Source organism: Mucor mucedo (assembly GCF_025094135.1).
Source record: "Mucor mucedo strain NRRL 3635 chromosome Unknown EV154scaffold_139, whole genome shotgun sequence".
Lineage (NCBI taxonomy): Eukaryota > Fungi > Mucoromycota > Mucoromycetes > Mucorales > Mucoraceae > Mucor > Mucor mucedo.
Genome location: NW_026252423.1, coordinates 1 through 108,666, shown reverse-complemented (window position 1 = coordinate 108,666; position 108,666 = coordinate 1). Strand labels below are relative to the sequence as shown.

The window sequence follows — 108,666 nt, the reverse complement described above, 5'->3', positions numbered from 1 at the left end:
TGAAGTTAAAATAAATAAATGAAAATCTAGAAAAAAAAAAATAAGTGATGAAAGAAAATAAAAAGGGATAGAATAAAATATTGTGTCGTATTTACTCCTATTAAACCGAATATAATTACAATTCAATTTGTCTGATCGTTATAATATGTCATATATTGTAGCAACGATTCTAGTGAATGTGATTCCTAGCGTCTAAAGACACAATAACAGTACAACACAACATTCACTCTGTGATTATAATCTAAACTTAATCCAAGTTGTTGTGTAACTGTGGAATCTTACTATACATATACTTTGATCAGGAACTCTAATCCCTAACTCTTGTTAAGGAACCATGAGCTGTCTCATTTATATAAAGGTTCTAGACATAACATGGAGAACCTACGTTACAGAAGTAATACACTCCATCTTACGTTGTCATTGATTTGTACCTCAAGTTAAGGTATCACTATCTCGTGTAAAACCTTAATTAGAACTAAGCAGAGAATCTACCTGAAGTTATAATTCGTATATAAAAGGACCTCTAATTTTATTTATGACAAACTCTCCAACTTATAATAAAGGGATAAAGAGTCTCATTTCTTATTCCGTCTAAAAAAGCTATACACATTTACTTTTATATACGCAATTATCACATATTGATTGAGAAAAAGAAAAAAGTTAGTAAATAAGATGTAAAAAAAAAAGAATAAAATAAAAATTATAATAAAAAAAGACAAAGAAAAAGAAAAAGGTATTAGTGAGTATTGTCTTTAAGCCAATGGTGAAGAAGAACGCTTTCTTTAAGACTCTCCGCAGTTAGTTGAGATCTAGTTGGTGTAAGAAAATGCTTACAAGTACTAAATAACCTTTCGCAAGAAGTAGATGAAGCAGGCGGGGAAAGGAATCTGCGTGCCATTTTAGCTAGATTTGGATAAATACTTTCTGAATACTTCCAGTATGTCATTGGCACATTTTGCTCTCCTCGATTGCGCACTCGAACAGGTTCGGCAATATATCTTGACAGATCGTCCTCATAAATGTCCAAGTCGTACTGGGATGCCTATGTTTTCTTGATACTGCCACTGACCAAGTTTTCAAAAACATCTGCAACCTCTTCGAACTTCCTTTTTTGCCTTGATCTAGAGTATTATCAGTTTAGTTTTATTTTTATGTTAATCAATGAACTTTGATTTACCTAATTGAATCGTCAATAAAAGCAGAGCTGCTAGCGTTTCTTGTCAGAAGAGGGTTACCAACCAAAAAACCAAAATTTTCATCGTCATCCATATTTTGTGCAGGAGGGGGGATCGTGATGTACGTCTCGAACTTGTAGTTTTCGGTCCACTCATCCGTAACCATATTCACAGCCTGTTAAAAATATTCGCCTTCTTGCCAATCATTGTCCCTCCAGTACTGGTATTTGTATCTTGGATCCATGGCAGTAGCAATCGAGTACACGTTACTGTCATCTGTTTTGGTGTAGTACTTTTCAAGTTTTTTATAGGCATTGTGGAAAAACGGTTTGTTTGACACGGAAAAATAAAAGATAAAAAAACAGGAAGAATAAGATTAATATTGCTTGTAGGCTTTTTTATTCTTATTAAAAGTGAATCCCTCTTTCATCTCTGAAAGAAAGGGGGGTATTTATAGTTATTTAAAGCGTGGGTAAAATTATGGCTCGTTTGTGTTCACTTGGTATTATTGGCTGTATTTACTAATGACTGATGAGCCTTATCAGTGTAGCCAATCTATTATTCGAAATGGGATCTTCTATTGGAATATCTAGTAACCCTGAGTTGTAAATGTATAACTCAGGATATTTTTTATGCTATTATTTTTTATGAGTGTTATGATATTATGTACCTGTCGATCAAGGATCGATGGAATGATTTTATATGCGATTTTATATGTTAAATAGTGCGATTTTAGTACATGCTCCCCCACCAGCGTTAGCGCAGCTCGCGAAATAAGGAATTATTAATTGATGTACAACAAAATACAACTACTACTTTTTAAGTACCATTTTTTTTTTTTATACTTTGTAGTAACCATAATTATTATGCATGAATGTCAAAATCCAGAAAGTGGGACTGAGATACAAAATTGGGGCTTATACAAATTTTTTTTTTTTTTATACGCCTATTATTTGTACAAGGGGTTTCCTCTTATCAGTTCTTTCTTGTTTTACTTCTTAAGACACGTTCACGTAGTTGACTGGAACTATTTTTACTGTTGTGCTTTCTTTTTTTACTAGATGGTATGTTTACAACTTCATTGTCTGTTGACGATGCATTGCTAACCGATTTCCGTTGTTGTTTATTAGAATCCGCGACCAGTTTAGCATTTCTTTCTTGGTCTAATTTCTTTTGTTCATTTACTTTAACCCAGTATTTGCGAATTGTTTCGGGATCCGAGAATGCAGCTGCGTCAAGCCAGGAATTTTCTCGTTCACCATAGCCTACCCAATTTACGAGATATTGTCTATCGTTGACTGGCCCTTTATGCGTGCGAATTTCTTTCACTTCATATAATTTATCTTCAATGGCACTTTCGTCGATGGTAACAACTTTCAGTTCTGATGGTACGTAGTCTCTGTGGAGCATCTCATTCATTTCATCTTTTAACACATATGTACCAGCTTTGGTTTTAGTGACGACGGTAAATGGTCCTTCATATAGAGGAGAGAGTTTGCTTGCTCGGGACGGTAATTTCACCATGACAGTTGATCCAATGGGAATATCAATAAGGTAGTGATTATCATCAAATCTTTTTCTCTGTAATTTCATTAATTCGTTCGTTCTTTGGTGTATAGCGGGAAAGACGATGTCAGCCATGTATTCAGCCTTTTTTATCAAGTCATCCACTGTAGAAACCTTATTTGGAAGAGAAGATTGTGTTGAAGGGTCGTTACGATCCTGTATAGTAGGGAACTGTCGAGCAAACATAAGTGAGAAAGGACTACTGCCTGTTCTATTGCGTATTTTTAAATTACAACACAATTGTGCTGCTGGTAAGATCGTGTCCCATTTGCTTGTATCATTGCCACACATTTTCCTAACCGTATTTACGATATTTTTCACAGCATTTTCTGCGCAACCGTTGAATTGAGGGTAATAAGGTGTGGAGAAGCGATGAGGTATGCCGAGGGTCTTTGTAATCGACGCCATCAACCCATTCCGATACTCACACCCATTATCTGTTAAAATTGCGGTACTAGGTAAACCATAGTCGCCAAAGATCTGACAGAGAGCATTTGCAACAGTATCACTTTGTTTGTTCGGGAGAGCCTTTGCTACGATATAGCGAGTACAGATATCAACGACAATGAGGATGTAGACATTTTGATTAGCAGTTACACTGAAGGGTCCAGCCATATCTGATGCAATGTGTGCAAAAGGTTCGGCAGCTACTATAGACTTTAATGGATGATACCCTTTTCGAGCTATATTGTGTCGTGCGCAATCAATACAACTGCTGACCACTTGTTTAGCTTCGGTGAATATTCCAGCCTAGTGTAATCCTTCTTCGTGCAATCTTTGGACGATACCTTCTGTACCGAAATGTCCTAGATTATGTGCATCACGTAATAGTTTATGTCTGTTTTCAATCGGTGGAGCGATATAGTCGGTAGGATTTGTTTTGTACTGTGGAGAGTCTATTTTCACGGCTAATACATTAAGGTTTGCGTCTGTGCTCTTAATGCTTCGTTTGTAAATAAACTTATCTGTCGATGTGATTTTATCGGTAGATTTAAAACTTTCAACGGGATTTCGTTTTCTTCTTTCCAAAATAATTCGATTCAATTGTTTGATCTTTTTATCTTCTTCTTCAAGTTCTTTATCATCATCTAAAGGTGGATATAGTCTGCTGAGCAGGTCAGGCAAGACGTTATGAATTCCTTTGATGTAGGTGACCGTGAATGAAAATTGATTTAAAACATCCATATAAGATTGAATTGTTCGATTTGGAACGTGCGTGGTATAATAAAATGTAATAGCACGGTGATCGGTCCAGACTTCTATTTTTGGATGACCCAGTAATAAGGATCGAAATCTTTGGAATCCGTAATAAATGGCAAATAGTTCTCGTCGATTGACTGACCAGTTTTGAGCCGATGTAGGTAAAGATGTACTTGCCATAGCGATGATGATGGTTCTATTCTTATCATCACGTTGAGTTAAAACGGCAGATGCAGCATATTGCGAGGCATCTGTTTCAAGGTACATTTTATTTTCCATACGAGGTGTGTGTAACACAGCTTTAGACAATAGTATTTGCTTGATATTATTTAGACGATCAGTATGAAATTGTGTCCATTTGTTTTTCACATCTTTATCATTTCGCAATTTATCTAAAGGAGCAGCTATGTCAGATATCTTTGGTACGTAATTTCTCAGATATGAGACGACACCCATGATTTTTCTGACTTGTTCAGCTGATTTAGGAATAGGCCATTCGTGGATATTAGACAGTCTACGTTGATCAATTTTTGTGATGCCAGGTCCAATAACGAACCCGAGCATGTAGATACTGGTTTTAAAGAATGTGCATTTAGCGTAATTAATTTTTAGATTAGCAGCAGTTAATTTATCGATTGCTCTCTTTACAATGCTGGCATGATTCTTAGCATCAGAGAATATACAACAATCATCAACGTACGTGGCTATTTGTGCTTCACCATTAAAAATGATATTCATAACGCGGCAAAATTGACTAGTGACAAATTTGAGACCGAAACAAGTTCCTACCCATTTATAGGTTTTATCATCAAACATAAAAGATAGTACTTCTTGACTGGCTTCATCCACTTTGAAGCTATTGTATGCAGACTTTAAATCAAGCCGACAAATACAACTCCAGTAGATACCTTGTCAAAAATATCTTGGATATTAGGGACAGCAAAATCTTCTACCAACGAATCATCTATGTTCATGTTTTGTCTTCTGAGATCAAGACAGATTCTTGTATTGGTAAGATTGTTATTTTCATCCTTTTTTCCAATGGCTAATAATGGTGAATTAAATTTGTTACTTGGCTTACTCTCTACTACAACCCCTGAACTTAACCATTCGGCTAATTGTTTCTTTATTTCAGGTCGAGCATGATAAGGTAACGGGTACTGACGGATGTAACAGTTTGTGGCATCCTTCTTTATAGGTATTCTAACGATACTTTCAGGAATATTGCAAAACTGACCCGGTTTAATTTCAGCGTTTCTTTTTACAGAAGGTTCAATAAAATTCATAAATTGTTCTCTTTCAATCGCTGTGCCAAATTCAGCATTTTCAGGATCATATTTATCCGAAGGATCATAGTTAGCGTTTTCGAATTGAATATCTTCAGATTCTTCATCATCTGGATATTTATGTGCTACATTAGTTAAACCAATATTTAAATGAGTTAGGATATCTGTGCCTAACAATATGTCATATTCTGTATCAAGTGGATCTAAAAATTCAACCACTTCAAAACAAAATTCAAAACTTATATCATTAAGATATCTAACTTTCATAGGTTCAGTTTGACCGATTCTTTTAGCAGAGTTAGAGAGGAAATTTAAATTGCCTTTTGTAATATTTATTTTTATTTGAGGAAAGAGATTATTTAAAATGTATTTATTGATACATGTGGTGTCACTTCCTGTGTCTACTTTTCCTTTCAGTTTTCTATTATTAAGAATGAGAGGAGTGATTAATGATTTGTAAGGATTGAATACATTTTCATTTGCTTTCTTACATTCATAACTGTCATTTTCAAAGTTGTTGGATGGGCCGCCACGATCGGGCTTCTTTCCCTTACGATCTTTGTTGACAGAGAGGATTTTCTTATCACCAAATTTATCAAGATATTCTTGACAACGATGTCCGTGAGACCATTTCTTACCACAGTGGGTGCAGGGGACAAAAGAGGTAGCAGGCTTGGGTCGGTTCTGACTTCCAAGGAATTTTCGTTGATGACTCGGGCCATCGAAGGTGCGAGAGGTGTCATCGGTAGACTTACCTGCATACTTGCAAGTGGATTCATCATGGGAGTTGTTATCTCCGTGATACTTACAATAAAATTTAGCATCGTGGTTCGTACGTTTTTTAGGCGCACGATTGGCATCAGACGTGTCGTACGACTTACGCTTGTGTCCAGAGGAACTGCCATCATTATTGGGCGTTTTATCCCCAAATACATTAGTTGCAGCCTTATACACATCTTCGGCTGTCCAGGGGACATTTTCCACTTGGTGTGAATTTACAACTGTCATTACGTTAGTTTGCCAATGAGCAGGCAAGGCAAGGAAGTACAAGTCGGCCATGATTCGGTCCGAAACTTGGTACTCAGATTCTTCGACCATTTGAATGAATCTGTTATCAAAGTCCGAGATATTTTCATCTGAGTGCATACACATGGAGATTAATTCCTTGGTAGCAAGGACACGCATCTGACGATTGCCAAATTTCTTTTCAAGGACTTTCTTGGCTTCGGCCCAAGAGTCACAGACAAGGAGTTCTTTTCTCATCCAAGCTTTCAAGACGTCGGCGAGTGAAACAGTAATTAACTTTTTCCACGTAGTCTTCACGTTTTGATTCGCGGACAATACGACTTCCTCAAAAGTCTTGATGAAATCATCAATGGACTTAAAAACTCTCTCACCACGAAATTGTGCGTAAGTCTTTCCAGTAATTTGGAGACGAGGCAGATCTGTACGATTCAATGATAAACCTTCATTTGAGGCTGGGTTAGTAGCGTACTTTGATGCTTCGGTACCTTTAATCCCGATGGATGGTACAGGCTTAGAAGTAGAGGCTAAAGATTGGATGATGGAATTCTTTTTCTCAATCTCAAGGGACATTTCATAGGCACGATCATGATCCTCTTTAGATACATAACCGCTAGAAAGAATAGCTACCATGGCTTCCGTAGTAGCTTCACGTTGTTTAAGTAAATTATTAATGATACTAGTGGGGCTTTGTAAAGTTACAGCCGTAATAGGATCAGCTAAAGGCATGTCAGTGTCTAAATCGACTTCCTGATTATCCTGCTCAAATGGAATACGGGCGATGTCTTCATCTATTTCCCTATGTACACGTTCATCTTGTGCAGCTTGCCATTCAGCAGAGGCTTGCTCATTCAAGGGAGTGTTTAAAGTAGCGTCAGGAGTACCAGCAGACATTTCCTTGTTGGATGAACCAGAAGCGAGTTGGTCATAGGCACTAGGGCCGGAAGGAGAACCAGAAGTAGTCATAGTAGTGGATAGTAGTTGGAAGTAAAAAGTTTACAAGGAGGTAATCTTAAAAAATGTGGAAAAACGGTTTGTTTGACACGGAAAAATAAAAGATAAAAAAACAGGAAGAATAAGATTAATATTGCTTGTAGGCTTTTTTATTCTTATTAAAAGTGAATCCCTCTTTCATCTCTGAAAGAAAGGGGGGTATTTATAGTTATTTAAAGCGTGGGTAAAATTATGGCTCGTTTGTGTTCACTTGGTATTATTGGCTGTATTTACTAATGACTGATGAGCCTTATCAGTGTAGCCAATCTATTATTCGAAATGGGATCTTCTATTGGAATATCTAGTAACCCTGAGTTGTAAATGTATAACTCAGGATATTTTTTATGCTATTATTTTTTATGAGTGTTATGATATTATGTACCTGTCGATCAAGGATCGATGGAATGATTTTATATGCGATTTTATATGTTGAATAGTGCGATTTTAGTACAGGCATTTTTTATTCCAAATCGAAGCTTGTCCTTGTTCATTTGCAATATAGTGTTATTTTGATAGAGTCGATTCTCGGGGTCGTCCAGCTTTCTTAAAAATGTCTCCATACGTTCTATCAATGCATTATAAATTAAAATCGAATCACTAATTGTTGTTACTCTGTAATAGAATATTAATAAGCCATTAAAATATAATTCGGGGGGGGGGGTTTACTTACTTTTTCTGATGACATTCTCAAGGTAGCATGCAAAAACACGGCCAAAAAATTACTTACACTCTTTAAGTATGCAACTTCTTGGTCGTTTAAAGCATATTTTCCAAGTTTCGAAGAGTTTGACAGACATCTCGAGTTGTAGGCCTTTTCTACCTCCAACCACCGATCGATCATCTCAAATGTGCTGTTCCAACGTGTTCGTGTATCGTACTTCAAAACAAGAAACCTTTCTCCCTTGTAAATTGTGGTGAACTGGTGCTTATACGATCTAGTGAGATTCGATGATTTTCTAATTTTAAAAGTTATTAGCGCACAGTAAGCCTTACAAATATATCACATTCAAATACCTGATCGTAAAAATTCCACGACGCATCTTGGATATGGGATCCTTGTCATAATTAACCCCACTGTCATTTGGGTCTTCATCCACTTCAGCGTCACCGTCCTCATCAACCTCCATGCGTTCGTATTCCCCGCTAATACCAGATTGACTATCTTCTTGTCTTTCGTTCTCCTCGGCGGCATGACGCATTTCCGTGTTGGCTGTGGCGGTAGATCCAAAAGCTGTTTTCAAAAGCTGCTGAACACATAAATTGATAATATGAGGGAGACATGGAAGAATGTTCTTTTTCGTTGAAAAAAAAAAGGTTTCGGTTTCCAATGATATTCTTTCTAAAGAAGCCCCCATCGTTAAGTTATTTGATCCGTTATCACAAACAATGAATGCAAGCTTCGACCGGATATTGTAATCATCAAGAACCCTCAAAAACAAGGCAGTCAAATGTTCGCCAGTATGTGCCTCACTAGGTGCTTCTAGCCCAATAACAACTGACTTATGCTCCCAATTTGCATTAACATAATGAGCAACTAGACCTGTGGTGATCTGCTATATTGTTGCTACATTAAATAAACCTATATCTATGACATCAATACATTAAGAATGATTAAGGAATCAATTACCCAATATAGATAGTTAGTACTATCATATCACAAGGTTACAAGAACACAGTGACAAAGGCTTACTAAAGATATGGAAGTACAATGTGTCTAAGATGACAGTAATTCCAAGTGTAACATATTTACAAAATAAGCAGTTAAAGCTAACAGGATACACACTGGGAAAATGATAACAACTTCAAAGATACACTAAAGATAGTGGTACAGCAGATAGTCTTTTTTATATAAATACTTGTTCATTTTATTTCATAATAAAGACAATCTTATAAACAGTCTCAAATTATTCACATACTGCCTTATAATTTTACTTACCTCGAAACACAACAAGACCCATGTAATCCTGTCCACTTGAAGATGTCCACATGTCGGTGGAGAAAGAAATTGACTGTTGATTTTGTAAAATTTGTCTGATCATCATTTTTTCTTCCAGGTATCTCTTCGAAATAACTAAGTGTCTTTACAGTTTTGCCTGATGGGAGACTTACGGTTGTTGGGTTTGTTGCTTTTTGACACGTGTTTAATAACTCTTGAAAATCATTATTGTCTACTACGTTGAACGGCAATCTTTGATGGATTATAAAATTGATGGGTTTCTCCTGGAAAATAAATCTGTCGATAGGCTTTTGAATAGGGGACAAGAATGAAACAATTGATGTTGTTGTAGATGCTTGAGTTAAAGCAGCTGAATATTAATGTAAGTATTAAATAGTAGGCAAAATTAAAAAAGTTCATTACCTGTCGTCTTGGTAAGACCATGAACATCCTCTAAATGTCTTCTAATTGCAGAGGTATTCGAGTCTTTGGACTCGTAATGCTTATGACATCCATGGGTACCATCAAAATTGCACATATAAAATGTCTTGTTACTAGAATCTTTAACTTTGATTGAGTGGCCATACTGATGTACGTAGCTGGAATCCTTTCGTCTGCTTGGAATTGATACACCAGGAGTTGGGAAGTAATGGACACTGGATAAAAGCTCCAGATTTTTTTTTCTTGTACAGACTAGCCTCGTCGCCTTTCAAGTATCTGGATTGAATTAAAACTAAATCATCAGATTGCTGGCTGACATTGGATAACAAAGCAGGAATCGAAAAAGCTTGATCATCTTGACGATCAGTAATTACAGACAGATCATTCTCACCAGTGCTATTTTCAAGACTTAAAAGATAGCTCATATCACTGATTGATAGGTCAGAGTTTCCAGTTAATTGGTTACGGTACATGTGTACTGAAATTAAGTTTAGAATATAATGCGAAAAAGACATAAGCTTTACACTTCCCTTTATATACGTTTTCTATGGTTCTGATTGTTGTGTTATTTCCAATCTTTATGCAATAACAAGTATCTATTTTCACTCCAAAAGCTATAAATAACTTGACAGAATATTTAATAATAGAGAAGTTTTTGGTTGTAACAGTTGTACTTTCTGTGCTTGTACGCCATCATTGACAATTCTTCCATAAACCGAGAATGTTATTGTTTTGTTACATTTCTGCAATTGCGAAATAATTTCGTTCTAAACTCTAAGTTGGAACTGCTATTGTAAGTATTGTAAAAAACTGTTGCTACAGTTTTCAAAGTTTTCAATAGAATTGCATTCGAACATGTGTCATGATTAGAAAGTTAAACGAAAAAGAAAAAAAAAACTTTTTTTTTCACCAGCCTTAACACCAAATTCGGACACTTAAATCAAACTATCACTGAATCTATAAATATAATACAGTTGGATTTGTGAACATGAAAGTTTAAATCAACTCTGCTACGTCATGTTATTATGGTTGCTGTAAAAATTCGGCTTAGTTGGGTTTAGTGTGCAATACTGTATCATATCCTATAATAAATGTGTTTGTTGGTTGTACAATTAAATAAAAGTTTAAAGCATTTTAGTTGGAATTATTAGAGAAAAAAATGATAAAGGGAAGAAAAGAGTAAAATCAAGGAGAAATGCTTTCACTAGTCTTTCAAGGACCTTAACTTTAAAGTGACTACTATCGACATTTTAGCCGAGCGAGCTTCGATCGATGCTCGCTCGAAGCTCGCTCGAACCCAAAAAAAGTGGCGCAAGCTCGAGTACAAAAACTCGGTTCGAGCTTCGTTCGAACTGGCGCAAGATCGGTGCAAGCTCGAAATGTTCGAACACTACTTACGTCTCATTCCTTAATTACTCTTGCAGTCGAGTTTCTTGTCACGAATTCTGTTGGACTTGAAGGTATCACTTCGTTTTTAAGTAAGGCTAAAGCCCCAACATGGCCTTTCCTTTACTTAATAATTCAATGTATTCTTCAATAATCGTATGCCAAGTGAGTTTTTAAAGAGCATAAGATAATTGTGATCTTCAAAAGAACATGTAAAATTAATATTTTTACTCAAGCATGCTTCACCTTGTCTTCATTGGTCAACTATGAGGAAACTATTCTTTTCCCCTGTGGCAGAAGGGTAACCAAGTTTCTTTATGTGCTTGGCTTCCTCACTGGAGAAGAAAGAAAAGCGAAAAGGCTGGGAAACTGTAGATATATTAAGTAAGTACAATGTTGTTAATATATATATATATATATATATATAAAAGAAAGTACTCATGCTGCCTTCATCCCATGTGATTTGAGTAAGCATTAGGTTCTGTTAAGCGAAAGCCGTTAATTAAAGCAAGTGCTGGTTCTGACAATGTGTTCATGTTAAAGATTGCGAAAAATAATTGCAACATCAAGAGAAGGGGAAAAGTAAATAAAAATGATTTCGCATGTTCACTGTCACTTTTCCTTTCAGACGTCGTCTTTTTTTGACCCCGCCCCCCTCTTTTTTTTGTCTCAGTAAAATTCAGGTTTACAAGAATTTGTCCGCTTGAAGGCATCTCGGGTGAAAAGCTTAGATTATAAAAACATTAGACGGAGGTGTTTTTCAAAATGATAAAAAAGACTTAAAATTTACTCACACAACTCAGACAATTACGTCATGATTTAATCGTGATCATGGCGCTAAATTGATGTTACACGCGCGACGAAATAGCACATGAACAAAGATAAACAAAAAAGAATGTTGTTTCAGTATTTCAGTTAATATTTTTTTTTTTCATTTTCATTTTCATAAATATAATATTAAAAAAACCCAGTTCTCCGCGCGCAAGCCCTGGGAAAAAAACTGACAACGCCGCTCAATATAACCAGCACATCGTCCAGCAAATGACCAGGTGGGAATACGAGACCAACTATATCAGACATTGCTGCCGTTTTTGATTAAAGAGAGAAAAAAAATTTGGATGAAAAAAAATGTGCCTTTTTATATCTTTTTTGCATGAAATTGTGGTACATTCTGGAAAAAATTTGGGACTTTTTTTTTTTATTTGCATGTGAAAATGATGAGACTGAATTTGTGACTTGTCATTCGGGATTTATAGCGGGGGTCTGTAGGGAAATCAAAAAATAATCCGCCAATCACAATGCTTTATATTCTTACTGTTGATTTAGCGCTAGATTTAAAAAAGGGCACCAGACTTTTAGTTGACATCTTAGTTTTATTATTTATTAAGGTTAGGCCTGAAGTGATATTAGACGATAAAATATATGGACATAACACATAAATGTCAACCGATAATAAGACAGTGCGAGATGAGAAGAGAGTATAGTTCTTAGATGTAAAAGAATAAAGAGTGTACAACGGGTTTATGTAAGAAGATGTAGTGATTGAATAAGTTACAATAGGCAACAAACAGCGACAAAAAGCGGAGGAAATACCACTTAATATCAATTACAAGATAGACCCTAAATTTAGGTGAAGAGTATTTTAAAGGAAAGACCTTATCATATGTAACAGCAAGCCAAATAATTATTGGCTACAACACTGTCAAACACGCGTTTTATGCCATGTCTACGTGAGAGTAAAGTGAGAAGTTCCTATTAAGACGTTTGAAAAGTTGTGAACGTAGCAACCTGGAATAGCAGCAACAAGGAGCATTCGACATTGGTGAGATTCGGACTTGATGATTAAAACTGTTTTAGTCTCTGCATGGACGTTCAAAAGCTTGACAATCGAATCGTGACTTTTGAAGACCTTTGGATTAGACAGAAAAATAAAATCAGGTCCTGTTTCTACATGATCAAGTGTGGCCATCGAAACTTAACTGCATACGATTACTGATGGCTTTAGAGGACATAAATTCAGCTTTTGCCATCTTTTTTTGTTTTGTTTAGTTAAGAAATGTGCTGGCAGAATGTCCATTTGAAAAGAGTTTTTTTTTATTACGGACCCTCAAGGGCATCTACAGCTGAGGTGCTAAATGTATGAAGTGGTCCACAGCAGCGGTTCTAAAAGTGGTTTAAATGAATAACGGGGACGGAACCTTATTTTCTTTTCGTTTAATTTTGTATGCATGTTTATGTAACTATTTTTTGTTATTTTCGTTATGATATGTAAGAGTGTTCGGGTAATCAACAGCAGCAAAATGTTTTTTATCCCATTTGGATGTTAAAAATAGCATCACCACTAGGTGAAAACTCATGGTTTCCAATCTGAAAGCACCTCCGCTGTGAATGCCCTGAACCTACTTTTTTCACATCAGGAGCATCCTTTCCCAATAAGAAATTTTTCTATATTCTCAAAACCAGCTCTATTTTTATATTATTTTTCATAAAAATTACTTTGGAAACACATGTTGAAAAATAACGATCATTTAGCTTTCTCCAAGAGTAGTAATTCTGGAGTTGCCGTCAGACACTTTATGATTTTTATTACTGTACAAAACATGCCATGACACACCCTCGTTCAACTTAACCATTTTTTTTTATGCACAAAATCCGCCTATTCGTACGTTTTTTCCCATTTCCTGATCCCTCTCATCATGGTATTGGTGGTTAAAATGAATGTGCTGTATTACATGTCGCATACAATAAACTCGATCAGATCTAGATATGATAGACTATAACTGGCATCAATCTGTTGTTCACTGCTCTCATCCTCCAAATATTACCATTCTTTAAATATGTAATTGAATTGAAGGTAATCCCAAATGTCATCACGTGGTAAAAATCCACTTGGGAAGGCTGACTAGGGAATAGTTTAAATATATGCGTTCATTTGTTGAATTCATTTATTGAGTTTGGAAGAGTTTTTTTTTTTTTTTTTGCAGTCACTGTTCTTGCTGCCGGTAGGTCGAAGGAGATCATGATATGGGCCCCTTGGACGGTGTCAATTTCATCCATTTCTATCTGGTTTTGAACGTCATTTTCCAACAAAATCCATTCATCCACAAGAGGGTGCAAATAAGAATTCTTTTCATAAGTCTTGCAAACTAAATTCCTCGTGTTTCGTATTTCCATTAGCAAAGTGCACGCTGACTAGTCAACATCAAATTTTAATCAGATTGGTTGATAAAAGATAGAATTTGTCCTTCACTGTCTCCATATACTTTCATCATGAATGTCATACATTGCATCTGGATTAACCTTTTTGTTGGGACCTCTGCTTGGTATTATCCATACAATCTTTGGATTTCAAATGTCGAACTAGTTGAATAATAAAAAAAGACGATCGTTTGGGATGCAGCTCATTTACTGGTATTGTCATCAAAAGACATCCTGTTGCATCGTGTTAATCGAGAATGAGATCCAACTACAGAGCAAGTGTTTCAGACAAAACAGCTTTTTTATCAGCATTGCCGGCTAGGTGAAGAGTATAACATAATGTACAGCTGGCCTACTTTTTGATATCATGTTGCCTTCTCAATGCATGATGACACCAAGCTACAAACGTATCGGCGTAAAATGGGTGGTAGCAACGGTTTTTAGTTTCCAGATTAACGTTGAACATGAATCATCCATATCTACAGGCTTCTTCGGTCAAGTGTTTACGTAAAAAAAAAGAATATAATGAAATACATATGTAAAGCCAAAAACTCAGTTGGAATGAAGTCAGGGTTGCTGAATCTGAGAAAAGGGGTCAGTAAGAAATATAAACAACCATACCCTTAAAACTACCTTCTTCAAAAGATGTGTTGTCATTATCCTCCATATTTTCTATGGCTGTTTCGAATAAAGTGGACATTGCCATGTTCCTTGTCATTGCCTTTTTCGGCCTGAATAAAGTCAAGCCTTGCTTATGTGCTAATACAAAGGTCTACAAGCGTCTTGTAATTAGCCAGACTAAAAACTTACAGCATTAGTTTTGCAAAGTGAGGTGTCTTGTTGTGTTAATTTCAGTAAGGAGAAAAGGGCAAAAAAGTCACCCACGAAAGAGAGTGGGATTAACTTTTCGGAGTTTTGTCTGGTGATGCAAAAAAAAAAAAAAAAAAAAAACACAAAATGTCATGCTCTTCATTATATCTGAAGAATCTAAAAATGTCCTCAACTCTTTCTTCTATTATGTAGTCAAGCCCTTATTAAAGCGTATCGCTTATATATGGGGGGTCTTAAAAAAGCCTCTTAAGGTTTTTATTTTATTTTTTTTGTTTATGACAAAATTCAAAGTAGTACAAACCACTAGTTTGGGTAAAGCATAATTCATATGCAACGTTTACTGATCTAATTAATCATCGAGCATGACAACGTGGCTGCGTTTTTCTTTTCTTCTCATAGACTTTTTTTGATAGATCATGTCCATTAAAGGCATTATTTCAGCTTGGTGCTAGTATGTACCCTTTCCACCATATACCCTTTTAAAAGGATACCCTTTATGGTATATACCCTTTACACGTAACATACATCGTTGTTCCTTGAAACATACTCTCTTTTCTTTATACGCTTTACATTTAAAAAATACCCCCAAATTCTCAAAGCCTGGTGTTATATACATCACATAATATACCCTGCAAGTACTGTCATACCTGTAAATATTTCCATGACTGTAAATACCTTTAAGATTGCAAACACCTGTAACCCTTTGAATACCTTCAAGACTGTAAATACCATCAAAACTGTAAATGTTTTCAAGACTTGTGCTACATGTATATAATATATTCTGTAAAGACATCAATGCTGGTGCTTTATAAATAAGAATAGACATGGACATAGACATGGAAGTAGATATAGAAGTAGACATAGATATAGAATTAGAAAAATAAATAAAATATACCCAAGCCTAGTGCTTTACAGTAGCCGCTCGATTTAACGGTGCTCGATTTAAGAGTAGATTTTTGGAAAAACAGCTTCAGTCCCCACCATTAACACCACTAAATCACTATTCTTTTAAAGCGTGAGATCCCATTTCACCATACCCTTAAAATCGAACGGTATGTCACTGTATTTTTGTCTTTTTTCAAACTTTTTGACCAAATGTGTTTAATGTCCAAGCAAAAGAAATGTTTTGGCAGTAATGATCATATTTTATGGGAATATTGGCTTTGGTGACGTTTGTCTACAATAGTCTTGCTTTTCGATTTAAAGCTATTTTCTATTTAAGATGGAGATTTTGGAAATTTTTGATCACTCTTAAATCGAGCGGATACTGTATTCTTTGCGTATCAAATCATTCGCATGTGCTATTATCGAAGCCACTCAGACATGATATCAGTTCCGCCTCCATGCTTTTCATTGTTCCAACAGAAATATTCAAATGTCGAGAAACTGACTGTCACATAGATTTTTTTTACGCTTAATATTAACGTTCATACCTCGCGATACAGCATACTTCATTTAACACACTCGTTAGCCGGATAATTGACGTGTCTTAAAGATTATGTTGCAGCTGACATTCTAAACCAAGTCATTGGATACGACTTTCACTTCTGTCGCTATAAATTATGTTTGTATATGACATAATGGCTTGTAGAGGTATACATTGCTTACATATTTCGTTCTTTCTTTTGTCTGCACGATCACACATAAAATCACATTCGCTTGACCCTTCCATGTCAGACAAAAAATATTTAAAAGAATCTAAAGCATAAAGAAACAGCATACTCTTCCCCACTTATCTAAATGGTTTTGAAGTCACTTGGTTAAGCTACACACAGATACCCCAATTCCTAAAAAACCGCCTAATCATGTCATGTTTCTTAGGGATAGCCAGGGAGCCCATAGTCGTAATATTGGGATTATGACACCAAAAGGTCAATGTAACTTAACAACTTAAAATAGATACAAATTCGCCACAATCAACATGGTATAAACCGGTATATGTGTGTTATAGCTTACTCTCAGCTTCTCCTTTGGACTTTACCTTGATATTCCTGCGTAATATTAAGATTAAACGGGCTATAAGACAAAAGAGTGCTGATAAAATTGTCAAAAAAAAGTATGAATCATTAATATTTTTATTCGTAATTATCACATTGTTCTAAATTATATATTCTTGTTTTCTGGCCCAAAGAACAGCCAAATCACAGATCGTACGCTGTGACTACGTGCATTTTGGCTGTCCTTAAGAAAAGCTTATAAACATTTAGAAACTAAAAAATAATGACATACTATGGTTAAAATTCTCTTGGGCTTTCGACTTTAATTAAATCTTTTACTTTCTCTCAAATTATACAGATTGTTTCGTAAAAATTATCCCTGTCACCCATGTATTTTAGCTATATATTTTACTGATTGTGCTGTTTCTCGGGACGAACGTTTCCTCTTAGGTGGTTACACATACAATAGCCCGTCCATGTATACCAAGTCTTCAGGTTGGTTTGGTGTTTTTGAAGCTACAAAATGCGCAAGAGTAAAATTTATGTTTCGCAGTGAGTGCAAGATTTTTGAGTAATTATTATATTAAGAAATGCTTGTATATTTTCGGGGCCAAGGATTTACATTGACGTTCTACCCTTGATATAGACCCAGAAAAACCTTAATAGCACACCTTATTTCTAAATATAGTATTGTCTTTCATTGTTCATCATACGTCATGGCGATTATGATAAAAAGTATGACAGGATTATCTAAATTTGTTTGATCGAAACCTGACATTTTTATTATAATGACTGATCAGTATAAGTTGCTGTCGTTATTGTGATAATCAAAAGGTCTTTTTAACATTATTGTGCATTTATACAGCTATGAAAAACCCAGTTTTTAGAGGCATGTACCAGATTAATGATATTTTTCATTTACCATTTATTAAAGGCTGGTTTATTTTGTGGAACCATCACGTCTCGGGAAAAAAAAATATACTCCAAATAGTGTTACAAAGAAATCCGATCATAAGACATAACACAAGCCTAATAATTTACATAATCAGATAAACGAATACTCACTTTATTTTTAAACCCTTTTTTTTTTTTTGGCAGAAAGAGTAAAAAGAGGACAGGTTTGCCATCCCTTTTTTAAGAAAACCCAAAGATATCGATAGAACAAGAATACGTGCCATATGAATTTAACGTGATAGGGATACACGAAATCTTGGCGAGAAGTGTTTGTATAGTTTGGTTCCACCTAATCCTACTTCTGTACATTTTGTAATTTCAGTCCAAACGGTAACATCTATTTTTAAACTTTATTCAAAGTATGATTTTTCATAGCAAAGAATACAATGAAGCATTACTTCACTTTTTTTGAGAAGCAAATCAACAGGTACATACAGTACATGATTATCTTTTATTAAGCTTAACAATGTGGATTTTATCAATAAAGACTAATAGCCTGTAGTAAAATAACAACAATGCCTACTTAACAAGGTAGCATATAACGCCAAGATCCGGTCCTTCCATTGTTACATCTCAACAACTGTGAGCGCAGTCGTTTTACTGTTTTTTCTAGAATCTTTAAAGTATATATAAAGGATCGACAAATGTGCTGTTATTTTTTTTTAACTCTCTCCATAAACAATTATGATTCATTCAAAACTCATCGCAATCACATCTTGTAAGTTGCTTTCCATTTATTTATACAAAAAACAAGTTATAGGCTAACGTGTATATTTTAGCTATTCTTTTACTTTTTGCTGGCACCAGTCATGCTCAAATGATGGATTACAAAGTAATTGCTACTTTGAACCAAAATCTCTATACTTCTATGTCTGTTGTAGTAGACGATGTTGCTTATCCGTTGAAGTCGAATTCGACCTACCCTATTATTTTTTCAGGAGAGGCTCCCATTCCAAAGTCAGGATATCGATATGCCAAAACAGCCAACAGCACTGGGGAGCAATTATTGGAACCATTTTTACGTTCTCCTCAAGCCATTGAAAGCACGCCGCATGAATTTTTTAATCGTACCTGGAACAAGCACTCCAATGCTCGTATACCTCAGGTCTATTCTGCTACCAGCCCAAGAGATCGCGTGGTTTCCTCATTACATAAGGATGACGAGATCCCTACCATTCATTTTATTGCTAACCAAACGGCATTGGACTTGATGCATCATAGTTCCGAAGCTGATCCTGTCACCGTGAATACAACAGTTTCTTACGTTTCCTTAGAAGACGCATTTCAATTCAAAAATGTTGAACTCTCATTATCTGGCCGTAGTAGCAATTTGTTGGCCAAGTTGTCTTATATCTTGAAAATTCAAAAGAAGGAATCTTTGTTTGGTTATCGACGCATCAAACTTCGTGGTCTGGGTTTTGATCCTTCTTATGTACGGGAACAAATGGGTTATGATATCTTGTCTTCGGTCGGTGTAGCCTCTACTGAATTTTCTTATGTTCGTGTGTTTATGAATGATCGAGAGCTTGGTTTATTTGGTCTTGTTGAAGCTTTTCAAAATCCATGGTTGGCCAATGAATTTGCTGGTGGCGATTCTTCTTATAAAAATGGTTATCTTTATCAAGGAACCGGTGCGCCTTCATCTGCCGGAGATACTTCTGATTTAGCTTATTATGAGAACAATATCACGGCATATGCAGGTGGTCAATATAAAGTCAAGGAAGAAGCAAATGGCGAATCCAAGGATAATTTCCAGCCTTTGATGGATTTCACAAAATTTATTGCCGAAGCTCCTGTTAACACATCTGATGCCGTCACTGTTTGGAATAAGATGATGGATACTGAAGCATTTCTTCGTTCGTAAGTGTAACCTATTCTTTTTTTTTTTACAATGTATGATTTGTTACTAATCTTCAACTTAACAATCTAGCATGGCCATTGAGATTTTGGGTGGCTATTCCGATGGTTACATTAGCAACAACAACAACTTTTTCATTTATCAGAATCCCAAGACGCAGCAGTACATTTACATCCCTCATGATCTTGATTTTTGTCTTGGTAACACTCTCGCAAACGTCTCCCAATTGTCGTCTGGTAATTATTCAGCTGTCTTGGGCTGGGATCAACGACCCTTGATTAAACGAATTATGCTCGTGCCAGAATTCAAGGACCGATTTGTCAATATTCTTCAAGAATTGAACGAAAAGCTATTTAACATTGATGTTGTTAGACCACGCATTGACGACCTTGCTAATATGCTCCAAGAAGACGTTGCATGGGACAGAACATTACCCGGAGTTGGTAAAGTCCATTACATCCAAATGTTTCGTTGCATTAAATAACTAACTCATTCTTTAGCACAAGATACTTTTGATAACCTGAAACAAAATATCCCTGAGGATTTCAAAAATAATCCTATCATTTGGGATGCTACTCAACGCGTTTTAAAAAGAATTCCCGTCGATGAAGCAATTAACAATCTTGATTCGGAAACTTTGACGTATATGAGTCTTAAACAGTGGTTTTTGGTGATTCATCAAAATACAGCAACGTTTTTGTCTCAATTGGCATCAGCGCAATAAACATTCACTTTTTTTTTCCTTCTTATGAAATAAACATTAAATAAAAATTAAGCCCTTCCTTCATTTTCCTTCAAAGATTGCCTTTAGACATGACTATTCTGATCGAGTTTCTCTTTCTCAATCGTGAACTTGAAAATAAAAATAAAAATAACATTATTTAATATTAAATAAGATTTCTTGTTGAAGGTAAAAATCATTAAACTGGGTTAAGTTAAGGAATGAGGGATAAGCAACTTTTAATGAGCAACCATATCCCTATTTACCTCTGCTTTTGACAGAGTGATGTATTACCTACGTTATTTTGGGGCCATTCTACTACAACGAACCCTTGGCTACTTTTATCTTCATAAACCAGAAAGAGTCTCTGCATTCATTTGAATTGATTTTAAACAAACAAAAGTGAATTGTGGACCTTTGGAAATCCGACAACGTATTTGATAAAGTAAAAAAAAAAAAAAAAAAAAAGCATTGCGTTCTACGTATACACTGATGTCATTCTGAACAATGTATTTTTCCGATCTGGAAGGGTAGAATCCTACGTGAGAGGTTAAATGATGAACCTGAATACACAGTGGATAAGAAAGTCTCGATATGATTAACTGGGTAACAACCAATTCAAACTTACTTTTGACCCAAAGCCAACTTGGTCGTATCATTTATGCCATCAAAGGTATTTAAATATAGTGCTTACTACGTAGATATATGGTAATGTGTACAGAATTCATATTCCGCACGCCTGTAAAGATCTCAAAAAGGAAATTTCAAAAGGGAGGCGCGCACTGATGGCTAATTGTAAGCTTGAGAAAAAACAATAATCCTGCCGGCATCATGGTGTAAGAATAAACCCAGATTTTGCTTAACAGAGATGTATACGATGACAAAAAAAGAAAAGAAGACGGATTTGACGAAAGATGGAGTTTTTTTTTTTACCATTGGATATAGTTTATCAGTAAACGCTCCGCCCCTCCTTCTGTGGCATGTTGTGTAACCAGCTTGTTAAAACGATGTAGGGAGTTTGACACCAGAATCCTTTGAAGTGATTGCTAAAAAGAGAGAAAGAAGGGGATACGGACTGCAATTTTTCTACAGTCTTTGGTTTTGATAAATCAATTCAAAAAGTCGTAAATAATAACATGGTATAAAATAGAAGTGAGAGGAAATTCCTTGTACCTGTAGCTTGGCTTTCCTGACTTTTTTTGAAGAGGAAAACTTAATAAAGCATGCCAGGGTTGTAATCAAGATTTAAATGGTAAATTAGCTTTCTGTTAAGACTGGGATATGGACATGGAGATAACCTTGTTTAATAAATCCATCATATCTTGATGTCCCATATATACCATTACCGATTGGCTGTAATGTACCAAATGGGTCGACATTTTTATCTTCTCGTTATTTGGTTAATGCAAGAATTAATAAAAACCGCCGACTAGTAACTATTTGATGATAATGAAATCACTCTTTTTTTTTTTTGCTGCTGCTTAATCCGAATTTATCATACCGACTCTTTAAAAAAAAAATGTGATTTGGGTAACAGTCCTGCTTATCTGTATTTTACTAGAAACGCAAAACTACCTGTGCGCATGTGTCCTAAATGTACATAAAAAAAAAGTGCCATGTGTACCGATTTACAGGAACATATTGCTTGCATGGGGTGTGGTTGTGGGACTAATCTCGAGTCTAAAAAATGTACATTTATGGTAATATGCAATGACGTTTTCTTTATGCTTGTCCATCTCAACAGTCCATATGACGTATCGTCCTCGGATAAAAAAAAAAAAAATTAAGCTATGCGGGCCTATTTTGAATCATCTGTCTACGAGTTTTTACATTAATCTATGCATACGTGATATTTATGAAAAAAAAAAAAATTGTGCTTCTGTAAAAGGACCCTTATCATGATCCGAATCAATATGTATATACATCGATTTCGGAAGTAAAAAAAAAAAAGACGCTCGTTTTTTTTTAGCGCAATCTTCAATGCAAGTGTAAAAGAAATTAAGAATGTCAAACTTTCTTATCTACAGATTAATCCAGCACATATCTTTTTGGTCTATACGTCATTTAGCTGGTCCCTGCTAAGACAAGGTTTCATAATGAATTTAATCCATAGTTTCTCCGGACGTTTAATTTTATTTTTTTGTCTCTCTTCCTATATAAGGTTCTCATCTTAAAACAATCTTCTTTTTTTTTTATATTCTTCATTTATTTGAAAAAATTAAATATAAATAAAAATACACTATACTATGTCTGCTACTAAACAAAGAATTACTGTCATTGGATCCGGTAACTGGTAAGTTTATCTATTTATTATAAGAAGTGGTATGCATGAAAGGACCCAGTTGTTAATTTTTATTTTTCTTTAGGGGTTCTGCTATTGCCCGTGTCTGCGCACAAAACGCCATCAAGCACCCCGATTTCTTTGAACGCGAAGTGCGTATGTGGGTCTTTGAGGAAGACATTGATGGTAAGAAATTGACAGATATCATCAATGAGAAGCATGAGAATGTGAAATATCTTCCTGGCATTAATATTGGTGAAAACGTGGTTGCCATTCCCGACGTCAGGGAAGCTGTCAAGGGTTCCAACATGCTTGTGTTTGTCTTACCTCATCAGTTTGTATACAGAGTTTGTGAATCTCTAAAGGATGTAATCCCCAAGGAGAACTGCAGAGCCATTTCTTTAATCAAGGGTTTGGATTACAAGGACAACAACTTGCTTATCTTTTCTGAGGAGATCGAAAAGATTTTGGGTATTCATTGTGCTGCTTTAAGTGGTGCTAATATTGCTTCTGAAGTAGCCCAGGAACAATTTGGTGAGAGTACAATTGCCTCTAGAGTGCCAGAGGATGGTTTGCTTTTCCAGAGACTCTTCCACACGGATTATTTCGATATCAATGTCATTGCGGATTACAGAGGTCTTCAAGTATGTGGTGCTCTCAAGAACATTGTCGCTCTTGGTGCTGGTATCTGTGATGGTCTTGAATATGGTAACAATACAAAGTCTGCCATTATCCGTAGAGGATTGGTTGAAATGAGAAAGTTTGGTAAATCCTTCTTTGGTGATGTTCACACAGAGACCTTCTTTGGTAAGTTTCTTGAGAGAAAAAAAAAGTGCCGAGCGGATTTTTAATTTCAATGTTATTTTTTGATAGAATCTTGTGGTGTTGCAGATCTTATCACTACTTGTGCTGGTGGTCGTAACAGAAAGGTTGCTGCTGCTTTTATTAAATCAGGTAGACCTATTGAAGAGATTGAAAAGGAGATGTTGAACGGTCAAAAGCTTCAAGGTACAACTACATCACAAGAAGTGAACCATTTCTTATCTGCAAGAAACATGACAAAAGAGTAAGTTATTTCTGTATATCATGCCTCAATCCGATAAGTGACTAATTCAGACTATTAGTTTCCCTCTCATGACTGCCATTTACAAGGTCATGTATGAAAATGCTCCTCCTGAGAGTATTGCTCTTGATCTCCGTACACACAAGTTCAAGGATTAAAAAATTCATCGTTATCTATTTCATCATTCCCTACCCGCCATCTTCTCTCTCTTTTTTTTTTCTTCATTTAAATAATAACGCCCTCATAATAAAATACAAATTAACTGTAACTTTTTCTGTTTGTATTTTCTGTAAACTAGATCACTCTGATAAGCACGCATATCATTAATTTTTACAAAGTGAGAGAAATTGCATGAATTTGACTTCATTCCAATTGGGTTAGCTGCGTGGATTGAAAAACGTCACACTAATTAAAACATAAACCCGCTTTTCTCTCCCAAAGCTGGGGGGGGGGGATTCTTTTCTTTTTCTTTTTTTTTTATTACCCTATTAAAACAAAAATGTCCCTGCAAAGAATATTCAGCGCTCAAAAAAGTTTAAGCCGGTTACCAACACGTTTGAGTGTTCAACGTTATGCCAGTACAGCACGTCGTAACACTCGACCTGCACAACCGCCTCGCCCTTTCCGTATCCCACCTTTACCTGTAGCACTCATCAGTGTCAGTTTTATCTGTCTCGGCGTCGGCCTCTATGAATACCTCAATTCCGACATTCAAAAGTTTCCCGTACCCATTCGTCAAGCGCTGAGAAAGGCGCTTTATTACGAGCAAAACAAGGACGCCATGCTCGCCTTGAAATATTTTAACGAAGCACTGACCTTAGCGCTAGCATCGCCCGAGTTAGAAAAGAATGGAGCCCCCTTGACAGGCATCATGATTCAGTTAGGTGCACTACAGGAACGTTTAGGCCGTTTACCAGAAGCGCGCAACACCTTGACATTGGCCATTCGTCATTTACTGGGCCTCGAGCAAAGTTTAGCCGAAGTCACCTCTGTCGATCTATCACAGTTATCCCCCGCCGAACAAAAGAAAGCGGTGGGTATTGCGCAAAAGTTGGGTGATATCACTTGTGCCATGAAGAAGGATGAGGAGGCGGAAAAGTGGTATGTGTGGTCTGTGGAACACTTGCTCAAATCAAGTTCAAAGGCCAAATCGGAATATGGAGATAACTCGGATTTAATCTTTGATGAGGAACATATGCCCTCTTGGTTGACAAGTACGGATATTGGAGCTGCCATGGAAGCATTGGGTGCTTTTTACTCTTCTAGAAATAAGCCAGAGTAAGTGTTTCTTTTTTTTAGACGGAAGATGATGTGACTAACGAAAAATGGGGGGAAATTGTAGTTTGGCCATTCACCTGTATTTGAGAGCCTTGACTTTAAACGGAATGAAATCATGTCAATCTGCTGTCTTGATGAATAATTTGGCCGAGTCTTATTCAGGGTTAGGAAAATATGAAGAGGCAAAGATTTGGGGTCAACGCGGATTGGATTTAGCTCAAAATCCCAATACCCGTAAGCAAAATAAGGATGGAGAACTCTGTGATGAAACCTGTGGTGTCTTGTTATTTAATATGGGCATGCTGTTTGAGGTAAGCCACAGAACAAAAAAAAAAAGGGTAAGGATGGGATAGGGGGCTCTGACACTTTTGGTGTATTTTACAGCAAACAAAGGATAAAGAAAAGGCAAGTCAATTCTATGCTAGTGCACGTCAACATGGACGTGATTTCAAACATGCCAGTTGTATTAAAGAAGCGGACCGTGCATTGAAAAGATTAGAATTTGAAAAAATACGAGACGAATAAAAAAAAAGAAAAATATTTATGTTTTAACGAGAAAATGAATCCCAGTCTCTTTTATTGATTGATGGAAAAGAGGCATGATCATTTGTTGGATATAACGAAGTGGACATCATCATATCATCAAAGTATTTAAAACAGGTAGGCGTAATGGTTGTTTCGACTTCATCGGATTGGATCAGCAGGTTGAGGATGGAGTTCCTTTGGGTATATGCTTGTTGTTTCTGTGTCCATTGAGCCTGTTGTGATGAAAGGTATTCATCCAGTCTGCCATTGGTTGCTAAGGGTTGTTGCGGCAGCTTCTTTTGATTGGAGAGCGGAAAGAGATCAAAGCCTGTTGAAAACGGTGAATAATATTTGGGTGCATTTTGGAGATCAGAAGAAGAGAAGGAAGAGGATGAGGATTGGATGGATTCGGTCATGCTTTCATTATCACTCAAGAATGGTACATCATCCTGCTCGTCCTTGACAAGACATGTTTGCACGGGTGAAACCGTTCTTTTGTTTGGTGTGGTATTCTTATTATTTCCATTTTTAGCTGTCATATTTCTTGATTTGTGTTTGTTGTTATTGATTTTAATCTTCTTTGTGCAAGACACAGCTGGTTTCTTTTTTTTCTCGGTCACGACAATCCATTCTTCAGTGTTTGCGTCCGTTTTTGTGTTTTGTTTACCCGCTTGTTTCTCTTGGTGTTGTACCGAGGGCTGTGGTGAATTATTAGATGAAATACAGTCTTCGGAAGAATGACTGGCCGATGCTAACGGACTCGGTGATGCATTGCTAAAGGTCTCCTGTGGTGGTGAAGGACAGGCTTGTGGTGGAAGATGAGCCGGATGAGGAGAAGTTTGAACCGCGGCTTCAGCTTCATTTACAACAAGTTCCTTTATTGTATCAGATGAAATGAAATTTGCTTGCTAAAAAATATAAAGTTTTTTTAGATACATTTATTATTGTCTTATTGCCAATCATAGGAAATTGGGTTACCTTTTTATTTGTCCTGATCATACAAAAAGTAGTCAATAAAACAAACCAAGGAGAGTAAATGAAATGTTTGGATAGAAATGACTTGATGACAAGCCCATGTTGCATTGTCATCAGAGAGCCCAGTAAGGCAGTCATGATATAGAATGATATTTTAATGCTAGACAACATTTGAAGAAGAAGAAGAAAGAAAAAGAGAGAAGAGAAGCAAAGAGAAAAATAAAAAAATAAAAAAAAAAAGAGAGGAGACCTATATTTACCAACTTGATTCTATATATACAACAAAGATCCCAATTTCCTTATTGAGTTAATATTATTATACTAAAATTGTAATTAACGACACATCAATTCTATTGCTTTTAAATACATCTACATCAAAAGAAACTAGTTGTTTTATTGAAATATAAGAAATCATCGAACTCTATACATGTAGTCTGTTCATCCTAAATAGAGTATAATGAAATTACATTCACAAATAAAAAAGGATAAAAAATCAAATGTGGCTGAAGAGCAAAAATAAAAAAGAAAAAAAAAAGGGGAGGCTCATTACCCCCCGTCAAGTACGACAATCATTCATATATATACATTTTGTTTATCATTGCACCACTTGTAGTAGCACCATTGTCTACTACGCTAAAACAATAAACAGCAACAATACAAAAGGTTTTTTTTTTGTATCACAGCGTTTAAACGATTCATCCAGTCTTTTTCATGAAAAAAATAACCCGACACCAGGTAAAACAGATTAACGCTCGCATATCCATGCAAAATGAGGTTTAATTTTTTATTTTAGATTGCGATTTAAATTAAAACACATGTTTACAAACCTACATATCCCTTTTTTACATGTACATCAAGACTATGTATGCGTAAAAAGGGCTCTTTGTCAACGTTGTCTCGGTGCAGATAAAGAAACTTAAACAGAGCCTTATTTGACTCCTTTACATTTAGTCAACCTTCGTAATGACAGACTCCACATTTAGAACGTTATGAGTTACATCTCGGGAAGACCCCCCCCCCTTTTTTTTCGCTCATTGTGTGAACTGCAGTATCAAACGTTTTCCCGTTTCTTAAAACTTTGGTTCTTTGATTGTACTATATCTAACTGGACAACCGACGTACTAGTAAGCAGTAATCATTGTTATCACGTCAAAATGGAAGAGCTGTCTGGTTGTTACGATACCCACATACCCTAAAAATACGGGTAGTGACATTGACTCCATGACCCATATGTTGAAAAAAGTTATTTCATGAAGCTTTCAAGAACAGTTTTAGGTGCAATTTTGATAGTAGGGGATTGTATCATCATATGGATAGATGAAAATATGAAAGAACAGTATTGTGGTAAATGCAAACATTTCCTAAATAGGTGATGCTTGTTATCCCTCGCAAATAACAGGAAGCGACAATGTCACTCCCCAAATCTTACTACTACCGTCTCTCTTTCTGTTTTTTTTAATAAAAACATGTTAAACCGGTGTCAAACGGGATACATTACGTACTTTGATATTTGAATGTGCCTGAAAAAAAAAAAGAATCCCATTTATGCTATCTCAGGCAATGAAAAAGAGAGGCTAAAAGTTTGACATAAATTGCGTGAATTTATTCACCCGAGTGTAACCAGAAGGCTTTGTTTATAAGATATGACTATTATTCATCCTTACACAGTAAAAAAAAAGTTAAAAAATAGATGGCCACTGTTTTTTTTATTACTGATTTTGTTCAGAAAGAATACTAAAGCCATCCAAACTGCAGATTCCTAAATCATGGTACTGGAGCCATGAATCAATAAATTCAGATTGTTTTTCAGTGGTAAAAGACAAGTTGGGTATAAGGACTGGTGTATACAACGATTGACAGAGTTTATCATAGACGTATTGATCATGGGGTTGTGTGGATTTCCCAAGACATTCGACTGTCTTGTACGTGATTTTTGTCATATTGTCTTTGAGGCTTTGGATGATCGTATCCATATTTTTTGGATAGACTGGTTTACTGCGCATTTTGGTAATTCTTTTTGGCGAGTACAAGGATGACTTGTCATCAAGACGATAGTTTCTATAATACAGGGAGGAATTAGCAAACAAAGCAAGAAAAAAAAATGTTATTTCTTATGATTTCAATTTGTAAAAGCACTGTAAGTATACTTTTTTGATACATATGCGGATCTCATATGAGACTAGTTATAGAAAAGGCAGAAAGAGAGATAAAAGAAAAACAAATAATTTTTAAATTTTTTTATTTCTGCATGAGAGAGTTTCCTTTGTGTTTAAAAAAAATGCCCAATCATGATATCATTGATTTTAAACTACCGATAGTTTAGCAAAAAAGTGCATGGTAACTTGAAAAAGTTCGACGTAGGTCACAACAAAAAAAAGACACAATTGGATTGGACGCTGTGATAATGAAGAAATCATATCGAGTAATTACTTGCTCCCTGTTATCGCCTTGGAAAAGAACAGCCCTCAGATACATGTTCTGTAATGACATTTGTATTCGACATAAAAAAGGAATTGACGTGCTATTATACTTTTAAAGTGTCGCAAAAACTGAACAATGACAAACCAGTCTCAATTGCATATCAATATATATGGGATAGTACATTCTTTTGTATTATAACTAACATAAAGTAATTGCTTTTTTTTTTTTACGTTTGTGCAATTAAACTTTATCATACAAACTATCCAATTCGTGTTTTGTTACAGCAGAAGCAAAATAACACATGTTCTGCGATAAATCAGAATACAAGTAATTATTGGAAAATACACATTGAAAAAAGTTACACACTTGTGCGAGGCAGCATTTATTCTTATGTATGTCAAATTTCGGCCTTTATTTTTATATGGGGGGGGGGAGAGGGGGAATGGAAATATGTAGAAAGAATTTGTGTTTTATTCCATGACATAAAACCAGTTTACGTCAGAAAAAGATGATGCTTTATTTAGTCATGGTATTTGCTTTAAATACTTGCAAGTCACCATCTCATGCCCCGTGCATCCATCGTCACTCAAAGTGACTTTCGCCTGTGTTTTTTTTTCTTTGGGTGATTTAGTGGTACTGCCAGACACATCAGGTAGATCATCCTGTGAATAAACGTATCTTGATGTTTCCATCCTATCTTGATATGCCTTCTACAAGCGGCAAAGGAGAGAAATGATATCGAGTCGGAGTTTCCTTATTTGAATAAACTGTGAAAGCAGCACTTTTTATATTTGGTTACTTATTTTCCCTCTTCTATCTCTCTTTTTCTTCACTTTTATAACTTTTCTTTTTCAGCTTCTTTCATTTCTATAATGGTGCCGCAATTTCAACAAGGAAATAGTGAAGATGTTTGGAATGTAAGATCGATGAGGATTGCTCCTTTCCATGAACGAAATATTAAGTCTCTAAAAAACATGCATTTTTTTTATAACAGTATAGTTCTGATGATTTATGGCGATCGAATTCAGTAGCACAGCATATAAACGTAGACGTTTCAGATGAAAGGACACCCCTTTTAAGCAGAATCATCATACCTACAGCTGCCAGAGTTAGTCAATGGACAGAATCCTTTTATAAACGCGCATGCATACTCAACATATTACCAGTAATGCTTGTAAAGTAATGAAAAAAAAAATATAGATACAGCAGGAACAAAAAAAACATGAGATTTAAACAATAAGTTTTTTTTTTCCCTCTCCCATTTAGGTGCTTATTTGGTGTTCGGTTCCTATACCTTTTGACGACTGTGAAACCATCCTCTGCGATTATTCGGATTACATCTTTCCGTCCCGTAACCAAGTTCGAAATGGAAGTCCAACACGAATTAATTTCTGGTACTTTTTATTCTGGTATTATGGGTTGTATAATGCACTGGCATTATTTCTTATTACCAAATTATTCAGCATTTATGCTTTAAATGTAAGTTTCCCTTTTTTTTTTTCTTACATTTTGCGTTTTGTACCACGGACACTAAACTGTAATTTTTATTCGAATAGTGGTACCCAAAACGATTAGGAGCCAAAGTGACGTTTGCCTTATTTTGGCTGGTTAGTCAATCCATTGGCGTGGTTTTTTATTACATCCCCATGGTACACAATCAGTCGATATTTTGGGTTTGCCTTACATTTTTAACCATGGCTATGCCTTTAGTAAACGCATTGCTCATTATCCATCGAAAGCGAATGGACCGTCGACATCGCGGTGCGATTGGTGTTTTACTAGCAGACGAGAATAATGTGCCGACGGCTGATCCCAAGCCCTCTATCCGATGGATTCCGACTGAACTACCTAAATTACGAGCACCGGCTTCCTATCGCAGATTCTTGTGGTTCTGTACAGCCTTGGCGGTCGCGCTCGTGGCCTTGATCGGTGGTGAAATGTATGCCTATTTCTTTCTGGCCACTTTGCCTCATACCCCGCTGGAAGCGTTCTTTTATGTCTACAGTTGGGTCGCCGCCATCTATATCATGGATGCCATTACAGATTATATTCTGTACCGCAAAATTCGGTCACATCCTTTAGCCAGCATATTCAAGCTCTACTTTTTCATGATTTATTTCATCTTTTATCGAAATTTGTTTGCCAGACTTCGATCGGTGGATCAATTTGCCATTGTTCAGTTGGCCTCGTTCCTATGGGTCTGTATCTATTACCCCCTTGCTATGACAACGCAAGTGCATGGCTTCCTTGTGAAATTTATCGGGGTTCGGTTGACGTACAAGGAGTATCGAGAAAAGATTGGGCGATCCTTCTACCTTCGTAACTTGGCGGAGAACACGACGATGCTGGGATTTCTTTGCTGGGTGAATATTTTACATTTCGGTCCCAATCGAGCCGCTTATCCTTATTTCCATATGGATGATCAGGACGGTAGCCCCTATAACCATAACTTGACGGTGATTGCGGCTTTGGTGATATGGACCAGTGAACTGACCAGCGCGTTCATCACGAGGCTGACTTTTAAAAGGGCCTTTGATTTCTCCATTACACAACAGGCTATATCTGAATTTGAAAGATATCCAGAAATGATCATTGGATTTGTGCTCGTCATGGTTCATGTCTTGCAAAACATTTTACTTGCTCTCATCAAGCTGGATTTTTCTACTGGATTAGAAAAATAAGTATATATATAGATATATACATCGTACATAAATTAACTGCATGCATTTTTTCTTTTCCCCATTTATAAATATGCAAACTACTTTTTTTTTCTTTTTTATTTATTAAATAGTAATACAACTTCTTTTTTCGTGTGTGTGTGTGTGTATTATTGTTGTTGTTATTAAGTGGTGGTGGTGATGGTGGTTTGGGGGATAGGTATGAATGATACATTTTACAAGTATAATAAGGAAGGGTTCTTTACAGTGAATTTAAGATAGGCATTTAATCCGACGGCAAACAGGAGCGAGAAGCAAATGACGGTAGGGCCAACTAATTCATCATAGGGACCTGCAGCACGGTTATGGATCAATTCACGACGACGGTAATAAAGACCCATACCATATAACAATGTGGAAACGGACACAAGCGAGTAGACAATACCACTTAATTTGCCAACCGAATCACCAGCGTTGAATAAAGCCAAAGAAAAGGTCGAGATCAGTGTACCGAATGACATCCAAGCAAAATAGGTACGTTCGTTGGCGAAGAAAACTTTGGGTTCAACACGAAGCGGTGTAATGATCTTTTTGGGAATCTTGACACCGGGTGGTAAAATGACTGGTACATCATTTCCTCGAGACTTGGTAGTGGCCATAGCAGGCTTGCCCATAAAGTTGTCGAAAATGGAACTGATGCTGTTGATCATCTTGGAAGGTGTACTCTCCTCTTCTTCCAGCTGGGTATCGTCTTCTTTGACAGTGGCTAATGGACGACTGCCATAGGATTGAGAACCACTGCCGAGCAAAGAAGAACGTTCATTGGCTGAAGCTAATGCGCGTTGACGGCTGCTACTAGTGTCGGAGTGAGCATGCTGGACTTCACTGGCAGCTTTACTCTTAAAGTTCTTTTGGCTGACAGAAGGAGCAGTGGAAGGTAAGATGGGTAATTGTTGGATATCATTGTCCATTTGGGCCAACCAATAAGGTAAGAGAGGTACACGTGTGTCAAAGATGACGGCGATACCATGTACGAATTTGGAGAAATCAAAGGCCTCTTCCAGAATACCGCTTTCTTCCAAATCCACAATCCATTCGGGTTCTCTTTCATTGGGGGCTAATTCGAGTTTGATTTCAAAGGTGGCAAAAGGATATCTGTTGATATCTGTTTCGTTCTTGAGGTTGTCAAAGGGGAAATCCGAGTCAGCATCGGGTCTACGCCAAGTGTCTGTAGGACGACGGATGGTTTGATCATCCGAGAAAAGTTGTGAATCTTCACGGATAAAGCACAAGTCTGTATCAAGTGCCATTCTTACACTTTGATCACCCGGAATTTGGAAAGCCGTTCTACGATAATAGGTACGTAACACTAATAAAGGGTTTTGTTAGACACACACACACAAAGATATTATTTCTCTCAGTAAGCCCTCTTTTTTTTTTTTTTTTACCTGGCTGCATGTTTTTCTCGACAATGGTCTTTTGAACCTGTTTAATCAGATTCTCATACTTATCCACCTCTTGTTCGGATCGACCACTGTTTCTCATCTTTCTGACGGACTTTTCAACAAAGGTTTGATCCCCCTTGAGGAAACCTGCGACATATTTGTCCTTGATTGTGAAACGGTCCTTTAACTCACCACGGTTTTCTTCAGCCAATGTTCTACGTTCAAAGCCAATGGTGCTGTTTCCCTTAGCACTGCCGTACCAACGCAAACGGATCAGTTGAGCACCCTCAGCACCTTCGACGCGAGAATTGTAGGATTCCAACTCAGCATCGTCCAAATAGACGGATGAGATGGGAGGATCGATGTTGTCTTGTTTCTTGGAGTTGTCGCGGTAAACGAGTACAGGAAGATGACGTAGCACATATGTTTTTAATTCGAGTACATTTTCGGTTTGAACAAAGAATCGCTTGACAACGAGGCGACGTGCATCTTTGTTTTGTTGTAAGTCCATGTTATCGTCATTCAAGAAAGGTTGAGAGGCTGGTTTGAAAGACATGGTCATGCCACCGTCTCTTACTTTAGAAAAGAGTTGGGATAGTTTGATCAAGAGGGTATCATTGTCTTCATTCCAAAAGGGACATTGGTTCAATCGAACCATAAACATGGGTCGAAGGACATACTCGGTATGACGATCATGCTTCTTTACGATTTTCAGAAAGCCGGTATAATTAATACGGGAATAAAGAGCGAGACGTATGATGTCGTCCGCAATCCAATTAATATTTTCTTGGATGGATGCCATTTCCGCTGCACTGTCTTGACCAGGAATCTGACTCTTGATCATCTCATCATATTCATCGATCTTCTTTTTGATTTCATCCATTTTCTCTTGGTGGAAAGCAAATACCTTTTTGTGTGTGTCTTAGCACACGCTTTCCTTTTTTTTTCCTTTCGGTTTTTGTTTTGTTTATACATACCTTTTCAAGATTGTTATCCAGTAACTCGACAAACTCTGTTTCATCTTTTTCAGTAAACGGTCTTTCCTTTTCGGCCTTTCTTAATCTCTTTTTTAATCCATCATAGTCAATGTAAAATGGTGTCCATTCAGGATAAATAGCGTCTTTTAACTGTGAGCCAAACTTCATATTTTATGTCTATAAAAAAAAAAATGAAAAAGAAAGAAAAAAGGTTTTTCTTACATCTTTTTTTTTTCTTTTTGGGTGGAAAAAGATGCGCTGAATTTTAAAAGCGTGGCGGAGACTCATTTTCCGAAAATAGGACCAAAAAAAAAAAAAATCATCGTCCTTGATGCTTTTTGTCCAGTGATTTCGTACTAGTCGCTAATAACAGAAAAAAGAAGAAAAACATAACACTTCATCTGGAAGAGACACCGGCAGTGTCAATAAACAAAAAAAGTGTCCCTGTCTTTTCTTTTTTTTTTGTCAGTCAGAGTGTAACATAACACGGAAGGCACGTTGTTGGATCGACTTACTTGATTCGACGCGGCATAATCAATATATTTTATCTCTCTTTTGGGCAAGATCTTTTTGTACCTCTTCCAAAAACCTGATAAAATACAACCCAATGCTTTATTTCGCACAATTCTCTTTTTCTTTCTTTGGCTCTCGGGAGAAAGGTTGTAGTTTAAGTGTATCAAATTGTCAAATAAATTTCCAGCCAATAGCATCCTTCTACTTTTCTTGGTCGATATTTTCATGTTCGATATGAACTATCTAAGTGATGAGGCATGAAACGATGTAGGAATTATAGAGATGTTCTTGCTATACAATTGAAAAGTATTCTTCCAAAAGGCTCGTGAATATGGTGACAATGTTATATCACCCAGCGGGCAACATGTTCGTGTCTAATAGAATCATGTTGGTCATTGAGATACCTGATACCACTGCTAATATGTGTAGGCCAGGTAAGAAAATTTATAGTTGAATTCCTAGTCAATATTTATGAAAGTGAATATTTGAAAATAAGTTATAAAAGAGTCCTTGAAACAAGTATTTGTCTCATTCCTACATAGTGATAAAATCACAGTACCTGCTTCAAAATGGTTATTATCAGACATCTAGTGAAAGCTTTGCAGTAACAACGAGGAAATTAAAGCCCTTTTACAAGATTAAAGGTTTGTACTCAAGATGAAGATATGGTTCTATGAAGTAGACAAGGCATAATAAATTAATTAAGTGGTTTACTTCTTCAGATAAAAACGTCTTGTAATTTTTTGATCTCTGACAGTAATAATGATTCAATCAAATTGTTGTTTCACAAGTACTTCTTTTGAGCCCTTCAGAAGATTACAAGATGCACCCTCATCCGAAGGAAAAAAGACAAATTGAAATATCATTCATGTACTATAGAGTACCATGGATATCTCTAATTACAATTACCATGTTGTATGTTCTAGAGAATTAGATTCCAATGTGTCTATAGTCAGTTGAAACCCAAATATATGGAAGGATGCAGAAGGTGTACACGTTTCCTCAAAAACATTCTTTAACAATTAAGTACTATAAAACCATGAAGTGATACACCAAAACCATCGTATTTTACGGCTTATGTAAATGTGTTAGAAAAGATAAAAGGTGGGTTACGTGTAGGAGGACGATTTACCATATGTTTTTTATTGTATCCACTAATGAAATGTGGATTGTTGTACCTGCCTCGTAATTGAAGTCTTGTATTTAAGACTTCAGACGCGACGTAGTTGAAGTAAGCTGTCGATCCATATAACGCGAAATAGAGCTGTTCCAGGGACTACATAAATTTTACTCTGTTATCGCAAAGAACATGGAAACAAGTCAAAAATATTGAAATATCAAATATGAGATAGTCCATTATTTACAATATAAATTAAATTGCTTTGGTATTTATTTGATTTGGTATCTTCAATTATTAAAATAATGAGTAAATAAATTTAATCAAACAGGTAGACGAAGCACCAAATGAATCATATAAACTGGCTTCAACAATGACCTCTGCACTGGCTTCCACACTGGCTTCAGCACTGGCTTCAGCACTGGCTTCCACACTGGCTTCCACACTGGCTGTCCGCTCGCTTCCACCCTCACTTACGGACTAAGCTTGCACTCACTTCAACACTCGTTTGGGCACTGGCTCTGCACTCACTTCAACACTCGTTTGGGCACTGGCGTTGCACTGGCTTACGCACTGGCGTTGCACTCGCTTAAACACTCGTTTTGGCACTGGCGTTGCACTCACCTCAACACTCGCTTGGGCACTGGCGTTGCACTCGCTTCAACACTCGTTGTACTGGCGTTGCACTCACTTCAGCACTCGCTAGGCACTGGCGTTGCACTCACTTCAACACTCGTTGTACTGGCGTTGCACTCACTTCAGCACTCGCTAGGCACTGGCGTTGCACTCACTTCAACACTCGTTTGGGCACTGGCGTTGCACAGGCTTTCGCACTGGCGTTGCACTCACTTCAACACTCGTTTGGGCACTGGCGGTGCACTCACCTTAACACTCGCTTGGGCACTGGCAATACACTCACTTCAACACTCGTTTGGGCACTGGCGGTGCACTCACCTCAACACTCGCTTGGGCACTGGCAATACACTCACTTCAACACTCGTTTGGGCACTGGCGGTGCACTCACTTCAACACTCGTTGGGCGCTGGCGTTGCACTCACCTCAACACTCGTTTGGGCACTGGCTTTGCACTCGCGTACGCACTGGCGTTGCACTTGCTTCAACACTCGTTTGGGCACTGGCTTTCGCACTCGCTCGGACACTTGCTTCTGCATTGCTTCAAGGATTAATTTCGCCGACTGACTTCACCGACTGAATTCACCAACGTAGACTTTATTGTTCATGGTGTGAGAATTGTGAGTTAACAAATTAATGGACATGTTTTTATACACATTGAGAGTTGCACTCTCAATAAATAATTTATATGTACCCTATTTCTGATTCTGAACATTTGCATAAAATATATACAACGCGCCCTTACTAGTTTTCATCACTTTGAAGCAAAAGAGATTGATGGAAAAAGTCTACGCGGTCCGTAGTAATTTTTTAAGAGCAAAACAAAAAAACTGACGTAGATACTTTTGATCCAATCAAATCTCTCTATTTCGAGTTAACGGAGTTGTATCGGGCGAATCAAATCTCTTGATTTGACTTAACTGTGACACCATTGAATGTATCGAGGAACCAGTATTCCCAAGTGGTCCCCAGCCATGGCTCTGACTGGTCTGGATATTGCTTAACTGAAACAAATCCCTTTTTTCTGAAATTAGAAAAAGATGTCCTAACAGAACTCTTAAAACAATATGTCACCTTCGTGTGTCATGGCCTTCCTTTAGCCATTTTATTCGAAAGGAGCGAAATTCGGTTGTATCTATCTCGGTGCACTTGGAGGCTGAATCAGCATTGACTTTACAAAGAAATTGAGTTGTAGCTTAAAACAACTGTATTCCAGAAGGCCAGGACAAAAACTACAGCAAATGTATCTTGTTTCGTTTTACTTTATAGTTTTTACTTAGTATCACGTAGACCTGCTACTGTGGACACCTCCTTTAAACGAATCATTGAAGAAGCTAAAGCAACGGTAAGCATGACTGCAATAATATTTTCTTTCTGTTAAGATCTATATGGATATTTTCATATAGATATATTATACAGAGGTGCCATGCATGAATTTAGAGTTTCCACCCTTTAAATATTCAAGACCGTGTTCTCTGCTTCCCAAGATGATGATGTTGACAAGGAAAAACTTCAGGAAGAAAGGGAAATGATGCAAAGATCAACTCAAGCGCTCCAAGATGAAAACTAGGAAAAAGGCCAGGAAGATAAGGATATGGAGCAAGAATCATTTGATAAATTGGAATATGATAAACTCGAAAATCTGGCTAAGTCAAAATGCATCAATTTATCAAATAAAACTTTTCGAAATCATGCTGAAAAATATTTATCAGAAGAACAGTTGAATGAAATAATAGTGTAATTTATAGTAGTTTACTAAATTTCTGTCGCCGTTCAGCATTAAAGTGGCACATTTGTCTCTGTATTAGTTTACGATGTGTGGAAAATTCAGCCACAATTTGATGAGCATTTAAGTTCTGGGACGTGCACCATGGTTGATAATTTATCTAATGATCTTAAGCGATTTCAGTTCGAGTATGTTTACCACTTAAAATTTAATAAAAATCATAAATTAACATGTATTTATGGCTCTCACACTGCCGGAATAACCACATACTTCGATAGTGAGAAAAGTATCATTTTGTAATTCCGCGATACATCACGGATGTACGATTAACATAACTAAAAGGACTCACTCGACATTCACATATTCAAAGTTAGTGATGTGTATATTGAATTTATTAGGAGCTTTTACTAAATGTGTTGATACAGTTTTGAACAAAAAAAAAATTCCATTTTTTTTATTTAATCAATAATCGATAGGGTATCCTTTACTCCTGATCACAACCTTTATCCGTTTAGGCATTGAATCGATTCACTTATTGATCTTTTTCGATACGCATTGAATTCCATTCAAATTCTATAAGAATCTTCAACGATTCGATGTTTCGAACAAACTCAAAACGTCTTTCTTTAGCCCGTTTCAGGAGCATCCAAAGATTCTCGATCGGATTCAAATCTGGTGATTGGGGTGGCCAATTCAATCGAACAATTTTGTGGCTGTCTTTCCATTCACGAGCAACTTTTGCAGTATGAATTGGAGCATTATCCTCCATCCATACTGGTGTGCTGCAGCTGCTGTAAAAATTCAACAACACAGGTTCATAAAACCTGGTTCATGAAGTTGTTGCTGGATCGCTGGCCTTTATTGAGAAAAACAAGTTGGATCGACGGTTATACGTGATTCCCCCCTCCCTCCCCAAATAGACAACGACGACCTTCTACTCTTGAAAGTTGGTGCTAAATAACTAAGAAGCAAACGTTCCTTTGGGCCATGTCGAATTCTGATAGGACAAGACAAACTGCAAGTTTGGAAGCTGCATTCATCTGTCCAGATAACTCGATGCCAGTCTTCCAATGTCCAACTAATGTGTTCCCTAGGAAACCGAAGACGCCTTTTCCTCTATCGCTCGTTCACAAAAGGTTTTTTTCTTCGCGATACAGCATCTCAAGTTGTGGCGGTGAAGCTCTTTTCTAAACGCGTTAACCGCCACATTAGCCATGATCTTGGCAAGAGTACTTCGTCTATATGTGATCACATAGTATTTTAAAGACTCGTCTGTCTCTGTCGGTAAAGATCGTACGTCTGCCAGTGCCTTTTTTTCTCTCGAATGAACCTTTTTTCATAATGTTCTATCGCACGCTTCATTGCAGCAAGGATAAAATTCAATTCGCGAGCAATTTTGGCAGTAGTTACGCCTCCATTCTTTTTCGCGATTTCATAATCTTTTTGAGTGGGATTTAATTGGGCATTGTAAAGATCTTTATTTTGAAAAATAAAAAATTTAACAAATTAAAGCGTTCTTGCTTCGGGAGGAGGAGGTCCTTTGAAGAAAACGACGCGGAGTTGCAAAATGATACGTTTATCTTGGAGGACACTGTATGTCTCCAAGCAACGTTGGAAAAAGAACCCGAACTGTATTTGGAATATGACAATGAACGAGATAGAAAATATGCATATATCATCCATTTGAATGTGTATCGTTCCAAAAATAAGTTTTTGTCGTTTCAAGTAACTCTGTCGAACTAGTTATTTCTTGTTGGAATGGGTTTCTAATTACCTATTGGCTGAATAAATCAAACTATTTGAACATCTTCTTTGACTGTGATCTACTCTCCAACTAACAAGGAAAAGTATGATCAAACGTATAAATTGGGGTGTAAAGAGGACTTACATGTTTTAAAAACCAGCCTTTTTTTTTTTCTTGCGCAAAAGGTTTATCTCTGTTCATTCCACTTTTGGAAAAACCACGCTTGCATGAAAATCATTTTTTTTTTTTTTTTTTTTTTTTTTTTTTTAGAATTGTGCAAAGTGAAATGTATCACCAAATACATTATTGTGATGACACATGAGCATAATAGACAAGTGCCTGTGATTATCCATTTATTGACAAATTAAAGTTGGATCGCTCACATAAACATGAATCACCTAAACCACCCTTTGTATGACGTGACAAAATAAAGGGGGTGGGTTTGATCATGATAGCATTCTTTTTTTTTTTTCTCTTTTACTAAACAACCCCTCATTTCTTTCTTTCTTTTCTCTTTCTTTCTTTTTCCATATTTAAAAATGACCGTGTCGCCACCTCGATCACCAAGTAATGTACGCTCACCGATTTCTCGTCCAAATAGTTCTATTGGTAAAATGAATGAAGGGAGGGAACATGGCATGCCATGAATGAGTTTTAACCTTTTCCATTAGGAGACAACATTTCAAAGAAACTAGAACAAAAACTAGACACTCGTTGTATTCATACCATTACACAGGAAGATAAGAATTCCGTGTTATCTTTGGCCACAAGCGAAAAATATGTATTTTCTGGCAGTCAAGGATCAAAGATTCATGTAAAATTATTTCAAAAAGAGACCTTCAAAAGCATAACAATTAACTTTTTTTGGGGGCGGACAAACTTCAGGTGTGGGATTTAGCTACATTTCAACTTGTCACTGTATTTGAAGGCCATTGTGGAAGCGTGTTGGGTCTGACATTATCGGACGATCAACAATGGTTATTTAGTTGTTCAGGTAAGCATGTCCCCTCCCCCCTTTTTTTTTCTTCTTTACCAAATGATGAATTAATCCATCTCTTTAGGTGATGGTACGGTACGAGTATGGGACATTGGTCGTCTCAAATGCTCACACATTATACGATCTTGCCACGACGTGGGAGACATTTTTTCGATCGTTTACACGGAAAAATCACACTTGTTGTTCTTTGGTTGTCAAAACACCAGTATTCAATGGTACGATTTTGACCATCAACAGCAGGACGGTCATTCCGTTGCTATCACGCAGGAATCAAGCCATACGCAAAAGACGCAATTCTTTAAACTGTTTCATGATTTAGGCTTGGACGCTAAACAGCATCATGACTACCTGTTTAAAGAGGAAGACGATTTGGTCCAATGTGTCATAAAGACAAACCAGGTCCGTTCAAACGCACATGACGGTTACGTCTATTGTATGGCCAGTTCGAATAATATACCCAATGTCGAAGGCGAGGTCCTAATCACTGGCTCGGGTGATGGCAATATAAAGGTAAAGGAAAAAAAGTCATTGAATAAATATAACAATCTAAAAAGCCCTTTTCAAAATCAATACTAGATTTGGACGATTCAAAACAAAACCGTAACACATTATCAAACACTGACAGGTGGTGACCCAGACAGAGGCATTTTAAGCCTAACCATTTCAGATGATGGTTATTTATTCTGTGGTGTACAAGGTGGACATGTTCAGGTATAAATAAAATAGACGATAGACTCATCTTTATTCTAACTGATGCAATACTTGCTTTTTTTCACAGATTTGGGACCTTGAAACGGTAATAAGAACAAATTTGTACCAAATAAATTTTAGACACTAATAAATACGGCTTCTCCTTTTATAGTATCAATTAATACGATCTGTGGTTGCCCACTCGGTAAATTTTTTTTTATATTTTTTTTTTTTCGTAAGGTAACATTGGCTAAATTAAACTCTTATAGGATGATGTGCTGTCAGTTATGGCTCATGATTCTGGATTTATCAGTGCATCCGCTGATGGGATCATCAAGGTAAAAAGTCTATTTCCTAATTTGACCAAAAATATGTACTTTTAACCACTCTTTTTCTTAGTTTTGGAACGACTGTTTTGACCTTACAGAATTAGTAGATGATCACAGCGGCATTATTCTATCGATGGCCAAGTCCAACGACTATCTTATCACTGGAAGCAGTGACCACTCTATCAAGGTAAACATACATAATTTGTGTGACCCATATTTATTTCTTGAGCTACCTTATTTAAAAAAAGAATTGAAAATGCTAGATCTGGGATGTACCGTCATCCAAAGTTGTTTCGAGTCCGGAACAGTTTCGAAGAAACAATAACGGGAAAGATGACTGCTCGTCGTGTGGTAGAGAGACAAAAAAAAAAAGGATGCATACGTCAAAATATAAACTGACATGCTTTTTCTTCAGATTTACTCTTGTATGTTTTGGAGAAATGGGTGGCGATACGTACTGTCAGTGGCAATCCACAGTATCTAGAAGAATGTCGAAGAGGTGCCCGGTTTTTCAAAAATATCTTGCAGCAATTAGGTGCCAAAAGCCAGTTGGTAATTATTTTTTTGATTTTTAAGGCGGTCTAATGTATTCTAATGTATTCATCATTTTTTTTTCTTTTTTGGCAGATTCCTGGTGCGACAGGAAGAAACCCATTGATTTATGCGAAATTCTCTGCCAATTCAACTCAATTTCGAAATAAATCAAAGGACCAACAAGTACCGACCGTTTTATTTTATGGCCATTATGATGTGATTGCCGCCGAAAATGAAAAGAATGAATGGCTTCAAGATCCATTCAAGTTATCGGGGTTGAATGGATACCTTTATGGCAGAGGCACCAGTGACAACAAAGTAAATATATATTTTGGTGCTTTATATAAATACTAAATAGTTTGGGTGACACGCAGGGTCCGATACTTGCTTCAGTGTTTGCCGTACATGAGCTGTTAAAAGAAGGCCTTTTAAATGTAAATGTTATTTTTCTTATCGAAGGCGAAGAAGAATCTGGAAGTCATGGGTTTCTGGAGGCACTCGCTAAACATCAGGTAAAAAAAAAAAGAAGATTTAAATAGAGACATATTAAAAAAAAAGTGTTTTGACACACAAATAGAACCTGTTTGAGAACATTGACTTGATTATACTAAGGTAACATGGATGTTATATTCACCCCCCCCACGCAAGCTTTTCCTAATACAGAAATTTCCTCTAAAGTAACTCGTATTGGCTCGGAGAAGATGTTCCTTGTATAACCTATGGACTACGGGGTGTTATACATGCTAGTGTCACGGTAACGTTTAATTACGCATGGCTTAAAATGATGTACACTCATCAAAATAGTTTACTGTTCTAGGTAACAAGCCCTTTAGCTGATTTACATTCAGGTGTAGAAGGAGGGGCTGTATCAGAGCCTTTGATTGATTTGATCCATGTTTTAGGAAAACTGGTGGATGATGATAAAAAAGTTTTAATTCCAGGTACACCCCCCAACACACACACATTACCCGTCATAAACATGATTCCTATTTATTCATCTTTCCTATGTATCATTCTCAGAGTTTTATGATGACGTGTTACCTGTATCTGAAGCAGAAGAAAAATTGTATGACCCCATCATATCATGGCTTAAATCGTAAGTACGACACACATGTACACACACGTATCTACATAGGTAAAAACTAACTTTTTTTTTCTTAACGCAGATCCAAATCTCAACCGATGTCCAAAAGTAGATCCCAACATTCGTGCATCACAACTCCGTCCATGTCGTCCGAAGCAAATTCAAGATACGAAGGCAGTAATAGTGGTGGCAGCGACGATGAGTCCGTCAGTAGTAGTGGCAATAATGATCAGACCTGCGAGCAGATTAAAAACCAATTGATGTCAAGATGGCGTTATCCTACGTTAACTGTGCACAAGATTGACGTGCCTATCATTAACCCTACCATCATATCGCATTATGCAACTTCTGCCGTGAGTATGCGTATTGTGCCAAACCAAGGTATTACCGAGATTTGTGATGCGTTCAAGATGTACGTGCGTAAGATATTCGAGCGATTGAAGTCCGACAACCGAATTTCTGTAAAGTATATATATGACAAAGTGTTTGTGTGTGTGTGTCTAAATTCACTAATGCATGCAATTTAAATAAGATTAAAATCCAGAGCTCAGCAGATTATTGGTTAGGTAATCCCGATAGTAAATACTTCAAAGCGGCTGAATTAGCGATTGAAGAGGAATGGAAGGTAAAGCCATTGTATATAAGAGAAGGAGGATCTATTCCAGCCGTTCGATGGTTAGAGAAATTCTGTGAGGCACCTGCCATTCATATACCGTTTGGACAATCCTCTGACCAAGCGCATTTGCCCAATGAGCGTATTCGGTTACGAAATCTACACGCTGGAAGAAGAATCATTAAAACCTTGCTCAAAAATATACAATAAAAAAAAACAATTAAATCTTTTTGTTTATTAATTTAATTAAAACTTGAGCAATTTATAGCATTCTGGATAGATATCTTCTATGAATTCCAAAAGTTCACTAAATTGTGTAATCTCACCATGGATGCGATCCGCTGGATCAATGCCTGTATCTAATTGCAAATGGTCCAGTTGATAAAGTCGGTGGATGAAAGCCACGATGAGTTGGGTATCACATTCATCTAAAAATTCCACAAAGTGAACTTTGAATAGACTGATGGTTAATGATGTCAGGTTGGGTAATTCGTAGGTGATGTAACGCACATAGGCTGGCACAAGGATGGGTATCACTAAACCCAACTTTTTCAGTCGTAACAACGGATCTGTTTCCTGCGAAAAAGATGTTTCTGTCCTTTTGTTTAATCCGGACCTATTGCTTTCAAACTCCAGTGAAACGAGGTGAGGGCATAGCTGCATGATATCAAAAATCGATAATTCTTGATCTGTTTCGAAATTAAGCACTTTGAGACTGGTTAATGAGGTAAATTGCGGCAGAATGTCTGCCGGTGGTAATAACAAGTCGCCAATATGGTAACTTTTATAAAAGAAATCGAGATGGGTAATGGATTGTCGATATTCGTAACATGCTGCTAAATGTGTTTGTGTAAATGGGAAATGGCTCTTGATTTCATGTAATCTGCGCAAATTATCTTTGCCATAATTGGCCAATATAGTAATATAAAATTCGTAGTAAGCGTTGCTAAAAAGATCAATTGTTTTTAGATTGGGTAGATACGATAATAGCTTGGTAAACGCTACCGAACTGAATTTAGGGATGGATAAAAATGAGTCTGCCTCTTCCTCTTCCTCTACCTCTGCCTCTTCCTCTTCCTCTTCTTCCTCTTCATCCTCTTCCTCTTCCTCTTCTTCCTCTTCATCCTCTTCCTCTTCTTCCTCTTCTTCATCCTCCTCCTCGTCTAAGAAGCCTTCATTCTCCTCTTCCTCCTCCTCTTCTTCGCCGCTTACCCGTAATTCAGCTAGATACATTTGGAGAAAATGTTTGTAGGCAAATCCAAACATGAAGCCTATCGGTGGAGCGACCAAGACTTGAACGAATTTGCCATGCGCGAATTGTTGATCTTGCTCAGACAGGAGTAATTTTGAGTTCCAAAAATCAATTTGTTTCCCGGTCAATGTGAGAGTCGAATAAAAGATGGGTATGGCGAATGAAGAGAGCTGGTGGCAAACAAACATACATTGATAGACTGTCTCTCTTGGAAGCAATTCCAATATACAGCGGTGAATTTCAATGGGAAATTTACGGAGGATTGACATTTCTTTGTGTTTGTGTGTGTGCGGGTAAAAAGAAGAATGAACAAGAGCAAAAAAAGATAAAGAAAAAATTCGATGAGGGAATGGTTATTTATATGTTCCCATTAAACAACAAAAAACAAAAAAAGCCACAATTATAGTTTTACGTCGTTTTTTTTGCATTAATTCACTCACGACCTCCCTGTTTTCTTTTTTCTTACTTTGATTGTTCACATTAATAATAGGATCAGCACTGTAACATAAAGTGCTATTTATGGAAACCCTAGATACATTGCTTTATTTTTCATTGATTGTCTTCTTAGTTACCACCCAATGATGGTACTCTTTCCATCCATCCACACACACACACACACACACACACACATCAATGCCCGAGAGAGAGAGAGAATATTTTGTTTGTGCTACATGAAAACACAAGTAATAATTGCTTTTTCAGTCCATTCTTGTTTACATTGGAGGTGCATTAAATGGGGTTTTATTTTATTCAAGGTAAAATAAACTGTTTCAGCACATGTTGAGGAGGCCATTCATCTTTTTCTCGCAAGGATTCTTCCAGATGCAACACCTGTTCGTAAATCACAAACATGATTGCACTCTGAAGACTTGTCCAAAACACACGAGGTCCTATACCTCTAAACAGACCCGCTAACCCTTGATTTTTATAATTCCAAATTAAACCTTCTATAATCCCGCTATAATGTTTTGTTGGCACGTCTTTTAATTTTTTTGTGTCGGTTGGTTGTGTTTGCAACAAGGTCTTTACGACGTCTAATGGAGTTGTGACAGCGCCTGCGATGCCACCCGCAAAGGATCCTGTTAATAAATCGATACCCAGCGGGAGCTTTTCTCCCGGACTCACCAAATTGTTCTTTGCAAACTTTTTGAATTGTTCGTAAAACGCAAATTGTAAGGCAGAATAAGGTACATCACGTAAAATAGTGGCTCTGAATCCATGAAAAAGTGCACCGAATCCATCGTATCTCACAATCTGTTATATCTGATCAGTATGCTTTTCTCTCTCTTATTTTTCTCTTATATGAATCCCATCTTACAGTCTTTGCGGCATGCCAAGTGCCCTTATAATTATATCCACTCACAAAGTGTGGATTGTTGTATCGACCCTGTAGTTGCATGCGTGTCTTTAATACTTCGGATGGTACATACACGACGGATGCTGCCAAGTCACCCAATGATCCAGCGGCTAAATGTGCAACCACATCGGGTATACTATTGGCAGTCAAATTTCGTTTTGTGAATTCGTAGATGCCAAAATAAAGAGCAGTACCGGGAACTATATAATTTTTTTAATGTGTATCAGCTTAAAAAAAGAGAGAATAATGAGAAGGGGGCCACAACTTACTTGATCCAAGCATCGCTGGTGTAATACCAGAATATAAACCCCTCAACACGCCCTCTTCCTTGAATATTAATTTGTACGATTGAACCATATTGTGATATTTAATTGTTGTTCTATTCAGAGGTTGACCTTGTAAACGAGTTTTCACTGTGTCCACACTATACTTTGACCATAAGTTTCTCTTTTTGATACATGTCGTCCATTCCTTTTACTCTCTCCTACCTGTGCATTAAACAATCCGCTAAGGAACCACCGATACCACCAGCGACAACGGCCTATAAGAAATACCCACATAATAATAAATTAGCTGTCATTTATACAATTAAACTACGCAACCCCACTTACATCGAAATAAGGAGGGTCAATCCCATTATTGTCTGAATGAGATGAAGGTATGATAAAGTGTTTCTTTGTTTCCGCAGCAGTGGGAAAGACAGGGTGATTCATGGTAAAATGGTTTGTTATATATATATATTTGTGAGGGGGTGGGCCAAGGTCTTTTTTTGAGAAAAAAAAATGGAAGGGGGGATAAAGGGGGACGCGATATAAACATTTAAAAGGAAATTATGTCTGGACATCAACCGGAGTTTAACTTGTTGGATAGACCATTCAGACATGATGTCAATGAAATTAAAACTAAGGTACACATGTCATTTTCTTGGAGTAGGTAAATAGCATACAAGAATCAAACTGTATGCAGTACTTCCCCACTGTCAACTTTTATGAAAACGTTGGTCTCTTTTTGAGCATTTATAAATGAATAACTTGATTAAAATTGCTCGATTTGTTTAGTCGCGGCTTCTTTCCATTCTATCAATTTGGGTATTTCTGAAGTGACAAGTGGTCGAATGTTTCTGAGAACAATGATGGCTGCATGTTGGATCTTGAACTTAACTTCTTCATGTACCACGAGCTCCTCATAAAAACTTGGTATGTTCTATTTAAGAACTATTAGTATATGAATACTGAATTGAGGGAGAAGGGGATTATCATAAAACCTTATTCAATTTTTTTTAACATAAGCAAGATATGCGTTTATTACACCAATCTTCATGCTGTAGAGCTTCTTCACGTCGCGTCGTTCTTTTTCTGGAGTAGTAGCATCATTTACTTCGCCAGAGAACTTGACAACGCCAGGGGTTACTTTGTGATCACCTGTGGTGATCCACCTACTATTGTAATCAATCACACCATAAAAAAAAATTAAATCTCATTTCCATCCTCCCATACATTATTACATCACAACACGAACTAAAATTCTTATATCCAACTACAAGCATTTTTTTAGTACTGTGTAACGGATCTATCAAACTGAATTTATTATCCGACTTCTCTTAACATATATAAATATGCAAACTGATAGTTAGAATAGAAACCCTCTCAATCTTTCAATCTACTTTAACACTTAATAAACTCTATAATCAGCCTCAAAGTATTTTATTGTTAATACGGGCATATGTTATCATATCCTACTACATGGTTGGCTCTTTCAATAAGATTTTAATGCACTAGTCGCTAAATAGAAGACATAGCAGAACGAGATTCATAATTAATATCTTCCCTTCAAGGTACTGTCTTTTTGACTGTCTCAGTATTCACGATATTTCTTTCCAAACGCTGTTGAAAACGACTAGTCAATGATTAAAATAAAAGCTTATATCTGTCAGAAAGTTTGAAATTAGTACAGCATACATCAAAAGTAGTTTCAGCAGCATGAACAACATTGGTAACCTTACTACTTGGCTTTGATGGCAGTGCAAGAAGTATGTTAAAGGAAAAGCAAAAAGGGGAAATCGAGTGTGTAAACGAGTCCTATAAAATTATTTAATCATAAAAGTGTGTCAACGAGATTTATTTGTAGGCTGATAAATAAGTGAGCTTATGTCAGAATGATTTATTTAATCAGCCATAATGTTTGGGCTCAAAAAAGAGACCGAATTTTCTCAAAAATATGATCGACGTTTTCAAGACAATGTTCAACTGATAGAACAATGTACATAGACAAGTAGCATTTACTTTTTTTTTCTTTAATAAAAAGTGTTCTGTAGAAAGTTTAACCCATATCAGCAAATAACGCTAAATTAGGCGTTCTGAGGGACGAAGTGCTTCACCATTCATGTTTAGCCTTCTCATTGTTAAAGAGGATAAAAAAAGATCCTTTATACATAAGATACTCAAGCAGTAAAGTTATAAATCGAACAACCGGTATATGACTCATAAAGCGTGAAATTGTGCAGTTGGGTTTGAGAATTGGGGTTTCAGTTTTTTTCACTCACCCTGCCATAAGAAACATATCCTCGTGTTACGTGATAGTCTGTTAAAATAGTTTTGAGTCATCAACGTTTTTCACAAGAATGGTTTTGAGTCATATCTTCACGAGTTGGATACGGATCGCCTTTTTAATCACAGTGTCACAAACATGCAATTTTGAAAGCATACGGCTCGTTTATATTTAGCGGATACACATGATTTTTGATTTAGTTATCAACAAATCTTGTTTTATTTAGCTAATAGTTGAAGAAATAGGTAATATAAGCTAACCCCTCGAGATGGGTTTTTGATAGTTTTGAAAAGACATAGTGAATCAAGTTCCGCATCACATATATGTAAGCCTGGGGAAATGTAGTATGTTTTGGTTACAGGTATTTAACAAAAACCACAGCCTGAACACGATACTAAGCGATGTTCCCAGAGAGTGCCGCCACACGCAGTACACTCATCTCAACAATCATTGTTTTTAAAAATGAATTTGCGTCAACTTTAATTCAATGGTGAAAGTAGTAACAAGATTTTTTAAATGATATATTGACACTTATCCATGTTTACTAGCCACTTTATTAAAAGGGTTGTAAGAGAACCCATAAAGTAACACAGGGACTTTGAGATGATTCAGTTGAATCAGTTAAAGGGGAAGCTAACATCAGAGGGCATGTAATTTGGTTGGATAAAAAAACTAGGAGTCTTTTTTATTAAATTTTCAGCAGTTAGGTGTGCTAGTTCAATGGCTAAACTTCATCAAATAATACTACAGTGCATCTCATTCCTATAAGTAATGAGATTTTAAGTGGCTGGAATTGGACTGTACATAGGTCTGATCAGATCGTAAGTTTTATACCACTGCGTAAATACATGTAAATGCTTTCTCTCATATAAGGCCCCAAGGCAAACTATGCAATTCGATCCATCAAGGGAATTTCTCCCAGACCTTACCTGAATCGAAAATTATACAACTTTTTCTCATTTGTCAAGTAAATGGTTGTGAACCATAGCCTTGAGCACTCAGTCTATATAATAATTTTGTGAAAAACGCTCTAAAAGTAGATTTGGTTGTTTAAAAGAAGATCATTAGTTACACAACATAAAAGTGAATCCTTTGTATCTCAAATTATAACGCAAAGCATAGAGAATGCCATGATATGCACATGAATCTATCGAGAATAGAACGAATAATTCAATGGGGGTAGCATCAGTGGGTAAAAAAAAAGCCTTACAAAAAAAGAAAGAAAGATAATAAGCCATCACAAAATAAATGAAATGATTTTTGCATGAATAAGATTTTTTTCATTTTCATTAATATTAAAAAACCCGGTTCTTCGTGCGCAAGTACCTTGATTCCCCAGTTTTCTGAATGGACACAATAAAAAAGGGTGTGTCTGTACGCTAAAAGTGAAATTGGTAAGCTCTATTTTAACACAGGGTGAAAGGGAATGGAGTATTTACCTTGAATAACTTGATCACGTCGGACCACAAACCAGACATAATCATCACATTGTAACTCTGATACGGTTCTCTTTGCTTTCTGAGAAGGTGTAACAACCCGTCGAAATCTTCTGTTCATTGGACGCATTCTTTTGCATAATGAGACGCATGTCCTTTTGGCTGTTGTGTAAGAGTTGTTTCTGGAGGAGTAATGTAGTGTTCGAGACCAGGTTTTTTTTTTACCTGACACCGCACTCTTGTTGTTGTTACGTGAGTGTGTTGTTTAATTGACGGAGCTCTTTCTAAAAGTAGGTCGACAGTTTGAAATGGGTTTATTAAATACTTTGGAGGTTTGAACTGGGTAGTCAATTAGATTGTTTTGTCTTCCTAGGATTCTTTCAAGTAAAAGGAATGAATGTCACTTTGTCGACATTATTATAGACGTTAGACGTTACGACGTTTTATACCAGTCATAATGCTTGAAAATCCCGCATACAAAAAAAAATCCCCAAAAAAAAATATTTAATTTTTTAAATTCAGTTTTATTTATGCAAAAAAAAAAAAAAAAAAAAAAGAAAAAAAAAGTTTAAAATATAAAATTAAAGGGGGCATTGGTCTAATGAGTCTACCCTTCCAGTGCTAAAACTCTGGAGAGAATCCGCCACTAATTGATCATTGGTAATCTACTCGTCTCGTGCGTATCGTCTCGTGCGTACCTGTTGCTGATCGTATCTGTTGCTGGCCAATGATCAACCAATGAAAAACCCTCTCGCTTGTTTCAAACACGCCCGGAGGCAGGAAAGAGATTAGAACCGCCGCCACCCAAAAGACCCCACCGCAGATTTGCTGGCAAGACAAAACTACGGCACTTTTGCTGGCTAGACAGAAGCTGGATAAAGAAAAAAAATTGAGAGTTGGCAGAAATTGTGCCCTTTATATACCTTTTTTTCCATCACACAAAATCGATTTTTTTTTTGTTTTGTGACCGGTTTTGCTGCGCAGTGCCTTCAAAAATTTCAAAAGTCACGGACAAATAAAGCAAACATGCGCAGTAAATAAAGGGAAGAAAGGGTAAACAAAAGTGGGAAAGAACATTAAAGGCCTTATGTCGACATTGACATTTAGGAAACACTAAAAGAATAAAAAAGACCACCTCCGACACTTGTACAACTCAGCAACATTATGTATAATGTCAACCATTGTTACATTTCTTGCACTAATTGAGACTTTATTTTCTAAAGGGTCTTTATGGGAGGAATTTTTGTTCTGCTTCTACCACTTCTGTTAATAATGTTGGTCGATTATAAAGTTACAATAAGCAGCTACGTTGCAGAAAGCAAAACATAGTTTTATGAATTTTTACTCCCAGAAGAGCGGGACTTACAAATTATGTGCTCAGGTTTAAATGAACATTTAAGGACTTGACATCCATAAGACACAGAATTGCGCCTTCAATTTTTTTATATGATACTGATTAAAGATACGTTTAATCTGTGTCTTCGATTCGATCTGTGTCAAGTCAGAGAATAAAGAGCCCAAGAGACACAATGACATGATATGACCTGGTCCACCTGCTTGCTAAATTTAAGGTTATTGAGTCTTCTTTTGACGTGGTGTGTAACCTGTCCTGTGGGCCCTTTTATGCACTCAATTACGATTTTTTATTTTGAAACACGCCCAAACAATTTTATAACTTGAGTTTTTTTTTTTTTTTACTTTTACATTTCTTACCCAATTGCTTTTTTTAGCTCCATACAAATACCTCGCGTTCATCCTAACATCGTTGTAGGTAGTCTTGTATTTGCTAAAATGAACTATTTACGTAAAACAGCCTTGCCTCTGCTAATCTTCTTGTCGTTTACCAGAGCCCCATAGGAACACACTTTGAGGGTAATATCACGAGAATGTACAAAGATGGCGTTAATGACTGCAAAGTGACCTTTGATGCTCTCCTCAATGTCCATTGCTCTTCCGATAACTTGTCTTTGTTATAGGTATACTTCTACAGATGTCAGAACCAACAGCAACGACAACAACAACTACAACAAAAGCAACACAGACGAATCCCCTGAACTTTTGGACGACGCCATTTAATCAGCTTCACAGATTGAAAACGAGAATGAAAGCAATGAGGAAACGATGGATCTTAATTGAGAAGAATGAAGCATCAGTATTGACCAGCGCCTTTACTCACCTTGGCACAAGCTATCAGTACATAAACCCTTCTCTTGGTGAGAAAACTCCATTGAGATCTTCGGTCATTTTTTGCATTACGGTCGCCTTCAAAGTGTAGTAATTCCCGGTTATCAATCACTGTGCAAGACAATTAAATTCTTGGATCGACTTGGATTGGCCTGAGTATGGTACTTGGATTATGTGTTTGATTATTATGATGGTCGTTTACTTCCAGGACAAGAGAACGTGCTGGAGAAAGAGTAGTAGTCCTTTCACGTTGATTTTATTGACTTGATGGAAAGGACTGGTTCTAATGATGTATCCAGATTTCATGTGTTTGTTGTCCGTAATGAGGAACTGTAATTCGTCAAAAAGCAACATATTATGTTGGTAAATATGTGATATACATTGATTATACATAACGAACGACTAAATTTTCTGCTATAGAGCAAATACAGATCCTCTAAATACCAAATTCGATCCTATCTGAAGGCTTTCAAAAACCTACTGGCTGATACAATGCGCCCTGGACGCTATATGTGCGTTGACGATTCAATGAATAAGTGGCTCAAAAACAGGATGTCGAAGATACCCAGGAAATTTCACCCACTTGATCAAGAGTATGAGAGAATCACGTCACTTACATTATCATGCGCGTGGACAACTGTGGTCATCATAAATCCAACACAGACCTTGACCAACGAAAGATGGATTTATTATAGTCATTGCGAGGCAATTGACTGAGACTTGCTAGATATCAGTTTGGAAGGGTCATCATCGCAGATTCCAGGTCTAATTTCACCAGAAATGGATCGAAGGCTTATGGACGTTGTCTGTATTTTGTTCAAAAAAAAAAGTAAATAATCTCCCATTAACAACTTACAATCAAAGGCTGTCAATTTCCGGTCAAAATCACATTGTGCAATAGTAGAGATTTATTAATCTAGAGTGACAGGTGATTATAAAGAGTAAATAGGGGATTATCTACTACTGTGGTACTATTTGCAAGAATAAAAGGGTGATGTGTAACATTCTTTATAAAAATTCAGTGATCGTTTTCCTAGAAGTAACGATGCCAAAACAGTGTGTTTTTTATATATTTACCATGTATATTTAAAAAAATCTTCTTATTGCTATCATTTAATGATCGTAAAGCATTCGGTCCATCCAGCTCAGTTCAAAAAAAATTATTTTATTTTTTTCATGCAAGGATTCATGGATGCGTTAACAGGCATCAGTCAAAAAAAAAAAGGGATGGATACTTTGGCTTGAGTAATGAAAGAGACAATTACCTCCCGGAAGGTCAAGTTCAGCGTATCAACCGCATCCATTAAAATCGTGGTGACGGTGATCTAAATTCAATTTCTAATGATAAAGCAAGAGATCATCAAACTCTTGCATGATCAATATGGGTAATTAGGTTTTACGATATCTAGGCAACTAAAGCAATTCCCAACTTCAAATCTCTTGCTTGGACATCAGATATAGTATAGTTTTTTTTTTTGATTTTTTCAGTGGTAGTTGGCTTCATTTTTACATTTGGAATGAAAAGGTAGAAAACGTATTTATGTCAAAATTATTTTATTTTGAGAGCTGTGGTTTTGGTTTGCTCTTTTTTTTTTTTTTTTTTTTTTTTTTTTTTTTCTTCCAAAGAACGATTCTTAATTTTCATTACGCTTCCTCTTGAGTAACATTTGATTAGCCCCGATATTATGAAGCCTACTTTGACTTTTGCTTTATTGCCAGTGGTCGAGATGGGGCCAAGGATCATTCAATAGCTCTTGAGTTAGTTTGTATCTTGCTCTAATTCTCAAGTCTTTATAGGCTTGTTAGTTATGGAGTCGTAGGTTCTCTGAGCAGATATCAACCTTTTTTCCTTTTTTGATGCACATGATGCCTTGGTAATATCCTTGTATAAATAATGTTTATTATATTGCGTATATTCGACTAACTTTTCGCGAGCGCCTTTTTGTTTAGGAGCGAATATAATAGTTTGGTAAAGTTCTTATTTCTATCATCTTCATGTCACATTATATGAATGTATATGGAATAAATCTCTTTGTTTTAACATCTATTTCGCCTATCGTAGCTGACAGTCGTATACTCAGATACTCAAAGTGAAAACAAGGGGCTGTTTATACTCTGATAAATAATTTGGGTATGGACAAGATATTGCTAGAACACTTCAAATTTTTGAACACAATACTACTTCTCTCATTGAATACTTAACAAAAATTAAAAAAGAGATATAACATATTACCCCCGTCCAACCATAAAGCAAAACATTTGAAGCAATAATGATTTTTTTATTTATATCAGTAACCCCGAAACAGTTAACGTGAGCGGGGTGTGGTGTGTGAGTGTGTATGTGTGTGTGGTGTGTGTGTATGTGTGTGTGTATGTGTGTGTGTGTGTTCGTGGGTTTACATGGGTGGATTACCACGAGGACTTGCCCTTTCCTTTGGCTTTCTTTACGTTTGGGCGGCCAACATCGATCTCATCTCGCTTTCGCTTTTCCTCATTGAATTCTTTGATACGATCGCCCCAATTCTGTTCATAATTGTCGTCTTTGAAGCTGTCTTCCTCAACATTTACAGTTTCAGGCTTGCTTTCTGGATCGAAGCCACCCAAGAATAAGATGTCCTGCCACTTTTCGGCAGCTTCGTAACAATGATTGGTAGCCACTTTTCCAAAGTCTGGCCTAATCGTAATCTTCTTGTTCTTAAGGACTTGATCAGCCTCGGGAAGGAGCAAGGCAAGCTCTTGCTTATCCTTTTCTGAAAAAGCAGCCAGCCATTCCGGGATTAATTGCTACAATTAAAAAAGGTTTGTTACGATTCGAACTTTTTCTTTTTCTTTGGATATAAATTAAACTTACCCTGAAGTTTACTTGGACCAATTGGCTGTCCTTGCTTTGCAATAATCGCTTAAGCTTATTATCTTGATTATCAGATGCCTTTTGAGTTTGGACAGGCTTGGTAGTTTCGACTTGTGCAATCTCCGTCTCTTCAACTTCATCATCCGTGTCAATGTAAATTGCATTCATCGGACCGTTTTTTTCTACCTCTTTTGTCTTACCAGGAGATCGCTTGGCTCTTGTAATGACAGCCTTTGTTGGTTTTGAAGAGCTTGCCGATGCTTCTTTAGTCTTCGGAGTTAATTTCTTCCCACGCTTCTTTCTTGGCGCATCTTGGGAAAAATGGTGCCTCGTCAATGCGAACAACATCCATACGATCATGAACAAAAATGCTCAGCGAACCCAGTAATATGTATGCCAAATGAGCAAGTAGAGAGCACGAGAACCGGAGAACTCCAGGCAATGCTGCCATTTTTTTTTAAATGTAAAAAAAAAAACTTATGTAATCACTGTGCAAGTACAATATCAAGCATGCCCATCTAATTAGCATGGCCTATGTGCGAGCGGACTAGCGTTTTGTGGCGTCTATAATAGTCATTAAACGTATTTATGTAAAAAAAAAAAAAACTTCAAGGCTTCATAAAAAACAGGGTATTGTGTAAAGCCTAACAGTGGTAACTTTGAGCCTCTGAAGATTATTTCTTTTTTCACATTACCACACCCAATCATAATGTGACATTGGAGTTACACAGTATAGACCAAAGCTCCTTTACGCATTTTGTCACTGTAATTGGCAACGGATGTATCATGGAAATCATTGTCATAACAAGCCTTTTATATTATTCCTGTCAATCCCTTCCATACCATCCTCGAGACTATCTGAAAAAAGTGTCTTACATGGAAACGTTCCCTTGCGTATTATACCTCGAAGATCAGTGCCTATGGAGTGTGTTGAATGTACTTCTGTGTTTTTACAACAGTTTCCGATATAGATAATGCTCTCTTTTGTATTAGGGCCTTTTATTTAAACATTAAAAAAAAAGAGGATCCATGTTTTCTTTTTTTTTTTTGAAAAAAAAAAACCTGCTTGCATCAAGTGCCGATTTTTGGGGTCTTGGATAATTATGTGGGAGGCACTATCATGTCCAATGATGGCTTGAAAGAATTTGTTTAACTACACTGATATCTGGATATCTGGAACATGATTCACCATATCTATATCGTTGACCAGTACAAGTCATAATGATAGCTTGATACTACCATGCATACCAAAATATGCTCCCCCACATAATAATCTTACATCGTATAGTCCCCACCCTTGTCAACTCATTTTTATTTGTGTTTTTTTGTAACCACATCTGTATGACCTTGACATAAGCAAACAATATGAAAAGGTTATTTTACTGTCTATTGCTTTCTTATAGCTTTTTTGCAGTTGTGGGATTATTAACCGTGCTATTTCTTGCACCATTTAACAGATAAAGAATGTATAGAGAGTTTGGGTACAGTTGGATTACCATTTATGTTCAGTAGCAATTGTTTATGACGGGTTGATACCGTAATGTTTATTTAAAAAAAAAGAAGTTAAGGTGTTTGAAAATCATGATAAAGATCACACGTATGATTATCCCCAAAAACATTATGATTGACTACACCCACATAATTGAATGGATTTATATATTCTTATACAATTTGGTAATATGGTAGTTAATAAAGAAGACTGAACCTTTCACTCTTTTTTTTTATTTCAATGTTTAAGGCAATAAATCAGACATTTGCTGATTTTTTTTTTTTTTTTTTTTTTTTTTTTTTTTTTTTTGTCAAAAAGGGAATATGGACAATTTCGAAATGGTGTTTTTTGGGGGTATAGAGCACCAGGCTTGGGTATACTTTATTTTTTTTTTATATCTATGTCTACATCTAATCTATATCTATATCTATGTCTATCTCTACATCTATCTCTACATCTACCTCTATATCTATTTCTATGTACAAAGCACCGGGCTTGCTGTTATTTACAGGGTAAATTATGTACATGTAGCACCAGGCTTGAAAGTATTTACAGGCTTGATGGTATCTACAGGGTATCATATGTATATGTGGCACCAGGCTTGAAGGTATTTACAGGGTATAATATGTATATGTGGCACCAAGGCTTGAAGGTATTTACATGGTTGCAGATATTTACAGTCTTGAAGTTATGTTCATAGTCTTGGAGGTATTTACAGGATTACATGTATTTACAGGGTTACATGTATTTACAGGGTTACATGTATTTACAGTCTTGTACTTATTTACAGTCTTGAGCATATTTACAGTCTTGAGCATATTTACTGTCTTGAGCATATTTACAATCTTGAAGGTATATACAGTCTTGGAGATATTTACAGTCTTGAGCATATTTACAGTCTTGAGAATATTTACAATCTTGAAATTATGTACACAGTCTTGGAGGTATTTACAGGGTTACATGTATTTACAGTCTTGTAATTATTTACAGTCTTGAGCATATTTACAGTCATGAGGATATTTACAGTCTTGAAGATATTTACAGTCTTGGGAATATTTACAATCTTGAAGTTATGTACACAGTCTTGGAGGTATTTACAGAGTTACACATATTTACAGTCTTGAGGATATTTGCGGTCTTGGAGATATTTACAGGCATGACAGTACTTACATGGTATATTGTGTACGCAGCACCAGGATTTGAGAATTTGAGTGTTTTGTATAAATAAAGCTTATGAAGTAAAGAGGGCATGTTTCAAGTAAAAAAAGATATATGGTAAGTGCAAAGGGTATATGGTCTAAAGGGTATATGTTGTAAAGGGTATATGTTGTAAAGGGTATATGTTGTAAAGGGTATATGTTGTAAAGGGTATATGTTCTAAAGGGTATATGTTGTAAAGGGCATATGTTATAAAGAGTATATGGTGTAAAGGGTATATGGCGTAAAGGGTATATTCTAGCACCATGCTGGGTATAGGACGAGTCTTCAGCACCAGGCTGAAAATAATGCCCTCTAATGGGCATGATCTATCAAAAAAAGTCTATGAGGAAGAAAAGAAAAGCGCAGTAACCTTGTCATTTTCGATTAAATACATGAGTAAAAGTTTCACATGAATTATGTTATATCCAAACTAGTGGTTTGTACTACTTTAAATTTTGTCATAAACAAAACAAAATATAGAAATCTTACGAGACCTTTTCAAGAACCCAAATATATAAGCGATGTACTTTAATGAAGGTATAATTAAATAATAGAAAACGAAACTGAGAATCGTTTTTTAGATTCTTCAAAATATAATAAAAAACAAGACATTTTGTACTGATTACAGTTTTGTCAAGAAAAGTATTTTTATTTATGTAAACAAAAAAGTAGACTAAAATAGGGGGTGAAAATAAATTTAATTACAGCATCAAAAAATGGGATTTTTTTATTTATGTCAAGAGATATAAACCGAAATATCATATCACACTCCCTACACTTGTAAGCGCATCTATACGCCCTTCTTATCTGTAAACGTTTCTTTCACCTGTGTCCAAGTAATAAAGACTGCACTTTCTTTGACCAATCTAAAGTCATGGTGAAATGTTAATTTTTTTACAGGTATTAAAGAGAATCATTAACATTCTTGTTTTTCTTGGATGAAACAATAAACAAATGATAAGCAACTATACTTTTTTTTAACAGGTTGGGGTGATCATTGTCATCGCTCAGCCTATTAGCGGTGTGCTAGATAATAATCTTTTGTCAAACTCTTTGTGACATGGAGGAATATAGCACCAGTGAGGATCCTTTGATAGGGCTTTACACTTTTGCAAGCTAAATCTTAAAATGAATAGGACAGAGTGTCTAAAACCTGAGGGAATAAGGTATGCATTTTGTGACTGGGAGGTTTAAAAGCCCCCTCGAGATAGCTGTCCTGTACTGGAATAAAGCACAAATACTGTTTTGATCGATATGTATGTCATGTTCGTATAAATGATCACGTCTTTATATTTTGCTTATAATGGGTTAATTGACCATACCAAGATGTTCTACTTGTCATCCGTACGTTGTTGAATTTTTACCCTTTACGCTATCGTCTTATCTGAATACCATTGGATTGATTAAGGGAGTGCATAGTGTCAAGCCACCAACCAGCTGTTCTCGGACAACGCTCTCTTTTTTATTGTATGACAAATGCGTATTCGTTTTCTAATGTATAATCCTGATACATATGCCTTTCTTTAAAAAACAACTCTTCGTATGTGCTGTCTTCATGTATATAAGAGTATGAAGGTCATAACCTTCGCTATAAATGATGCATTGGAAATGGTAATGAGTTAAAAACATTTGGTGAGCATAATGGAACCCTAATCGGTACACTCTAGATGAACAAGAATGCTTGTAACTAAAAAGAAATTTAATCATATCCTTAATGGTCAACTTCTGTCATGTCTGTAGTAGCCAGTACGTTACAATCAAATATATAAATTTCTTCTCTGATAGCTCCAGTAATACAACCTTAAATCCGGACTCTGCTTTCGTTCGAAATGATAGGGTAAAAAATTTATTTTTGTTTACAATGCATGATTATGAACGACCTTTAATTGACTTTTCGTCATCTCTCAGTCTTTGGAAAACAAATAACAGACTATACATATTATGGTCGTTATCTGTAAACTACATCAGATGTTATACATCCTATTACATTTACGCATGAAAGATATGTAGATAGAATCTCCATGATTTTTAGCTATAATAAATGGCCAATAACCCGGTTAGACTTGTTACAGCTGTACAATAAAATTGGGCGTTCTTTTAAGACAAACAAAAAATTTTAAGAGGTACTTTCATAGAGATCGGATTTATGATTCACCGTTGATGGTTTCATAATTAAATCCGGTACACCTAACATACATAAAAATAAAAAATATCATGATGAGCTAACGTTAAACCGGTGCCGGGAAACTTTTGATTTTTCAACGTATTCCTCAATTTTATTCTAGATGTAATTCTTCCCCACTAATAAGAATAAAAAATTAGCTGTTCCTTAGTTTTTATAGCAAATCAATCGATAATTATTTATAACTTTCAAAACACTCAATTCAAGGGAGATATAATATCAGTAAACAGCTTTGAAAATTCCATGAAAAAGCATAGAATTTTGACGAACATCACTTATTCGGCGGACCTATCAAATATTGGACAAGAAGGGTGGGAAATAAATAAATAACAAATAAACAAACAACATTTCATAAAATTAAAAAATACTTGCTTTAGATATTGACACTCGTCATATGCTGCATTGCGTCACATGCGAGTTGCACAGCATTTCTCTATTTGATGAAGGTTGATCATGACATTACCGAACACTACCAGTGTCTGATTATATAGGAAAAGTATCCTAAAAAATAAGAATGAATAACTTAAGTAGGCCCATAAACACTAGCAATCATTGTCAGTCGCTTTTTTTTCGCTAAAAAAACCGCATAATATAACAGTAGTGAAGACGGGTATATTTGCCCTGTGTGACTGAAGAGTTTTGAATTTTAATCTTTTTCGGACTGAATCTTAAATAAATCATCGTTCTTTCAGTTATAAAATATTTTGGGTTATTAAGCTTTTGTCGAACAAGCTTCGTTTAATCATTGTATATTGTATCTGGTCCTCTGTTTCTTATTTTTATTGAATACGTGTAAAAGCCTGAGAGTAATAGCACTTATGAACCCGTTCTGGATAATCACATTTGCTTTTCTGTCGATTGTAATCTCCTCCTATTTCTGTTTATTATACTATCATTTAATAAACTCCGTCAAAGATCTTGCCTACATTACTTAACTACAAAATTCAATGTTAGTTATGCGGGTTGAACTTGACAGATTCAGCCCTTTCATCCGAATAGACAGTGGTGGTATTAACATAAAATAGGATTGAAGAGGATGGTAGTTATTTAGTATTTATTCAGAAACGGAAGCCAGTTCCAACAAAAGGGCTTATAATTCAAGTCAATGACCCATACTGTAAGTTTGTTGACTTGATTGTTCTTCATCGTTTGTGCTAATGAGACCCTCTTCTACTTAAACATAGATATCAATTTGGGAATTCTTCAATTAGAAAGTTCAACTAGTACTGCTTCAGACAGGAATGCTCTATTGCACGGCGACACTCCTGGTATGACTTATAATATAGGCTCCAGTGATTTGTCATATAATACTATCAGAAAAATTGGGGTAGAATATGAGCAGATTAGCAATCATTTATCTATCAAAGTATCAAGATGATGCATGAGTCATATTAATGACTATATTGATTATCCCTATTACAAAACGTTAAATATCATCGAGCCATTGACACTTACTTATATTGAACATATCACTGCTTCATTAAAGTGATACCATTTTTAAACCATCGTTTCACCCGCGGACTTTCAATTGTAAAATACACCTTCACCGTCCCCCACCCACCAGGGGCACAATGGCCTTTTTTTTAAGAAACACTTCCATAAACAAGTCATGCCTTTTGAATTAAATGTATCTTCTAATATTTGGTTGTATCGCCGGTGGCATTGCAGGTCTTGTCTATTCTAGTGAAAACTATACCAAAGATGCCAGAACAAGACTTGCTCAACGAGTTTCTTTCCTCGCTGACAGACCTTGCGGTGTCCATGTAAGTCTTTTTTTTTTCCTTTCTTTGATCTCTCTTCATTGTCTCACCACATAAGAAACTAGGAAATGCCTCGTAAAGTCACGGTGTATATTACTGCATTACCTGGTGATGGACTTGAAAGGAGTCGAACTTGGTTTCGTGAATATGTCAAGGTAATACAATTCGCCAACCCACCGACAAAAACTTGTATAAAAAAATAAACTGCTACTTTTTTTTGACCGTCGCAACCTATTCTTGTTGCAGGTGCTGTCGATTACGAAATTAAAGAGGCTAAATCACCTGGCTAAATCGAATTTTCTGTCATGGAAGAAATCATTCAACGTCGTCGTGAATCCGCTGAAGCAGCAAGTAATACAGAACCAGCAGACCACGAATAATTAAAAATCGATTCCAAAGCAGGTTTTACATCACTTGTGGATAACATGAACAACAAGAAGAAAAGGGAAGTTGTATCCGATGGTATTTTAGCGAATCGTGAAGTGCTTAGCAGATTAGCCAAGGGATAAGATTTTATTCTTGCTGTGTTTGTAGAGGTAGGTTTTATTGAAGTGTAAGGACAAGACATGGAGGCGGAAAACACAGAGGATGAGACATCTATTATTGCAGAAGAATCTTGGAAATGTCAAAACCCACATCATTTTACAATTCGACAATTTCTCGCGTACGCTTGAGTTTTCACATATCGTGGATATCCCCCGAATGAATATCATTAGATGGCTCAGTACGTCTTTGATTATAAATGTATTTGGAAGCAGGGAAATACACTGTAGATGATGTATTGAAGCAAACCGACATTTTTAAGAACGGGATGCGGATTTATAGGAAGAGGAAGAAACGTATTGTATCGGACATGATATAGCCTAAATTGAGGGAAATATATATGCTAATTTAAGTAGATACAAGTATTTTTGGTAAGTTAGTGCATGTGTCAATGTTAATTTGCGTTTAATAAAGTGTATAAAAAGTATGATGTAAATAATGCCCTTTTTTATCTGTTTCCATATGCTTAAGGGGAAGGATAGCAAAGACCAGGCACTAGAAATTTTTCCACCGAAGAGTAGTCTAGCAAAAACTAATATTGCGCTTTAATGTTTGTAATTGTTAGATAGAAAATTTAATTGCCTGCTTTACCTCCGTCATTGAGTTCATGGTCACATAAGGTTTCGTACTACAGACAAACCGATTAGACGAAACGCCGTGAACTCGTATTTGTGCTTTCGCCGCTTTTAACATCCTGTTGTAGAAGAAAGCAGATGGAAGAACTCTGTGACTATTCTCGGCATAGATATTGTATTTTTATCGGTAAGCGACTTAATTTTTTTTAAATTACGGCGTAGCTTACTTCGTATAGATTGGGACTATAACATCCTCACCTCTGGAGCGGTAGCCATTAATACATCTCACAGCATTGTTGAAAGGTTAGTCGACATCAAAACAGCAGAATTTCTACGTGTATTTTTTTGACAGAGATTCCTTTTTGAGAAAAGTTTTGACTGCCCCTCAATTTTATATGACACTACCACGAGAAATATTATTGCCAGAGGTGACAAGGCTGATGAAGCGAATGAAAATCCGAATAGTCTCCAAGAAGGCGTTATTTATGTACGCAACACCTTAAGCGAGCTCACTGACATTTATTTAAAATCCAAGCAACAATCTTTCGATAATACGGCACTGTACGCGCTCTTGTACGAGGAAGCTATAGACCTTTTACAAAAAATACTGGAGCGTTATAAACAAAAATTGAATAGTGTAAATATGGATTTTTATTATTCTTTGAATCTTCCATCCAGTTGGGATTATGAAATAAGAGAAGAATTGTTCCTGCCTCTATTTGTAAAAGCTGGTCTTCTCCATGAAAATGATGGTCCGGGCAGGCTGGTGTTTTGTTCAGTGTTGGAGTTAAAGTTTCAGGACATGCAAAGAAATAGAAACGGGTATAATACTAGAAACATAAAATATGGTGATCAGCGCGTTATTTGTACAATAGATTATCAAGGTACATACTCCGTGGATTTGGAATTAGTATCAGCTCAATATCCTGCTTTCAGATCAGCACAAATAAAATTGGTGCCACAATTGTTGAAACAGGCTCACTTTGTAATCCCGTTTGGACTAAAGGAACTACGATTGTCATTAATATCATGTGTGGATAAGCATTGTGATACTACGTTATTATCCGAATCTATCGACGACATGCTTGAAAAACTCAGTCGAAAGTACGATGGATTTAAATATTTCGTAAGAGTTAATGGAAATGAAATTGGGAAGATAATTAAAACTTTTTTTTTGTTTTGTTTTGCCAGAGAAAAGCAAGTGATGTTTTAGATGATCACCCATTGCCAGACTTGAAATCTCGCTGGACGAATAGATCAATCACTTTAAAGGACATACTTGAACATTTTTCTGGTTTTGTTGAAAAATTCTTTAGAAGTGAAGTAGATAAATTTCTTGTAGGCACAAGCAATATAGTACCCAGACCATTGGACATTTTTTACACAAGTCAAATCCCGAAAACATTTTTAGCTCAGGGGCTAATCTCATTAGTTGATTGTTGGTCGAAAAAGTATTTCAAGGAACTAAAAGCATTTTACATATCCGCGGAACTCCATCGTGATTCCCCCATATTCGAATTCTTTGGTTATATTCGCCGAAAAGAGCTAACTCAACAGCTTTTAGAAAACCGAATGGAAGAATTTAACGTGCACAGAAACCCAATTATACTACCCAAAGAAACAACAATGGAAGAACCCAAAAGTTGCTTAAAGCCTGTTTCTTTCATCAACATCGGTAAACTGATTTCATAGTAAAATTGGCTTCGTATTAGCCTAACCTATTTTGAAACCAGGCAGACATATCGCCTACACAAATCCAGACTGTTTTTACATACCTAGATAAAGGTAGACAAGTTGAACAGAAGCAAAATTTTAAATGGTAATGATGATGGGCGTCAAAATATCTTTTATAAGAAAATCCAAACTAAGTTTTGTTTCATCGTATAATAGTAATATGCAACCGTTGAATTTTTTCATCAAGCAATCAGAAATATATCAAAGACCAGTACTACATATACCAAATAGGTAAAACTACTTGAAGAAAATGCCTATCTTTGCCAATTCTGATTGTATGTTCAGACTGAAATTAGGTTTAGAAAAGATTTTTGGTGACTATCTTCAAGTGTACTCAAGTTACAAAAGAATTACGTTTAAAAGAATATCAGTGAAGCCAGCATCCAAATTACTTAGCCGGGCTTTCCGAGACATGCGGAAGGGAAAAACTTCAAATAATGATGAGACCATAAAATCAAGTAAAAATCGGCTAAAGAAAATTAGGAATTTATTTGCCTCCTTAGATCCAGACCTATTTAAAGAGCTTATGGCAAACATTGAAATGGACGATCTTTTTGTGTTGAAGGATGAATTTTGTGGTTCGGATATCAAGCCATTTACTACATGCCATCCTGGTTACATGTATTTTTTTATGCTCACATATCTGCACTGTCTCAACAAGCAAATAGAAGAAAAATTCGAAAGTAATATCGGATCGAATTGGAGAGCCAACAACATTTGGTATGGCGTCTCTATTGATAAAAACATATTGGATACTGTATTTGGCCCAATAACAAATCTGGAAAAATTATTCTTTGCAAGTGGAATATTAAGGAAGGGCGACGAACTTCGAAAAGCAAAATTCTGCACACATGGTGAGGAAATTCTACCGGCCCTACAACACAAGTATCAACATTTGGACTTTAGGTTGAAATCATACTTTGTTGTTGCACAGATACATTCGAAGCATATTCAACTCAGTTTGCATCAAGTGGTCAAACTGGCATCACCCGGAGAAGATCCGGCGTCCATCATTATTCAGGATGAAATGATACATATCAATGATGTTTATGATACACTTTGTAAAAGTATTATGAAGAGCATACAATTCAATTGTCAAGTTGAGTATTGTACTACACATAAGAGTGAGAAAGATAGACAATATAATTTCCAATCATTTGAAATATATAACAGTATCTATCGAAATTTAAAACCATGCGTTGTTGAACTTGTAAGTTGGTATATTTATAACTAGCGCCTCATTGTATTAATTACTTTTTGGTAGTTCGAAAATAACAAATCAAATTTGAACGTGGATTCCGAAATACAGCTAAATATCAACACGAAATGTGGTTGCAGAATAAGCATATTTCTTCGTTATATTATTGAAGTAGGCCTTATTTCAGTGATAGAAAGTATAACAACAGATATAGTGGCTTCTTTGACCAACGAAAAGTTATTTGGAAACTATGTGCCGAATTGTATTTTTGTGTTTGGAAACCCGTTCAATCTGGGGCAGGGTTCAGAGATCCACATAGCATACACCATGATTATGCAAAAAGCGATTGATGACGGTGTATATATTAAAGAAAAAGATACAAAGATATTTGTACTAAGAGAATCTATAATCCAATTGCTGGACACGTCCTCAACTGGAAAAAATCCTTACATGTTAGAAAGGTTTGTCACTGGAACTTTGTGCCAAGTATCAAGCAATACATACATGATGCGGATTTCAAGTTCAAACGGTTTGCTCCCTTTCACCCGAATAAATAGTGATGGTGATATCAAAAATACTACTGCAGGTGATGGTAGTTATATGGTATTTATTCAGAAAGGGAAGCCCGTTTCAACAAAAGGGCTTATAATTCAAACCAAGGAAGTACCATGTTAGTTTGTTGCCATGATTGTTCTTCTTTGATTGTGCTAATGAGACCCACTTCTACTTACATATAGATATCAATTTAAAAATTTTTCAATTAGAAAGTTCACCCAGTACTGTTCCGGACAAGTATGCTCTATTGCACAGCGACACTCCTGGTTATACTTATGGAACAAACTGCTTTAATTTGTCACTTTATGGTGTTGGAACATTTGTGGTAGAATATGAGCAGATTAGCAATAATTTATCTATCAAATTATCAAGAGGATGCATCGGCGATATTAATGACTATATAGATAAACCTTATTACAAAATTCGAAATATCATCGAGCCATTGACACTTGCTTACATTTAACATATGACCGCTTCAATAAACTAACAGCCGTATCCACAATTGACTTTATAAATTACTATTTTATTTGCGTACTTTCATTGAAAAAATGCCCCCTTTTACCCAGATGCTATTGGAATACGTTTTGTGCAAGTGTATAGCGTAAGGGAGTACATTCTAACGTTTTAAATCTGAAATTGTTGGTATATATTATCCCACCTACACATATAAATCTATCTACACATAAATAACACCATCTATATTTTTATCCCTTCAAATTTTTTGATAGAAATAAATGAAACAATTAGCGATCACGTTAGATTGTAACGATTATGAGTTGATAAAAATAAAGTGTATTCATCGTTTCCAACCTAATATGATGCACGAATGAGATATCTTTTTCTTTTTTAAAACATGAGTTGAAACCCTTTTTTTATGGAGATTTAGCTCTATCGAAGAATCGCGCTTCTGTAGTCATTTTAAAACTACATAGCACTACAATAATCAGATTAATGAAGACCAGGCAAACATGAATTTGTATGCTTTATGCCTAAGTCTTCTTGAAGTTTCTCTCTCTTAGACAACACTATGATAAAAGTGTCGCGACAGCTCTAAATTAACTTGCGTTTACACCATTTCAAAAGCTAATTTCATTTTAGTACCAATCTAGAAGACAAAGGAGACTGACGACGTATAATGGCTAAAGTAGACACTATTAGCACTTTCAACTATAAATACTGAAAGAAGACAGGCAATATTAAATGAGAAGAGCATAATTTTTATTTTATTTCCTGATTGGCATCATTTCTGTATGTTGTGTCAATAGTGATGGGTGCAGAATTGCTATCCTCACTTGGTTCATGACATTTTATCACCTTGTTATTCCCTGATTCACTTCATAATACATCAAATGACAATCCTCTTGTTTCTTTACAAAGAGTCTCCAGTCATAATAATTACTCTGACATTTTTAATTTTCTGCCAAACCGATACAACAATGATAAATTGAATGGCCTTTTTTTTTACCGTGGAAACATGTTTAAATTGTCAAGGTAGAGACTAGAATGAAAATTAACCTCTAGTTTTTGGTATGTATTGTAAAACGCCAGTGTCAACATATAAATGGGAGACTTTTTCTTTCTTATCTAAAAAGATGTGCCTTTCTGAAAAATGGAGACTATTTTCTAACACCCACACGTATGAAGTCATCCCATCCTCCACCCCATCCAATCAAGAAAGCACCCATCAATAAAAAAAGAATGTATTTCTATTTTCAAGGACATATCACTTCAGAAAAATACAGATACTTTTTAGCCAGAGAATATAAATTACGAATCGCTCTGATAGTGTGGGCATGAATGAACCTTGATATTATTTCTTCCGAAGTATTTATCTATGAAAAATTTATAACATCAAATGACAAGAGAAAAGTTTTTATTTCAATTCCATAATTCCAGTAGCACTCTAGAATGAAGTCAAGGCTTACCTCCCCCACTAGGTTTGACAATGTGAGAAGCCTTCAACTGTATAACGACAGCAAGTCGAACATGTTTATATGATTGTCCATCCTTAATGCAATTTAATTATTATTATCATCCTCACCACTGTGAATCAGATACACTTGACCGGTTTTCTTTTAAAAAAACAAATTGGATAATCACTATGCAAGTACAAAATCAAGCCTAAAACTGGCATTCCCAGCTAATTAGCATCGCCTGCGTGGAAACGGACAGGCGTTTTGTGACATCTCTAATAGTCATTATACGTAGTTATATATATATATAAAACTTTAATACTTCATAAAAAAAGGCAAGTACGTAAAGTCCAACAATGGGTGAATAGGCATGATGGGCCTCTAAAGATAATTTCTTTTTTGACATTGCCACACCCAATCATAATGTTACATTGGAGTTACACAGCATAGACCAAAGCTCCTTTACGCATTTTGTCATTGTAATTGTCAACGGATGCCGATTAGCACACGTGTATTATGGAAATCATTGTCATAACAAGCCTTTTATATTATTCCGGCCAATACCATCCTCGACACTATCTGAAAAAGTATCTTACATGGAAACGGTCCCTTGCGTATTATACCTCGAAGATCGGTGCCTATGGAGTGTGATGAATGTACTTCTGTGTCTCTACAACAGTTTCTGATATGAATAATGCTCTCTTTTGTATTTGGGCCTTTTTTTTAAACGTTAAAAAAAAAGAGGATCCATGTTTTCTTGTTCTTTTTTTCTTTTTCTTTTTTGAAAAAAAAAAAAAAAAAAAAAAAAAAAAAAAAAAACCTGCTTGCATCAAGTGTCGATTTTGGGGGTCTTAGATAATAATGTGGGAAGCACTATCATGTCCAATGATAGCTTTAAAGAATTTGTTTAACTACACTGATATCTGGATATCTGGAACATGATTCACCATATCTATATGGTTGATCAGCACAAGTCATAATGATAGCTTGATATTACCATGCATACCAAAATATGCTCCCTCACATTATATTCTCACATCGTATAGCACACACCCTTGTCAACTCATTTTTATTTGTGTTTTTTTGTAACCACATCTGTATGACCTTGACATAAGCAAACAATATGAAAAGGTTATTTGACTGTCTATGGCTTTCTTATAGTTTTTTGTAGTTGTGGGATTATTAACCGTACTATTTCTTGTACCATATAACAGATAAAAAATATATAGAGGGTTTGGGTACAGTTGGATTGCCATTTATGTTCAGTAGCAATTGTTTATGACGGGGTGATATCGTAATGTTTATTTAAAAAAAAAGAAGTAAAGGTGTTTGAAAGTCATGATAAAGGTCACACGTATGATTGCCCCCAGAAACATTATGATTGACTACACCCACATAATTGAATGTATCTATATATTCTTATACAATTTGGTAATATGGTAGTTAATAAAGAAGACTGAACCTTTCACTCTTTTTTTTTATGTCAATGTATGTCAATGTTTAAGGCAATAAATCAGACATTTGCTGATTTTTGTTTTTTTTTTTTTTTTTTTTTTTGTCAAAAAGGGAATATGGACAATTTCGAAATGGTGTTTTTTGGGGGTATAGAGCACCAGGCTTGGGTATACTTTATTTTTTTTTATATCTATGTCTACATCTAATCTATATCTATATCTATATCTATCTCTACATCTATCTCTACATCTATCTCTACATCTACCTCTACATCTACCTCTATATCTATTTCTATGTACAAAGCACCGGGCTTGCTGTTATTTACAGGGTAAATTATGTACATGTAGCACCAGGCTTGAAAGTATTTACAGGCTTGATGGTATTTACAGGGTATTATATGTATATGTAGCACCAGGCTTGAAGGTATTTACAGGGTATAATATGTATATGTGGCACCAGGCTTGAAGGTATTTACACGGTTACAGATATTTACAGTCTTGAAGTTATGTACATAGTCTTGGTGGTATTTACAGGATTACATGTATTTATAGTCTTGTAGTTATTTACAGTCTTGAGGATATTTACAGTCATGAGAATATTTACAATCTTGAGAATATATACAGTCTTGAGGATATTTACAGTCTTGAGCATATTTACAATCTTGAAGGTATATACAGTCTTGGAGATATTTACAGTCTTGGAGATATTTACAGTCCTGGAGATATTTACAGTCTTGAGGATATTTACAGTCTTGAGAATATTTACAATCTTGAAATTATGTACACAGTCTTGGAGGTATTTACAGGGTTACATGTATTTACAGTCTTGTAGTTATTTACAGTCTTGAGTATATTTACAGTCATGAGAATATTTACAATCTTGAGAATATATACAGTCTTGATCATATTTACAGTCTTGGGCATATTTACAGTCTTGAGCATATTTACAGTTTTGAAGATATTTGTGGTCTTGGAGGTATTTACAGGCATGACAGTACTTACGTGGTCTATTATGTACACAGCACCAGGATTTGAGAATTTGAGTATTTTGTATAGGTAAAGCTTATGAAGTAAAGAGGGCATGTTTCAAGTAAAAAAAGATATATGGTGAGTGTAAAGGGTATATGTTGTAAAGGGTATATGTTGTAAAGGGCATATGTTGTAAAGGGTATATGTTGTAAAGGGTATATGTTGTAAAGGGTATATGGTGTAAAGAGTATATGGTGTAAAGGGTATATGGTGTAAAGGGTATATGGTGTAAAGGGTATATTCTAGCACCATGCTGGGTATAGGACGAGTCTTCAGCACCAGGCTGAAAATAATGCCCTCTAATGGGCATGATCTATCAAAAAAAGTCTATGAGGAAGAAAAGAAAAGCGCAGTAACCTTGTCATTTTCGATTATATACATGAGTAAAAGTTTCACATGAAATATGTTATACCCAAACTAGTGGTTTGTACTACTTTAAATTTTGTCATAAACAAAAACAAAATATAGAAATCTTACAAGACCTTTTCAAGAACCCAAATATATAAGCGATGTACTTTAATGAAGGCATAATAAAATAATGGAAAAAGGAGCTAAGAATCGTTTTTTAGATTCTTCAAAATATAATAAAAAGCTAGACATTTGGTATTGATTACAGTTTTGTCAAGAAAAGTATTTTTTTTTTATGTAAACAAAAAAGCAGACTAAAATAGGGGGTGAAAATATATTTGATTACAGCATCAAAAAATGGGATTTTTTTATTTATGTCAAGAGATATAAACCGAAATATCATATCACACACTCCCTACACTTGCAAGCGCATCTATACGCCCTTCTTATCTGGAAACGTTTCTTTCACCTGTGTCCGAGTAATAAAGACTGCACTTTCTTTGACCAATCTAAAGTCATGGTGAAATGTTAATTTTTTTACAGGTATTAAAGAGAATCACTAACATTCTTGGATGAAACAATAAACAAATGATAAGCAACTATACTCTTTTTTAACAGGTTGGGGTGATCATTGTCATCGCTCAGCCAATTATCAAACTCTTTGTGACATGGAGGAATATAGCACAAGTGAGGATCCTTTGATAGGGCTTTACACTTTTGCAAGCTAAATCTTAAAATGAATAGGACAGAGTGTCTAAAACCTGAGGGAATAAGGTATGCATTTTGTAACTGGGAGGTTTAAAAGCCCCCTCGAGATAGCTGTCCTGTACTGGAATAAAGCACAAATACTGTTTTGATCGATATGTATGTCATGTTCGTATAAATGATCACGTCTTTATATTTTGCTTATAATGGGTTAATTGACCATACCAAGATGTTCTACTTGTCATCCGTACGTTGTTGAATTTTTACCCTTTACGCTATCGTCTTATCTGAATACCATTGGATTAATTAAGGGAGTGCATAGTGTCAAGGCACCAACCAGCTGTTCTCGGACAACGCTCTCTTTTTCATTGTATCACAAATGCGTAATCGTTTTCTAATGTCTAATACTAATGAAATATGCCTTTCTTTGAAAAAAAACTCTTCGTATGTGTTGTCTTCATGTATATAAAAGTATGAAAGTCATAACCTTCACTATAAATGATGCATTTGAAATGCTAATGAGTTAAAAACATTTGGTGAGCATAATGGAACCTTAATCGGTACACTCTAGATGAACAAGAATGCTTGTAACTAAAAAGAAATTTAATCATATCCTTAATGATCAACTTCTGTCATGTCTTTAGTAGCCAGTACGTTATTATCTTACGTATAAATTTCTTTTCTGATAGCTCCGGTGATACAACCTTAAATCCGGACTCTGCTTTCGCTCAAAATGATAGGATAAAAAAATACTTTTTGTTTACAATGCATGATTATGAACGACTTTTCGTCATCTCTCAGTCTTTGGAAAACAAATAACAGACTATAAAAAATGTTCTTTTATATCTCTTGAACCTATTACCTTTTTTTTGTTATCCTATTACATGATCCATATTATGGTCGGTATCTGTAAACTACATCAGATGTTACGCATCAAAGATATGTAGATAGAATCTCCATGATTTTAGCTATAATAAATGGTCAATAACCCGGTTAGACTTGTCACTATCTGTACAATAAAATTGGGCGTTCTTACAAGACAAACAAAAAGTTTTAAGAGGTGCTTTCATAGAGATCGGATTTATGATTCATTGTTGATGGTTTCATAATTAAATCCGGTGCACCTAACATACATAAAAATAAAAATATCATGATGAGCTAACGTTAAACCGGTGCCGGAAACCTTTGATTTTTCAACGTATTCCTCAATTTTATCCTAGATGTAATTCTCCCCCGCTAATAAGAATAAAAAATTAGCTGTTGCTTCCTTGGTTTTTATAGCAAATCAATCGATAATTATTTACAACTTTCAAAACACTCAATTGAAGGGCGATATAATATCAGTGAACTGCTTTGAAAATTCCATGAATTTTGACAGACATCACTTACTCGGAGGAACTATCAAAGATTGGACAAGAAAGGTGGGAAATAAATAAATAACAAATAAACAAACAACAATTCATAAAATTAAAAAAATACTTGTTTTAGATATTGACACTCGTCATATGCTGCATTGCGCCACATGCGATTTGCCAGCATTTCTCTATTTCATGAAGGTTGATCATGACATTACCAAACTCCACCAGTGTCTGATTATACAGGAATGTATCTCAAAAATAAGAATGAAGAATTTAAGCAGGCCCATAATTACTATAGCAATCATTGCCAGTCGTTTTTTTTTTTTTTTTTGCTGCAAAAACCGCATAATATAACCAAAAAATTCAAAGTTATGATATCGATGAAATAATCATCTCTTTAGAAAAAATAATGATGCAAGCTTGGCAGACATATGAAACATTTTTTTTTGTAGCGAGCTACGCTTCCGATATGGTAGTGTAATAAAGAGTAAAATACCTTTTTGATTATTGTCACACTTACATAATTCTCAGACAGGTTATTTTTCGTTCTCAATAATTTTTTTTTTTCATCTAATCTATAATTATGTGTAACATTTGTCACTTCTGATATTGCTCACAAGCAGTTTCTGCCGTTATGAACTATTTCTACTTCAAATAGCCATTTTTAATTTTGATGAGTTTTTGTAGTCATATTTCTACTAGACTGCTCATGTAGAGTGTTTCATTTTAATTGTTCTCTGTTAATCAGGAGATAAGGGGGTATATGCCTAATTAGGAGTACACATTATTGAAAGAGTCACAAATAAATGATTGTTTTTTGGGATTCACATAAATCAAACGAATTAAGGAATTTATGCAAAGTTAAACTCCCGCCCCAAAACCAGGTACAGAGGTGAAAATCCCCCCCCCCTCCCTGGACATGATTAAAAATCACAATCAAACAACCACATGGTTCAAACGTTAATATACGCCCTCCATAAGTTTTAAATACCGTTTTTTTTTTATTCGTAAACCAAGATCGGGACAGTTGTGATTAAGTAAACTCACATGCTGTAATCAAAATCGGAGTAAATATGACTTTTCAAGGATAAGGATTCCCTTTTCCAGTAACAGAACAGAGTTCAATAATAAAAGATAAAGAATCTGTGAAGAATACAAAGAAATGAAAGTGAAAAAATAAAATAAAAAAATACCCTAGTGTTTGAATTGAATTATGCACAAATATGCTTGTGGTGGTCTGGATCTATTGTTTTCATCAATCTTTTGATAGCGTAAAAATGAGGGTTCCATTTATCATGAGAGTTGAATAATATCCTTGACATTTATTTTGTTTTTATATTGAAGACGTTTTATTACTTCCAGGCAATCATGAATTGCTGATGACGGACTTTTTTTTTTAGGAAAAGAGAAGCTGTCGAATCGGCAATGCCTGTTAATGGGGGATGTCGTATAAATTAGGTGGGAGGTAATGCTGACGTGTTTCATACCAGTCGTATCCAAAAAACGTTTTTTAACGGTACTGCAACGTGTGAAAGCAACTTGCCCAGTCAATAAAAGGAGTGACCTAATCGTTTATTGCTGTGATGACTGGCTGTTACAAAGTATATAAATGGTGTCACAGATTTTTCCTTTTTTTTTTTTTTCCTTCCCTTTTTTTTCAACTGTAAATATTAATCGACAATGAAGGCGAAACAACAAGCTAACCGTAACTCTACTAAACCTTATAAAATGATTACGAAAAGCAGCAATGTCGAGATCCATCTGCAAGCTGGCCCATGCACCTCTCCACCCTACAATCAATTCGACATGATTTGTAATAGTTGCGCAGAGGAACAACCTTGTTCATTCATGGGATTAAGAGGATTCGAAATCTCAACCATCGATGGAAGTTTAGTTTACGGACCCTACTTCCCCGAAACCAAAAAGAACGATTTGTTACATAGCTCCCGAAGTCTTCGTTTTAACGGCAAACCGTATTCACCAGGTGCCAAGAAGTACGCCTTGAACCAAATCCGTTCGACACTTCGAAAAGTACTGGAACGTCAAAAGGATGCTCGTTCTTACTATAACAACAAGGCCGTTCAACGAGATCATACCGAAGGTTACAGACATCTGTGCGATACTTGTTCAACAACCATCTTCAACAAACATTATGTCTGCGCAAGCTGTGCTATGGAAATATGTATCGAATGTTACGATGATTTACAAAACATGACTGAGGGAATCCATACTCACCCCAAGTCTACAAACAACAAGCATGCTCGAGCGGAATTTGTCTTATTCTCAAAGTTTGCTAAAAAGTCCATCTCGACTTTACTTAAAAGCACGATTCCTAAGGCCGCTCGATCTTTGATGCGCAAGGTCAAGAAGGAGAACGATCCAAGTGCTGCTGCTATGGTTACTACATCCCATGATACCATCTCAACAGGTAAAATAATAATGTTGCCAATATCTTTGGATTTTATTTTAATTAACCATTTTATTTTTAAAAAACAGGTGATCAAGTAAAGCGCCAGTATGAGTATGGATATGGAAACGCTGCCGCAGGTTCTGGTGACCTTTATAATAATCAATTGGCAGGTGACGCCAATTTATCCGTTGGATTTGTCGATAGCCATAATTTACAATATGTTGGTGTTACGGAACCATGCTGTGTTACTGCTCCTGATGACATCAGCTTTCCACACTTGAGCCAAAGTACAACAGCTTTCAGAGCCATTGGCCCAACACCACACTCAAATCATGATGGTCATTCACCACTCCTTTCTGATAGTGCACCCAGTGCCCATCAGCGTTATACCCCTAGCTCGAACAGTATCGGATCAGCACCACTCCTGTCAGACAGCCTCTACAGTTCAGACAGATCCAACGTTACTAGCTGCTCACCCACCTTCCGTCCTACCGAAGCCTTGAGCTCAATTGACTTGGGTCCATATTTCATGCCCTCTGTCAACGATGGTGTCGACTTTGCTCCGTGGAATCCATTCTACCAAAAGCACACACGATCAGATATTCTGGATAACGTGCAAATCAACTTATCAACATTCGATAATAGTTTGTTTCAACCCAATCTCTCACCAGATGCTGTATATCAAGAACCTGAGTATCATGCCACCAATGATTACTCATTGTTCGAGGACAACTCGATTATGTACAAACCACAGGTAGAATACACACCTGATTGCGCACAACAGGATTACTCTGGCTTTTACACAGATAACGTCCCATCACATACTGGGTACGGAATTCCCACCAGCTATGACGGCAACACTTTCGAGCTCGGACAGCCACCCTGTGCTGTTTTTTTTCCCAGTAGGTCACCTACTCCTGAACACCAATCCGTACAAGTGGATCCCAACTACCAGCGATTTACTTCGGCTGACTTGCGTGACTCCTCTGAACTCGGCCACTATGACTACATGGGGGTAAGTAGTACCGATGTTCTCAACGTCCACGAGGAAATTCGCCACGAAATTTCACACAGCGGCCAATCACCAGAAGTTCAAGACGTGTTCGGTCAAACAATCAAAGTTGAACCTTACGAAGTCACTTCTTCTCACGTCCCTGCTAATATCGAACACTTGGAAGATACACCGCTATCACCTTTCGTCAAGGAGGAAAACGCATCATATCAAGTCATCGGTCATTACGAGGATTGTGCATTTAGTGGTAATGCCCATGCTGCTCAACAAGAGGCAGTATCACCCGAGGCTCCTGCTGAACACCATGGTTCTTATCAAGATAGTCCTTCCCAACAAAGTTCGTTATCAACGAGTTCCTTGTCTCACCTTTTTTCGGGGGTTAAAGATGAGCAAAGGACAAGTCAAGATGGACAGCAATTCTTGAAGATCGAGGCCTGCAATTTGAACCTGGACTTATTCCAACAACATTGGCAAACGCATCGTCCAATTCATGTCACCAACTCCACTGGCAATAGTGAGTTTGAGTGGACTCCTGCCATGTTCAGCACGTTATGCGGTACCGATACCATCCAAGCTACCGATTACGACAACAGCGTCTTCGAGTTAAATGGCAAAGATTACTTCGATGCTTTCTCAGACCGCAAGCGTCGTCAACGACTATGCAAGAAACTGGGAAGCTCTGAGGTTCTGAAGGTGAAGGACTGGCCACAGACTCAGGATTTACAAAACAGGCTGCCAGGTTTATATGACGATTTTATGCGAACAGTACCGGCACCTGAATACTGTAGCGCCTCCGGTTACTTAAACTTGGCAAATCGATTACCAGAAGAATACCTGCCTCCTGATCTTGGACCCAAGATGTTCATCTCCTATGGCAGCGACCAACATGGCAAGACGGGCAAGACGAACTTACATTGTGACATCACCGATGCAGTCAATGTCATGTATTATGCCGATGATGAAACTGCAAGGGATAAACCCAAGGCTGCCTCGGTCTGGCATATCTTTCCCCACGATCAAATAGGCCAATTACAAGAATATATTAGGCAGTATAAAGATTGTGATCATTTGCATCCAATTTTCGATCATGCCTTTTACTTGACCGAACAAGATCTGGTACGTTTGGAAGCCGAATTTGGTGTTGTTCCATACACCGTCTATCAAAATCCTGGTGACGCGGTGTTCATCCCAGCAGGCTGTGCCCACCAGGTATTAAACTGCTCGAACTCGATCAAGTGCGCTTTCGACTTTTTAAGTCCAGAAAATGTCGAAAGCAGTTTATTTATCTCAAGTGAGCTGCGCAAGCTTCACAAGCAAGACGCGCTCCAAGTCCAAACGACTCTGGCTTTTTCTTGGGTTAGTCTCAAGTCGGACTAACAGCAACAGCAACAGCGACAACAGCAACAACAACAACAATAACAACAACAACAACAACAATAACAATATTTCTTTTATTGTTTGTAATAATAAAAAAAAAAATTAGTATTTATTTCAAAAAAAGTGTATACTTGTAAGGGGGGATTAGTGTATGAATAAAGGGCACAATAAATGATGAGGAGCATTAAACAACAAGCTTTCCTGTTGATTACTGAGTGGATCTTTATATGGGAAACTCCAACACTCTGTAATAAGGTCCAGTGAAGCTGTTTTACTAAAAATGAAGTTGGATTTAGATAAATTTTTCTTTTGATTTCGTTCACCCTTATTATGAATAAAAAAAGATGATTCACTTTAAAAAACAATGAAAAGAATGACTAAAAATACAATTTATTACAAAGATGGACCAGATAATGTCTTTGATGGGAACCGAGTTAAAGTTGAAGGGTGGTTTCACAGACATCACACATCCGAATATAGTCCTCGCCACTACAAAATATCGATGATCTATAAGGGAAAGTGGCAAAATCGGTTTTAGAGCAAATCCTGTATACCATCATCTTATTTTTTTTTAAAATTTCGGCTCTATTTTGTGATATCGCACACTAGATGGGACTTATAAACATTTGTTTTCCTCGTGATATATAATCCCTTGGATGTTTTTTTATTAATTAGGGTAATTCTTTTTAATCAATTGTATGCCACACGCCTCTTCCTCTTTAGAATTTAATATGACAGGTCTACCGGTTGGTAATTCAGGCACGTAATCGCATCTGTATTCAGATTTTCCAGCACGCATAGTGCAGATAGTATTTACTTTGCAATCCTTATCACACACTGGTGTAAATGGCGATTGTTTATATCGGTTTATCCAAAACTTGTCAAATAACTTGTCATCCAGTTCCATATATTGTGTAACTCTATGCCACCATGATGGAGATAACGGTTGATATTCGTTATCGAAGGTTTCGTATAGATCTTTAGCAGAATACTCCTTGTGCCAATTCTACAAATATCACCATTATTAGAAATCAAAAAAAAAAAATTTGGTTATTCAATTTACCAGCTCTAGGTCCCATAAAATCGAGCGATTTAAGTCAGCAATAAAGGTATGTGAATCAATCACTTCGAAACTACCAGTATCAACGGAATAGCTCCTGCAAATATTATTTTAGTTACTTGGGTTACTTTTTAACTATCAAAACTTACCGGAACCCGGGATTTAAGTCAGGATAAGGTGTGATGGATGGAGCTATATAAGCTACCGAGATGGCATCTTCTGCTTCTTGAGAATCGCCTTTATAAAACAACTGGAATTCGTCCCTGTATACAATTTGTCTTAAGAAACCGTCTACACTACCTTTCTTATGTTTCTTTTACCTGTGTGTATGTCCATAAAATTGAGCTGCAATGACATGGGGAGCATATCTATTCACGATCTGATAAAAATAATTTGAATAATCATGAAAGCAAGCCGAATCACCAGGTGGTGTATGACCAATTATCCAGACTTTTTCCCTTGCATCTTCGGATTGTTGTAGATGACCAATCAACCAAGCCAGTATACCATTTGGATCCCTTTGAACAGGACTTTGATGTAACCACCAATTTAAGTTGTAACAAAAATTCGTATTCATACTGATTAACTTTAACCCTGAAACTGGATAGCTGATATAACTACCACTGTTCCCGTGTACACTTGGCAAATGCACTTTATCAATCCATCCTTTCCAGTTTTCTTGCATGGCAAGGTAAAGCCAATGCATGGCAAAGTCCTGGCGGGATTTTCCACCGGGTAAATGAGATTCTTTCAAAGGAAACAGATTGGTGGGTGCAGACTCATGATTGCCAATAGCCGGATAGAGTCTGGAGTTGATGAAGAAGGGCGAATCAAAATGTGCATGCAAAAGTGCATATGACGCATCTTGTATCATCTGTGTCTTTGAAATTGGTAACGTACTCCACACTTCGTGGGGTGGGATGTCACCTGTTAAAATACCAAATGTGATGTTGGGTACAGCCTTGGGTATGTATTCTAGCATGGATTCAATCAATGTTAAAGGCGAGTCGCATTCATATGCTCCCCATTTTGAAGCACTAATTAGGACTGAATCACCGGTTGATGATTTTCTGCAACATATGGGCTTACTGCACTGTGTTTCTGTTCCCTCCTAATTTACAATGATTAGTTTGCGGCTGATAAAATACCTGTGTTTATCAGTGTACCTCATATTCAGGATCCACATGCCAATCACTAAGATGGAGCACATTCATTGACCGATAGCTTGGCTTTTTAGTATAGGGATATCTTGGTTTTGGTTTTGGGAAAGGAACATCCCAAGGGATGACATCTAAATGCCTTCTTTTTTAATATAAAATGACTGGTGCATAAATCTGATGCACATCACTTACCGGGATAAGGGCATGAATTAAGCACAGACGCACATGCAAGATGTCCATCACGGCCAGAAATATCCATAGTCTACAAATACAGTAAAAGGATCAGCCTTTGTTTTTTAACAACCCTGCCCCCCCCCCTCCCTTCCATAAAACATAAAACAATGAACGCAGCTTACTCTTAAAACATTGCGAATGACGGGCCCTTGTTCCCGAACAATACCTTCACACTGATAAAAAAGAAGTTTAATATCTTTCGAATTTATCAAAACAAAACGGTGCATGTACATACCACTTGGTTGTCGACTTGTTTACTTCTTTTACAGATATTTGTCATGGCTGCCAGTTGAATTCTTTCAGGAAAATAGCAAAATCGCTTCGTCATGCGTAGCATGGAAAGACAGGAATCGCAATTCTTTTCTGCATCGTCGGGATCTTGTGGGTCTAAGAATGAAGTAAAAGCATGGTAAAGTTCTTCTTCTAATTGCTGCTGCTCTTGTACACTATTAAATGGAGTCTGTTGGTATACACACTGAACAAGCGTGACACTCAATAAAAGAATTAAATAACGCATTGTAGGAAAAAAGCCGTAGAAACACTTTCCCCCCATAAAAAGTGCATAAAAATCAGAAAATTTATCAGAAATTTAAAAACTCCGCTATTTCAAGAGATAATTATTGAGCTCGCTAAATGTTGTGTACATATATAGCGCCTTCCTGATGTCCTGCTGGATCCTGATTCGCTTTATCGACCAAGTCACCTCTGGAAATAACTGTTCCAGAGGTATGGTCAAATAAAATTCAGGTGCTGTTCAATCTTTGACTACTTTTTTTTTTTAAAAAAAAAAAGCAAAAAGTATTTTTGTTACCTTTCATTTTGAGCGAAAGCAGAGTCCGGATTTAAGGTTGTATCACCGGAGCTATCAGAGAAAAAATTCATATATTTGATTGTTACGTACTGGCTACTACAGACATGACATAAGTTGATCATTAAGGATATGATTAAATTTTTTTTTAGTTACAAGCATTCTTGTTCATCTGGAGTGTACCGATTAAGGTTCCATTATGCTCACCAAATGTTTTTAACTCATTAGCATTTCAAATGCATCATTTATAGTGAAGGTTATTATGACCTTCATACTTTTATATACATGAAGACAACACATACGAAGAGTTGTTTTTTAAAGAAAGGCATATTTCATTAGGATTATACATTAGAAAACGATTACGCATTTGTCATACAATGAAAAAGAGAGCGTTTTCCGAGAACAGCTGGTTGGTGGCTTGACACTATGCACTCCCTTAATCAATCCAATGGTATTCAGATAAGACGATAGCGTAAAGGGTAAAAATTCAACAACGTACGGATGACAAGTAGAACATCTTGGTATGGTCAATCAACCCATTATAAGCAAAATATAAAGACGTGATCATTTATACGAACATGACATACATATCGATCAAAACAGTATTTGTGCTTTATTCCAGTACAGGACAGCTATCTCGAGGGGTCTTTTAAACCTCCCAGTCACAAAATGCATACCTTATTCCCTCAAGTCTTAGACACTCTGTTCTACTTATTTTAAGATATACCTTGCAACAGTGTAGAACCCTATCAAAAGGATCCTCACTGGTGCTATATTCCTCCATGTCACAAAGAGTTTGATAATTGGCTGAGCGATGACAATGATCACCCCAACCTGTTAAAAAAGAGTATAGTTGCTTATCATTTGTTTATTGTTTCATCCAAGAAAAACAAGAATGTTAATGATTCTCTTTAATACCTGTAAAAAAATTAACATTTCACCATGACTTTAGATTGGTCAAAGAAAGTGCAGTCTTTATTACTTGGACACAGGTGAAAGAAACGTTTTCAGATAAGAAGGGCGTATAGATGCGCTTGCAAGTGTAGGGAGTGTGTGATATGATATTTCGGTTTATATCCCTTGACATAAATAAAAAAATCCCATTTTTTGATGCTGTAATCAAATTTATTTTCACCCCCTATTTTAGTCTACTTTTTTGTTTACATGAAAAAAATACTTTTCTTGACAAAACTGTAATCAACACAAATTGTCATACTTTTTATTATACCTTGAAGAATCTAAAAACAATTCTCAGCTCCTTCTTCTATTATTTTATTATGCCTTCATTAAAGTGTATCGCTTATATATGTGGGTTCTTGAAAAAGTCTCTTGAGATTTCTATATTTTGTTTTTGTTTAACTATGACAAAAATTTAAAGTAGTACAAACCACTAGTTTGGGTATAACATAATTCATGTGAAACTTTTAATCATGTATATAATCGAAAATGACAAGGTTACTGCGCTTTTCTTTTCTTCCTCATAGACTTTTTTTGATAGATCATGCCCATTAGAGGGCATTATTTTCCGCCTGGTGCTGAAGACTCGTCCTATACCCCGCATGGTGCTAGAATATACCCTTTACAACATATACCCTTTACAACATATACCCTTTACAACATATACCCTTTACAACATATACCCTTTACGACATATACCCTTTACAACATATACCCTTTAGACCATATACCCTTTGCACTTACCATATATCTTTTTTTACTTGAAACATGCCCTCTTTACTTCATAAGCTTTACCTATACAAAACACTCAAATTCTCAAATTCTGGTGCTGCGTACACAATATACCATGTAAGTACTGTCATGCCTGTAAATATCTCCAAGACCGCAAATATCCTCAAAACTGTAAAAGCGTGTAACTCTGTAAATACCTCCAAGACTGTGTAAATAACTTCAAGATTTTAAATATTCTCAAGACTGTAAATATCCTCAAGACTGTAAATATCCTCAAGACTGTAAATATCCTCAAGATTGTACATATCTTCAAGACTGTAAATATCCTCAAGACTGTAAATATATGTAACTCTGTAAAAACCTCCAAGACTGTGTACATAACTTCAAGATTGTAAATATGCTCAAGACTGTAAATATGCTCAAGACTGTAAATATCCTCAAGACTGTAAATATGCTCAAGACTGTAAATATCCACATGACTGTAAATATCCTCGAGACTGTAAATAACTACAAGACTGTAAATAACTACAAGACTGTAAAAACATGTAACCCTGTAAATACTTCGAGACTATGTACATAATTTCAAGACTGTAAATATCTGCAACCGTGTAAATACCTTCAAGCCTGGTGCCACATATACATATTATACCCCGTAAATACCTTCAAGCCTGGTGCCACATATACATATGATACCCTGTAAATACCATCAAGCCTGTAAATACTTTCAAGCCTGGTGCTACATGTACATAATTTACCCTGTAAATAACAGCAAGCCCGGTGCTTTGTACATAGAAATAGATATAGAGGTAGATGTAGAGATAGATGTAGAGATAGACATAGATATAGATATAGAATTAGATGTAGACATAGATATAAAAAAAAATAAAGTATACCCAAGCCTGGTGCTCTATACCCCCAAAAAACACCATTTCGAAATTGTCCATATTCCCTTTTTGACAAAAAAAAAAAAAAAAAAAAAAAAAAAATCAGCAAATGTCTGATTTATTGCCTTAAACATTGACATACATTGACATAAAAAAAAAGAGTGAAAGGTTCAGTCTTCTTTATTAACTACCATATTACCAAATTGTATAAGAATATATAGATACATTCAATTATGTGGGTGTAGTCAATAATAATGTTTTTGGGGATAATCATACGTGTGACCTTTATCATGACTTCCAAACACCTTAACTTCTTTTTTTTTTAAATAAACATTACGATATCACCCCGTCATAAACAATTGCTACTGAACATAAATGGTAATCCAACCGTACCCAAACTCTCTATACATTCTTTATCTGTTAAATGGTGCAAGAAATAGCACGGTTAATAACCCCACAACTGCAAAAAAGCTATAAGAAAGCAAGACAGTAAAATAAACTTTTCATATTGTTTGCTTATGTCAAGGTCATACAGATGTGGCTACAGTGCATCTATTTTACAATGAACAATTTTTGGCTCCGATTTTTCAAAAAAAAATAAAAACTCTATCTCCTCGATGAATTCAACAGGTATCCAAAATCCGGCTCTATTACACTCTTTATTAGAGAGTCCTCCACAAACTAATAGAGCCGGAATTTTTTTTTTCACACAAAATGTTTTACAGATGGCAAAACAAAATTGGCCATTTACAGTGGGGAGACCCAAAGATGTCCGGGAGGTGTTTTACAGTGCAAAAATTCATAAAAATCCAACGTATATATCCCGGTTAAACTGTTTCCCGCGATAAATTAGATTTCTCTGTCAAAAAATATGAAAATCACCAGTCTAAAAATCCGACTTTTAAGTTCTGAAAATGTCCGTTTTAACGAAAACTGTTCATTGTAAAATAGATGCACTGTACAAAAAAAAACAAATAAAAATGAGTTGACAAGGGTGTGTACTATACGATGTGAGAATATAATGTGAGGGAGCATATTTTGGTATGCATGGTAATATCAAGCTATCATTATGACTTGTGCTGATCAACCATACAGATATGGTGAATCATGTTCCAGATATCCAGATATCAGTGTAGTTAAACAAATTCTTTAAAGCTATCATTGGACATGATAGTGCTTCCCACATTATTATCTAAGACCCCCAAAATCGACACTTGATGCAAGCAGGTTTTTTTTTTTTTTTTTTTTTTTTTTTTCAAAAAAGAAAAAGAAAAAAAGAACAAGAAAACATGGATCCTCTTTTTTTTTAACGTTTAAAAAAAAGGCCCAAATACAAAAGAGAGCATTATTCATATCAGAAACTGTTGTAGAGACACAGAAGTACATTCATCACACTCCATAGGCACCGATCTTCGAGGTATAATACGCAAGGGACCGTTTCCATGTAAGATACTTTTTCAGATAGTGTCGAGGATGGTATTGGCCGGAATAATATAAAAGGCTTGTTATGACAATGATTTCCATAATACACGTGTGCTAATCGGCATCCGTTGACAATTACAATGACAAAATGCGTAAAGGAGCTTTGGTCTATGCTGTGTAACTCCAATGTAACATTATGATTGGGTGTGGCAATGTCAAAAAAGAAATTATCTTTAGAGGCCCATCATGCCTATTCACCCATTGTTGGACTTTACGTACTTGCCTTTTTTTATGAAGTATTAAAGTTTTATATATATATATAACTACGTATAATGACTATTAGAGATGTCACAAAACGCCTGTCCGTTTCCACGCAGGCGATGCTAATTAGCTGGGAATGCCAGTTTTAGGCTTGATTTTGTACTTGCATAGTGATTATCCAATTTGTTTTTTTAAAAGAAAACCGGTCAAGTGTATCTGATTCACAGTGGTGAGGATGATAATAATAATTAAATTGCATTAAGGATGGACAATCATATAAACATGTTCGACTTGCTGTCGTTATACAGTTGAAGGCTTCTCACATTGTCAAACCTAGTGGGGGAGGTAAGCCTTGACTTCATTCTAGAGTGCTACTGGAATTATGGAATTGAAATAAAATCTTTTCTCTTGTCATTTGATGTTATAAATTTTTCATAGATAAATACTTCGGAAGAAATAATATCAAGGTTCATTCATGCCCACACTATCAGAGCGATTCGTAATTTATATTCTCTGGCTAAAAAGTATCTGTATTTTTCTGAAGTGATATGTCCTTGAAAATAGAAATACATTCTTTTTTTATTGATGGGTGCTTTCTTGATTGGATGGGGTGGAGGATGGGATGACTTTATACGTGTGGGTGTTAGAAAATAGTCTCCATTTTTCAGAAAGGCACATCTTTTTAGATAAGAAAGAAAAAGTCTCCAATGTGTATGTTGACAGTGGCGTTTTACAATACATACCAAAAACTAGAGGTTAATTTTCATTCTACCCTCTACCTTGACAATTTAAACATGTTTCCACGGTAAAAAAAAGCCCATTCAATTTATCATTGTTGTATCGGTTTGGCAGAAAATTAAAAATGTCAGAGTAATTATTATGACTGGAGACTCTTTGTAATGAAACAAGAGGATTGTCATTTGATGTATTATGATGTGAATCAGGGAATAACAAGGCGATAAAATGTCATGAACCAAGTGAGGATAGCAATTCTGCATCCATCACTATTGACACAACATACAGAAATGATGCCAATCAGGAAATAAGGTAAAGATTATGCTCTTATCATTTAATGTTGCCCCTCTTCTTAATAGTCTTTAGAGTTGAAAGTGCTAATAGTGTCTACTTTAGCCATCATTCGTCGTCAGTCTCCTTTGTCTTTTAGATTGGTACTAAAATGAAATTAGCTTTTGAAGTGGTGTAAACGCAAGTTAATCTAGAGCCGTCGCGACACTTTTATCATAGTGTTGTCTAAGAGAGAGAAACATTAAGAAGACTTAGGCATAAAGCATACAAATTCATGTTTGCCTGGTCTTCATTGATCTGATTATTGTAGTGCTATGTAGTTTTAAAATGACTACAGAAGCGCGATTCTACGATAGAGCTAAATCTCCATAAAAAAAAGGGTTTCAACTCATGTTTTAAAAAAGAAATAGATATCTCATTTGTGCATCATATTAGGTTGGAAACGATGAATACACTTTATTCTTATCAACACATAATCGTTACAATCTAACGTGATCGCTAATTGTTTCATTTATTTCTATCAAAAACTTTGAAGGGATAAAAATATAGATGGTGTTATTTATGTGTAGATAGATTTATATGTGTAGGTGGGATAATATATACCAACAATTTCAGATTTAAAACGTTAGAATGTACTCACTTACGCTATACACTTGCACAAAACGTATTCCAATAGCATCTGGGTAAAAGGGGGCATTTTTTCAATGAAAGTACGCAAATAAAATAGTAATTTATAAAGTCAATTGTGGATACGGCTGTTAGTTTATTGAAGCGGTCATATGTTAAATGTAAGCAAGTGTCAATGGCTCGATGATATTTCGAATTTTGTAATAAGGTTTATCTATATAGTCATTAATATCGCCGATGCATCCTCTTGATAATTTGATAGATAAATTATTGCTAATCTGCTCATATTCTACCACAAATGTTCCAACACCATAAAGTGACAAATTAAAGCAGTTTGTTCCATAAGTATAACCAGGAGTGTCGCTGTGCAATAGAGCATACTTGTCCGGAACAGTACTGGGTGAACTTTCTAATTGAAAAATTTTTAAATTGATATCTATATGTAAGTAGAAGTGGGTCTCATTAGCACAATCAAAGAAGAACAATCATGGCAACAAACTAACATGGTACTTCCTTGGTTTGAATTATAAGCCCTTTTGTTGAAACGGGCTTCCCTTTCTGAATAAATACCATATAACTACCATCACCTGCAGTAGTATTTTTGATATCACCATCACTATTTATTCGGGTGAAAGGGAGCAAACCGTTTGAACTTGAAATCCGCATCATGTATGTATTGCTTGATACTTGGCACAAAGTTCCAGTGACAAACCTTTCTAACATGTAAGGATTTTTTCCAGTTGAGGACGTGTCCAGCAATTGGATTATAGATTCTCTTAGTACAAATATCTTTGTATCTTTTTCTTTAATATATACACCGTCATCAATCGCTTTTTGCATAATCATGGTGTATGCTATGTGGATCTCTGAACCCTGCCCCAGATTGAACGGGTTTCCAAACACAAAAATACAATTCGGCACATAGTTTCCAAATAACTTTTCGTTGGTCAAAGAAGCCACTATATCTGTTGTTATACTTTCTATCACTGAAATAAGGCCTACTTCAATAATATAACGAAGAAATATGCTTATTCTGCAACCACATTTCGTGTTGATATTTAGCTGTATTTCGGAATCCACGTTCAAATTTGATTTGTTATTTTCGAACTACCAAAAAGTAATTAATAAAATGAGGCGCTAGTTATAAATATACCAGCTTACAAGTTCAACAACACATGCTTTTAAATTTCGATAGACATTGTTATATATCTCAGATGATTGGAAATCATATTGTGTATCTTCCTCACTCTTGTGCGTGGTACAATAGTCAACTCGACAATTGACTTGTATGCTCTTCATAATACTCTTACAGAGTGTATCATATACATTATCGATTTGAATCATTTCATCCTGAATAATGATGGACGCTGGATCTTCTCCGGGTGATGCCAGTTTGACCACTTGATGCAAACTGAGTTGGATATACTTCGAAGATATATGTGCAACAACAAAGTATGATTTCAACCTAAAGTCCAAATGTTGATACTTGTGTTGGATAGCTGGTAAAATTTCTTCACCGCGGGTGCAGAATTTTGCTTTTCGAAGTTCGTCGTCCTTCCCTAAAATTCCACTTGCAAAGATTGATTTTTCCAATTTCTTTATTGACCCGAAGACAGTATCCAATAGCTTTTTATCCATAGAGACGGCATACCAAATATTGTTGGCTCTCCAACTCGATCCTACAGTACTTTCTAATTTTTCCTCTATTTGCTTGTTGAGACAGTGCAGATATGTGATCATAAAAAAATACATGTAGCCTGGATGGCATGTAGTACATGACTCACTATCCGAACCACAAGATTCATCCTTCGACACAAAAAGATCGTACATTTCAATGTTTGCCATAAGCTCTTTAAACATGTTTGGGTCCAAGGAGACAAATAAATTTCTGATTTCCTTTTGCAGATTTTTACTTGATTCTATCCTTTCATCACTGCTTAAAGTACTACTCTTCCGCATGTCTCGGAAAGCCCGTCCAAGTAGTTTGGATTCCGGGCTCATTGGTATTCTTTTTTTCACATTTCTTTTGTAACTTGAGTACAATTGAACATAGTCACCAAAAATCTTTTCTAAACCCAACTTCAGTCTGAACATACAATCAGAATTGGCAAAGATAGGCATTTTCTTCAAGTAGTTTTACCTATTTGGTATATGTAGTACTGGTCTTTGATATATTTCTGATTGCTTGACGAAACTATCCAACGGTTGCATATTACTATTATGCAATACAATATAACTTAGTTGGATTTTTTCTTTAAAAGATATTTTGATGCCTATCACTGTTACCATTCAAAAAATTGCTTCTGTCCAATTCGTCTATTTTTATCTAAGTGTGTAAACACAGTCTGGATTTGTGTAGACGATATATCTGTTTGGTTTCAAATAGGTCAGGTTAATACGAAGCCGATACTACTAAGGAGTCAATTTACCGATATTGATCAAGATAATAGGTTTTAAGCAACTTTTGGGTTCTTCGTTGGGTAATATAATGGGGTTTCTACGTATGTTAAATTCTTCCATTAGGTAGTCTAAAAGCTGTTTAGCTGCAAGTTGTCGGGCATCATAGTCAAAGAGTTCAAATATGGGGGAATCCTCATCGAATTCCGCGGATACGTAAAGTTTTTTTAGTTTACTGAAATACTTTTTCGAGAAACAATCAAATATTGAGATTATCCCCAGGGATAAAAATGTATCCGGTTTTCGACTTGTGTAAAAAATGTCCACTGGCCTGGGTACTACATTGCTCCTGCCTACAAGAAGTTTATCTACTTCATTTATAAAGACTTTTTCTGCATGACCAAAAAAATGTTCAAGTATCTCCCTTAAAGTGATTGGTTTATTCGTCCAGCGAGATTTCAAGTCTGGCAATGGCTGAACATCTAAAATATCACTTGCTTTTCTCTGGCATAAAAAAAAAAAAAAGTTTTTAATTGTCTTTCAAATTTCCTTTCCATGAACTCTTACGAGGCGTTTACATCCCTTGTACTCTTGGCTGAGTTTTTCAAGCATGTCATCGATAGATTCTGATGATAACATAGTATAATGATGCTTTTCCACACATGCTATCAATGATAATCGTAATTCCTTTAGTCCAAACGGGATTACAAAATGAGCCTGTTTCAACAATCGTGGCACCAATTTTCTTTGTGCTAATCTGAAAGTAGGATATTGAGCCGATACCAATTTCAAATCCACGGAGTATGTACCTTGATAATCTATTGTACATATGATGCGATGGTTATTATGCTTTATGTTTCTACCCATCCGGAAACTTCTATTCGTCTGCATGATTTGAAAATTTAACTCTAACATTGAAAAAAAAAACAGCCTATCTGGACCATCATATTCATGGAGAAGACCAGCTTTTACGAATAGAGGCATGAACAATTCTTCTCTTATTTTATAATCCCAACTGGTTGGAAGATTCAAAGAATAATAAAAATCCATATTTACACCATTCAATTCTTGTTTATAATGATCCAGTATTTTTTGTAACAGGTCTATAGCCTCCTCGTACAAGAGCGCGTACAGTGCCGTATTGTCGAAGGATTGTTGCTTCGATTTTAAATAAATGTTAGCGAGCTCGCTTAGGGTGTTGTGTACATAAATAGCGCCTTCCTGGAGCCCTTTCGGATTCTCATTCGCTTTATCAGCCTTGTCGCCTCTGGCAATGATATTTCTCGCGGTAGTGTCATATACAATTGAGGTACGGTGTTTGCTTTCATATCTTTTTTTAAAAAGGAATCTGTCAAAAAAAGATACACGTATAATTTTTGCTGTTTTGATGTCGACTAACCTTTTATGTTGCATTAAAGATCCGTTAATGGCCATCGCTTTAGAGATGATCAAGTCATAGTCCAAATCTGTACGAAGTAAGCAACGCCGTAATTTTAAAAAATAAGTCGCTTACCGATATTAATAAAATATCTATGCCGAGAATAGTCATAGAGTTCTTCCATCTTCTTTCTTCTACAGCACGATGTTAAAAGCGACGAAAGCACAAACACAAAGAGGCTTACGAGTACCCGGTGTTCCGTGTAACTATTTTGTTGTGGCACATCAATCTTGTATGACCATGAAGGTAATGATGGGATAAAGTATGCATTCAAACTTTCTATCTAACACCTACTAACATTGAAGCAAGAATTTAGTTTGTGCTAGACTACTCTTCCGTGGAAAATCTCTCGTGTCTGGGAAAAGAGACCTTTGCTATCCTTCCCCCTTAAAGCATATGGAAACAAATAAAAAAAGACATCGTTTACATCATACTTTATATATGTATATTACACACTTTATTTAACGCAAATTAACATTGTCACATACATTAACTTACCAAAAATACTTGTATCTACTTGAATTAGCATGTCTATTTCCTCAATACTTCGGCTATATCATATCTAATACAATATTTTTTTCTTCTTGCTATAAATCCTCATCCCGTTCTTAAAAATGTCGATTTGGTTCAATACAGCATTACCAGCGTATTTTCTTGCTTCCAGATACATTTACAATTAAAGACACACTGAGCCATCTAAGGATGTTCATTTGGGGGTTATCCATGATATGTGAAAACACAAGTGGAAGCGAGAAATTGTCAAATTCTTGAATGATGTGGCTTTTAACATTTCCAGGGTTTCCTCTGCAATAAAAGATGTCTCATCCTTTGTCTTCTCTATGTCCTTACACTTCTAGAAGACGTACCTCTACAAACACAGCAAGAATATCATCTCATCCCTTGCCTAATGCGCAAAGCACTTCACAATACGCGTTTCTACCAATCGCTATAATTCCATCGGATACCACTTTACTTTTCTTCTTGTTGTTCATGTTATCCACAGGTGATGTAAAACCTGTGTTGGACTTGTTTTCTAATGGTTTATGGTCGGTTGATTTTGCATTGGCCGCTGCTTCAGCGGCTTCACGACGACGTTGAACGATTTCTTCCATGACAGAAGTTTCGATTTGGCCAGGTGATTTAGCTGTAATCGACAGCACCTGCAACAAGAATAGGCTGCAAGCAAAGAATGTCAGTTTATTTTTTATACATGTTTATTCGGTGGGTTGGCGTATTATATTACCTTGACATATTCACGGAACCAAGTTCGACTCTTTTCAAGTCCATCGCCAGGTGGTGCAGTAATATACACCGTGACTTTACGAGGCATTTCCTAGTTTCTTATGTGGTGAGACAATGAAGAGAGATCAAAGAAAGGAAAAAAAAAAAAAAAAGACTTACATGGACACCGCAAGGTCTGTCAGCGAGGAAAGAAACTCGTTGAGCAAGTCTTGTTCTGGCATTTTGGGTATATTTTTCACTAGAATAGACAAGACCTGCAATGCCACCGGCGATACAACTAAATATTAGAAGATACATTTAATTTTTTTTTTTTTTTTGTAAATAAATTTTTATTAAGGGTATGATTTAATACAAAATTTTTAAGTCACACATCGCGGAGTGGTGGGACTTGATGAAACGGAAGTTCGTGGATGTATGTAACATAGACAAGAGAATTAATCTAGGTTTGGGACAGGGTGGATAATCTTATTAATTTGTTGAATAATTTTTGACGCAATTTTTGGTAGATTGGCGACGGGATAAGGCCGTGGATTGTCTGTGCCATGAAGCCAGTACAGGTTCCATATTTGCCAAAGAGTAGTAGAGACTATAGCGAGATACCACTCATTGTTTTGCATAGACAACGGATGTTTTAGGGAGCATAATGACTTATACAACATTGTTGGCGTAAATTCAAGATACGGGAAGTAGTGGGACATGACTCGGTGCCAAAGCTGTCGCTTGATTGGACACTCCACCAAGAAATGAGTGGTTGAGTCCTCAGCCGTACCACAGAAAGAACATTGCGGAGAGGAAACGTTACCGAAATGTTTAAACATCAATTGTTTTGTGGGTATACACCTAGAGAAAACTCGATAGTATACAGTGCGCGCCTGTGGGAACATACGGCATCGCCAGAATTGTTTGATATTCCGGATTGGGAAGTTGTGAGTTGTTGAGCATTGCTGCTGATAGTACCTTCGGAAAGAGTTAGGCTGAAATTGGGTCCATAGCTGTTGAAGTCGCATCTGGGACACCAAATCGTGAGAATACCAACTTTCGGATGGTAGCGAAGGGGTAGGCGCGGTAAGAATATGTGGCCATACAAAGGCTTCGAGTTTGCTGGTGCGATTACATAAAATATCATTGGCCAGAGTTTGACATAGCCGGGGAAATCGAGAAAATTCATGCGTGATCCGTAGGCGCAGCCGTTGTTGTTGTTCATCAAATATCAAAAAAAGTCCAGCAGCAAAGTTTCGATGTCTAAGTGACCAATGAGAACTAAGATACATTTAATTCAAAAGGCATGACTTGTTTATGGAAATGTTTCTTAAAAAAAGGCCATTGTGCCCTTGGTGGGTGGGGGAATTTTTAAAATTGAATGTCCGCAGGTGAAACGATGGTTTAAAAATGGCATCATTTTATTGAAGCAGTGATATGTTAAATATAAGTAAGTGTCAATGGCTCGATGATATTTACGGTTTTGTAATAGGTATAATCAATATAGTCATTAATATCACTCATGCATCCTCTTGATACTTTGATAGATAAATGATTGCTAATATGCTCATATTCTACCCCAATTTTTCTGATAGTATTATATGACAAATCACTGGAGTCTATATTATAAGTCATACCAGGACTGTCTCCGTGCAATAGAGCATACTTGTTTGGAACAGTACTAGTTGAACGTTCTAATTGAAGAATTTCCAAATTGATATCTATGTCTAAATAGAAGAGGGTCTTATTAGCACAAACGAAGAAGAACAATTATGTTAACAAACTTACAGTATGGGTCATTGACTTGAATTATAACCCCTTTTGTTGGAACTGGCTTCCCTTTCTGAATAAATACTAAATAACTACCATCCCCTTTCATCGTATTTTTGTTAATACCACCACTGTCTATTCAATCCGCATAACTAACTTTGAATTTTGTAGTTATATTATGCGGTTTTTGTAGCGAAAAAAAAAGTGAATGACAATGATTGCTAGTATTTATGGGCCTACTTAAATTATTTATTCTTAATTTTGAGATACATTCCTGTATAATCAGACACTGGTGGTGTTTGTTAATGTCATGATCAACCTTCATCAAATAGAGAAATGCTGTGCAAATCGCATGTGGCGCAATGCAGCATATGACGAGTGTCAATATCTAAAACAAGTATTTTTTTAATTTTATGAATTGTTGTTTGTTTATTTGTTATTTATTTATTTCCCACCTTTCTTGTCCAATATTTGATAGGTCCTCCGAGTAAGTGATGTCTGTCAAAATTCTATGCTTTTCATGGAGCTTTTAAAGCTGTTCACTGATATTATATCTCCCTTGAATTGAGTGTTTTAAAAGTTATAAATGATTATCGATTGATTTGCTATAAAAACCAAGGAAGCAACAGCTAAATTTTGTATTCTTATTAGCGGGGAAGAATTACATCTAGGATAAAATTGAGGAATACGTTGGAAAATCAAAGGTTTTTGGGCACCAGTTTAACGGTGGCTCATCATGATATTTTTATTTTTATGTTTGTTAGGTGCACCGGATTTAATTATGAAACTATCATCGGCGAATCATAAATCCGATCTCTAAGAAAGCACCTCTTAAAACATTTTGTTTGTCCTGTAAGAACACCCAATTTTATTGTATAGAGTGTGACAAGTCTAACCGGGTTTTTGACCATTTGTTATAGCTAAAAATTATGGAGATTCTATCTACATATCTTTGATGCGTAAATGTAATGGGATGTGTAACATCTGATGTAGTTTACAGATATCGACCATAATATGGATCATGAATTAGGATAACAAAAAAAAAAAGGTAATAGGTTCAAGAGACATAAAAGAACATTTTTTATAGTCTGTTATTTGTTTTCCAAAGACTGAGAGATGACGAAAAGTCAATTAAAGGTCGTTCATAATCATGCATTGTAAACAAAAGTTTTTTTTTTATCCAATCATTTTGAGCGAAAGCAGAGTCCGGATTTAAGGTTGTATCACCGGAGCTATCAGAAAAGAAATTTATACGTAAGATAATAACGTACTGGCTACTACAGACATGACAGAAGTTGATCATTAAGGATATGATTAAATTTCTTTTTAGTTACAAGCATTCTTGTTCATCTAGAGTGTACCGATTAGGGTTCCATTATACTCACCAAATGTTTTTAACTCATTAGCATTTTAAATGCATCATTTATAGTGAAGATTATGACCTTCGTACTTTTATATACATGAAGACAACACATACGAAGAGTTTTTTTTCAAAGAAAGGCATATTTCATTAGGATTAGACATTAGAAAACGATTACGCATTTGTCATACAATGAAAAAGAGAGCGTTTTCCGAGAACAGCTGGTTGGTGCCTTGACACTATGCACTCCCTTAATCAATCCAATGGTATTCAGATAAGACGATAGCGTAAAGGGTAAAAATTCAACAACGTACGGATGACAAGTAGAACATCTTGGTATGGTCAATCAACCCATTATAAGCAAAATATAAAGACGTGATCATTTATACGAACATGACATACATATCGATCAAAACAGTATTTGTGCTTTATTCCAGTACAGGACAGCTATCTCGAGGGGGCTTTTAAACCTCCCAGTCACAAACACAAAATGCATACCTTATTCCCTCAGGTTTTAGACACTCTGTCCTATTCATTTTAAGATTTACCTTGCAAAAGTGTAAAGCCCTATCAAAGGATCCTCACTGGTGCTATATTCCTCCATGTCACAAAGAGTTTGACAAAAGATTATTATCTAGCACACCGCTAATAGGCTGAGCGATGACAATGATCACCCCAACCTGTTAAAAAAGAGTATAGTTGCTTATCATTTGTTTATTGTTTCATCCAAGAAAAACAAGAATGTTAGTGATTCTCTTTAATACCTGTAAAAAAATTAACATTTCACCATGACTTTAGATTGGTCAAAGAAAGTGCAGTCTTTATTACTTGGACACAGGTGAAAGAAACGTTTTCAGATAAGAAGGGCATATAGATGCGCTTGCAAGTGTAGGGAGTGTGTGATATGATATTTCGGTTTATATCTCTTGACATAAATAAAAAAATCCCATTTTTTGATGCTGTAATCAAATTTATTTTCACCCCCTATTTTAGTCTACTTTTTTGTTTACATAAAAAAAATACTTTTCTTGACAAAACTGTAATCAACACAAATTGTCATACTTTTTATTATACCTTGAAGAATCTAAAAACAATTCTCAGCTTCTTCTTCTATTATTTTATTATGCCTTCATTAAAGTGTATCGCTTATATATGTGGGTTCTTGAAAAGGTCTCGTAAGATTTCTATATTTTGTTTTTGTTTATGACAAAATTTAAAGTAGTACAAACCACTAGTTTGGGTATAACATAATTCATGTGAAACTTTTACTCATGTATTTAATCGAAAATGACAAGGTTACTGCGCTTTTCTTTTCTTCCTCATAGACTTTTTTTGATAGATCATGCCCATTAGAGGGCATTATTTTCCGCCTGGTGCTGAAGACTCGTCCTATACCCCGCATGGTGCTAGAATATACCCTTTACACCATATACTCTTTTATACCATATACCCTTTACACCATATACTCTTTCATACCATATACCCTTTACACTATATACTCTTTACACCATATACTCTTTATAACATATGCCCTTTACAACATATACCCTTTACACCATATACCCTTTACACCATATACCCTTTAGACCATATACCCTTTAGACCATATACCCTTTACAACATATACCCTTTACAACATATACCCTTTACGACATATACCCTTTACAACATATACCCTTTAGACCATATACCCTTTGCACTTACCATATATCTTTTTTTACTTGAAACATGCCCTCTTTACTTCATAAGCTTTACCTATACAAAACACTCAAATTCTCAAATTCTGGTGCTGCGTACACAATATACCATGTAAGTACTGTCATGCCTGTAAATATCTCCAAGACCGCAAATATCCTCAAGACTGTAAATATGTGTAACTCTGTAAACACCTCCAATACTGTGTACATAACTTCAAGATTGTAAATATCCTCAAGACTGTGAATATCCTCAAGACTGTAAATATCTTCAAGACTGTAAATATCTTCAAGACTGTAAAAATCTTCAAGACTGTAAATATCCTCATGACTGTAATAACTACAAGACTGTAAATACATGTAACCCTGTAAATACCTCCAAGACTGTGTACATAATTTCAAGATTGTAAATATTCTCAAGACTGTAAATATGCTCAAGACTGTAAATATCTCCAAGACTGTATATACCTTCAAGATTGTAAATATGCCTAAGACTGTAAATATGCTCAAGACTGTAAATATCCTCAAGACTGTAAATATCCACATGACTGTAAATATCCTCAAGACTGTATATATTCTCAAGATTGTAAATATTCTCATGACTGTAAATATCCTCAAGACTGTAAATAACTACAAGACTGTAAATAACTACAAGACTGTAAATACATGTAATCCTGTAAATACCTCCAAGACTATGAACATAACTTCAAGACTGTAAATATCTGCAACCATGTAAATACCTTCAAGCCTTGGTGCCACATATACATAATCTACCCTGTAAATACCTTCAAGCCTGGTGCCACATATACATATGATACCCTGTAAATACCATCAAGCCTGTAAATACTTTCAAGCCTGTAAATACTTTCAAGCCTGGTGCTACATGTACATAATTTACCCTGTAAACAACAGCAAGCCCGGTGCTTTGTACATAGAAATAGATATAGAGGTAGATGTAGAGATAGATGTAGAGATAGATGTAGAGATAGACATAGATATAGATATAGAGTTAGATGTAGACATAGATATAAAAAAAAAATAAAGTATACCCAAGCCTGGTGCTCTATACCCCAAAAAAAACACCATTTCGAAATTGTCTATATTCCCTTTTTGACAAAAAAAAAAAAAAAAAAAAATCAGCAAATGTCTGTTTTATTGCCTTAAGCATTGACATAAAAAAAAAAGAGTGAAAGGTTCAGTCTTCTTTATTAACTACCATATTACCAAATGTATAAGAATATATAGATACATTCAATTATGTGGGTGTAGTCAATCATAATGTTTTTGGGGATAATCATACGTGTGATCTTTATCATGATTTTCAAACACCTCAACTTTTTTTTTTTTAAAAAAAAACATTACGATATCAACCCGTCATAAACAATTGCTACTGAACATAAATGGTAATCCAACTGTACCCAAACTCTCTATACATTCTTTATCTGTTAAATGGTGCAGTTGTGGGGTTATTAACCGTGCTATTTCTTGCAAAAAAGCTATAAGAAAGCAATAGACAGTAAAATAAACTTTTCATATTGTTTGCTTATGTCAAGGTCATACAGATGTGGTTACAAAAAAAAACAAAAACAAAAAAAAAATGAGTTGACAAGGGTGGGACTATACGATGTAAGATTATTATGTGGGGGAGCATATTTTGGTATGCATGGTAGTATCAAGCTATCATTATGACTTGTACTGGTCAACGATATAGATATGGTGAATCATGCTCCAGATATCCAGATATCAGTGTAGTTAAACAAATTCTTTCAAGCCATCATTGGACATGATAGTGCCTCCCACATAGTTAGCTAATACCACACTTGATGCAAGCAGGTTTTTTTAAAAAAAAAGAAAACATGGATCCTCTTTTTTTTAATGTTTAAATAAAAGGCCCTAATACAAAAGAGAGCATTATTCATATCAGAAACTGTTGTAGAGACACAGAAGTACATTCATCACACTCCATAGACACCGATCTTCGAGGTATAATACGCAAGGGACCGTTTCCATGTAAGATACTTTTTCAGATAGTGTCGAGGATGGTATTGGCCGGAATAATATAAAAGGCTTGTTATGACAATGATTTCCATAATACACGTGTGCTAATCGGCATCCGTTGACAATTACAATGACAAAATGCGTAAAGGAGCTTTGGCCTATGCTGTGTAACTCCAATGTCACATTATGATTGGGTGTGGCAATGTGGAAAAAGAAATTATTTTTAGAGGCCCATCATGCCAATTCACCCACTGTTGGACTTTACGTACTAGCCTTTTTTTATGAAGCATTAAAGTTACATATATATATAACTACGTATAATGAATATTAGAGATGTCACAAAACGCTTGTCCGTTCCTACGCAGGCGATGCTAGTTAGCTGGGAATGCCAGTTTTAGGCTTGATTCTGTACTTGCATAGTGATTATCCAATTTGTTTTTTTAAAAAGAAAGCCGGTCAAATGTATCTGATTCACAGTGGTGAGAATGATAATAATAATTACACTGCATTAAGGATGGACAATCATATAAAACATGTTCGACTTGCTGTCATTATACAGTTGAAGGCTTCTCACATTGTCAAACCTAGTGGGGGAGGCAAGCCTTGACTTCATTCTAGAGTGCTACTGGAATTATGGAATTGAAATAAAAAATTTTCTTTTGTCATTGGATGTTATAAATTTTTCATAGAGAAATACTTCGGAAGAAATAATCTCAAGGTCCATTCATGCCCACACTATCAGAGCGATTCGTAATTTATATTCTCTGGCTATTAACTGTCTGTATTTTTCTGAAGTGATATGTCCTTGAAAATAAAAATACATTCTTTTTTTATTGATGGGTGCTTTCTTGATTGGATGGGGTGGAGGATGAGATGACTTTATACGTGTGGGTGTTAGAAAATAGTCTCCCTTTTTCAGAAAGGCACATCTTTTTAGATAAGAAAGGAAAATTCTCCCATGTGTATGTTGACACTGGCGTTTTACAATACATACCAAAAACTAGAGGTTAATTTTCATTCTAGTCTCTACCTTGACAATTTAAACATGTTTCCACGGTAAAAAAGGCCATTCAATTTATCATTGTTGTATCCGTTTGGCAGAAAATAAAAAATGTCAGAGTAATTATTATGACTGGAGACTCTTTGTAATGAAACAAGAGGATTGCCATTTGATGTATTATGAAGTGAATCAGGGAATAACAAGGTGATAAAACGTCATGAGCCCAAGTGAGGATAGCAATTCTACACCCAGCATTATTGACACAACCTACAGAAATGATGCCAATCAGCGTTTTTTTATTTTATTTAAAAGAGCGTGACACAAGAAATATTTTCAGCAAGTAGAATATTTCCAACAGCATAAAACTATAAACCCGCTGATTGGAAGGGCAGCAGTGGAAGGGGGAGGTTTTGAATATGTTGTGTGACCTTTGAGAAAGCTGTTAATGGAAAAATTAATTTTAAACAGCCGTTAAACGAATGTATGCGGCAACCCCCCCTTCTTTTTTTTTTTTATAAACGTGTCTCTCTTTTCTCTCTCATTGTGATATCATGAAAGTTTTTAGTATTCTAGCCATCACAAGTTGCTTATTACAAGCATGTTCAGCAGGCATATGGGGATCCAACAAAAAAGATCCCATTCAAGCAGAAGAGAATTTACCTCTTGCACCTACCTTTAAATTCGATTATAAGCTTTCCTTTAAAAAGAATTTTTATTACAATGAAACCGTTCCCTTCTGGACAACAGGAGGAGGTACCTGATGCATGAAGAAAGAAAAGCATGGCTGCTAATGCTTTTTATTATTATTTACTAGACGTTCTCAAGTCCGATGACTTTATTCGACTTTCACCTTCTGTTCCCAACACCAAAGGTTATATCTGGTCGGATATCCCTAACCCTTATGAGTCATGGGAAGTAGAGGTAGCATTCAAAGTGTCTGGTAATAGTATGCATGGTGGACGAGGTTTAGCCTTTTGGTATGCCAAAGAGAACCATGAACCCGGACCTGTATTTGGTGCTAAAGATAAATGGGATGGTCTTAGTGTTTGGCTTGATTCTGCAAACCCTGTGGTAAGGTACATTTTAAATGTATGTATAAATTAATCCCTAAAACGAAAAGTATAAAAAAAAAAAATAGACGCATAAACCTACGACCATGGTCTTGTTAAATGACGGCACTTTAGCTTTTGCTGCTGGTACAGATCCTACAAAGCATACACTGGGTACATGTTCTATCAGTTATAGAAATTCAGAGAACCCTGCTTATCTTCGGGTCTCTTACAAGGACACCACATTAACCGTAAGCGTGTTTATTTTTAATTTATTATTTATTATTATTTATTCACCCTTCCAATGTTGGGGAAATAAAAAAAAAAAAAGGTGTCTATGGATAATGGATCGGGTGGTAAAGATTATCGTACTTGTGTACAGAAATCAGGCATCAAGTTACCCACTGGGTACTACTTTGGTATCTCTGTAAGTTTTTTGCGCGTCATTTAGTACAATTCAAAAAATAATAATTGTTTTTGACTTTTATTTAGGCTGCTTCTCATTCACCTGCTGGTAAAAAAAAAATTGCTTTGTTTGTTGATGTGTTTGTAAATGTCGTTTATTTTTAACGCGTTTCCGATAGATGATCATGATATTATTTCTTTTGAAACCAAACAATTGAATCCACCTCAAAAGCTCGAGGTAAGAATACGTTTTTTTATTTTCTTATCCATTCAGCATACCCTGACATAATCTCGTAGCATCCAAGCCGACCTTTGGAAGATGAAAAGAAAAAGAGAGGCGAGGAATTCACAGGTATTGATGAAGAGCAAAAAAAGGCAAGTTCATCTCTCTCTCTCTCTTTTTTTGTCTGTGTGTGTATATGGTTTACTAAAGAGATATTTTTAACAGAAAATCGAAGAAGCCGAATTTCAAATGAGAAAATTAAGAGACGCGGAAGATTATGGAGGTGAAGTGGCTGTGAATTTGGCCACGATTTACGATACGCAGCGTAGAGCCATTGAGCATATCCAAATTTTGCAATTGCAGATCGAAGCTTTAGGTGCACCCACGCCTGAGGATGCCATTGGTGGTAATTATAAGGTCCTTGATCTCAGTAAATTGAGTGCAGGCGCAGGTACAGCTGCAAACTCAGGTTCAGGACCAGATGCTACGTAAGTGTGTGTGTGTGTGGGTGGGTTGTGGCGTTTTAAAAAAATAATAACCTCATTTTGGGTCGGTAGTGCTGAAATCCAACGTATTGCTCAAGAGATCACCAAGGAGTCACAAAGGAATATGCAACAAATTGAAAGGATCGCTGCCGAGCAAAACCTTAAAATGAAGGATATTCAATCTGCGTTAGTTCAACTAGAAGGCACTCTTTCCACCTTGGATGTAAGCATGCTATATTATATTTTCAAAAACCTTATGTAACCTTTCTTTTTTTGGCATGTATAGAAACGCTCTTTAGCCCAAAGCAACATGATGCATTCCAAGATGAATGAGGTAAATATGCGATCTGCCGAGACAAAAGGAACCATGTCCTCCTTCTTGAAATATATCTTTTATGCGTTCCTTGCACAATTTTTGTTTGGTATCGCTGCTTATCTTTATTGGAAATTACGTGTTGAGCGTAACGATAAGAAGTTTGTCTGAAGACATACAAACGGCCCTCTTTTTTTTTTATATATATATAAAATAACATCCACTCCCTTTCCTCTCTCTCTCTCTCTTTCTATAAAACAAGTTTGCTCGTATTTAACCAATCTAATGAAACATTTTCTACGTGTTCGTCGAAATCGTGAAGTCTAGTATATGCAGAAGAGCTAAAAAGTTCGCGTGCTTTGGAAATCGTCTCCTCCTCTTCCACCAAACGAACTTCGGGGCCTTGGAAAGCCTCCTTGACCTTTCTCCATTGATTCTCTGCGAAAACAAAGGGCTACACATGTCTTTTAGTTTACCTTTGATTTACTCTCCTCCTATTTGAACTTACTGTAATGGCGGATTCGTTTAATTCTGAGAATTGCTTGTTATCCAACTACAATGATAAAAATAAAGAGAAAAGGTCAGCATCATCGCGCGTCCACTGTGTCTACCAGGCATTTTTTTTTTTTTACCAAAAAGATGAGTGCCTTGTTGCCATTGTTCTTTCTGATTGTCTCCCCTACTTTGATGGCTCTTTCAGGCAAGGCGTTATCTTCAGCACTGGCATTAGCTTGATACCAACCAACAATGCTTAAACTATTTTGCTTGGCGTAAATGTCTGTCTATTTAATATGTACCACAGTTAATAGCTGCAATGTCTTCCAGTGTTCTTGTTTTTTCTTTTTACCTGCTTTAAAGCAACTTCAAGCATGGGAGTAACGGTAGTCCAATGATGAAAGAAGGGGACGGCGGTGTTTACTTGTACGCCATCAGGTGTGTTTGTACCCAACAAGACACCACAAACAGCAGAGGAAGGGTATTTAGCAGCATGGAGGAGAGGGATCGTATAAGCTTGAACTTGAACTTTAGACATGATGAAGGGGATAAAGAAAAAATATGTGTTGTGTGCTACAACATTTGATATATTTTTTTTTATTGTGTGGATTTGAATGTCAGACAACAATCAAAAATGAAGAGGTGATGGTTAAAATTGTTTATTAAACAAAAAAAAAAAAAATATACTTTGAAATTTGAGGCTAAGGGGATTAATACTGTGAGCGTTACATAAGAAGAAAAAAATAGGAAAGAAACGCTCTATAAAAAAAAAAGGGTGGTGAATTGTGTTTGATGTTTGAAGGTGTAGTTTAAGCAGCATAAATGGATCTCTTCTTTCTGTTCGAGTTGGCAAGAGGAGAACCACCCGTGATAGCAAAAGGATAACTACAAGAATCCCCATTTTCATAATCAAAATCTTCGTCATCATAATCGTCATCATCAATCTCAAAGACACAGACGCTATAGTAACCAGCATCCATATCGACTCTCCAGTCGAATACAAATTCGTCACCTGTATTTAATGCAGCGCTCCACAAACCAATGGTCTTTTTGGGTTCAAAATCGGCAGAATCGGTATACTTGAACAAGACAGCTTGGATTTTATTCTCACTGTCATCTGTCACATCATCGGTAACAAAGCGAATGGTATCCGAAGTAGTAAAAGAGGATCCTTCGGCAGGAAGGTCAAACGTATCGCTAGCAAAGACAGAAGCAGTAATACCGAGAATAAGAGCAGAAATGACGGAGAACTACAAATGTCATGATAAGAATCAAAATGGGATACCTATATTATTTTACACTGTATTTTTATTACCTTCATTGTTATAAAAGAGAAATGATATTATAATAGAATAAGAAAAGAAAAGAATACCGAGGTTGGGAATAAGGATGGCTATTTATATGAGTTTCTATGGTAATATCCACCCCTTGTTTGTAGTGATAAATGGTTGCGCCTCTCTCCTGCTGTTTAAGGCACTCTGTAAATGAAGTAAGATGATCTCAGCAGCTAAACTATTCTCGTTTTTCTAAAGCTAATTTGACTCAAAAGGGGCTACACAAGAAAAAAGATAAACATGGGTGAGCCTAAATATATAGATCCCACTCCTCTCTTTTTTTTTAAAAGGGGTCTCAACTTGCTTTGGGATTATCCCCTTCCTTTTGAAACAAAAGACTGTATTTTCACATTCAAATTCACTACAATAGTGACTTATTATGATTCTCCCTTTTGGTCTTACTGTGAAAAAATAAATAAATAAAAAATCAAATTAATGAGCCTTCTTTTTTAATTAGAAGACAAAGACTCTTTTTATCTTGTCAGACCACATCATTTTCCGTCATGTAAATGCATGATGCACATATACAACAAGATAATGCTTACTGAAAATCTTTTTTTTTTCACCTTCACCTCCTCTTCCCCTTTCTATCCCAGATTATACTTTTTTTTTAATCGGCAAGATAAAGTTCCTCTTGTCAACTAAAAAAACAAAAGCAGTAGAAAGATGAAACCCCAATAAATAAATTAAAAAAAAAAAAAAAGGAAATTGAAATGAAAATAGACGAAACTGGAAAAAGAACATCAAAATAAAAGGAAAAAGCAACAGTAACAAAACGTCAGTTTGGTTCTCAGGGGACTGGAGAGATATATAGATGAAAATACTCCTAAGAAACAAAAAGAATATAAGGAGAAAAATAAAAACCAACACACAACCCCCCAACCTGCAATTGGAAAGCGATCGCTCTTTTTTTTTTTTTAAACGTTGCTATACAATAGTACCAGTCCGAATGTAGGTATATGTGCATTTAGCTTGTTCCAATCATATGGATAACATACTCGGAAAGGCTACTTCATTATCCACTGAAAACCATTGTTCAGTAAATATTATTAAGAGCTAGATGAAACCATTGCTAATGCTGTGATTTATTAAAGAACTAAAATTGTGTTGAGTGGTTTGAGTATTTTATATATATATATAGAACATGTTTATAAATTGAAATGGGGGTGGCAAGCTTCCAATGATGGATAAAGAAATGTCAACTTTAAATTGATGGACTTGTTATAATGTAGCACAACAATAAAAAACCTGATTGATTCAATAAGCTCGTATAAATTACAGAATATTTAAAACATTGTCAAATAATAATAAAAAATGCATAACTGGAATATCAAGATATAGTACCTTGGTTGAGTATTCTATATATGAGATACAGCTATTTTTTTTGGGTTACAACGACTCTAAGCCAAACATATATATACATGTATAAACTAAAAGTTTCTAGCTGATCTAGTTGTTTCACACTTTTATATATTGTTGGATCATCGTTTATCGTTATACCTATATTTTAAAGCGTATAAAATACACCCTTTTTCGTCATACGGTAACCAATACTGGTTAAGTGATATGATACACTCGCTTTTCTGTTGGTCTCAGTTTGAGTATAGAAATGTCAAGAACACAATTTGTTTTGTACGTGCATTCCATCTTGACTTGTAGCTATCTCTTTCATTACTAAAATCTAGCCGTAAAGCGCAAGATACATTTACAGCATTTAAAGATAAGCGGCCAAGTCAAAGAGTATATATTTACATCAAGTGAAGCGTCACCGATGTCAAAAGTATTACTCAGCATACGAAAAAATGATTGTTCACCAGATTATTATTCACCAATCAAAATTTATCAATTTTACATTGACTACCAGTATTTTGAAACGATTGTACCATGCTTTAGACTAAATTTTATATCACCAGTATCACTCACCTGATTAATAACACACAGCAAGTCCTCCCTAGCAAACGAATGATGGGGATGTAAATGGGTGTTTCTTCTCCGAGGGATGGCTTATGCTATTTCTAGTTATGAAGCTTTGGATGATGTGATTATGGGATTATCATCTTGTGTCACATTGACTACGTGGTCCAACATATTATAGTACATGTGAGAATGACATCAAAATATTATTTGCTTATGGTTACACGGATTACATCTAGGAAGAAAGATATTTATTACAGAAAAAAGTGTCACATGGAATGCACACGTGCATAGTTATAATAATAAAAGAAAAAGATCAAACGAAATGTATCATGGGGTGTGGAAAAAGAGAGGTCATCATTAAAAAGGGATATATACAGTATTAGAGGATGTAAACAAAAAAAAAAAGGGAATAAACTAACAAACATGATCTGAATCTCTTAAACTTAAAATGCTCCGAACATCAGCAGTAAAACGAAGTGCGTCTAAAAGTGGTAATAAATCGAGTAAACAATCATCTTTGGGATTGGATATCCACGTAGGTAAAGGAATTGCATTGTCTGCTCATAAAAAAAACAAATTCATCTTTAATACCTTTGGCAATTCCATTTAAAAATAGTATACGCTTTTTTTTTTTTTTTTTACCTTGACATAATTCATACGCTGCAGGACTATTGTCTATTAAACATACCTTGGATAAGTCAGATTCAGCTATTGTGATGTCCTTAAGAAAGTTTCCATTCCGTAATAAGCATGATTGTCGAAAATAACGTTGACTGATCACCGTCTGATCCTGATCTAACCAGTCAATCACTGGATCTGCGTACTCTGACATGGATGCTGTAAAGATAACAACTCGGTACCATTTACTTATCTATAGTTGTAAACCTCTATTATTTAGCATTCTCATACAAAATATCCAGATATCTATCCACACAAGCACACAAATACACACACACTTACAGTGGAGAGAAAGAAATCCACATGAGGCCTTTTATACACCTCGTATAATATACTTTGTTTATCACTGGTTACTTCAATTGTTGTCTTTTTGATGGACGGGCTGATGTTATTTTCGGTCGTTCCAAGTCGAACAGAGTGTACCAGTGTTTCATCCAAATCCAAAACAAGCGTCTTTCCTTTATAGTATTGTAGTGCAATTGGGTTATGCATCGTAGCTGCTTTTGCAACAGGAGTTTGTTGTTTAATAAATAGCATACTTTGAACGTACTTGAATATGAACTGGAAAATTTCGTATAGCTGTTGAAATAAAAAAGCTTGCCTGCTGTTCGAAGTGTTATTGCTCAAGCTAGGCATTCTTATTATGTTGTAATGGAAGTGTTCAATGAAAGGGAAAAAAAAAAGAAGAAAGAAAAAAAAAAAAAAGAGAGGAGATATTATTGTTTTACAAGCGCCGATCATCAGTGTATGAAATAACGTCACTTTTTTGTTACAATCAAAGAAACTCAGACTCTTATAGGTAGGTTGTTTATACTTTTTCTTTTTTTTTTTTTCAGTACCTTCCATGAGTGTCAGGATCACTCATGTTTACCCGTGAGCTATTTAATGAAATGTTCAAGATGGCGTGACATTATGTGCCTGTAGAATATAACGCTTTTCTCTCCCTTTCTTTCTACACTGCAGAAAAAAAAAAAAAAAAAAAAAAACTCCCACGAGTACCCGAAAATCGGTCATTTTTTTTTCTGATTTACCGTCGTTTTGGGATATATTCACTAGTACATAAATCATGGGGTTTGCTCAAATCATGCTTTGGCTGTTGTTGAACAATGAATGATACTGATATATGGATTCCCCTTGCTATG

The 108,666-nt window shown here is 35.9% G+C and overlaps 32 protein-coding genes across 32 annotated transcripts; 15 read left to right on the top strand and 17 right to left on the bottom strand.

The window, feature by feature from the left end:
• Nucleotides 1–18,602: 18,602 nt before the first annotated feature.
• On the top strand, nucleotides 18,603–20,511 carry EV154DRAFT_525316 (coth protein-domain-containing protein; the record flags this gene model as incomplete). The annotated part of the gene is made up of 4 exons (XM_051603271.1): nucleotides 18,603–18,644; nucleotides 18,706–19,786; nucleotides 19,857–20,227; nucleotides 20,285–20,511. Coding segments are annotated over exons 1-4 (1,704 nt in total), but the record flags the coding sequence as incomplete, so codon positions are not given.
• Nucleotides 20,512–22,658: 2,147 nt separating this feature from the next.
• EV154DRAFT_451178 (glycerol-3-phosphate dehydrogenase [NAD+]) lies at nucleotides 22,659–24,115 on the top strand. Its single transcript, XM_051597238.1, has 4 exons — nucleotides 22,659–22,798; nucleotides 22,872–23,593; nucleotides 23,660–23,852; nucleotides 23,911–24,115. Exons 1-4 carry the CDS (start codon nucleotides 22,752–22,754, stop codon nucleotides 24,005–24,007), a joined length of 1,059 nt encoding a protein of 352 aa, XP_051452662.1. The 5' UTR covers nucleotides 22,659–22,751; the 3' UTR covers nucleotides 24,008–24,115.
• Nucleotides 24,116–24,348: 233 nt separating this feature from the next.
• On the top strand, nucleotides 24,349–25,652 carry EV154DRAFT_568983 (uncharacterized protein; the record flags this gene model as incomplete). The annotated part of the gene is made up of 3 exons (XM_051606107.1): nucleotides 24,349–25,127; nucleotides 25,192–25,438; nucleotides 25,512–25,652. The coding sequence occupies 3 exons, from the start codon at nucleotides 24,349–24,351 to the stop codon at nucleotides 25,650–25,652; spliced, it is 1,167 nt and encodes a 388-aa protein (XP_051452661.1).
• A 23-nt stretch (nucleotides 25,653–25,675) lies between these two features.
• Nucleotides 25,676–26,765, bottom strand: EV154DRAFT_568982 (uncharacterized protein; the record flags this gene model as incomplete). The annotated part of the gene is made up of 2 exons (XM_051606106.1): nucleotides 25,676–26,560; nucleotides 26,631–26,765. The coding sequence occupies 2 exons, from the start codon at nucleotides 26,763–26,765 to the stop codon at nucleotides 25,676–25,678; spliced, it is 1,020 nt and encodes a 339-aa protein (XP_051452660.1).
• A 3,155-nt stretch (nucleotides 26,766–29,920) lies between these two features.
• EV154DRAFT_429401 (uncharacterized protein) lies at nucleotides 29,921–31,729 on the top strand (the record flags this gene model as incomplete). The annotated part of the gene is given in 5 exon segments (XM_051596463.1): nucleotides 29,921–29,965; nucleotides 30,315–30,527; nucleotides 30,605–31,116; nucleotides 31,131–31,246; nucleotides 31,341–31,729. The coding sequence occupies 5 exon segments, from the start codon at nucleotides 29,921–29,923 to the stop codon at nucleotides 31,727–31,729; spliced, it is 1,275 nt and encodes a 424-aa protein (XP_051452659.1).
• A 113-nt stretch (nucleotides 31,730–31,842) lies between these two features.
• On the bottom strand, nucleotides 31,843–34,348 carry EV154DRAFT_525305 (VTC domain-containing protein). The gene is made up of 3 exons (XM_051603270.1): nucleotides 34,128–34,348; nucleotides 33,154–34,057; nucleotides 31,843–33,074 (listed from the first exon to the last, which is right to left on the bottom strand). Exons 1-3 carry the CDS (start codon nucleotides 34,293–34,295, stop codon nucleotides 31,942–31,944), a joined length of 2,205 nt encoding a protein of 734 aa, XP_051452658.1. The 5' UTR covers nucleotides 34,296–34,348; the 3' UTR covers nucleotides 31,843–31,941.
• Nucleotides 34,349–40,339: 5,991 nt separating this feature from the next.
• EV154DRAFT_545778 (uncharacterized protein) lies at nucleotides 40,340–44,317 on the top strand (the record flags this gene model as incomplete). The annotated part of the gene is made up of 19 exons (XM_051604672.1): nucleotides 40,340–40,469; nucleotides 40,532–40,674; nucleotides 40,746–40,854; nucleotides 40,922–41,367; nucleotides 41,434–41,568; nucleotides 41,636–41,653; nucleotides 41,720–41,752; nucleotides 41,817–41,885; nucleotides 41,947–42,063; nucleotides 42,140–42,227; nucleotides 42,292–42,428; nucleotides 42,504–42,728; nucleotides 42,785–42,922; nucleotides 42,988–43,022; nucleotides 43,089–43,164; nucleotides 43,228–43,351; nucleotides 43,431–43,506; nucleotides 43,577–43,955; nucleotides 44,027–44,317. Exons 1-19 carry the CDS (start codon nucleotides 40,400–40,402, stop codon nucleotides 44,315–44,317), a joined length of 2,709 nt encoding a protein of 902 aa, XP_051452657.1. The 5' UTR covers nucleotides 40,340–40,399.
• A 36-nt stretch (nucleotides 44,318–44,353) lies between these two features.
• On the bottom strand, nucleotides 44,354–45,673 carry EV154DRAFT_576542 (uncharacterized protein; the record flags this gene model as incomplete). The annotated part of the gene is made up of 1 exon (XM_051606495.1): nucleotides 44,354–45,673. Exon 1 carries the CDS (start codon nucleotides 45,626–45,628, stop codon nucleotides 44,354–44,356), a length of 1,275 nt encoding a protein of 424 aa, XP_051452656.1. The 5' UTR covers nucleotides 45,629–45,673.
• A 281-nt stretch (nucleotides 45,674–45,954) lies between these two features.
• Nucleotides 45,955–47,508, bottom strand: EV154DRAFT_525294 (mitochondrial carrier domain-containing protein). The gene is made up of 5 exons (XM_051603269.1): nucleotides 47,328–47,508; nucleotides 47,205–47,257; nucleotides 46,986–47,140; nucleotides 46,678–46,916; nucleotides 45,955–46,613 (listed from the first exon to the last, which is right to left on the bottom strand). The coding sequence occupies exons 1-5, from the start codon at nucleotides 47,427–47,429 to the stop codon at nucleotides 46,110–46,112; spliced, it is 1,053 nt and encodes a 350-aa protein (XP_051452655.1). The 5' UTR covers nucleotides 47,430–47,508; the 3' UTR covers nucleotides 45,955–46,109.
• A 2,149-nt stretch (nucleotides 47,509–49,657) lies between these two features.
• EV154DRAFT_486279 (uncharacterized protein) lies at nucleotides 49,658–50,829 on the bottom strand (the record flags this gene model as incomplete). The annotated part of the gene is made up of 5 exons (XM_051598835.1): nucleotides 49,658–49,740; nucleotides 50,098–50,099; nucleotides 50,193–50,266; nucleotides 50,590–50,642; nucleotides 50,703–50,829. 5 exons carry the CDS (start codon nucleotides 50,827–50,829, stop codon nucleotides 49,658–49,660), a joined length of 339 nt encoding a protein of 112 aa, XP_051452654.1.
• A 1,814-nt stretch (nucleotides 50,830–52,643) lies between these two features.
• On the top strand, nucleotides 52,644–53,887 carry EV154DRAFT_525286 (uncharacterized protein). Its single transcript, XM_051603268.1, has 2 exons — nucleotides 52,644–52,938; nucleotides 53,304–53,887. Exons 1-2 carry the CDS (start codon nucleotides 52,690–52,692, stop codon nucleotides 53,598–53,600), a joined length of 546 nt encoding a protein of 181 aa, XP_051452653.1. The 5' UTR covers nucleotides 52,644–52,689; the 3' UTR covers nucleotides 53,601–53,887.
• A 1,254-nt stretch (nucleotides 53,888–55,141) lies between these two features.
• EV154DRAFT_525283 (uncharacterized protein) lies at nucleotides 55,142–56,048 on the bottom strand. Its single transcript, XM_051603267.1, has 2 exons — nucleotides 55,735–56,048; nucleotides 55,142–55,667 (listed from the first exon to the last, which is right to left on the bottom strand). Exons 1-2 carry the CDS (start codon nucleotides 55,900–55,902, stop codon nucleotides 55,293–55,295), a joined length of 543 nt encoding a protein of 180 aa, XP_051452652.1. The 5' UTR covers nucleotides 55,903–56,048; the 3' UTR covers nucleotides 55,142–55,292.
• A 1,501-nt stretch (nucleotides 56,049–57,549) lies between these two features.
• Nucleotides 57,550–58,009, top strand: EV154DRAFT_525281 (uncharacterized protein). Its single transcript, XM_051603266.1, has one exon. It carries the CDS (start codon nucleotides 57,562–57,564, stop codon nucleotides 57,826–57,828), a length of 267 nt encoding a protein of 88 aa, XP_051452651.1. The 5' UTR covers nucleotides 57,550–57,561; the 3' UTR covers nucleotides 57,829–58,009.
• EV154DRAFT_555545 (uncharacterized protein) lies at nucleotides 57,550–59,482 on the top strand (the record flags this gene model as incomplete). Its single annotated transcript, XM_051605284.1, has 6 exons — nucleotides 57,550–58,167; nucleotides 58,214–58,441; nucleotides 58,639–58,693; nucleotides 58,904–58,960; nucleotides 59,165–59,203; nucleotides 59,408–59,482. The coding sequence occupies exons 1-6, from the start codon at nucleotides 57,884–57,886 to the stop codon at nucleotides 59,480–59,482; spliced, it is 738 nt and encodes a 245-aa protein (XP_051452650.1). The 5' UTR covers nucleotides 57,550–57,883.
• Nucleotides 59,483–61,552: 2,070 nt separating this feature from the next.
• EV154DRAFT_486274 (uncharacterized protein) lies at nucleotides 61,553–61,983 on the top strand (the record flags this gene model as incomplete). The annotated part of the gene is made up of 3 exons (XM_051598834.1): nucleotides 61,553–61,613; nucleotides 61,657–61,722; nucleotides 61,790–61,983. The coding sequence occupies 3 exons, from the start codon at nucleotides 61,553–61,555 to the stop codon at nucleotides 61,981–61,983; spliced, it is 321 nt and encodes a 106-aa protein (XP_051452649.1).
• Nucleotides 61,984–62,191: 208 nt separating this feature from the next.
• Nucleotides 62,192–62,626, top strand: EV154DRAFT_56748 (uncharacterized protein). The gene is made up of 2 exons (XM_051606021.1): nucleotides 62,192–62,368; nucleotides 62,431–62,626. The coding sequence occupies exons 1-2, from the start codon at nucleotides 62,231–62,233 to the stop codon at nucleotides 62,566–62,568; spliced, it is 276 nt and encodes a 91-aa protein (XP_051452648.1). The 5' UTR covers nucleotides 62,192–62,230; the 3' UTR covers nucleotides 62,569–62,626.
• A 1,238-nt stretch (nucleotides 62,627–63,864) lies between these two features.
• Nucleotides 63,865–67,680, top strand: EV154DRAFT_56774 (uncharacterized protein). The gene is made up of 7 exons (XM_051606033.1): nucleotides 63,865–64,609; nucleotides 64,675–65,158; nucleotides 65,221–65,302; nucleotides 65,374–65,448; nucleotides 65,503–66,427; nucleotides 66,482–67,085; nucleotides 67,153–67,680. Exons 1-7 carry the CDS (start codon nucleotides 64,127–64,129, stop codon nucleotides 67,431–67,433), a joined length of 2,934 nt encoding a protein of 977 aa, XP_051452647.1. The 5' UTR covers nucleotides 63,865–64,126; the 3' UTR covers nucleotides 67,434–67,680.
• A 2,815-nt stretch (nucleotides 67,681–70,495) lies between these two features.
• EV154DRAFT_525254 (uncharacterized protein) lies at nucleotides 70,496–71,175 on the top strand (the record flags this gene model as incomplete). Its single annotated transcript, XM_051603265.1, has 2 exons — nucleotides 70,496–70,915; nucleotides 71,153–71,175. A coding segment is annotated over one exon (252 nt), but the record flags the coding sequence as incomplete, so codon positions are not given.
• Nucleotides 70,898–71,319, bottom strand: EV154DRAFT_429382 (uncharacterized protein; the record flags this gene model as incomplete). Its single annotated transcript, XM_051596462.1, has 2 exons — nucleotides 70,898–71,106; nucleotides 71,178–71,319. Coding segments are annotated over 2 exons (351 nt in total), but the record flags the coding sequence as incomplete, so codon positions are not given.
• Nucleotides 71,320–75,505: 4,186 nt separating this feature from the next.
• Nucleotides 75,506–78,699, top strand: EV154DRAFT_472170 (uncharacterized protein; the record flags this gene model as incomplete). Its single annotated transcript, XM_051597900.1, has 2 exons — nucleotides 75,506–76,281; nucleotides 77,523–78,699. The coding sequence occupies 2 exons, from the start codon at nucleotides 75,506–75,508 to the stop codon at nucleotides 78,574–78,576; spliced, it is 1,830 nt and encodes a 609-aa protein (XP_051452644.1). The 3' UTR covers nucleotides 78,577–78,699.
• A 423-nt stretch (nucleotides 78,700–79,122) lies between these two features.
• Nucleotides 79,123–81,553, bottom strand: EV154DRAFT_472166 (Metallo-dependent phosphatase-like protein). Its single transcript, XM_051597899.1, has 8 exons — nucleotides 81,266–81,553; nucleotides 81,153–81,203; nucleotides 80,989–81,058; nucleotides 80,803–80,927; nucleotides 79,957–80,747; nucleotides 79,786–79,899; nucleotides 79,640–79,733; nucleotides 79,123–79,582 (listed from the first exon to the last, which is right to left on the bottom strand). Exons 1-8 carry the CDS (start codon nucleotides 81,545–81,547, stop codon nucleotides 79,244–79,246), a joined length of 1,866 nt encoding a protein of 621 aa, XP_051452643.1. The 5' UTR covers nucleotides 81,548–81,553; the 3' UTR covers nucleotides 79,123–79,243.
• A 1,939-nt stretch (nucleotides 81,554–83,492) lies between these two features.
• On the top strand, nucleotides 83,493–84,721 carry EV154DRAFT_555541 (uncharacterized protein; the record flags this gene model as incomplete). Its single annotated transcript, XM_051605283.1, has 4 exons — nucleotides 83,493–83,644; nucleotides 83,770–83,862; nucleotides 83,916–84,099; nucleotides 84,633–84,721. Exons 1-4 carry the CDS (start codon nucleotides 83,564–83,566, stop codon nucleotides 84,719–84,721), a joined length of 447 nt encoding a protein of 148 aa, XP_051452642.1. The 5' UTR covers nucleotides 83,493–83,563.
• A 3,524-nt stretch (nucleotides 84,722–88,245) lies between these two features.
• EV154DRAFT_525239 (uncharacterized protein) lies at nucleotides 88,246–89,091 on the bottom strand (the record flags this gene model as incomplete). The annotated part of the gene is made up of 2 exons (XM_051603264.1): nucleotides 88,246–88,854; nucleotides 88,909–89,091. The coding sequence occupies 2 exons, from the start codon at nucleotides 89,089–89,091 to the stop codon at nucleotides 88,246–88,248; spliced, it is 792 nt and encodes a 263-aa protein (XP_051452641.1).
• Nucleotides 89,092–90,475: 1,384 nt separating this feature from the next.
• On the bottom strand, nucleotides 90,476–91,670 carry EV154DRAFT_56645 (uncharacterized protein). The gene is made up of 2 exons (XM_051605961.1): nucleotides 91,544–91,670; nucleotides 90,476–91,474 (listed from the first exon to the last, which is right to left on the bottom strand). The coding sequence occupies exons 1-2, from the start codon at nucleotides 91,576–91,578 to the stop codon at nucleotides 90,685–90,687; spliced, it is 825 nt and encodes a 274-aa protein (XP_051452640.1). The 5' UTR covers nucleotides 91,579–91,670; the 3' UTR covers nucleotides 90,476–90,684.
• A 777-nt stretch (nucleotides 91,671–92,447) lies between these two features.
• EV154DRAFT_525230 (uncharacterized protein) lies at nucleotides 92,448–92,728 on the bottom strand. Its single transcript, XM_051603263.1, has one exon. It carries the CDS (start codon nucleotides 92,692–92,694, stop codon nucleotides 92,476–92,478), a length of 219 nt encoding a protein of 72 aa, XP_051452639.1. The 5' UTR covers nucleotides 92,695–92,728; the 3' UTR covers nucleotides 92,448–92,475.
• Nucleotides 92,729–94,243: 1,515 nt separating this feature from the next.
• EV154DRAFT_486267 (uncharacterized protein) lies at nucleotides 94,244–94,682 on the bottom strand (the record flags this gene model as incomplete). The annotated part of the gene is made up of 2 exons (XM_051598833.1): nucleotides 94,244–94,530; nucleotides 94,592–94,682. 2 exons carry the CDS (start codon nucleotides 94,680–94,682, stop codon nucleotides 94,244–94,246), a joined length of 378 nt encoding a protein of 125 aa, XP_051452638.1.
• A 2,919-nt stretch (nucleotides 94,683–97,601) lies between these two features.
• On the bottom strand, nucleotides 97,602–98,312 carry EV154DRAFT_56531 (uncharacterized protein). The gene has a single exon (XM_051605892.1). It carries the CDS (start codon nucleotides 98,225–98,227, stop codon nucleotides 97,685–97,687), a length of 543 nt encoding a protein of 180 aa, XP_051452637.1. The 5' UTR covers nucleotides 98,228–98,312; the 3' UTR covers nucleotides 97,602–97,684.
• On the bottom strand, nucleotides 98,234–98,725 carry EV154DRAFT_525216 (uncharacterized protein; the record flags this gene model as incomplete). The annotated part of the gene is given in 2 exon segments (XM_051603262.1): nucleotides 98,234–98,624; nucleotides 98,638–98,725. Coding segments are annotated over 2 exon segments (286 nt in total), but the record flags the coding sequence as incomplete, so codon positions are not given.
• A 2,451-nt stretch (nucleotides 98,726–101,176) lies between these two features.
• EV154DRAFT_429402 (legume-like lectin family-domain-containing protein) lies at nucleotides 101,177–102,794 on the top strand (the record flags this gene model as incomplete). The annotated part of the gene is made up of 8 exons (XM_051596464.1): nucleotides 101,177–101,378; nucleotides 101,440–101,696; nucleotides 101,764–101,925; nucleotides 102,006–102,101; nucleotides 102,167–102,188; nucleotides 102,259–102,317; nucleotides 102,377–102,458; nucleotides 102,592–102,794. The coding sequence occupies 8 exons, from the start codon at nucleotides 101,177–101,179 to the stop codon at nucleotides 102,792–102,794; spliced, it is 1,083 nt and encodes a 360-aa protein (XP_051452635.1).
• A 459-nt stretch (nucleotides 102,795–103,253) lies between these two features.
• Nucleotides 103,254–104,183, bottom strand: EV154DRAFT_56479 (uncharacterized protein). Its single transcript, XM_051605861.1, has 4 exons — nucleotides 103,948–104,183; nucleotides 103,733–103,882; nucleotides 103,609–103,653; nucleotides 103,254–103,554 (listed from the first exon to the last, which is right to left on the bottom strand). The coding sequence occupies exons 1-4, from the start codon at nucleotides 104,131–104,133 to the stop codon at nucleotides 103,351–103,353; spliced, it is 585 nt and encodes a 194-aa protein (XP_051452634.1). The 5' UTR covers nucleotides 104,134–104,183; the 3' UTR covers nucleotides 103,254–103,350.
• A 43-nt stretch (nucleotides 104,184–104,226) lies between these two features.
• Nucleotides 104,227–105,068, bottom strand: EV154DRAFT_606507 (uncharacterized protein). The gene is made up of 2 exons (XM_051607546.1): nucleotides 104,911–105,068; nucleotides 104,227–104,845 (listed from the first exon to the last, which is right to left on the bottom strand). The coding sequence occupies exons 1-2, from the start codon at nucleotides 104,914–104,916 to the stop codon at nucleotides 104,405–104,407; spliced, it is 447 nt and encodes a 148-aa protein (XP_051452633.1). The 5' UTR covers nucleotides 104,917–105,068; the 3' UTR covers nucleotides 104,227–104,404.
• A 2,192-nt stretch (nucleotides 105,069–107,260) lies between these two features.
• EV154DRAFT_429403 (NLI interacting factor) lies at nucleotides 107,261–108,016 on the bottom strand (the record flags this gene model as incomplete). The annotated part of the gene is made up of 3 exons (XM_051596465.1): nucleotides 107,261–107,403; nucleotides 107,489–107,717; nucleotides 107,807–108,016. 3 exons carry the CDS (start codon nucleotides 108,014–108,016, stop codon nucleotides 107,261–107,263), a joined length of 582 nt encoding a protein of 193 aa, XP_051452632.1.
• Between the last annotated feature and the right edge of the window lie 650 nt (nucleotides 108,017–108,666).

Bases quoted from the DNA above. Each gene is read 5' to 3' on its own strand.
- EV154DRAFT_451178 (XM_051597238.1), top strand. From the start codon at position 22,752: ATGTCTGCTACTAAACAAAGAATTACTGTCATTGGATCCGGTAACTG. The intron at 22,799-22,871 runs GTAAGTTTATCT...ATTTTTCTTTAG, and splicing joins GTCATTGGATCCGGTAACTG to GGGTTCTGCTATTGCCCGTG. The intron at 23,594-23,659 runs GTAAGTTTCTTG...ATTTTTTGATAG, and splicing joins TCACACAGAGACCTTCTTTG to AATCTTGTGGTGTTGCAGAT.
- EV154DRAFT_525305 (XM_051603270.1), bottom strand. From the start codon at position 34,295: ATGAAGTTTGGCTCACAGTTAAAAGACGCTATTTATCCTGAATGGACA. The intron at 34,058-34,127 runs GTATGTATAAAC...ACACACAAAAAG, and splicing joins TGGATAACAATCTTGAAAAG to GTATTTGCTTTCCACCAAGA. The intron at 33,075-33,153 runs GTAAAAAAAAAA...ACCCTTTATTAG, and splicing joins CGAGAAAAACATGCAGCCAG to TGTTACGTACCTATTATCGT.
- EV154DRAFT_525294 (XM_051603269.1), bottom strand. From the start codon at position 47,429: ATGAATCACCCTGTCTTTCCCACTGCTGCGGAAACAAAGAAACACTTT. The intron at 47,258-47,327 runs GTAAGTGGGGTT...TATTTCTTATAG, and splicing joins TTGACCCTCCTTATTTCGAT to GCCGTTGTCGCTGGTGGTAT. The intron at 46,917-46,985 runs GTAAGTTGTGGC...AAAATTATATAG, and splicing joins ACCAGCGATGCTTGGATCAA to TTCCCGGTACTGCTCTTTAT.
- EV154DRAFT_525286 (XM_051603268.1), top strand. From the start codon at position 52,690: ATGTCAGAACCAACAGCAACGACAACAACAACTACAACAAAAGCAACA. The intron at 52,939-53,303 runs GTCATTTTTTGC...TTTCTGCTATAG, and splicing joins AAACTCCATTGAGATCTTCG to AGCAAATACAGATCCTCTAA.
- EV154DRAFT_525283 (XM_051603267.1), bottom strand. From the start codon at position 55,902: ATGAATGCAATTTACATTGACACGGATGATGAAGTTGAAGAGACGGAG. The intron at 55,668-55,734 runs GTAAGTTTAATT...TTTTAATTGTAG, and splicing joins TGGTCCAAGTAAACTTCAGG to CAATTAATCCCGGAATGGCT.
- EV154DRAFT_525281 (XM_051603266.1), top strand. From the start codon at position 57,562: ATGGTGTTTTTTGGGGGTATAGAGCACCAGGCTTGGGTATACTTTATT.
- EV154DRAFT_56748 (XM_051606021.1), top strand. From the start codon at position 62,231: ATGTATCTTCTAATATTTGGTTGTATCGCCGGTGGCATTGCAGGTCTT. The intron at 62,369-62,430 runs GTAAGTCTTTTT...ATAAGAAACTAG, and splicing joins ACAGACCTTGCGGTGTCCAT to GAAATGCCTCGTAAAGTCAC.
- EV154DRAFT_56774 (XM_051606033.1), top strand. From the start codon at position 64,127: ATGGATTTTTATTATTCTTTGAATCTTCCATCCAGTTGGGATTATGAA. The intron at 65,303-65,373 runs GTAATGATGATG...ATCGTATAATAG, and splicing joins CAGAAGCAAAATTTTAAATG to TAATATGCAACCGTTGAATT. The intron at 67,086-67,152 runs GTTAGTTTGTTG...ACTTACATATAG, and splicing joins TCAAACCAAGGAAGTACCAT to ATATCAATTTAAAAATTTTT.
- EV154DRAFT_472166 (XM_051597899.1), bottom strand. From the start codon at position 81,547: ATGCGTTATTTAATTCTTTTATTGAGTGTCACGCTTGTTCAGTGTGTA. The intron at 79,900-79,956 runs GTAAAAGAAACA...AATTGTATACAG, and splicing joins TTTTATGGACATACACACAG to GGACGAATTCCAGTTGTTTT. The intron at 79,583-79,639 runs GTAAATTGAATA...TGATATTTGTAG, and splicing joins TTTTATGGGACCTAGAGCTG to AATTGGCACAAGGAGTATTC.
- EV154DRAFT_56645 (XM_051605961.1), bottom strand. From the start codon at position 91,578: ATGGCCATTAACGGATCTTTAATGCAACATAAAAG. The intron at 91,475-91,543 runs GTTAGTCGACAT...TTTTAAAAAAAG, and splicing joins TCTTTAATGCAACATAAAAG to ATATGAAAGCAAACACCGTA.
- EV154DRAFT_525230 (XM_051603263.1), bottom strand. From the start codon at position 92,694: ATGGAAGAAATCGTTCAACGTCGTCGTGAAGCCGCTGAAGCAGCGGCC.
- EV154DRAFT_56531 (XM_051605892.1), bottom strand. From the start codon at position 98,227: ATGAGAATATTTACAATCTTGAGAATATATACAGTCTTGAGGATATTT.
- EV154DRAFT_56479 (XM_051605861.1), bottom strand. From the start codon at position 104,133: ATGTCTAAAGTTCAAGTTCAAGCTTATACGATCCCTCTCCTCCATGCT. The intron at 103,654-103,732 runs GTAAAAAAAAAA...TTATCATTGTAG, and splicing joins ACAAGGCACTCATCTTTTTG to TTGGATAACAAGCAATTCTC. The intron at 103,555-103,608 runs GTAAGTTCAAAT...AGACATGTGTAG, and splicing joins TAAACGAATCCGCCATTACA to CCCTTTGTTTTCGCAGAGAA.